The 124,943-nt window shown below is 41.9% G+C and overlaps 2 protein-coding genes, 1 long non-coding RNA gene and 2 pseudogenes across 3 annotated transcripts; 3 read left to right on the top strand and 2 right to left on the bottom strand.

Moving 5' to 3' along the window:
• Positions 1-3,377: 3,377 nt before the first annotated feature.
• LOC136099570 (photoreceptor cilium actin regulator-like) lies at positions 3,378-13,932 on the bottom strand (annotated as a pseudogene).
• Positions 13,933-31,227: 17,295 nt separating this feature from the next.
• Positions 31,228-60,882, top strand: LOC136099571 (TOG array regulator of axonemal microtubules protein 2-like). Its single transcript, XM_071807267.1, has 20 exons — positions 31,228-31,392; positions 33,589-33,688; positions 34,009-34,222; positions 34,691-34,885; positions 36,408-36,568; positions 37,834-37,880; positions 39,726-39,916; positions 40,866-41,004; positions 41,941-42,096; positions 44,197-44,338; positions 45,956-46,061; positions 47,837-48,072; positions 49,246-49,404; positions 50,463-50,580; positions 51,510-51,581; positions 51,624-51,739; positions 53,094-53,403; positions 54,595-54,811; positions 58,298-58,384; positions 60,635-60,882. The coding sequence occupies exons 1-20, from the start codon at positions 31,266-31,268 to the stop codon at positions 60,880-60,882; spliced, it is 3,141 nt and encodes a 1,046-aa protein (XP_071663368.1). The 5' UTR covers positions 31,228-31,265.
• Positions 60,883-70,454: 9,572 nt separating this feature from the next.
• Positions 70,455-81,175, bottom strand: LOC136100675 (photoreceptor cilium actin regulator-like). The gene is made up of 2 exons (XM_065836022.2): positions 77,375-81,175; positions 70,455-73,256 (listed from the first exon to the last, which is right to left on the bottom strand). The coding sequence occupies exons 1-2, from the start codon at positions 80,848-80,850 to the stop codon at positions 73,127-73,129; spliced, it is 3,606 nt and encodes a 1,201-aa protein (XP_065692094.1). The 5' UTR covers positions 80,851-81,175; the 3' UTR covers positions 70,455-73,126.
• Positions 81,176-83,940: 2,765 nt separating this feature from the next.
• On the top strand, positions 83,941-89,309 carry LOC139827519 (uncharacterized). Its single transcript, XR_011738168.1, has 3 exons — positions 83,941-86,105; positions 86,416-86,602; positions 88,521-89,309. It is a non-coding gene; the product is annotated as an uncharacterized lncRNA (long non-coding RNA).
• An 890-nt stretch (positions 89,310-90,199) lies between these two features.
• On the top strand, positions 90,200-122,771 carry LOC136099419 (CAP-Gly domain-containing linker protein 4-like; annotated as a pseudogene).
• The last annotated feature ends 2,172 nt before the right edge of the window (positions 122,772-124,943 follow it).

The raw sequence follows: 124,943 nt of genomic DNA, 5'->3' as shown, positions 1-124,943 counted from the left end.
TGTAACTTGGTTGTAGAGGATGAGCTGTTTATTTAAAGCTGTTTATTTAAAGAAGTGCCTTTCTATTTTTGCTGGTTTGTAAACAGCCTCTGTGGCAGTTACGACAAACTTCACTGTGTGGCTGGAGCAGACAGGCTGCTGAGCCGTTGTGTTGGGAATACACTGGGCATCTAAATGCCTACTGCGCTTGTTGTGTGTTTCCAGCAGCTTTTTTTTCTTTTATTTCCCTGTGGAAAAGCTTTTCCTAGCTCTTTGGCTGTCAAGAGAAATCTGCAGGGCTGGATGGGGAAATTGTTGCCTCGCCTGGGCTGGCAGAGCTCAGAGGTGCAGTACGTGCTTTCTCCCACTCTTGGCTATTGGTAGGATAAGTAGTTCTGAAGTCCTGAGGTTTTCAACATGAAGAATGTAGCATTGTAATTTTATTTCAACTGTCCATGGTGCTTTCTAGATTATTTCTTCATTTTGCACCTTAGAGATATCCTGTTACCAGCTGTTGTTAATGTGATACGTGGATCGACATTATATTTGTCTCAGATTCAGAATTAGGTAACTGCTTACCAGGAGCCCTGTGTCTGTCTGCAGAGCGCTGAGCGCCAGCCGAGCAGCCCTCATGCTCCCCATTGCCTGGTTTATCCACATGAAAAAGCGTGCTATGGAAGCCTACTGGTATGCCATTAACGCATGTACGTATATGCATGTGTTTTCTCTGAAATATGAGGATGAAAGGATCTGCATTGGATATCAGGTTATTGATTAAAAAACATCAGTATTAAAAAACTCCAGAGAGATGCATTACCTTGTGCCCTCAATGTCTATGGTAACTCTATTTACAAGAAAAGACACAACACTTCGAAGTGGAGGAAAACATTAAAAATATTAACAAAAAAAAAAAAAATTGTATTATACCGACAGGTTTAATTTAGAGTTTGAATATAAGACTCTTACACTGATATTGGGTTCAAGAGGCAGGAAGGCTGCAAGGTGCAAATTGCCCCATTAGGCTGACTTCTTAGAGTCACACTCAAAAGCCAAGCAGCCAGTGAATTTGTTGGTTTAGGTTTTACCTGTAGCGCCATGTCAGCCTTGCTATATATCTTTCTGTGTCTACTGGAATGCCTGGAAAGTTTTGTTCCCAGCTTTACAGTCACTGCCCTGGGGAGTCTCTTCAGTTTGGAGAAAAGGAGGCTAAGGGGGGACCTTATTAATGTCTATAAGTATATAAAAGGTGAGTGCCGTGAGGATGGAGCCAGGCTCTTCTCAGTGGCAAACAATGATAGGACAAGGGGTAATGGGATCGAGCTGGAACACAAGAGGTTCCACTTCAATTTGAGGAGAAACTTCTTCTCAGTGAGGGTGCCAGAGCACTGGAACAGGCTGCCCAGGGAGGTTGTGGAGTCTCCTTCTCTGGAGACATTCAAAACCCACCTGGACATGTTCCTGTGTGACCTCATCTGGGTGTTCCTGCTCCGGCAGGGGGATTGGACTGGATGATCTTCTGAGGTCCCTTCCAATCCCAAACATACTGTGATACTGTGAAGGACATTGCTGTGTTGGCAGCCCTAGGCCTCAGCTTTCATTCATTCATATGCTGAAGACCCAGTGGTTTAGTAATAGTAATAATAAATGAAGAGCAGCCTTTAACACTGAAAGCTTTCAGTTTCTTCTTAATTGCTATATAATCAATTCATCTATGCCTCAAGGAAAACTTTATTAAAGCAAGAGGGATTCATACAGAGTAAGACAGGCTTATAACCCCTTTCTCCTTTAAAAGAACCTTGATAAAGGCTGTACTCTATACAGTCTAACTCCAGAAATCCTCACAGGATTACTTAATGCAGTCACAGAGTGGAATATTACTAAAGAAAGGATGAGGACAGGTAAGCGGCCAGATTTTGAAATTCAGTATGTCAGTAAAGTGGAGAGCAATTAGGGATGGTGAAGGCTGCAGATAATTTTGTGCTTGCAGTGGTGGAACAGGGTATATGCAGGGCAGGCAGATGTGAGATGAACCAAAATGAGATCAGAGGGATAACGTGGTCCTGGGTCTTGACCACCTTGTCCAGCTGAGTGCCTACTGTCTGTATCTGCACATCTTTTTTTTGACATTTACATTTTCATTATTCATCCAAAATGGGCAAGAAATGGAAAGTTGGGATCTTTGCTCCAAACTTTCAGTTGATCCAATATACAGTAGTGAGTTTATATTTGTCTGAGGACAACATGGAAATGAGTCCCTAATCAATACTGCAAGCATTATGAAACCTGCAGTATCTTGCCCAGGAAGATCAAAATCTGAGTTTGAAGTTCATAACTGCAACAAGCATCTATACACACTGCAGTCATGATGGCACCGAGTGTATCTGCTGTGGATGGATTAATGATCTGCTAATCTAGAAGGATTTCTCTTCAGGAGATGTTGGCAGCTCCTTACTGATGAGACATGACAGTAAGAACAGGTTACTCTATCTCTGTGCTGAGATTTCTTTCCCTCCTACATAGAGCAAAGGGAACAACTTCTCAGAATATTCCTCTTAATGACGAAACTTCATAAATGATTATGAAATGCTTTGGGTGTTCAGAGGTGTGGCAACGCAAACACTGTGACACGCTGGTTTTATTGATAACCTGCGTAGTGCTGTCAACCAGATTGCTAATATCTGGAGTAGTTCTTGTCAAAGAAGTAACTGGAGTATAAGTAGTGCTTTCATGTTCTTGTGGTCTTCAGATACTGAGGGTATGGAATGACAAGTCCCTGCAAGGTCTGAGATGTGAGCAGCGTCACTGGAAGCAAGGGCACCTGCCAGCTTTTTAAAGGTCTGCAGATAAAGTGCCACACAGAGCTGTTGGCCACTGTTCTTGCAGCAGTGAAGCCCTGGCTGGAAAACTGATACTGCTTCACTCTGTGCTCAGCCCCTCTGCAATGAGACTCCACTGCAGCAGGTGCACTCTGGTTTTAATCCTTAGGGGAAAACCACTACCCTCTGCTCAAACTAGCCGTGGTTGCATGCAGGAACTCTACTAAACAGAGTACAAAATTGCCAGGTAGCTCAAGCTTAAATCAGGGCAGGGGAAGGGTGGAAGCACAGCTGATCTCTGCTCTGCTCTGTCAGTGTACAGGCTTGATCTTGTAGCCTAAAGAAGGCACGTTTGTGTAGTGGAAATGCAACCTTAATTGATGTACAAGTAAAACATAAAACAGGCTTGCACTGTGGTGAGGAGGAAGCAAATAGACTTTTTATAGCACAGGGCACTAATTAGCGCACTAAGGAAGAAATCAGTAGTATAACATTGGGGTAAGATTTAAGCCGTTTGCATACAGAATGTAAGAGAGCTCAATTCATACCTTGCATATAAAAACTCCGATTTATTTACATCAGTAAAAAATAAATCTTAAATTTGAGTATGGTCTTATAAAACAATTGTATTCCAGAAAAATTACATTAATGAAAAATGAAAGTGTTGTCCAAAAAAACTGTATAAACATTTTTTTTTAAAGTGACCACCCAAACTATAATTTCCTCCATACTATAGTTACTCTTAATCTCATGCTTGCGATACAAATTGAAGGTAAACACTTTATTTGCAATAGTCCTGTACATTAACTGTACTGAAGAGAATCTGTTAGCTGTATGTAGTCACAAATTCATATTATAAAGTTGTAGATCGCTCCTGGAGAAGCTCTGTTTCTTGAATATAATTCTCTGTTTTCTGCAGCGTCCTTAGAGCAGCATCCGAACCCTTCAGCAGCTGCAGTGTTCAAGTGGGGTTGTGTTTGCAATGAGCCTCCTGACGACCATGGGCTTAGTCAAAGCTGGGAGAGATGCTGTGGTCGGATGACAGTTTGTGTGCCAGGTTTTCAGGGGAGCCTGGTTTTTGGGGGAAGATGCTTTGGCTGACTCCACGTCTAGCTGGCACATGTGTGAGGAGGTTTCCAGCCTGATTGCTGAATTGAAGTGTTGCTCCATGTGCCGCTGTAGCTCTTGTACCACAGATTTTGGTGCCTGGGGTATATAAATGAATACTTTCTCTCATCACCCATCATGGGTGCCGGGACATTTCAGCATGAAACCATAAAGAGATAAAATGATTGTAGCAGCTGAGCAGAAGTTGTCCTCCCACTCTGTCACATTTTCATCTTCAAAGCCACATTTAGGCATGCAAAGCGCTGACTTTCTGCTGTCATGTTCCTGATTTGGTTCCATTCTGGGTAGTTCCTGCCAGCAGAACAGACAAACTCAAAGTGCACGCGAATGTATTTGTATCTCTGTGTATCTGGGAGGGAGCTACACTTCTGATGAGGGGGAAGGCCAGCCTGCAGTTTGCCCTGCTGTTGATCTTTGCAGTACCCGCAGTGATTTCCCAGTTCAACAGGGGACGGTGCATCTGCCTGTGTGACTGCAAGGTGGATGTGTTGACATCTCCTGGCTGTACACTCTGGGTAAGGCTGCTGTACCACCTCAAGCTCACAAAGCCCTGACGATCCACAGCATCTGCTTACCGGGAGTTGCTTCTTTCTGTTCAATACCTCACCTTAAATATGACAATTAAGGTGTCAGAAGATGGCACTGAAATAATTGAAGAAGGATCATTGTGATTAAGGCACCAGACTAAAACCTCAGGAGTTCAGTATCCAAAGCGGTCCTTTGTACAGCACAACATGAGTCTCAGTTCTCCCACCATGAAGGTGGCAGGAAAGGTTAAAAATCCTGTGTGAAGGCGGAGTGCCCAGATGCCACTATCATGAAAACCATAAGAAAAATTTAAACTATTCCTATCAAAATAGGACCACAAATGGCTTTTTTTTTTTTTTCCTGGATCTCATTCTGTGCTGAAGTTGCATATAAAATCACATCAAATTAAAGTAATTAAAATTACATTAATTCAAATTTGCATCTTAATTGTGATGATAAATGAGGTGAGCAAGATCCAGTAAATTCTGAAACTGTATTCCACTGTAAAAGCCTGGGATTAATCGACTGTAAAGAACTTGTGTTTTTATTAACAAACATCTGTCTAGACTCTTCAGTGAAATGACAATAAATCCCCTCAAACGGCATAAATCAGAAAGAATATAAATCTGTTTCAGGGAGAGCAGGGTTCTCTATGCTAGCATTCTCTTCTCTTTAAAAAAAAGAAAAAAATACATGTCCTTAGGTGCCTCAGGATTCATAATGTTTGATTGGGCTATTACAAAACTACTCTAATCAGGATTAAGCCTTGTACCCTGGAAACTAGAGGTGATGAGATTATATGATGATCAAGGGTGATTTAGAAGATCAAAGCCTTTTTTGAGGGAATAAGGTCCCTAATTTTACTCCTTTAAAAGAGGTTATTTTGTTTTAACTTGTATTGGTCTTATTCTTTTTCTGCATGTTGACAAATACCCAGTGTAAAGATGTGGTTTTGCTGAAGCCATTGATGTTTTTGCAAGAAAAATCAATTGGTTCAGGATTTTACCTCCCCCCTGGAAATGTCACAACAGACACTTTTTACATAACTGAAACTTTGGTGCCTCCTGAATAAATAAATTGTCAAATATTGATAATTTCTGAAAGTTTTTGAACTCCTTTAGCCAAACAGCGAAACAAAGGACTTCTCTCTGGGTCCTGTCTCTATCAAATCAAATTGCCTCAGACTTGACCAACTGCGAAGTATTTCTTTTGCTCAGTGTAAATCTTCGAGTTGCGCCACGAAATGCAATCCAAAGAAGAAGCAGCTGCCTACCCCTCTACTGATATTTCACTAGATTGTTAGGACCAGTCTGGGTTTTTCCATGTGATGCCGTCATATTGTTTCCTAAAAAAAACAATGGAGCCAGGCTTTGGAGGTTTGGTTAAGGCCCCCTGGGGCCTCTGGCTTTGATTCTTTGCAGGTGCTTCTGCTGTCAGTCCCTCTGCAGCCCCTGGCCCACGATGTAGAGCTCGGGGTGGGACGCGGATCTGTTGGACTCTTTGATTTCGGGTACGCAAGGGCTGTTCCAAGAGTCGCCTGCTTTCCTAGGGCTCTCCTCCAAGCTGCAGAAGGAAAGATGCTTAAGTTAAGAGGCTAATGAATTGTGACTTTTTAAAACAGCACTGATTAGACCACATTAACCCTCAAAGCACAGATGCTGCACAATACTATGTAATTCCCTGTCTCCTGTGTATATGCACTGTACTGTTCCCTCCCAAAAGTCTACTGGGAAGCAAACGTTTCATATGTCGAACCGGGGATCAGTATGAATCTGGGTTTACTTGCAGGTGGACACAGACTTGCACAAAAAGTCTTGTTCCGACCCTGCTGGAGGAAAGGTCTTACCTCTGTTACACATCTGTTGAGTGAGGTTACAGTGATTTCTGAGTATGCCAACATGACTGTGGGATGCTGCAGTCAGGAGAACTGAGACACGGAAAGTGTAAATGATGTTCCTGAAGTCACACTGGCAATCTTTAGGGTCACAGGGACTTTATGAATCAAGATCTATTATAGCAGTGGAGCTAGTCATGTATGTCTCACGCCTTGGGCCTTCATGCTGAAATGTGCCCTGTGTTGCTGTAACTAATTAAAGTGGTTTAAGCTCAACATGAGTTATCTGGGAATCATTATTGTGTTTTAAGTATATAAACTGTTAAACTGTATTAGCTTTCAACTACAGACAAGCTGTCGTGTTCCTATTCTGACTGCTAGGAGTTTAATTATTTGAACTGAGGAAGAGATTTCTGATATGTGACCAGTCATGAAAATAATCCAGACCCAAATATCACCCAGTTGCAGAAGGTCTCACTTGGGCTACTTGCTTTCGGTCTGATTCAGTCAACACAATCCATCCTCAAGCCCTCCTCGAACAATATCTTAAAGGCATGTAATCTTTTATCTTTGTTCTACCTCTTGGGAGATTAGGAATCTTAATAAAATATTATTTTGTTTAACTGCACACACAGAAATCCTATTACAGATCAGCAAGATTTCTGTGAGCAGAGCGATTGTACATGTTATGCCTTGATAAGATGCCAATAGCTGCTGATCGCTGTCAAACGACCAAGCTTAGAAACCAGCAAAGTCAGCTCATTCTGTCCATGTACTGGCTGTCCATGTGGGAACCAGTTGTACTGACTTGAGCACTGAAACCTGAAACTCTCATCAAGTACCCTAAGACTGGACACAAAAGCTCTAGCTCCCGCCTTAGGGCTAATGATGTCTTAAGTCCTGATACTCCTTAGAGAACAGGATGGGCAGGAGACAATCTTGGGAAAGAAATGCTTTTTGCCTTCTAGGGGATCAGCGAGTGTACAGGAGACATGCAAGTCTGCGTATAGCACTGACATTTAATGCCTGGCAACACCAGTTAGCAAGTGAGATGGAAGTCACCCCCCTTTTTTGGTGTTTCTTCTAAAATTGAGTGGGTGGGAGAGGATGCTCAGCTGCCTAATGAGAAACATGTTGCTTGTACAAGCTCCTCTCTTAAACAATCTGTTTCTCAGCAAATTGATGTTTTAATTGGGCATGGAAAAATTGGAGGACTCTATCCTTGAGTTTGGGAGCATAGTAGAAACTGGCTAACTCACTGATTTTCAAAATGTTTTACCTGTAAAAGAGTGATGCTATTGCAGGTTTGCCTCTGCCTCTCCTCCCTCCTGTGACTAGTGCTTGGAGCTGCTAATAACACACAAAACCCCCACACAGACAAAAAAATAGGTATTGTTATATTTGTAGAGGAGAGGTAGAGCAAGGGAAGGAATGAAGGAAAGGAGACTGACAGCTGGTTGGGAATAGCTTGTGAACTTGAGACCAGATGCAAACATGGCCAGAACGAGGAGGTTTAGGAGCACAACATCTGGTTTGGGGACACGTTTCGAAATTTCCCTCCGTCAGCTGAATGAATGGCAAGGCAGAGGAAGCCTTGTATGCTTAATGAACTTGAAGGAGAAAGACGGACCAGGGTATGGTGGTTTGTCTCTTATGGCATCTGCTGCAAGAGCAGGGGTCGGCATCTGTGCATGGGGATGTGGCGCTCACAGCTGTGGCAACCGTGCTGGTCCCCAGTGACTGGAGATGAGCAGCAGTGATGGGAGGAGCTCTTGGAGCTTCTGCCTTATGCTGGTTCCTAAAACAGTTCTCTGCCCATCAGTGTATTTGCTGTGATATTCAAATAAGGCCATTTGATGTAAGGTCTGTAAAAGCTTCCTCCAGGCAGCTTATTTTAAATGTAAGAAAACACACGGTAGTGTATTGCATTTTAAATCACTGTATGTGGCAATTAATGGGCCAATTTTCCCTTTTGCTTATATTGATATAAATTTGGACTAACTCAGCAGGACTACTTTTGATGTCCATTTGTATAAATGGTAAGTTGAATTTGGCTCAGGATATATGTCGTTCTTCCAAAATGCTGTATATCATAACACTAGCATATATAACTTTTTTCATGAAAGGGAAGATTTTATTTACAGTGGTTTGTTTTGGTTTTTTTTTATATTACTCTCTATGCTCTGACAGACTACAATAGAAAGATAATACACCCCATTTAAGTATAAATTAGCTAACAATTTATAAAAGACTGTTTTTCACATTGATCCATAAAACTGCCAGGGCTTTTGTCTTGCAAGGTTTGATATAAAGCCTCTTCTGAAAACATTTATATCTGCTAGCAGGCACTGGAGTAGGCAAAGCTGACTTCACATAGTACACAACAACAACAGAAAACACAGCAACAACATATAGGACTTTTAGGAAACTTTCAAATGTCAGAATATATTGCAATATTAGAACTGGGAATGCAAACCGGTCTGCATTTCTCCGTGTTCTTCACATGTTTTGTTCAGCACTTTTCTCTACTGTCCCTGTGGGAAACTTGATCCTTTTTCTGTCTCTAGGGAGGGAATTCCTGGACACCTTACTTCAGTGCCTATGACTGTCCCTTTACTCATTCAGTATCCAGGACTGTCCCAGTATTTACAATGTGCGGAGTGCTTGTGCACTTACAAGTGCAGTTTTGTCTCCTGCTAGTGTTGGTCTTGCAATCTCTGCTCATGGGGATGATTCACATGATTTCAGCTGTTCTCTGGCAAGAGTAACAATATTCCTCACATGAGGAAAGGCTGCCTGAGAAGGGTCTTAATCCTCTTGCGTAGCTTAGAGCTTAATGGACTTAAACATCCTAAGATGCTAAGAAACTAGAATAACAACCCTTTTTACTTCCGGGCTGTTACACTGATCTTTGAGTATTCCCAAATACCATTTCTGTTTCCTAGCTGGTTCTGAGTTGTTGTTTTGTTTTTGTTTTTGTTTTGTTTTGTTTTGTGTGGGTTTTTTTGTTTGTTTGTTTTTGTTTGTGTTTTTTTTTTTTTTTAAGTGGTAGAGAGAATTTAAAGGTAAGCCCAGATTTTTTTAAAAATGGCCACCAATGCTTGCAAACATGGAACTGGTGTGTTGATGCTTCAATTTCTTTAAACTGACTTTTTCAGAGCAATTAATCTTCAGTAGCCATGGGAGGTTTCTCCACTTTGAAAACTGGGCTTGGGCTGTGGACTCATTAGACTTGAAATTGGCACCTAGTTCTGAAAGCCTACATGAGAAGCTCAGAAGCTCACATTATCTGTCATTCTTGCCAGCTGATTTGAAACATTTTAATAGAGATATCAGGTGAACAGTTTACTGGCTTAGAAGCTGAAGTTAGGAATGATACCCTTCCTCTTGGTCCAAGCCTACCTCCTAATGGTTATTTAAAGATGTGTGTAACCTGATGGTTACTTCAGAGCTTTTAAGAATTGAATGTGGCTATCTTTAGCCCCCATGCAAATAAGAGAAGTTCTGTGCCATGAAACCAACACTGAATTTTCCCTGGGGTACCTGTCACAGCAGATATGTAAGTGTAAGGCTTGAGCAACCCATGGAAGCTTAACTCCTCCCTGTATTCATACTGGCAGACTGAAATCTGGGGTGAGAAAATAGAACAGAATATTTCAGTTGGAAGTGATCTACAACAATCACCTAGTGCAACTGCCATGGTATCTTTGCCCAGCTGTCTGTTCTGCACATGAAGAGAGCACTTTTCTGGGAAATCTCTCAACGACATTAAATTCTCATCAGGAGCTCAGAAAGCCAATGCAGTGCTACCCTTCCGCTTCCTTGGCCTAGAGTGGGAAGTTTCTTACCTTGCGTGGTTAAGCGCGGGTTCACTGCCAGATGTCACGGCAGCTGGAAGACGAAACAGGACCCCTGGTCGGCGGTCAGAGAAACTTCTCCTCACAAACGGCTGAGGATTGGCAGCGCTCAGGGATAGCTTTCTGGTCCGGTCTCCAGGCTGCCGGAAAAGCAGGCTGGTCTTTTGGGAAAGTGATGAAGCTTCAGGCTGACTGGTCGCTTCCACAGAGGGTTTGGTGGGTTCCTGTGGAGGTCTGGCTTCAAATAAGGAAGAGGTGGCTGGGCAAAATATCGAATGAACATTGCTGCCTCTCTTGGAGGAGGAGAGCTGGTGCTCATCTCCAGCATCCAGCCCAGGTCTTGGCCCCTTGTAGGAGCGGGATGGGGAGGTTGGTGGGGAAGGAGCGGTGGAGAACGGTGGGGGACTTGCATCTCGGCGGTAGGCTGGGGAGCCCAGCATCCGGTATGGTGTTGGCGAGCTTTGCTTGTGTCCCGTGGGAGGGCTGAGCGGTTTTCGCTGGGGTGGTGGAGAAGGCAGCTTCTTCTGTGAGGGTGGGCTGGGCACCCTGGGACTTGCGGGGGGACTCGGTTTCCTTTGCGTGGTGGGTGAGCTTGGTTGCGGGTTGCTACAAGCCTGCAGAGAGCGTCTGTGGTGTGTTGGGGGGCTAAAAAGCCGTTTCTCCATTGGTGGAGAAGGAGGAGGAGGAGTTCTCGTTGGGGAGACCCTCCTGGCAAATGCTGAGCCTTTTTCATTTCTCCTGAGCAAATCAGGAGAACCTTGCTTCTGGTACTGCACCAAAGTCGCAGGTGAATTGGGCTCTTTGCTCTCTGAGCTGTTGATGTGTGGTTTTGAAACCCCACTGGGATTTTGAAGAGGAATGATTTTATGGGTTTGCTTGTACAAATCTGCAGCCTCTTTCCTCTGGGTTTCCAGTATCTTCTCCTGGCTAGGTATGTGCACACTGGTAGGGTTCAGCTCCAGAAAGTACCTCTGCAGTTTCTCGTCCCCTGCTCCTGTATTCCTTAGACCTTTATTAGTGATCGCACTGGGGCCACTGATGTTTTTACTTGGCAGTAAGTCAATGGACTGGACAGAGGCTTTCATTTTTGGGGAAACTTGTGCTCTCTTAGCAGCATGAAATTCTGTTTTGGCAGGCTTTTTGGCATCTTCTGAAGAGTTTCCTTCTATTTTTGCAGTTTCTTCAGGCTCAGATAAATCGAAACACGTGTCCATTAACATTTCAGGTGGTGGTGGTGGCAGGTTCTCAAGGTCTTCGTCAGCTTCTTCCTTTGTGTCCTTCTTGCTTAATTCTGCAGTTAGTGCAGGAGGAAAGGCATTTGGAAAGCTAGAAGAAACTCCATTGGCGTCTGAAGGGTCCGTGTCTTCTACTGGTGAAATACGATGCTTAGGATTTAAAGGTGCCAGGCCTCTCTGGAAAGGAATGGTGGGTGGAATAACTGGAAGTCCAAATTTTCTGAGGCAGGCCTTCAATTTGCTAGAGGACCTGGCTGTAACTTGTTCATCCTGTAAATAGGGTGCTGCTCTTGATTTCCAAGGCTCTGGGTTGCTATGTGTATCCTTCTTCTCATAAAACATTTCAAGCCTTTTGCTGAGCTCTTTCTGAGTTCTCTGCAGCTCTAGGAGGGTCAGGTCCTCTGCCTGGCTTCTGAGGGACTCCTCTGACCTGGACCGTCGTTGTTTCCTGAAGGTTTTCTGTCTGCCCATTGCTGTACTGGGCCTTGTTGTTAAAACCGCTCTTCCACTCTCATCCTCTGTCCATTCTTTATGTCTGGATTTAGCTGGGACAAACTTGATTTTTTCACTGATGGCATATTTCATCTTCAGAATAATTTCCTCTCTCTCTGCATTCTCTGTCCTCTTGATGGACTGTCTTTGCGTGTTATCAGTGACTGCAGGTGAAGACAGGGGCCTCCTCGGCAGGGCATCCTTCCCCATATCTGATAAACTTGTGTTGTCATCATCCTCGCCCAGGGTGCTTCCCTCATCATCTTCATCATCATCATAAGGAAAATCTGTTGATTCACATATTTTGAAATGTTCATCTTCCTGAATAGAGTCAGACTGGAAGGAGTTATAGGAATGACTTTTTCTCAAGTTTGCATATTGGGGCGTGGTAGAAATGCCTTCTGGTACTCTACCCTGACAAGAAGTTGCTTCTTTACTCCGCACAGATGAGTAAAATATATCTTTAAAATGCCTTTCAAGTGCACAGTCATGGGATGTGGCTGTGCCTGGCGACATTGTCCCATCACGCACTGTTCTGGCATACTTTTGGGATGGATGTCCCTGTGCATAGGAATCACAGCTTGCTTGTCCTCCATGCTGGCTGAGAGCACTGAAGTCTTTGAGGGATTCGTTGTCCACGCAAATGCCACTGTCCTCAGAGCAGAGAGTCCTGTCATCACCCTGGGACTGAGAGGATCTCACTGCTGAGGCTTCAAGCAGCCTCACCATCCTCAGCAGGCGCTCATCAAAGCTTTGCTTTGCTTTCAGTTTTCCTTCCAGGTTGCTTGCAGCAGACTGCAGGTAGCTGCATGTTTCCTGCAGGGCGTCAGACGTGAGAGAGGCCAGTGTCCCACTCACTAACTGCATTTTATTGACTGTGTACTGCAGTAGTTGTTGCAGAAGATCAGGGTGCTCCTTCAAATCACCTTTTTCTGCTGGCCATGCCAGATTCCCACCTATGTCTTTGAGGAGACTTTCACCATCACTGGCAATTTCTTCCAAGAGCTGGTTGATTTCATCAAAACGAAGCACAAGAAAGCTTACCATCTGCTGTAGGAAGAGTTGAGTTTGGGTAGCCTGGTTGGCCATATGAAGTATAGTTTCATATTTCGAGAGGTTGGGATTTAAGTAGGTGTATGCACTCTGATGAGCCTTAACAAGCAGTTCTGGGAAATCTACTTTTTTCTCTGTCTCGCACGGTGACGAAATGGACTTTTCTTTACTTTTGCTAGATCGACCTTGTTTTGCCAGCTTGTGATTTTTTGCTTCTTTCCTTTCTTGGGAATTTGCTTTGCATTGCTTTCATCCTTGTCATCCCAAATGAAAGGTGACGCTTCTGATTCACAGGAGCTTTGCTTTCTGATCTGTATGGCCTCAGTGATACTTTTTTGAGACTCAATCAGTTTGGACATAACAACTTCAGCATCTGTGGCTGTCCTCTCAATTTCCTTGTCTTCCCTGGAAACTTGAGGATCTGAATGGGCCTTGGAAGATAACTGCAAATCATCTTTGTTGTCCTGGTCCGATAATTCATCCTCCTTTTCTCTCAGGTATTCTTTCCCCTGGATCCCATACTGGTGGAATTCATCAATATTGTAGCAAGATGAACCTTTAACAAGCAGTGGGATTCCTTTATCTCCCGGATCAATACGCAAAACACTTTTGGGTTTATTGAAAGCCTTAAGACCACTTCTTGCAATTGTATTCTCAATCTCATTGTGAGAGGGTGTGCAGCCCATCCTTTCTCTGTCTTTGGCTTTATCTTTGATTAAAAATCCAAATGAAATAGGAAAAATACAACAAAAATTCAAACTTACTGTTTCATCCTGAACTGCAGACTGGCATTCTTCTCACAGCTTTTCCATCACAATTCCAGTTTTGTTGTTGGTTTTCATTGCTGTTTGCCTCAAAATCTCACGTGCTCACTGCCCAGGATCTTCTCTTGAGTTGTGCACTGCCTCATTTTATGTTCCCACTCAGGTTTTCTTCTTCAATTCAAAAAAAGAAGTGTGAAAGCTCTGCTGGATTTAGAGCTAATGGATTAAGAGGACTTGTGTGCCTCACTTCTGTCTTGACAGATGTCCACTACAAATAAGAGTTTAAGTTCATTAGGGTAAGCAGGCACCAGCCAGTCAGCACCCGTGTTGTATTTATTAAGGCAGTTTTTTTTCTGCACTATATTGGGAGGCAAAGGGACTTGGTAACTGTCCCTCCTTTATTTCCCTTGTTGCAAAAGCATAACACACGCTGAATGCAGAGATTCAAAGGAAGATACTGTAGTTTAGAGGCCTTTTTGAAGGGAAACTATTTGAACAGGTGCATAAATGATACTCCTGAACTAAGAGAAAGGTGACCTTGACCAAGTATACTTCTATGGGAGAGTACAAGACACGAAATCCAAGGGGTTAGAGACACCTGTTAGACTTCTGCCTTGAGGGGCTTCAATTTTTTCCCCTGCTTGCCAGTGACAAGCTGTTTACTCTTCCTTCTAAGACTTCCAAACAAGATTTTGATTTTTTTTCTTCCCCTCAGTTGATAATTCTTGGAAAGTGGTTTTTTTCCTCTTCTAGATAGTTTCACAACCTGAAAAGGTGAACTGCACGATAACAGTATTTATAGAATAAGTTTTGCATATGTTGTCGAGATGGTATTTGCCTCTAATGGATCTAAACTGTAAAATTTTAGATGAAAGAAAAATTAAATCCAAATTCATATTTTCCTTCCTCTGAGTGTCTTGGGATAAAATCTGAATGTTTTCTTTGCAGTCACAAAAGTGATTTGCTTACTTTTATTTCTTTTCATCACTTAGGGCTTAGTTCTCTGAACTGCAAAACTTTATGGGTTAAAACTATAAGAAAAAAGCTAAAAAATTAAAAACACAGACCCATTTCTGAAAAAAAAACACCAACCAACCAACCAAACCACAAAACTGTTGTTTGGTTCACTTCTGAGATCAGAACAGAATAATCCTTTCTGAAAGAGAAATTTAAGAAGCCAAAGTAGGAATTGAATGAAGCAGAAGATATTTATCTTTTCCAAGTATTGATTTATGAAGGGTGGTATGTGGATGAGGGTGAAAATAGCAATCCCCCCCACGCCAGTTTCCCTTTTCATTACTCAGACTGGCCTAAGTGGATTAGTCTTCTAATTTCCAGATACAGCTTTTCTGCCAAAGGTGGCCATTTCTCAGTGTCACAAGGTCACAGACAGCAGTGGCCAAATCTAATGCTGGGTAGACACCTGCAGCTTCTCTCTAGATTTCTAACTGCATGGTTGAGGGTAACATGTCTGAATCCTAAAAATCTTTGCATGCTACCAAGGCTATAAAACATTCTTAGACTTTAACGAACAGCTTACATGATTCATTCCTTGGTGCTGGACTGCAATAGCTGCATGGAAAGTTGTTATTCTCTGTAGCCTTGTTGTTGAAATCTCTTTTTATGTTCAATGGGGGCAATAAAATTATTGTGTTTGTTGAGGGTTTTGATTGTGGGATGACTATAAAACCGTGGTAGATGTATTGCTAACCCCCTCTCCCTTCCTCTTCCCCCTTTAGCCCCCCCCTCTCCCCCCTTCCCACTAGGGACAGACGATCAGGAGGGAAAGAAGGACAGAGAGAAGAGAGTTGGAAAAGTTAAAAATGTTTTACTAATGCTACTAATAAGAATAGAGAAAATAATACAAAATACACAAAACCAATCTTGAAAGTCCCAGCAACTGCAGAGCCAGCACCCAAAGTCCTGGATTGGACTCTGCAGCCAACCGGAGCTGGATTCAGTCTGTCACTGGGCCTCAGTTTGCAGGGACGGCCCACAAGGTCCTCTCCTAATGTCAGCCATAAGGAAAAAGGGACGAGATCCTCTTGATCTCCCACTTTTATATGAAGTATTCACGTGAATGGGATGTTATACTCAGTTGGTCAGTTTCTTGGTCACCTGTTTCTCGTTGCCCCTCTCACGAGATGTCCATCCATGCTTATCAATAACTTTGCATTCCATTGCTATGTTTACCAAAACATATATCTGGTTCTCCAGGAAAATGCAGCTAATATGAAGGCTTTAGCTGACAGGCAAATTCACTAAAAGAGAAACTTGGTTTTAACAAAACCAGGACAGTGTTTTACCAGGGACAGGGCATGTCAGTGATTCCCAGCAAAATTTTTAAAACGACGTGCTTTCTCTAAAATAATTTTCTGGAACACAGAAATTGTACTTAATATACATGGTGGCATAGTAATTTCCTTCAAAGCTTTTCTGGAAGGTATCAGGTAATTACTTCTTGGCTCTGCTTCTTGCAAGTCATGTAGCTCACTCTCTGGCTGCTTCTGGGTCTCACTGTGATGTGGTTTCTACACAATGGTCCCAGCTCTTTTTCCATTCCCTTTTAAGCACATATCTAGTATGTTCAAAGTGGAGAAATGGAGCAGATTTAGGCAGCTGCTTCATCCTAGTGATCCAAACAGTCAGGATGCTGTAGCCCTCCTTCGTAAGTCAAGGAAAACACAGTAGACCAAGCAGCGAGCCTTAGTGCACCTATTTTGGTTACAGTGGAAGTTAAGAGACATCTTTGGCTATAAAATATCATAAGACATTCCTTTGAAAAGCAGCTCCAAGAGTTCCATTGTTAGCACTGGGAATTTTGACAATTAACTCCATGTGAGTTATTTGTTGTATTTGGGAAGTCATTTTTCTTTACTTTTTTCCTTTGATTATCCCTTCATGTCACTTTTTTTTTTTTTTGTTATTGTCAGGCCATGTGTTAATATCTTCCAGGAAATACATGCATGGTTAAAAAATGCAAAATCCTGGTTTATGCTTATTTATTATATAGTCTTTTATTATTTTAAATATTAATATTAAAACAGTAGTAAGTTTATTATATATTTACTATTAACTAGAGAATCATGGTCATGGAAAACATGTTTTTAATAGGCACCTGTGTTATCCTAACTGTAATTGCAGTTCACATGTATATGCAACATGATTATTTAATGTTCTGTCCAATTTTTTAGCTTATGTGACAGCGCAGGAACTGCTTCCAACCACTTATGAAACTGTATTTCCCCCATCAATACTTCTGTTACTAAGTATTTATATATTGTTTGGAATGTCTGAGGTGCTTTAGAAAAACCAAATCCTCTACTTCGTGGAAAATGCTAAGGAAAATGCTTTGGCTCATGGTCATGCAACAAAAATAAAGACAAAATGGATAAATTAGGTAAAAAACAGTGGTAAAAGCGAATATCAATGAAGTGAACGACAGGGAAATATTTTTGAGTGTAAGGGGATTAGATGAATCTATAATCTGTGATTTAGGATAGCTGTATGTTGATGTCATTCCAAGTGCAGTTACTATAGTAATGTATTTTGGTTTACAATGCTACCACTTGCAGAACACAGGCTGAAAAGGCAACAGCTGGTCATGTTCAAGTGGATGCCCAAGTGGTGTTACCTGTAAACTTGCTAACTAAAGTGATTTTTACAAGTGCACCAGATGAACACAAAACTGTGTTTGAGGAAGGGACCCTATGAAAGCACCAAATATAAGATAATTAAGGATAAAAGGAGGCTTTTCCTTGCATGTGGATTGTGTATAAATTGCCTTTCCTCTTCCTTTCATATACTTTCTTCCTACTGTTAAAATTGGCAGTATTGTCATTTTGATGGGGCTGCCTGGTCATGCACTGCTCCTGAAGGGAAGAACTTAAATATTTAAACCCCATCAGACATAGTTGGTACAATAGATTATAAAAACCAAAGACTAGTCTGAAAGTGGCACTGTAAGTGCCTTAGAAAAGGCAAGAAAAAGGCCTGAATCTAGGCGAAGATGTGTGATACTCAGCCCTCAGAGGTGTTGCCAATGCTGTAACCACGGGATGGATTTTAGAGCCTTATGAAGGAAGAGTCAGTTGACTAAAACTGTATGAAATGACAGTGTAAAACCAGTAACATAAGTTTAAAAAATATGGAAATAAGGTAAATAATAATGAGGGACTGCTTGTGAGAGTGCCCTGGTTTCAGCTGGGATAGAGTTGATTTTCTTCCTAGTAGCTGGTATAGTGCTGTGTTTTGGATTTAGAATGAGAATAATGTTGATAACACACTGATGTTTTAGTTGTCACTCAGTAGTCAAGGACTTTTCAGCTTCTCAGGCAGTGCCAGGTGCACAAGGAGCCGGGAGGGGACACAGCCAGGACAGCTGACCCAGGCTGACCAGAGGGATATTCCATACCATGTGATGTCATGCTCAGTATAGATTCTGGGGGAAGCTGGCCAGGAGACTGGCTGCTCAGTAACTGGCTGAGTATCAGTTGGTGGGTGGTGAGCAATTGCATTGTGAATCACTTGCATCATCATCATCATTATTATTATTATTATCATCATCATCATCATCATTATCATTATTATTATTGTTGTTGTTACTATTATTATTTTCTCTTTCTGTCCTATTAAACTTTGTCTTCACCCACAAGGTATACCTTTTTATTTTTTTTTCCAATTCTCTTCCCCATCTCCTGAGGTCGGGGGTGAGCAAACAGCTGTGTGAGAAGTTTAGCTGCCTGCTGAGCTAAACCACAACAGAGAAGTTGCAAGATTTAAAAGAGAAATGTGCATAAATGCTCATACTGGATCTTAAAAATTTAAGGTTTGTATTTGTGGATGATTTCTGAGGAAAGTGCACTCTGCTCGCTGAGGAATTATGAAGCGCTTGAGTGATAACAGCAACTTTAAAGAGCTATTTTGCTCTGAAAGAAACCTGCTTTTTCTTCTTTTATATCAGCAAATTGAATATAACAAGGGAGCTGTTCATATTGTTGGCCTAGATATCACTAAGTAAATAAGAAATTGCTGCTTTTTATTTCAGCTTCTCCTGCAGAGCTGATGCTGTCCTGGGAGATAGAGTAGATTCTCTCTTTTCTGTAACCACTGACAGAAACACTTACAAAGCTTCATAGTGTTTCCCCTGTGGAAACCTGTTGACAATGGTAAGGAATAGGAGTATCAGGGTTTGAAGGAAATCTGGTTGCAAATAATTAAATGAACCCAGTGAGTCTATACAGAGCCTTTATTAGTGGTGATGGTGCAAGTGAAAGACAAAATTCATATTGACTCTGGGTCAAGGATAAACTTTTCACAACTGGCTGTCTGAGGCTCAACTTATGCCTTCTCTTCTTTTATGTCTAACTTCTAAGCAGGTTGCTTCAGACTGATTGCATGACACAATAAATATGAACTCAATGTTTTCAAAAACCTCTTTTGCAAAAGCAGAACCTTTTTTTTTTTTTTTTTTTTAACAGCAGCAGGACAAGAAGAAACAAGTTGTTGAAAACAGGCAGGGGAAACCGGTTTTGTGCTCCAGCAAAAATACTTTACAAAGGAACTAACAGAAGAAGAAATATATATAAAAAATTAAAGAGTTCTGGGTGTTTGCTTGCTCAGAGCTGTTGATACACCCAAGATGATCCAAAGGAGTAGAGAAAAATTGTGAGTTTAATGCCACCTGAGGTCAGCAATAGTTTTGTGAGATATATTTACATTTGTCTATTATTTTTGGAATATGTATTCTGGTCACTTGGTCATAGTTTCTCTTTGCTAAGAATGCCATGGATATTTAAAAGCTTGCTATCTGTTGTAACTAATACATTCACTGCTGCTTTCAATGGTTAAGACAGCAACTGCCAAAAGGTAAGAGTTAGGAGTAAGAATTGTGTGAAAAAGCATAAAGCTTTAAGTACAGATTTCCAGAGTTATGCAAATCTAGAAAATTGAAAGGGGACAGTCTCATTAGCCCAGGCAGTGGTTGGATCAGTTCCCACAAGTGGAAGCAGGTTTGTGCTTGCAATTTCAAGGAAAGTGAGTTTCTACAAGGTGAGGGACTGGCAACTCAACAGGTAGGCAGTGTCATTTCTAGTGGAAGGTGGTACGTGGACTTGAGATCTAGAAATGAGGTCCAGGTGACTCATATTCCTGAAAAATATCCCAGGATGCTATAGAAAAGGGAACAGATATTTAGCCCTGTGCCTCTTCTAGTTCCCAGTGGATTCCCTCACCTAAATCACTTGGGGTTTCCCTGAGAACAAAGATAATCACAGCATTCCTCCTGGCTCCTCCCGCAGAGCTTTCTCCAACCATGCTGTGCACTGACTGCTGCGTGAAACCACGTCAAACCCACGGGCAGATGCAGCGTGGCAGCTGCGAGTCCTGATGCATGTGTGCAGAGCAGGTGTTTACTCTGGAGAGAGGATGATCTTTCAGTGCTGGGGCACTAATGAGAGAGGAACCGAGTGGCTCTTGCTGTGGATCCAGAAGCAGTTGATGTGATCTGAGAAGCTGGCACACCTGGCAGAAACTGGAAAGGGCAATGTACACAGCAGGGCACTGGCTAAAGCTCAGAGGGAAGAAGGGTGGCATGTTCCTTGGGAAATAATGGGCAGGGCTGGAAAAACTGACAGTAACCAGTGGCCTTTTTTGTAGGAGAGAAATATCCTGATTGTGGGTGGATGCACAGCTTCCTTGTTCCACGTCCAGCTCTGAGGGTAGCTCCTGCAGTATCCATGGTCTTTTGAACATGCTTGCTGTCCCAAAGCCACATTGAAAGTAGTATGTAAGTGTGCTCCCTTTCAGAACCTCTCTGCTGCCCTAATCCTCACTCTGGAGTGGCTCTACTCAAAGCTGCAGTGTCTTCCAAAGCCACTTAAATTATCCCTTTGCCCTTGTCCAGTGTACAAATGAGGTTGCCACGGGCAAAGCCCAGGGGCTTGCAACCCAGCAGAAGTGGCTGTGAACAAAAAAGAAGCTGCCTGTGCATCAAGAAGCTGCCGCAAATGGCTGCGCTGCTCAGCAAGTGTTCTGTGTGAAAGAAAATGTGCTGAGAGGAATTGCTGAACAGGTTTCTGGATACCAGTGTGTAAGGTGCCATGATTTCCATCCCTGCTGCGGATGGGGCAAAAAGTCCTGCTCAGCCCAGTTGTCCTGCCTGCGGTGCCCTGAGGCTTCAAACCAGGGTGTGGAAGTTTAGCTGAATAAGTCCAAGATGTGTTTGTTGGCATAGAGATGCCATGATTTGTGTCTAGAGAGAGAGAGGATCTCAAGGCAATTTGTTTTGTTAACCTGTGAGGGATGATTGGACTGTTCCCTGTCAGGGGCACTGACAAAGGAGTTTTGGGGTGCTATGGATAGATGAGAGTGAGTTTGACCTTGTAGCAAGGTTTATCCCATGGCTGCCTCAAGGAATGTTGTGATAGCTGTCACCAAGTTCATTTCCAGGGCAGGTGTGAGCACATAGACACTGCCCCTTCTCCTATAACATAATGTGTCCTTACAGGGTGTGTAGGTGACATAAGAGCATGGCCATGTGGGTGATGCTGCTGGAGATGAAGTGGGTCTGACGCAAATTAGGCTCAGGAGGGAAGGTATTCTTTTCCCTGGTTATGGCTGCAATTTTTTTCTTCCTTTTAAAAAGCATGAAATAAAACTTTGACTTGCTGTTTTTAAGGCTAAGCACATAGGCTTTTGACTTTCTCTTTGGTTGAATCTGTCTCATCAGCTTCAGTATTACTGAACCAAAAGAAAAAAGAGTGTAGGTGCTCAGAGAGGGAGACTGGACATTAGATGCTCCTGAGTGGTCTTAGTCTGACCAGCTGACCATCTTGGCTCTACTTTTGCCACTTTTGGTGATACAATGAGGATCACACTTCTCAGTGCTGCAAATGCTGTTTTCCTATAGAAGTGGTCATTTTGAGACACCCAGGATCTTAACTTTTTCTCTAGAGCTGAGAAGGTAGCTCATTTCTGGGCCCTTAATTAGAGACAGACCCAACACTGTATTGGGAAAAGTCTTTTGAAGAGCTGCTGCCACCACTATTTTATGGTAACGCCTCTAGCTGACTGCTGCGCCAGCTCTGTTAGATGATGCACACATGTTTAGGAAGAGACAATTCCCTCCCTTAAAGGGTTTATTGCCTTAAAAGAAAACACGGAGAAAGGTGAACAAGCAGCATTTCTGCTATGCTTGCTTTGCAGACAGAGGCTGGAGCAGATTAAGTCTTACCTGAAGCCTGCAACACGGCTGAGGCAGAATTTTTCTTGCGTCTGCTAAGGTCTAAAGCAGTGCAGGAGTCTGAGGGCAGTCCTCTGCCTCTTGTTTGTAGCAAAAGCAAGAAGTCTTTCAGGAGAATTCTCCTGTTTCATGCAGGAGATGGCAGATTTGGAGACCCATTTGCTGCAGTCAGTTCATTTTCTGCCATTCTACAATATATATAGGGTTGTTATTTTCTCATATATGTGATTACTCAGCCTTGGAGAAGCTGAGAGAATGGTGTGGTTTAAGGTGACTCATTGTAAGGCGGAATCCTTTACTCCTACAGTGCTGGTAACAACAGGGTGGCTTGGCAGTGACTAGAAGATAGTTCCCTTTGGCTTTGCTGCTGCTTTTACCAAGTGATGTGACAGTCACCTCCTCAAATCGCAACAGGGTGTGTGTGCTGCCTGTGCTAGTTGGAGAAGGATTGTTAACTCCTGCAGATGGTTTTCTGTGGGTTTTTTTCTCCTGTAGTAGCTGAATTATTGTGCATTTTTACAGCTAATTATCCTTCCCTACTTATCTGTTGGCTTACAGGTTGGGTACACTGGCTTGAGACTCGCTGCTTACTGTCTGAATTCCTTTTCTCATAACACTCATGGGGACACTTTCCATACAAATAATTGTAAAGACAGGTTGAGCTGCTGCTCCTCATGGTTAACAGAGAACCTCAGGTGTGCCCTTGTACTTCTGCACAAAATTTCCTTCTCTTTTTGTATACATGGGGTTTTTAAATACAGCCAGAAGCAACCTTGTTGTGGACGATATCCAAACTCAACATGGACATTATGAAAATATTATAATTTTTACATTTGAAAGTATCTTCTGAGTGAGCATAACTACAGCAAAGCTAAATTTCTGTTCTGCATTGCCTATTGCACAATTATCCACAGCAGAGGGGATAGGCATAAAATATTTGTAATGGGGGTGGTGGAGAATTGCTGTTTGGCAGCTTTTAGTGGAGACTGCAGTGAATGTGGCCATGACACATTGGAGAGGGCCAGGCTGAAGGAATAATTTCTCCGCTTTTCCTAATCTTGCCTGAATACAATGCTTTCTGTAGGGCTGGTATGGACTTAACACGATCTGAGAGGGGCTTCAAACTCACACTGCCCAGCTGAGCCATTTGCCATGCAGAGATGTCATCAAATCCTGCAGCAAGGGGGCTGGAAACATCCCCCTCCCTTTTATCAGTTTCCAGCAGCTGCAGACTTTGCTGTTTGCTCGCACGCTGTGCAAAGCTTTAGGGATGATTCTCACGCAGTGGTTGTAGGTAGGCAGGGAGGGACCAGGAGCACAATGTGGTTCAGAGCGTGTCCCTGCCTGAAGCTCTGGGTGCTGCTGAGGTCCCTTGGGTGCTTTTGGCTGCAGCACTCAGGGACCTGCCTGCCAGCCCTGCAGGCAAAACATATTCCTTGCATCTCACGCTCAAGATTTCTTCAGAGAAGGGGTTGCTATGCAGCCTTGTTTATTCCTGGTATGTGACACTGTTTGCTTGCTGAGCTTGTACACCTGGAAGGGGGAGCCTGCTGTCCTCCTGGAGAAGGGGTCCAGCTTGACAAATGGCCATCCCTGCTTCCAGTTTTGGAAACACAGGGTCTGGAGCAGAAGAAATCCTCGTTCCCTTGTGGGTGGCAATCCGCAGCAGGGCTTTACAGCTCCTGAGGGCATTGCAAGCTTAACAACGTGGAGCAAGATTTCCAAAGTGAAGGACATGTGTGTTTGTGAAGGAGGTTGGTGGACAGCCCTGTCTCCTGTGCTATTGGTTTCTCAGCAAGGTGGTGCTCCAGGGGGGCTGGCAGGAGCCAGGCAGAGGGGTTGCTTTTACTCTGCTCTGGTAGAGGTTGCTTGGTGCAAGCATCTTTCCCAGAAAGCAATAAACTCTGGGAAAAAGAGTTGATGATTTTTTCTTTATTCCTTCTCTTTTCAACAAATTATTTCAAAAATTCTTGAAACTGTTGCTGTGTGACAGAGAGTTTGGGTGTCAGTTAAAAGAGACACAGTCCTGGGAAGTGTGGAAGGAGAGCGATGCTTGGGGTGGCAGATGGAAGGAGGGGAGAGGACAGGTGGGAGCTGCAGTGCAGATGCGGTGGTTTGTTGACAGGGAAGCTCCTCTTCATAAGAAGAGCAACAGCCTGGCCTCTGCCACGCAATGGGGAGCAGAGCAGGAGCTTCCACCTGGGCTCAGGTGCTGCTCCAGGGCTCCCTTTGCTGGTATGTGTGGGCAAATGGGCAGGTCTCCGCTCAGCTCCTGCTCCAACTCCCCTTGCTCTGACTGGGGCCAAAAAGCAAAAACTGCACTGTTTGTCCTTCCTGGCTCATACTTTTATTTTCCAGGTAGAATTGAGGAAAGTTAAAATCAAATCAACTTTCTGACTCAGCCCCTGCTAAAGATTAGGTCACTGTTTATGGCTTCTGGGGTGCTGGTTCATCTGTGCAGGATGGTAATCGAGTCTGCTCTTGCCAATGGTTTAAACTGTTGTGTTTCACGAAGTTTAACCTTGGTGATTTGCTTCAAAGGATGTGGGGGAAAAGTGGAATCTTTTTACTCCAAGCAAAGAGAGAAGTGAACCTTAGTGAGCTTACAGGCTCTCTGATACGTAAATGCCTAGTCCCAAAGCAATATCACTCTGATCAACAAACTTGCCTCCAGGTTAGCTTCTGTTTTCAAAGCTCTTTATTACTTAAAGTATAAATCTCTGAAAATTTGATCTGGGAAAGATGTAGGAGGAGGATGAGGAGGGAAGATCCAGAGTATGACACATCTCAAATTGCTTCTGGGGTGCAGAGATGTCAGCCTGCCACAGCAGCAGAGGGACGACAAACCAAACTCTCTGAAGGATTGAGATATAGGGACCCTGCTCATTATCAAAGTGTTTGCTGGTTACTTTCTCCCTCTGCTTCTCTCTTTCTTTCTCCAGAGACAATGCCTTTGCTTCACTTTTTTTTTTCATTCTATTTCTTCTTGGTAATACACCTAACAATTAGCTAGCTGGGGCTCTGCTGCAGAGACCACTGCTATAATGACAACAGTAACTGCTCATATTAGCGTAATATCCATCATCCCAGGGCCTTTGAGAGCTTTGCAAAGCTTCCAGGCATCATTTGCTATTTTCTGTTGGAGGATATGTAAGAAACTAAAGCTGACATTTTAAAAATCTGTGTCCTGCAGAGGTCACATTTATAAGCTCCTAACAGTTTTCTGGCCCTAAGATTTATGTTTCTGAGCCTTCTTTTTCTCTGCAGGCCAGTGAATGAATCGTCAGCAGAGCAAGCCCTGCCTCTGCATTCTTCCACTTGTCATGCCGTTCCTTGGCTTCGCTCACTTTCGGACATTGGAAGTGATGGCAGTTGGGAAACATGGTGTTTTCTCCCAGGTTAGTAAACCCAACCATTGCAAGTTTCGTCAGCCAACTCTACAGCGTTGCATGTCCAGCTCTGGCAGCTCCTTTTTATCCTCTTCCCTGTAAGTTCTGCGGTTTGTTGCAGAGACAGGCTATTACTCCTTGGCCTCTTAGTGGCCTCGGGCTCATGCAAGGTAGATGCTGCCAGCTGGCAGGTATTGGAAAATAAACATTTGTCCACCTTGACTGAAGGTCCTGCTTTGAGTCCCCTGGTCACCGTGGTGTGGGGCTCTGAGCAGCAGATCAGATGCAAGAAAGCCCCTGTGTTTAGCAGGCATCAACCCGTGGACACTTGGGCACTCCAGGGATTTAAATGCCTGTGGAGTTAGGTGATGCCTTGTAGGTCAGAAGAATGGAGATTTTAACTATTTCAGTGATACCTGAATGGTGGACTTAGGACCTGAACAAGACAGAGGTGCTTGAATACTGTAACAGTGGGAACTGTTGTATTTCAAGGTTCATACGGCACTAAGAACAGTACTGGGATTTCAGTGGAATAGATGTAAAAGCAATAAAACGGACAATTAAGCTGGTCTTGTTACAGGATATGGTCTTGTTTTAGTATGTCAGCCCTGCACCTCATGCTCCCAATGCTTGTTACTCATAATGAAAAATTTCAATACAGACCTCAGATCCCATGCTGCAACTGAACGAAATTGCTTCAGATCATTGAGAATTTCCCTGCCTGATGATTACACAGGAACAGGACAGAGCCCTGTCATGGTTCAACCGTGATAGCCACTCACTCACCCCCTCCCTCTCCCCCCCAACAGAGGAGAGAATCAAAAGGGAAGAGAGAAACTTGGGTTGAGATAAACACAGTTTAATAAAATAACAAAATAGTAACACACTACTAGTAAATGTGTGTATATATATATATATACATATAATAGAAATAAAAGATACTCAAGGCAATTCCTCAGGAAGACACCAAGCAGCCACTCCTAGGAAACAGCACCTGTTCACAGAGAGAGAAGAAAGAGGAACAAAGGCAGAAAAGCTCAGAGGTCTCTGCAAAATGGCAAAAAGCTGAACTAAACATCCTGCACCAAAAACTCCCCCGGCTCCGGAAAAAAAAAAAAAAGAGAGTACGAAAAAACCCAACGTGTGCAAGAGAAAGCACCAGAGAGAAAGAGCAGAAGAGCCCGCAACCCGGAAGATCCTGACTTTTCTTAAATATGTGGCAGGATGCTAGTGCGATGGAATACTCTTATTGATCGGTGTGGATGTCAGTCAAGCTCTGCCTCATCTCTGCCCCCTTCCTCACTGCCTCACACCTGTGGGCAGAGCTCAGAGTGTCCTTGGCTCTCAGCCCAGAGCAATTAAAAACATTAACTCTGTCCTGGGGTGTTATCTCTTGCTCTCAAACTAAGTCCAAATAATGAACATGCTAGTTATAAAAAAAGAACGGTTTCTAAATGCATGAAGAAAATTTACCCATTTTCAGTCAAACCAGCAGGGCCCTTAGAATGCTCACTTGCAGTTATCTTGGATTTATGCAGCTGTTTGTGGAAACCTGCTGTAGTTAGCATGCTTGGCATTGTTCCGTGCTTGTATGAAAGATGTGTGGAACACTATTCAGGGCCCTACCAGGAGAAAACTACTGTCCAGGGAATGTATTTTAGTAGCCCTGAGAGATGGCTTCACACAGGAGTACGAGGCAGGAGATCCCTTTCCCCGAGGCTACTGAGAGGAAGGCACTGATGAAGACGAGCCAAATATTTCTAAGGAAAATGCTTTTAGAAGAAACAGACGTGACCTGAGAAACAGCTGATCTAACATTTCAAGACATGGGCCACTGGTTGGACTTAATATGAGGATGCATCTAGTTCAAGGTGCTGATTGTGACTGCTTCTGTACCCAATCCTTGAGTGTTGGGCATCTAGGGCCTTCATCCACGGCAGAAATCCTATGTGCCATGAAGACCCGCTCTCAGAAGAGACGCAGCAGCTGATTGTTGCATGCTTTTTCTAGCACTAGCCCCTGCAGTGAGGACCTCTCTGCATGAGATGCTCTGCAAAACCCTGCATGGGCTCCGGATCTCACTTTTTGAAGGTTTTCTTCAAAATGTCTAGGTGAGGAGGGGAAATGTTTCGACGCTTTTGGTCGAGGTTGGGTTACACTCAAAGCAAAGGTGTGTCAGTGTACTTGGCTCTTTCTCGTCTCATTGTGTCATGCAGTCACAGGAGCCCACAGAGCAATCGATCACCCACCTTTGGGGAATGACCGCCCTAGGCCACATCTCCAACAGAGACCGTCGCAGTGCTCAGTGGGAGCAAACTTGTGTACAGTACTCAAATAACCGTGGTGTCCAGCACAACAGCTCATTAGAGCTGGCATGAGGGATTGCTCAAGTGCTTTTTGAAGGAGCTAATGAGGTTTGGCATTCAGATCAGCTTATTCCTAACTCTTGATTTGCTGCCCTGGGTAAGCTGCTGCTTGTGGTAACTCTTGTTTCATGGTTGAGCAGGCCCGCTCTGCTGAGAGGCAGCCTTTAAAGGAATTTTCAATAGGGGCATTAAACTTTTAAGATCTTCTGAATGAAAGCTGAGGGCAGAACTTATTAAAAAAGCATCATGTGGGTGATGCTTTTAACATTACATCTTTGGTGTGTGCCAATTGGTTAATATTGCTAACAAATTAAGCAAAATTAGTAACAATTGTTAGTAAATATTTGAGAAAGCAGTTTGCTGGTTCAGAAATTCCTCAAAACAGTAAGTTCAACGGTAAGTGAAAGGAGATTTTGAATGTGTAATCCTACTTGCACCATCATGCAGAGGAAAGATACAGGAGCACTTCCTGAGAGCTGTGCCTCTAACCTAAGCAGCTTTGACACGAAGAACATAGAAAAAGGGTGAGAGATACAATTAGTAGCCCAGGGATCTGACTCGCAATTCTCCCACAGGTCTGGGGAAGCTGCCCAGTGCCACCGGGCGATGGCTGTTTACTCCATGTAAAAACTTCATGTTAAAGATGCATTAGGGCCCTGTAAGCTGAAATCCACTGAAACCCCAAACAACTGTCATCACTCCAAGTTAATTTTATCCTAACAACAACTCTCTGGCTGGTGAGATATTTGATTCAACTGCCACAGTGGCTCCAATCCTGATGGACTCTGCAGGGTTGTTGGTATCAGCATGTCTCACGTAATGCTACTGTATGTTTACTGCTCTAGGAAGCTACCAGAGAAACAGCTTGTTAGGTGGGAAAGAAAGTAATGGTAGCATTAAATAATCTCTGTTTGAATTTACTGGTTACTAATGATCCAAAGAAGCTGAAAATCCCAGAGGATGCATTTCCTTTCGATTAACCCAGCAGAAGGATGACAGGGAGCACATTTACTGTTGACTGTAACATCACAGGGCCTGGAGCTGTTCAAATGCAGTTGTATTCCATTTTTTCCTCTCCAGAAAGCCATTTTCAAACACTTTTTCGCTTTGTAGGGAACCTCTGCCACCGTTCTCCTCTGTACAGAGAATGGCACCAGCTTGTTTTCCGATCTCCTATCAGTAGTGGCAGAAGATGAGTCCTGCACACCCGACACTTCCCCCAGGCTGCAGACAAATTGCTCTGCCTAATGATAATTCCGGTTACAGTGGTTTCAGTGCAAGGGAGAAAGGGGTTGCCCTGCATAGCTGTACATTTTGGGTTTTCCATATCATGTACCTGGTCTGAATTAGGAACTATGCCCTGAATTTAGGCAATTAACCCTGTGGAGGCCACAGAGGTGTTGTAAGTAATGCCTTTCTTAGTTGCACTTACAGTGTGTTAGCATTTAGGTAGGACAGCCTGGCAGAGGAACAGACCTGAGGCATGGAGAGCCTGGCTTTGTGGTGCAGGGTAAATGAGTGGCAGAGGCAGCCTTCTCCCCTAGCTACAGAATACACTCATCCTGGTACTTACAACTTTATCTTGGGCATTTGAAATACCTTCAGAAATGTGGCATCCTCAGCTTCTTTTATGAGGTGATCTTAATCAGCCAAAATTGCCACTGGCATGTTTCTTAGGTATTTATCCTATGCAGTGAGATGAAAGAAAATATACCTTAATCCCTGCTTTATGCCCTAGTCCAACTCACAATTATAACTCCATTGCTTGTTTTAAAGTACGCAGTCCAAATAGACCTACATCTCTATTTTTAAAGGTATTTCATCCCTGCCTTCCATTTAAAATAATGGGAATTAGCCTCTAAAAACCCTCTAAGCACCTTCATTCCTTGACCTTAAGCTGTCTCTGTGAATTTATCAACACTAACAAAATAAGGGTGAAAGCCAGAACTGGCCTGACTGTGTCAGTTGACTCCAGCCTTTCTGAAATCACTTGCTTTATTCCAGATGAACACTTTGACAGCTTTTGAGCAGAGTTAAATCTCTTGAGTAGGAGGTGGAGGAGTACAAGGCCTTGCTGCAATATGAACAATTTCTGTTGAAATTTGCTTGAGGATAGCATTTTATCTGACTATAAGTTTGACTGATAGGAGGGTACCTAAAGTCTCTGTACAGGCATTCTTCGTTATTTGTTTGAAGCTTACAGAATACATTAATAGGAACCTGCCTTTGCTTCTTCCATCTAGTGCAGAGGCATTTTTCCTTCTGTAATAATTTAACTGAACTGTTCTGTGATTGATCCTTCTGGCTGCACTTAGCTAGCATGTGATAGTTGTTCTGTTTGCAGACCTTTAGAGGCACCTATGAGTGGATTTTCAAAAGCAGCTCACATTGGCATCCTTCTATACTCACTGACGTTTGTAGGAATTTTACTGCTGGTTTATCATCCTGACCTCTTATCCTAAGGTACACTCAGCAAAATCCCCTCTTACCTCTCATTTAGGCCATAAGAAACGGGTTAATCCATTTAAGGAAGCAAAAGCCCTGTATGGTGACTGAAGTACCTATCAGAAGGTGAAAAGAAATCTCTAGAGTTTCGAAGTGAAAGCAACCAAACTGTTAAGGAAACGGACTGCAGAGACTGAGGCTGAAAAATGTCACATTTTGCTGTAGCACTAACCTGAAGGGCTAAGCATAAACTTCCTTTACTCTCATATACCCTGTGCACTATAACACTGCCTACAACTCCTCGAGCCCCTTGGGATGTGTGCTTGCTGATGTGAGAATGGCAGGTAGTTTCTGGATAGCTAGCAGCCCTGACTATGGGTTGTGCTGTAGCCTCAGGCTTGCTGAGGTGCTGCAAGCATGATAGATACCTCAGCAACGCTATAAATGTAGGCAATTCAGCTACAACAGCAGTTGTTTCAGCTGCTTTTCTTCTTCCTTTCCCAAGGAGTGGCAGATTTGGAAGTATTTGGCTTGTGGTTTGAGTTGTGGCTCAGAATTACTCATGGATGTGTCAGAAAATCTTACCTACCCCTTTCTGCAGAAAAGGAGTCTTGCAGACTGGTGGAAAGTGCTACAGATATGAGTTACACACCAGTCTCCACTATCATCAGCCTTGTAAACCCCCTAAAATCCAAGTACATTTGTATTAAAAAAGAGCAAACTATTCTATCCCCCATTTTTCCAGTTGTTCTTGGGGTAAGTCCAGCATGACATTACAGCTCTTTGTACCAAATGTGTGAAACGATGCTCCTGCTGCAGTGGCAGCAGCACTGAGGTCAGTGGGAACAACCCTGAGACACTGTGCTGGGCCCAACAGCACTGGGCCTGGTGAGAGACTTGCCTCTGCTGCCGTGCCCATACAGCCATGGGGAGAGCAGCTGCTGGGGTAGAGTTACGTTACAGTAGTCTTTGTCCAGCGTTTGTACTTTATGGCTATGATTTTGACAGAACGTGGAAAATGTAGCTTGAATATATCTTAATGTTGTTTTGTACGCAGGAACCCTGTAGGCAAGGCAATGCCAGGAATCGGTGGCTGTCACTTGCACTAGCAGTGTTATTTTTCCATCCAGGTTCCTGATGCTGCAGGGGAACCCATCAGCAGCTGTATCAGGCCCACCGACCAGCAGCACATCAAGTAGAGTTTCATCTGCAAAGAATCCATTGCTCCCCCCCACCATGGCCACACAAGATGATTTCACAGCAGGTAAAGGGCTGCAGCAGACTGGAGACTCCTTCAGTTGGGCTTGTTGCAATCCTGTTTCTGCAGCTTTTGCCTGGAGGATGTTTGTCTGCAGCGGCAGTGCCAGTGCCCAGGAATGCTGCTCAGCTCAGGGAGGAAGAGCGTGTTACAAAAGCTGCATTCAAAGTGCTGATCATGAGACCCTGGAGATGCTGGCAACTGCAGCAGCTATTCTTCATGCTGTACAAGTGAGAGGCCAGCCTTAGAGGCTGGGGAATGGGGAAGACATTGAACAGGACATGAGGCAGGGAAACATGCTGTGTATAATCTTGAATTTTCAGGAACAGCCAATATCAGAAATTTTGGGGGGCAGGCTATGTTTTTGTTGCTTTTGGGTGTCTCTGCAGTAAAGAAAGCAGGGAGTAAAGCCCTGTAATGGTGAAGCAGAACAAAGGAGAAGATTTGGATGGACAGTTTGTGTCCTGCAGATACAATAATCAAATACGCCAATGGGGACATCTAATGCAGAGTGCAAACCTTCTTTTAGTTATGATACCTAGTGATTAATTGTTTGTGTCCTAGTATTTTCTTTGTTGTGAAGAGAAATCTAAAACTAAACCAAATCAAAACTCAATCCAAAATGGAGTGGGAATTACAGGAACGAAGGACTTTCAAACTATTATAACTTCAGAAAGTATCTACTTATTAGACATTGCCAAACTCTAGAGACCATTGTGGGTTGTCTACACTTTGAAAGGAGAGGAAAGAAATCCTGCAGTCATGGATGGACAACTAGCAAATCATATGCAAATATGTAGAATGTTGAGCTGTCACAATGCTGGAATGCAAGTGCACCAACCAACGGAATCATTTGAGGTTACTGTCGTGGGTGACTGCCACAGTTTGCCACGGTGCAGTGTTTACCTCACTTAGAGTGCAGCTTAAGAGAGCGACAAAAGGTACTCTGCTACCTACTGCGTGAAGGAGATATCAAGGAGAATTGGGTGAGAGTTGTTTAGAGTGATTCATATGGGGGCAGGAAATGTGAAAGGGTAGAGGGAGGCCCTCCCGTTGAGTCATGAGGTTCAGAAAGGATCCCCTTGCTTTCTAAACTCCTTCTTGCAGAGGAGTCTAGGTGTGGCTAGATCCAAACTTAGCCCCAGACTAGGTCAACAGTTTATGTCTAAGAGACACAAAGGGTAAAGGAAAACAGGCCAGGGATTATAGGTGTTTATGGCGAAAGGATTATATGGGCACATGCAATTCTTTATATTGCTTGCCTAGGATTTAAAAGTTTCACCATTCTGCATCTCAACCTGCTTATGTCCCCTCATGCAATTATTCAGTCCAATAGCATTATTTGAATCTGAGGTCTTCTTGCTTCTCATTGGATTCTTTCATCGTCTTCAGACAGGCCTTTGTTTTGTTTAATTGCAGACATGTTTATAGTCCATAGCCACTTTGTGCTGGCCTTGAAGGCATTATTTGGTTGAAATGAATCCTCTTTCGCTCAGCAAAGTACAAAACCGGCCTTGTCTTACGTGTCCATGATTGTCTGTATCTGCTTTTGTTTTCATTAAGTAGATACAAGTTCAGTGAATATGAGCAGAACTTTACAACATACAGTTTAAGATTTCAGCAAATTTAGCTTACTAAGTAAAGTGAGACAGACAGTATCTTAAAAATTACACAACCTTATAATCTAGTGATTAATTCTATTTCAAATGCATTTACTTGAGCTAAATGATTAGTATAAAACTTAAATTTGTGCTTATCCAGTGATCAGTGAATAGTAAAAGATCATTGCCCTACAGCCACGCTTGTCTAGCAGAGACAGCTCACTGTAGGCTCACCCAGGCTGTCATATTTATGGAATAAAGTGGTTGGCTTGAAGTCAAATTGCATACAGTGGGAAAGGTCTGCATGAGACTCCTTGCACCCACAACTTATCATTGTTCACTCTGCCATTCTATTTTCTTGTGGGTTTCCTAAAATAAGTTCTTGGCCTGGCTAAAGCTCAGGCCTTTGTCTCCTTTGGAGCCTGTACCATATTGCTGCTGGTGTGGCTGGGTGTAGGTTGAGAGCACACATCACAGTGACCATTCCAGAGGCCAGGACTAGTGTGTTAATCTTCTGTGAAAAAAAGTGTCTGGTGGTTTTTTTTTGTCTCCATATCAAATGTTGTGAATTTGAGTCTTTTGTACTGTTCTTATTTTAAAGCTAAATACCACACCTCAATTGCTGTCTACTACGGGAGCGTTCCCAAATTCAAACCCAGATACAAGGCTCTGCGAGGCAGAAGCATTGATTCAAACTTGCGGTTTTGTGGCAGCAGTTGGACTACTGAAGAAGGAGCTGAGGATGGAAGGGGGTTGAATGTGCAATGGTCGCCTCAGCCAAATGAAAAAAAATAAAAAATCAGGGAGAAAGGGTCCGTGGAGGTCAGTCCTCATGTGCTGGCTCTGCATCAGAGTAGGTGGCTGACAGAGAGCTGCAGATGATCCTGTCCTCCTTCAGTGGTGCATATGGCATCACATCTCGCTATCATTAGTTCATTACGCTTTCTCCTTCATCAACAGTAGCCAAATCACTACCACTGCCAGCCAGGACAGGGATTGTGGCCCAACTGCCATAAATCAGGCATCCTCTCCCGGATGACTGGGCCAGTGAGGCTGATGTGCATGACTTCAGCATTGGGCAAGGAGGTGACCACCCCCACCTTTCTCACCAAGCCTCGACCCAGGACCCCCAAGAGAGGGAGGCAAGCAGCGCTGACCCGGGTACCATCCAGATCAAAGACAAGCTGAAGATGAGGAGGATGTCTGACGGTCTGTCAGCCTCATACAGTGGTAAGGCGGGAACCTGCCTGCTCTCCTGTGGGAAGAAGGGTCTTTTCCCAGCCTAGAAAGCTAGTGCACATTCCCAGGGAACAGTTGTGCCCCCTGCAATAACCTTCCCTGTTGCTGTAGGGGTGTACAACTGTGAGGCAGGGAGAGGAGCAGGAGAGTGAATGTGCAGGTGAATAATTCTGGATATGCACAGGTCCATGGGCTCTCTGTTATTCGACAGGAGCTCAGAGGACCAGGATGCTCCTCTGGTGGCTCTGTGGGAGTGCCTAAGTGTTGTCCACTGGCCTGCTTCAAGTGGCTGCCAGCATGAGCATGTTTCCCTGTGCAGCTATTTAGAAGTTTCCAATAAATCTGTCCAATGAAATATCTAGCTTCAGGTGCTTTATGTTTGCAGTGCTGCTTCTATTATGCTTTGTGTCTCTGCTTTGCAGGCCTGACTGACTGTGATGACCCTGAGGGGGGTTACCCTGAAGCCAGTAGTTTCCGGATCACCTTCCCCGAAGCTCCTGGAAACCTCCAAGACTATGTCTCCCAACCAGAACAGACCTATTTCCTCAGAGACCTGCATGTTAAGCGATGGAGAGCAGGAGCATGAGGAAAATGACACAGACTATGATGCCAGTGATGAGGATAACACGGAGCTGATGTCAGAGAGTGAAGGATGTAAAGTAAGGAAACCAAGCCAAATCATGTGTAGTGGGTCTTCAGTTTATTTCCAGTAGGCAGAGCTCTGAGATCTTCTTTTTCTGCAGTGTGAGCCCAGGGAAACAGCTGAGCCAAGAAAGTGCTCAGCTGGACATTGTGCTTCAGGCTGTTTCTGCAACATGCATGCTGCAGACTTGATGTCCTCAGTCTGTATCAATAGGAGAATAGTTTCTGTGCTCTCTAGTGGCTCCTGCTGTGTTTTCTGACTGAGAACACACCAGCAATGAATCAGAGCAACTAAATGTGTCTCACGTGGTCAAGCATGTTCTTCTACAGTTAGTAAAATCCACGTTTCTGTATACATGGTATAATAGTTACTGTTGCAGACACACCAGTGTCTTTGTGGCTTTTTATATCAGCTCTGTCTGGTTTAGACAGAAACAGATGTTTGCTGGTTTTTGCTCTAGGTTCTCTCAGTTTTTGAGTTATACAGCCACGTCCTTCTACAGGGTTATCTCTAATAATGTTTTTAGAGTTCAGTGGCTTCCGTGCAGCTTCATTATCTCCCATGGTTCTGCCCAGGGATAGGTGAAGGGAACTGCCAACTCTGGCCATGGGTAATGGAGTCCAGACTCCATCCACTTTTTCAGGATGGATAGAAGCTGCAGTTGTTTTGGGTTTGCTGTGGTGGTAAGGAGAAGGCAGATGAAAAACAATTTTTGTAAACTGGATAACCAATAAAAGGCTAATGTATTTGATTTCAGCCTTGCAGATACAGGGCCGACTGTATCCCTGACATTCGCTCTGTTGGTTTCACTGGAATTTGAACAGGTCTTGATTTGGCTCTTTATCTGTGACAAGAATGATGGGATACTAAGGAAGGGTGCATGTCTGCCTCCACTCCCTCCATCCCCTTCCTAGCCATGGCAGGGAGAGCCTGAAGTAATTTCAGCAGGCAGAGACACAGAGCTGCAGGGTGGGAGCTCTGCTGAACTTCAGAAAATGATGGTGAGCCTGAAATTAACTGTGTGGGAGCTGGAGAGCACCAAGTATCCAGAGAGCACAGTAGAATCTGGGCCAAAGGGCTAGTAGGGGAAAGGCAGAAAGCAGAAAAAAAAAGATGGGCTTGAGGAAAGCAGGTTTTGTCAGCCTGCAGAATGACTACGTGGGGACTTGGCTGGAGTTCAACAATGCCTGGTAGGTGCTTTAGGGACGAGAGGCTAGTGATCTAAGCCCATTCCCTTACCATCAGAAAGGCTTATAGAAGCAATGGCATGCAGAACATCCTTACGTCGAGCAGATGGATACCAGGTGGGAAAGCAGCCACTGCTAGAGAGGTGAGTGAGAGGAGAGAGCTGGCAACAGCATGGGGACATTGTCTCTCCCTCATCACTTCCCTTTACATCGCCCATCCTAGGTCAAGTTGCTCCACCAGTTTGACTTTTTTTTTCCTGGTATGTCCTAGCTAAGAGCATGGCTAAACTACTTCTGGCATCAACGGGGAACGCTGGATGCTCCAGCTGAGCACTGTTCTACTATTTCCAGGCTTCCCTGCTGCATTCGTATTGCAGTGGTGAAAATGGGAACAAGCCACGGGGAATGGCTTTGCTTTCCCCGATCCCCGAGTCAGCAACATCTTCTGATGGGACTCCTGACAGTGCTGCAGGCTCTCAGAATGCGGATTTCGAAGAGGCCCCAGAGATGAGGTAAGCCAAAGTGTGCGCTTCTCCAATATGTTTTTCATCTCACACTTCTCATCTTGTGAGATTGTTTTCCACGGTCAGTTCTTCAATATATTTATGCAAACTTCTGTACTTTCACCACTTTCTGTATCTCTGGTGACCAGCACTGTGTCAAAGCCAACATCTAAGATTGGCTCTAAGCAACTCAACCAACTCTCACCAACTCTAAGATCAACTCAAAGCCACCTCTAAGATCTTGGGTAGTGGGGCACAGGAGGAGGCAGGACTTAAGAGGAACTTAAAAGCAAGTCCTCTGCTGAACTCTGATACTGATTCACTCTGTAATCTTTGTGGCACCCTTTGGGAACTGTATTGCATGGATCTGAATACAGCATCTGGTTTTGTGTGTGATCTTTGCCAATACCTGTACCTGCAAAGTTATGTTAGGGCAAATATTGACTATTGTAGAGCTGTCTGTAAATTCAGATGCTGCTTCTGTAAACATCAATTATAACTTCTCTGTGTCTGGGCCTTCACTGTAAAATGGAAGCCCAGATAAATCTCTGTTTATAGATGTCTAATTCTATAGATGCCTAATATTTGCATATGGTTTTAAGATCAAAGGGTGGAAAGTACTAGAGAACAGTTATGGGGCTGTAACTGATGGAAAGATGTTTGCTTCGATATGCGTGAGGAAATCTAGCTGTCAGCTTTATCCTAGTTATAACAATAAATAAGGAGTCATAGAAATATAGTTCCAATTCAAAAGCTTCAGCATAGCTTTTACAGTGCAATCTGAGTATACTTACCTACCAGCTGAGTTGGAAAAACCCTTCTTCTAAAAAGAACAGGGAGGTGTAAGATTATTCTCAGGAGACAGCAGTGGTATTTCCACGTGTAACAAGATACTGCCATCAGTTTAAGGCATGGCCAAGCAATGTTAGGCTTCTACAGCACTATAAAGGTAGCTGCACTCAATACAGACTTATGGCTGGCTTAACATCTCTTGCTGATTCAGAAAGGATGCATGAACAGTGAGAGCCACTCAACTCCGAAAGCAGAGACAGCAGAATTGGATAGTTAAGGCCCAAATTGAAATCCTGTGTTTCAGCTGGAGCTTGACCAGTTCTGTGTGACTCCAGCAGCTGAAAAATTAGTGACAATTAATCACCTTTGTGTATTGTTGGTTTTATGGGTTGCATTTTCTCCTTCATCAGATGGATCTTGCTAAGGAAGTTTGCCTCTCCTTCTGTATCCTCATATATTATTTTGTCCTCAATTTTCTTAAGGTCAAGATCAGGCAGCAGAAGTGAAGAGAAGACATTTAAATCTCAAGGTGGGTACAGGGCATGGTTGCCCTAAAAAGAACATAGGTGACTCATGGATGGCAATGTGAAAATTCAGCTGAAAACTGTCCTGTAACTTTTTTCATTCTTTGATGCACTCAGATGGCTCCTCAGAGACCAGCCACTGGGAAATGTGCTCTGTTGATCCAGTGAAAATGACTCCAGCATGGAGTTATGAATGGCAGGAGCTAGAAGAGTACCTTGGGGCCCTGCAAATGCACAGGAGGAAAAGAAAATGTTCCCCTAACTCATGCTTATACCTTTTAACCCCCAGCATGCTCTCTAATGTCACAAAGATTAGAGAAAAATGAGGCATTTTGCATGAAATGAGAAATGTGCCCACTCATTCCTCCAACACTTGAAGGAGAAAACCTTATCTTGAGCAGCTTCTGAACTGAACCCTTTCAGATCTGAAGTAGATTAATCAGCAGAGCCTATTTTTGCATTGGAAGAAATAGTGAAACCTTGTATGATAGCAAGTCCTTGTGAATTTTCCTTTTACAAAGAGACTTAAGGATCCAGCCTACGCAGGACCTGAGCTCTCTGTCCTTTTAAGTACAAGCCTAAATTCAATGCTGAGTAATGAGGTTTCCTTGTTGCAACTCATTTACCCCAAGTCACATATCCTGGGTTTACGATTACAAATCTCTTCCCCCACTCTATGTGCATATGTCAGTATTGCACACTGAGGCTGGGTAGGAGATGCTTACTGACTTTCCTCTGCTCCCTGCCTTGCGTTGTCACTAGCAATTAGAGTTCTGCAAGACAAAATCTGGTGTCTGGTGCATCTGTGTCAGCCAGTACTTCTAACCTGAAAACCTCAATGACACCGTTGCTGCCCCTTTGCCGTCTGTGGGTTTGTAGCAATAGGAGAGATGGGAATTTGAGAAACAATTGTGCTGATGCAGAAGAAGCAATAAGATCCACTGGTCCCTCAGCTCAGTATTAGTCCTGACAAATAATGGGCATTCCCAATAGGAATGATTCCTTTATTGCTGATATGCAGCTAGGATGCTGGGTGCAACTAGGGAGAACTATTGCTGAGCAAGTAATGTGACATTTTTGATGGATACATTATAGACTAGAAATGAGATATATCATTAAACCATCTTTCTCTCTCTTTTGTTATTGACCTGACCATTCTGCAGGGAAAAAATTCCTGATTTAAGAAAGTTATTCCTTTTTTACTGCTTGGCTATCACATGATTTTATCATCTGTGAAGCCATGTAAGGAATGATTAGTTCTCCGAGTTTTAATAGCTCTTTTTGGAGAGTATTTCAGAATGAGCTGTACTGTGCTATTCCCATTAAGAAAATCAGCCTTTGGTGAGTCTGCCCAGAAAGTGGGCTGACCTACTGCAATTTAGAATGAAACCCCTTGGGGAAAATGAATTCTGGCTTCAAGAGCACAATTCTGCTTTTGGTAACACTCTAGCAATCCTAAGCTTTTCTTTTAATGCCCTCTAAAATATTCCAGCAAAGAGGAGGAAATGTTAATTCTTACCTCTACAAAGACTATTAAATATAGCTATTAAAACCCAGTAGTTCTTTAGTAACTGGGGAAAAGAGGATGTTTACTAAAATCAAAATGGATAGGAACAGAGACAAACCCTTTTGGCAAGAGCAATCTCCATCTCTCTGTTCTTCTCTATCAAACACAGCTGCTCACCAGAATCCAAGGGCTGAGGCCTTTATCGCACAGTAGGTTTGAGTCTGGTGGCCAACAAAGCAATGTCATTTCTGCTGCCAGTGCAATATGGTAGTACGCCATCTGTTTGGAAAGGTGCTATCTTCCTTACTGTTATCATACACGATCTATATCCTTGTCTTATCAGAGGTCCAGACTTTGGAACCCATTTTGCCTCCTATCAAGCATCGCGTTGCTCGTGATGTGAAGTCTGCCAGACGTTTGCGTGAACCTGTGGTCCCATTGCCAAGCCTTCCACTCAGACAGGCCAAGGAGACAAACCATCGTGAGAGGCCTCGCCTTCTGAGTGTCGATGACTTCAAGATCAGCAATGAAAAGGTAATGGCTAAGGACAGGGGTGAGCAGGCTTCCTTTTCAATGACTGTTCAGTGCTTAGCACAAAATGTCACTGAAAATCATAATCTTCCCCTCTTGCGGAGCAGATTCTATTTGGAATACATTTGACAACTACAGAGCAATTACTTGAGTATTTTCCCTGGTGCAGAAGTCACTGGTTGAGAGGCGGTGCTAAGGTTAGGCAAAAAGCATTCTTTATGTGCGGAGGCCGATTTAGAGCAGATCTGAATGGCAGGGCAAGTTACACATCAGTGAACATGTGCACAGTGCATGCTTGGAAGCACAGAAGCAAAGATTATAATGTTGAATGCAAGGAAGGCTGCAGAATAAAATAGAAGACCTTGCTTTTCCTTAGTTACCTTTCTTGCTGTATCTCACAGCCATCTCATTCACAGTTTTTCTATTCAATAAGACCAATGTTCCTCCAACTTGTTTTCACATGACTCCTTTTTTGGACTCTGGGTTCTCAGAGAGCAGCTGAGTCATTCAGAAGCAAGGAAGTGAGAAGCAACTGCAATTACTGGCCATGACTGTTAAGAAACAGCAAATTACCTCTCATTGCTGGTTATTGCAGATGGGTTTTGTTCCCCTGCCATAGCCTGTAGGAACTGAACCACCTGCTCACAGTAAGGTGAGCTCTTAATCTGTCTTGGAGCGCTGCTATGACTCTCTTGGTTCAAGCAGGTCTTCTTGACATAGATTGAGAAACAGCATCTTGGGCCAGTAGAAGGTTATGGCAATGGAGTGTTACATATCACTAGCTGTAATTGTCTGCCAAGGTGAGGGAAGGAGGAATTCTTCTGAAACTATTGAGATGTATATGGAGCTGCAGTAAAGAAGATGACACGCTACCACTGTGTTCCTGATGAGGTGTTGTGTGTGGTTTGTGCATCTTTTTTCATGTGCTATGATTTATTTCCATTGCAACTAGATCCGCGTTGTCTTGTGCAAGTCAGCTTACAATAAAATGAGAGAGAGGAAGATTGTGCTTAGGGAGAGGGAGGAAGAGACAGAAAAGCCCTTGCAGCTCCCTGCACTGAACACTGACCCCAGGGATGCAGCCAACAAAAGTAAGTGGTTGCAATAGTTGTGAGCCTTTTTGTTTGCTTGCTTGCTACTTACATAGTGTTGCAAATGTCTATGAAATTGGACTGGAAGGCTGTTAAACTTGCATCTGAGTGGAAGCTTACACAGGACTTATTTCCACTTTTCAAAGAAAAATACAGAGCCATGATGTGTCTTGCTCCCGGCCCATACTGAGTCAGTCACAGTAAATCACTTTCCCCACTTCTCCTATGAAGTCTTTCAGACTGGATAATTCTGTCTTGCAAACTACACTGGGGATTCAGACTCTCTAATTGAGAGTAGCCTCCAGGAAAGGTGAATGGGTGAGTCCAAAAGAAGGCTTTTCAACCAAGGTGCCCCTGGAAGAAACAAAATCAAACTGTATCTAATTAAAACACAAAATATCTTGCTCACATGATAGGACAGATTATCCTGCTCACCCCACTCCTTGCTGAGGAGCTCACACTATAGAGCTGTGCTGGAGCCCTTAGCCAGAGCTTGCGTTTCACCCACATGAGCAAGCAGCATTGCTGACTTAATTGCAGCTGACAGACTCTGATTGTACAGCTGCACGCACTACCTTGAGCACAGCAGCAGCAAACTTAAGTGTCAGCACTCAGCCCAAGGGCATCAGACAAGGTTCTCTGCTCTTTTTCTTGCTATTATTTTGTGAAGTACTAGTGAGGAGTGCTGAGGTGGGAACCTCTAGAATGTAACTTCCCTATCCAGCCTCTGAAACAAGAAAGCAAAAGAAAAGCAGCACTGAGTTTTCCTCATTTCTTACGGAAAGCATCACCACATTGTGTGATCATTGTCTGGGATAACAAAGAGATGTTACCCAGCTCCAGCAAGACTTCTAGCCCTTTCCAAGCCCCCTGTTGAGGGATAGTCCACCCTGTTCAGATGTTTCCTCTTAACAAGATCCTTTTTGGTCTCTGCAGGCTTTGGCCCACCACCTGTCAATGGGACAGCTCCCAGCATGCGCAATACAGGCAAAGAGAGCACTGGTACTGCTTTGAGGAAGCGGTTCAACAGGCCCGCACTGCCCAGCATGCCTGTCATCAACAAGAACAGCAGCGTCCCACGCAACTCCTCAGGTGAGCCTGCTCCCCTGCAGCCCCCACACCAGTACGTAGCACAAGGAGCACAAACTGCCTCACTCCTCAACCACAGGTAAGATCTCAGGTCCAAAGCCTGTTCAGAGGACTGAGAGCAAACCTCCTTTGGATCCATTCCAGCTCAGTGATACTGGAGCAGTTGGTGCTTACAGATCCACTGGGAAGTTGAGCTGCATGAAGTAGGGGTAAAGCCTTAAGCTATAGCTTTTGCCAGTACTGATAGTCCAAAACATAACACTGGTGCTGGGAAGCAGCTGTAACTGCAGGACTGAGCTCCAGTACTGTCTGGCAGGGTGTGCTCACCATGCACATATGTGTACCACCATGGTCAGTTAGCCTGTGCTGCTGTCTGGCTCTGCAGCCAGTTTTTCTACTATCGCAGCAAGGGCTGCCTCTTCATGGAAATTAGAGAAGTGATACATTCATTCTATTGCATCTAGAAGTGCTTAACGACTTGTAGCATCTCTCATCCCACTGCCTGCAATGCAAACTGGGAACAAGCAGTGCCTGTATTTCCGACTGTATTTTGGTCAGCCCACCCAAATACAGTGGCTCTCTGTAGCAGAAGACGTACATGAGAGGTTACTGGTGCTCCCAGGCTGCTCACTCCCTGCAGCAAATATGCAGCAGATAGTGAGCATACTGATTCTCAGCTCTCCTTTGTGGGTGGCCTACCTTGTGTTATGATCCTGAGCACCAAGAGTTAGGAAAAAGGGAACTAAGAATGATATTTTGAATGCTCCTTCCTAGTGATGCTACTCCAGTTTTCAAAACTGATCAGAACTAGCCTGACATGGCTCTCCGTTCACCTCGAATATAGTTGTGTATATGCACATACTTGTGCATATGTACATATGTCACTGATGTCAGTGATAGTAGTATTGGTAACATCCAAATTAGTACCCATCTGAATATTTTTGATTTTACAGTTCCTCCATACTTCATAGAACACGTAAGGTAGCATAAAAACACTACAGAGTCCATAGTAGTGCCTAGATTCTATGTAATATTTATACTCAGTACTTTTAGACAGCTCAGATGTTTACGTCTACACTTTAGGAAATGAGCTTTTGCAGGCAATGCATGAAGTTTTTGACCTACAATGCTTTTGATGATAAATAGGTTTCATAACAAATGCATTTGTCATCTGAATGTTCTTATACCTGGTATATTTATCATCAAGAAACTGTATTTGCCAACAATTTGCATCTATATTTACATATTTTTATTCTCAGTTCACATTTGGAAGGCTTTTTTTTTGTCACAACTATCAAGACTAGGAATTGCCTTTTTCCACAAGAGAAAGCTTAGGCATTGCATAGTTTGCAAACAAATACATTTGATGACAAATAAATTTCACCTCAGCATCTTCAAAATACAGCCAATGGGTACCTCTGAAATAGTAAATATTCCTCATGCTCGGAAAATAGTGAAATCCATAAACTACTACTTTCCCAATGGTATGCTAAAATGTATGTGCACTTAGCTGCCTGCTGTCCAGAATAGTTGAGATAAATGGGAACAGAGGTGCTGTCAGGCTCAGCAGGTCAGGTATCACTATTCCCTGGCACTTGCTCCTTGTGGATTTGACCAAGCCCAGCAGGACTTGGTTGTTCAGGCTTGGTGCTCGCTGGGGACAGCTGGAGATGTTTCCTCAGAAAGTTACAGGGTCCCTCTGTCCTCACTGCCTCAGGTCACAGCAGGTGATACAGGGAGGTATGTGCACATCTCAGGAGCTTACTCCTGGGGTAGCAAGTCCTGCTGAGCAGCACTGGCTCCTGGTGAGTGTAAGCCCTGCAGCACTATCAATCTGCAAGCTGGCTGTGGTACCCATCCAGATGTGGGAGCTGGCTCAGTGTGTGCAATTTTCAGGTTCACACAAGGAGCTGATGCCCAACTGGGGATGAATGTGAGATGGTTGGGTGCTGGAAAAATGAACCAGACAGCAGGGAAGCCACTGAATCAATGCCAGTTTGCGCGCATATGTAATCTTGGCTGGGGACTGGGTTGCCATCTGCTCGGTGGCAGGGTGCCTCACCCTGGGGTACGCAATGCTGATGTCTGACACTCTCCTTACAGTGAACTCACTGTCGCCCATTGCTCTGGACTCCTCCAAGGGGAGAGATGAGCCAGAGTGCGGGGACGCCCGGGAAGCCAAACCCTACCCTAATGCACAGCAGGTGCTGCTCAATGCTCTCACATGGCTCAGCAGCGATGACTGGTAAGAAAGCCCCCTGTTCAGTCTTTCTCCCTCTCAGTGTAAAGGTAAGTTAGAACCTTTTTTCTAGTGCCTCTGAGCCCAGACATCCCAGATGTCCCAAGGGAACTACTGAAACCACTCCAAAGTAATCACAATATAAAGATGTGAGAGCAGCCTTTTATTTGCCTTGGTCCATAGCAGTCTTAGAGCCACAGCAGGTCCCTGCTGTTTCCTAGGTTGGTTTTTTGCTCCACGTAGCTGCAAATGAAACCTTCAGGGAAGAGAGAAAGTTGACAACAAGATGATTTGCTGGCTGAAGCCAGAAGCAGGATGGAAGTGGTCTTGAGTTTACAGATTTGGGTGCCTCAGGTCACTGGCCCGGGTGGGACTGAGTAAGGATTTATCTCTGGTCCTCCCGCAGCTAAGTTCCAGAAGCACCTATGGGGAGTTCCTATTTCTGAGAAATGGACTGAGATGTGGTACGGAGTTTCTCAGCCTGTCATTTCCCCTGAAAGCCTTGTGGCAGAAGACAAGTAAAAAGAAAAAAAAAAATCCTTCAGGAATCTTGCACTTTTAGAATGAAACTTTTTCTTCTTCACTGCTTAATATGGGCCAAAGATGTTTTTGTTGATAATCACAGTGTGTCCTGAAATTGAACACAGACAGGAGGAGACTCAGCAAATTTCAGGTGATATTGGTTTTCCCTTTGATTTCTGAGTCAGCATATGTGCACTAAGGCTCCATTCACACTGGGATAACCATGAAAAGTCTTCCATGATGTACCTCCTTGTGCAATATCACTTTGTTTTGCCCCTCTCTCCTTTCTCTTTCCCACTCCTGTTTGATGCCCTGTGAGGTGCAGGGAGCTGCTGCAGGGTCTGGGTTACACTCAGGGACCCCAGTGGGGGTGGATGCCCAGCCCTGCCCTGCCGCCCTGGTGAACCAGTGACTGTAACATGTCTTCATGTAGCTCAGGTCCTTCACTAAGAAAATGCTGAAAGAGGTGGGTTTTTACTACTTTTAAATAACATGTTGCTGTTGTAGGTGTTATTTTAAGTAGGGATTTTCTGGAAAATCCAGCTTTTTGTCTATTCTTGCCCAGGTATGGAGTATTTTATGACATGCTGTCTTTTTTGGGGGAGGGGAGGGCGAGGCTGTGGGGAACAAGACTAAATTGTAGAGTGCAAACTCAAGCTATGGAGTGGCAGTGAAGGCTCTCCCTCCTGCATTGCCCTATGGGGATGGCGAAGAGGGAAAACGCCCCAGTAACAGCCAGACGGGACTGTTTCTCAGACACAGGGTACAGGGAGGATGCAAGAAACAGAAACATGGCACAGTCTTCCAGCTTCTAGGAAGCAGTGACATAGAGACTTTGTGTGCCAGTGATTTCAGGAAGGGTGTCTTGTTTGACAGCTGCAAATTAACCCAGCCATTCTGAAACCATCTATTTGCCTTTTGCATTTATGTGTGCTTTTGAACACGACCGCATCCTGTAGCAACGAGTCCACAATTTAATTAAGTGCTGTATAAGAAGCACCTCCCTGTGCTTGTTTGAGCTGACACCCTGGTAATTTTAGAGGGTGCTGCCAAGTTCTTGGGTGGTGAGAAAAGTCGATCTTTTTGGTAATTGCCTTTCAGGGAGGAGAAAGTGAAGGGACTCACCAGCATCAGACGCCTGGCTGTCTCCCACTCAGAAGTCCTTCTTTCTAAACTTCATGATGTTTCCTTGGTAGTTATCAAAGAGGTAAGAATGTTATGTTCGATTGTGTCCTATGCACCTCGTACATGAGAGCATAGAGTTGATACGTGCTTCTTCATTTACGTGGGTGTCTGCCTTCATCACTATTTTATTCACTGTTTTTCTAAGGGCTATGTCACCTATCTATATGATCTGTCTGCACAATATAGCTGTATTTACAGGCATGCAGGGCTTCTGTGTCTCTTCTCTTTGAGGTAGGTGTCATTCTCATGCAATATACAAATACAGAAACTGCAGGTGATTTGCCACAGCCCAAGTCTCTGCCAAGCTGTAATTAAACACTGCAGCTTTTGCCTCCCAGCTTCCTCCCACTTCTTCCTCCTCCTCAGCAACCTGGGTGAGTGACTGCAGGTATTTATTTTCCTGTGTTTCCTGATGATGTTTTTTCCTCCTTCCTTTCTGCTTGCTTTTTGGCAATTTGCCCTTTCCACTAAACTGCTGACTCTGTGTGCCTGTGGAATTTTGCACAGCAGCAACTGGGTGCTTAGACCAGCCTGGCTGTGGGGTGAGCAAGGCAGTCACACACAGCTTCACTGTCTCATCTCTCAGTGAACACAGAGGTCTCACCCTAAGCTAATTAATAACATCTGTGGCTGTATTTCCAACTTGGCACTTAGCAGCCAGTTCAGGCCACAGACTTGTACTCTTACTGCATGATTGCCAAATATATTAAATTTTCCTTTGCTTGCAGAAGACAGTAGGACAGCTTATTTCCATGAAAGCAACTCCTCCTCTCCAATATTTAATGACATTGGAAGCTTGAATGTTCCTTGTGTTGTTGGACTCTTTAAACCCTTCTGTTTAGATATGCAGGACTCAGATTCTACCCCTGTGAGATCTGGCTTAGGGCAAGAAGCCCTTTCAGCTTAGCTCATCTGATTTTTATATCACTTTTATATTTCTGAGGAAATTTCCTCCTCTCTCTTCTACGATCATGCACAGAGACATCTTTCAGCTTTTGTTTCACTCCAGTCCCAGATTTTGCTTTCACAAGCACTTCTAGCACTTATATGGTTTTCTTTTATTAAGAGGCACAACTAATTCTGGCAGAAAGAAATACTGGTCTGTCCTTCAAAGTATTTTTCAAATGAAGCACGTGACTCTCAGTTATTTCTTCCTTACGCTTATGGGAGAGACTTTTGGAAGCAAGGGTCACCCAAGAACAGCCCTGAATGCTGCAAAACGCCATGGGTTGCAGCTGTAATTATATGTGACCTCCAAAATGCTTGAGTACCTTGAGTTCAACAGCTGGGGTTCTCCTGACCAGGCAGAGCAGTAGATGGACTTCAAGTCCATGCTGCATATTAGCCTGATTGTACACTTGAGCCTGCATTTTCAGTTTCCTCGTTGAGTGCTCAAACTGCCAGTGCTGCGATTTTGGACAGGAAGAAAGTACTACTTTTCCTCTGTCTTGTCTTTATGAATTGTACCTTTATAGTTTAAAAACAGCCATTGCCTTTATTTTTTTTTAAGGTCTAAAATCAAAGCAGTGCACATTATGGGTTGAGTAGCACACTTAGTTCTAGATTAAACAATATTTTTAGGCCTTCAGTCTCATTAAAATTGTATAAGTGGGCCTGAGAGAGAAGAAGTTGGCGTCAGAGTAAGTGTGTTCCTGTACTTGTGGTCCTCTGCTCTTACTGTGCTCTTATATTCCATCTGGACACAGTGAGAAGTCATGTTGTTTCATGGGACTTTCACCTGGAGAATTGATTTTCTCTACAGGGTGGTTCTTACATTTCCCCTCATGACTTCCCCAGGTGAACAATCTCCGCTCAAAGGTGTGTTGCTGTGCAATCAACACTCTTGGAGATCTCTTCAGGACCATGAAGAAGGACATGGACCACAAGGTGGATGAGATTGCTCGGGTCTTGCTGCAGAAGATGGGGGACTCCAACGACTTCATTCAGACAGCAGCCAATGAATCCCTGGGGCTCATGGCGGGGAGTGTGACTCCTGCACGAGCAATGACTGCTCTCATGGCCAGTGGAGTCCAGTACGTCATTCTTTTCTTAGTGCTATCCTTCACCTTGAATTGTGTCGGTAGAGGGAAGGGATGGGAGGCAGAAGGGAATTGATGGGAGGGAAGGGTCCTGTCTCCTGCATCTTCTGTGAACTCGGTGATTAGATTCTCTGATCATAAACCTCTCTCCCTTCCTCTTGCATCTACTTCTGCCCTCCTGCAGCCTATTTGTTCCCACAATATGTCAATGCTGGTGAGATGTGGTGAATGATGGGGAAGCAAAAGTTCCTGCAATGCGTGGTGGTATAGTCTTGTGGCTTTGCAGGAAGAGGGACAATAGCTATTCTAGCAGTGAGTGCCTTTTGATATTTCACAACGCTAACCACAGAGGCACTGAGAAAAGCCATGCATCATCATTATGCCATTAACTTGAGAAATAAGGAGGCTAATTGCTAACACATGGAGCACACTGGGGAGAACGTGCTGGGTGCGGCTCAGCAGGCACAGCTCCTACTAAGTGGGCTCTGTCTGACCGTCATGTCCTTAGATCTCTACTTTCTATTCAAATTGATGTTGCAAGTCAGCCTTGAGATAGTGAGCAGCTTTATAGGTGCCTTCACAGGCTGACTCCCATAGGATAACTGAAGCAAATGCTGCCTTAAATCATAGAATCACAGAGTACCAGATTGGAAGGGACCACCTGGACCATCTGGTCCAACCTTACTTGGCAGAAGTGCAGTCTAGACAATGTGGCTCAGCACCCTGTCCAGCTGAAACTCACTTCCCTGGGGAGATTATTCCAATGACTGATTGTTCTCATTGTGAAAAATTTCCCTCTGCAGATTTGGAGATAAACAGGTGGAATAAGCCCCAGGACTGCTACAGTTCTGTTTGTGTAGTGGAGCCCTCTGATGAGTCAGTAAAAATTGTCTTTCATTTCCCTCTTTCCTAGACTAAATTTCAGGAAAGAAATTAAGTATCAAATAGTCCAGGGAGGTAGAATTCCTTCCTCTTACTTGCAGGTAGCCTCTCTGTACAATGCCAATTTTGTGTTTATCTGAGGACAAATCACCTACAGGTGGCTAAAATGGCAGTGAGAACTTGTGTGTCCTTTCCCTAGCAATGACAGGGACCATGCTGTGACCGAGGCCTGTGCTTCTGGCCCTCTTTTTCCCCCTACCCCAGTCTTTGTTGCCTTGTTTGCAGACACCGCAATGTCCTGGTGCGCAAGACTGCAGCCGAACACCTACTGACTGCGATGGAGCGAACTGGAGCCAATAAACTCCTCTCGGGCATAGTTACCAGTACTGAGGTGCTGGTGCACACGCTGGTGAATCTTGCTCTGGACTGTCATCAGGACACAAGGTGATGATCTTCATTTCACCTCCTAAAATTTGAAAACTGTTTGATGCCTGGCTATAAATTATAAAACCACAAAAGAGTGGAAGGTAAAATTTAAAAAGTTACTTCACAGTGTGGATAACGTCTGGGGAGATGACTGTACTGAGTAAGATGAGGTTGTCCAGCAAGAGAGGCCATTGACAAATTCCTGTGACTTGAATGATTCTTTATTCAGATCAGCTGAGCTCAGATTAGGCAGTCAAATAATTCTGTTTCACCTTACGTGTGCAATGTAAAGCTGAAGCATTGGCCACTGTTCGTCACTGAATGGTCCCAAACATCTATTTCTGGGAAGGTTAAGACTGTCCTAGAAAAAATCCAGCTGTTTTCAAGTGATATATTCAATCATTCTAAATCCCTTCTGCAGATTTAATTGCCTATTGTAGTCACAAATTTTTCTTCCCAATCATTGTATAATGTTGTTGGCTGTGGCTGAATGACGTCCAAATTTCCTCTTCACAGTAGCTGAAGTTTCATAGTAGCAAAACCAAAACAACTAACCAAAAACCAAACCAAACCATTAGTCTGATTATTAATTATATTCCCATTAATAGATGTGAAGAACACATGATCAATTAGCTGCCCATGTGCATACATGTCGTATAGAATAATAAATAGTAAGCATGAGGTCATCTGTCCTAGATTCTCTGTCAGTTAAGGGGAAGTAAATTATTGTGCAATGGCAGCAAGACACTGCAAATAAGCCATGACATCCAAGCAGGAGGTGGTCTTCACTTGTCCCATGGGATCTTCCACTTCCACAGAAGCATACCCTCAGTTTCAGAGTGAAATTGTATTTTCCTGTTACCCTATGTTCTCCTCTTGTGTTCAGCTGGTAGCATTGTGCAGTTGCAGTAAGAGGAGGTAAATCTCTTTGCTGAAGAGGTAATACCTCCTCATGCAGGTATTACACATGATGAGTTTAAAATATCAGTTTATTAACGCTTTTCCTTCGTTTATTCACAAGGCCAGGAAGAAAAGACAGTAGTAGTCTGTATTAATTTCTCTTTTTCCTATGTTAGATATTATGGACGGAAGATGCTGAATTTATTGATGAGTCATCCAAAATTTGATAGTTATTTGAAAAAGTCTGCCCCCTCACGGGACTTGGAAGCTGTTATGGCAATGATTAAGCGGAAGGTAAGTGCTTGGCAGGAGAAATGTCTTCTTTATGCTAGTACTGAGATTGCTAATATGAGATTAAACATATATAATCTTTCTTTACCTCATTCTTCTTCTGCTGAATCATTTTGCTCCTGGGAATGAGCTGTTGATCCTTAGCCTGTTTATCTTCAGACAGTGAATGAACTAGTATAGTTAGAAAGAAAGTGGGTGTATTTTGAATATCAGCCACAAACAGGAAAGGAAAGTAGGAGAAAATGGTTCTACCATCAAGCATTAAAAAAACCCAATGCTACTCCCCACACCCCCCAATAAAGCAAGGAAGGGAGAATAGTGCTTCTGAAGGTAATAGAGTCTTTGCAACAGATGAAGTATTAGTGCCAAAAAAATTTCCAAATATACAAAAGATGCACAAGGCAATCATAATTAGTACGCATATTGTGTGTATTCTGGGAACACTGCCCTGCTGTTATGCTCTCTGAAGCCGGAGGAAGCTTCATGAATTCAGCATCCCATGGAAAATCATCCCTATTTTTTTTCATTCCTTTTCATTTACATTCTAGACAGGCATGTGCCTTTGTCGGGGATAGGGAGAATGAGCGTAAACCAAATTAACTCCCAACACAATGGGCCACCCTCCAGAAAGTCCAAATGTTTCCCACCAGTTTGTTTCCTTAACAGTTTGCATTATTCTTGTGCACAAGACTAATGAATTCTGGATTTTGTATTGCTGCCCATTATGGTAGCACCTATAACCTACCTTATGTTATTGAAAACAAATAGTAGACATCACTGGATCTCTGGCCCATCTCCCTCTCTAAGTTAGGAAATGTTTTCCTAAGCCTTTCTTGGTAGCAGTGATCCTTCCTGGTTATAATTTGTGTTTTAAACAAATAATTTCCTCTTTTATCTTCTATAGATTCATGTTTTTTTATATATTTGTGTAGGGGACAGAAGACCATGAATGTGAACCTCCTTCTGCCAAGGAGTCTGAGGAATCTCCTTCTGACAAGGAGTCTAAGGAACCTCCTTCTGCCAAGGAATCTAAGGAATCTCCTTCTGCCAAGGAGTCTAAGGAACCTCCTTCTGCCAAGGAGTCTAAGAAACCTCCTTCTGCCAAGGAGTCTAAGAAAAATGGCTTGATGATGCCCCAGGACAACTTGCCTTCTAATGAAGGGTACTGAGCACTTCTGTTATATCTGACAAAGCACATGACAAGCTTTGCATGTCTCTTCCTCAAAAAAATCTTTCTGGTGGAGACAAGGGGTACCAGAGATTGTTTCCTTGCCCCACAAATATTTCGTGATCAAAAATGTCTACTTCTACATTAGGCTGAACACAAGTTCTCTGGAGGGTTTTCCACAAAAATTGAGAGAGAGGAAGAGACACCCACCAGTTTTAGTTCAGAAAATCCAGTGCGGTGGCGAGGACAGTGTTGTGGAGGCTGCGAGAGGGCCATTTCTCTGCTGTTTGGTTTGGGACAAGTAATTTCAATCAGGGTATTATTATCTCAGTGGAGTCTTTTTGAGATGGGTGATTTGATGAGAAGTCCCATTCTAGAACCAAGATGCCATTCCCAAAAATAGCACTTCCTATGCATTTTGTTTGGCCTGTCTGAGTCATTGCTTTCTGACTCAAAAACAGTACTGGTAGTTCTGGTCAAGAGACATATCAATGTGGACTCTGTAGCTATTCATGTCATTGAGACCCATTATTGGTTGGTTGATGGACAGCATATTTTTTTCCCTTGTGCCTCAGTCAGCATTCAAGATAGGAGTTTGGTCCTTGCTGTCTCCCCATGCTGGTGAGAGAGCTACCTGTACCTGCCCTTCTCTGATAACAGAGTGGATTTATTTAGCTCTGTTGTGCTCAGCAGTGGCAGGAAGATCACCGCACACCTCAGTAGTGGGGTTAGGAGCTTCTCGTGCTCATGGCAGAGAGAGGCTGATCCAAGAGAATTGTTCCCATTGGGTTTGTCAAGCTGTGGATCCAGCTGCTAAGGAAGCAATAATGTGAGCGCAGTAGCGGGATGGCTGGCTTCAGTTTTTGCCTCTGTTACTGATCCTCTGGATCCCTTCAGTTATGCCCCTTGATCTGTCTGGGTAGGATTCATCTGCTCAGATGCATCTGAGCTATTTATCCAGATTCCCATACCTGTTGTAGAGGCACTTCTCCAGGACAATTAATTTCCTTATAATACAGACACCTGCCATAAGATGAGGCATTTAGACTTTGTAGTGCCTACTTTTCCACACATAGGGAAGCTGGATGAGTACCTGGGAAGACACCTGAAGATAAATGAGATGCATCCCATCCTTGGTGCCTTGGTTTTCCTCAGTAAGCACTAGTGATAATGTTAAGTCCAGATTGTCTCCTGTAATGATTGTCATGAGATCAAAGCTGCTTTTCAGATAAAGATCTAGCTGAAATCACATCATTAGGAAGTCTTCTCAAGTTGCATTCCTCACAATTAACCAAAGGGAGATATTATCACCAAAAGGTCTAACTTTGTTTTTATTTTCCATTTTAAGGTCTGTCTCTTATGTACCCATGCCACCCTCTCAGACAGCCCGTCAGAAGGCCCGTCAGACAGTCCGTCAGACAGCCCGCCAGACAGCCTGCCAGACAGCCTGCCAGACAGTCCGTCAGACAGTCCGTCAGACAGTCCGTCAGACAGCCCGTCAGACAGCCCGTCGCCCATCACAGGAAGAGACTGAACAGCGCCAGGAGCTTTGCAAGCTCCTGACAGCTAAGGACTTTCAGACAAGAATGGAGGGAGTGCTGCTCCTCCTTGACCACTGCAAAAACAACCCCCAGCTCATCTCCACTAACATTTCCCAGGTAGGTAGGGCATCTCCATCGCTCCTTTCCTGTTAGGTCCCTTCCCAAGCCTGTACCAGTAAAGTTAAAACAGTGCGTCTTATGTTACCTACTAGCTGTCTGGGACAGGCTGGTCTCTTCTCACCCCAAATAATTTCATTCAACTCCAGGCATCAGGGCAAGCAATTTCAGTCCAACTGTATTTCTCTGGTAGGTGTCTCTTGGTGCTGTTCATGAGACAGAATTTCCTGTTGCTGTAGCTTTTGCTGTATCTTACTACCAGTTAGGTTAAAACAAAGGAAATACAGCCACTGAAAGGCTGGAAATTATTCCCTAGAAGAGAAATCAGTTGGGGTGGAGGAGAAGTATCAGGATGCATTGATTAAAAAAACCAAAAATTAAAGGATACTCCTGTAAACTTTCTCTTCTATTGCAGACACAACTCTGCCTATTTACTTCTATCCTCATCCCTTTCCTGATTGGGACCATTCTCACCCTTCCTGTGGGCCCTTTTTTCCCTTTGGAAAGAGGAAGACAATGGCTAGAGACAGATCTCTTCCTTTTCCTCCCAGCAGCTGTTTTTTTTCCCCTTTTCCAGCAAATGGTGCCTGATAATGTGGCTGTCTAGGGACTGAACCTGCTCTAATGAGAACTACACAACACATTAAACTTCAGAAGTCTACCTGTTAGCTAGACAAATGGTCTGGGTACTGAAGAGTTCATCAGAGCCCTGCACTCCTCCAGATGCAGGTTCTGAGACAGATAAAAACAAAACTTGGATCACATCCAGCCACAGTTTTGGCAAAATCAATACTGCCCTCAGTACTTGAGGCAACTTTATGGAAAAATGGGTATCATAAATACCTGTTTTCATACCTCTGCACCAAAGATATTGCATTATTAAAATGGGATTAATTTAATGATTTGTAGCGATGATTTATGTAAATAATAATGTAAATAATATAGAGAGAAACACCATATGAACTATCCTGTCTGCACTCAAACCTCTTAATAAAATATGAAGATCTTTCCAACCACCATTAGGTGCAACCACTACAGTGAGTAGCCCATAAGAAAACAGTGAAATTGTGCTAGTAAGTGCTGACCTAACAGAAAACATTATATTTTACATTTCTGGGTGCTTGTTTCTACATCTCTCCTTGAAACAAGAACATTTTAATCCAGATTTCCTGTCCTTTGTTTTCTTAACAGATTTTTGACGCTTTTGTCCTGAGACTTCAGGATTGCAACAAGAAAGTGAACCAGCAGGCGCTGGAGGCACTGGCTTTGATGACACCCATACTTGGAGATGCCTTATACCCAGTCCTGACCTCTCTGATAGCAGCAGTCACTGAGAACCTGAACTCAAAGCACTTGGGGATTTATGCTGCAGCTGTGAAGGTGCTGGAAGCATGCATTGATCACCTAGGTAAGGCTGACCTCTGACACTGACTCTCCCCAGCTGCGGCTCCTCCATCTCAGAGCCAAGTGAGTGCTAAGTCTGTGGATGGCTGTTGTTGTCTGTGGGAACATCCAGCTGCTGCAAGATGTGTATGAAGTCCTGCCTGCATTCTTTTTATTCCAATCGGTTGTATCATGTTGGGATGTGTAGCTGAATGGACACTGCTTATCACCTGGGTCATAGATCTGATTATTACAGAGAGGACATTCTAGGGATTATTTTAAGTTTCCACTATAAGAGCATGAGGGAAGTGACTAGCATCTGTCATGACTGTTTTTCCTGGGAAACTGCATGCATTTTGTTTTTATTGAATTGGATTTCTAATATGTGCACTCTGTTAAGTTTACAACCACTAAAACAAGATGAAAGGAATGTGCTTTTTCCTTGAAACACATAGGGGGAAGTGTGGTGGAGGCTCTTTGCTCTTGCTGGGCTTCTTTCCCACTTCTTTAGAATAAACAAGTATAAATCAAGATAAATCAAGCTGTAAATGATGGCTTATTCCAAACGTTGTTCTGCATGGGGCAAGATTGCTATAGCCAAGGTCTGCTGTAAATTCTCTTGCCACACAGACTTATGTCAGCTGTGAAAATGCAGCACTGGGTGAATATGCCTGAAAAATTCAGTGTTGAAGAGGCAGGTGTTAAAGTGAAATTAACAAGTTCTCCACATCAGCTGCTTTGCAAACTCAGTGAATCTGCTGACCTGCTGCCTTTCTGTATTCCAAGTATTGGGTTGTTCCTAATCATGAAGCAGGAGAGGAGGGTGAGACCTTTACTGCTCTTGGCCCTTACTGATTTTTTTGTGGTGCGTGGGAGAAGGTGTGGGAAAAGTTGCAGAATCCTGCTAAGAGAGGATGTGGCAAATAGATCCCTTCAGGGTTTTGTATGAAGCTTTCCGTCATTCCCCTCTCACCAATTCTAAGAGGTCACTGTAAATTTTCCATGCTGGCAGATGCTAGAACAGGAGCAAGGTGCATCTGTCTCTTATCACAGTGGCTTTACTCAGAGACAGGTTCTCAAGCAAACAAGGTGGGATATATATTTTTTGTTCTGCTCATTTTTGTGGACATTTGTAAAAGTTCAAACAGGTAACTGAATCACAGATATTTCAAAATTCAAGACCCTAGGGCTTTACTGGGGGAAGGAAGGCTCTACTGGAAAAATGCATGAGCAAAACCATACCATATGCTATAAAGTGACAAAACCACCCCAGAACGCTAAAGGATTGTTCAATGCTCCTAGCAAAGAGTAAGAGAGCACAACCTCTTGCCCCATTGCTCCTATGAGTTTAATAGCTAAGAGCCCAGCTATTGCACCGAGGCTCTGTGTTGACATGCCTCATATTCTGAGCTTTAGGTGAGACTTCCTCATCTGCCACCTTTAATGATCCATGCAAAAATGCAAGCTGGTTAGAAAATTGTTTGATCACTTGATGTGAAACAAAAAAACCCCAAATGACATACAAACAAATAAAGAACATAAAACACCCCCCCCCATCTGTTAGACCAAAATTCTACCTAAAACCAAACTAATTTGCTTCCCAATAGTGCCTGAATAGTTTGTTTACCTTAACCCTGGCATTGGTTTGGATGTCCCCAGCTGAAGACCACACACATTCATTAGCTGTGACCTGGGACCATAATCCCACTCAAGGGAGCCACCTTGTAGGTGGAGGTGAATCAGCAAATCAAGCTCAACTGCAATGGGACCAAGACATCTTGCTGTCTCCTCTGACATCTGTCCTGCCCTGTTCTCTGTCATGAAAGAAATGCCCTTCAGATGGCCACTGCCTGACACCAGGGCATGGAGTCAGACCAGCAGCCCCAGATGGTTCCCAGAGGAACCATCACTCTGAGAGAGGGGAGGGGGAATTTCCCTGTAGTTGTCAACATAGCAAAGAGGGGAACGCAGTGAAAATGAGAGTGCGGAGAAGCAGATTCCTCTGCTCAATACAGCAACTGCGGGGCTGCCTGTCCTGTGGCCAGCAGGTTTAGCTGATACGTAGTACAGGGAATTAAAGCTGGGTTAGTAAGAACCAGACTGCCTGTTGCCTTGTTTTCTCTAGTAGCTATTAAAAGCTCCTCTGTCTTTAGGTCTCTCAAGGCAGCAAAAGTAACTGCTGGGTGAATTTGTTATTTACTTGAGCTTTAATGTTTCAAAATGTACCGAGCATTTGAAACTCTCAAAGTGAAAGTTGAATACTGCTAACATACTTATCTTCCTACAAAAACAAGAAAACAAGCAGCTCCCCCTCACCCATCCCAAACCCAAGTGTTCCCCTGAAAATCTATGTAGATACCAATATTAATGACAAATTAACATTTTGTGCTTCCACAAGACCTCCAGATCTTTTTTCAAAGCAGCAGCTGTAAGGTAACTCCCTGGGGAGGAAGAGCAAATGTGAAACAGCATCTGACAATACTGCAAGAGGGTGGGACAAAAAGTGAAGTGTCTGTTTGAAAAGATGAATGAGAAGAGTGTAATTACCAAAGCAGAAGCTTAATTAGCGTAGCAGAACGGATTCATTACTGCACACTCACAAGGAGATTGTTAGGGACTACCTTTTTTATATCTCAGGCAAAACGGAGCACTTAATAGCACAGTACTACTTAAAACCCCTTTGGGATTTGACTCTGTAGTGGTTCACAAAGAAGCAGGTTGCTTACTCTACCTATTGGTGCCACTCCCGGTGACACTGCGAGGTATCGTAGTGCATCCCACAAACATTCTACCTCCAAGAAAAGCTTTGCTTGGCTTATCAAAGCAGTGAGACTGGAGGCTTGCAGACCAATTCAGGCAGCAGTTTATTAATTAAAACAAGACCTCAAATCCAAAACAGGCAGCACAGGAGACGTTAAAATATATATGGCAGTCAAGTATTGGGAAATCAGGTTGTTTTTCAGTCTCTCTACCGAGATCTGATTTCAGAGATAGTATAAGAGCACCTGAGAGTGGATGGTGTTGGCAATGAGCAGCAATTATCTCTTGTAAGAGTAACTTGGAGTGTTGTCCATAGATCCCAACAGGTAGTTTAAAGATTTAACACCAGCTTATCCTTAAAGTGTGAATGGATGCGTGGACTCTTGAGCCTTCTCATCCTTTTCCTTAGACAAGGGAGGAGGTCACTTCTGCAAAGCTCCAGGATGCAAAACATTTTCATTGCTTACAGGTGATTTAAATTTTGAGGGCCCTGATGTGGAAGCTTTAACACAGCTCATTGTACAGCAGTTAACTCTGGATTTACAAATGTGAAATGAGAACTTTTCTTTTTGAATTTAAAATCCTCCCAAGTAAGCTGAAGGAAAGAAGTAAAGGACTCAGAAACTGGCATAAATTTCCTTCATTTTACAAAATGCAGTTACCTCTGCCTTTTCCCCTCCTTCCCTTTTTAACTATTTTTTTTTTCTTATAACCTCGGAAGAGTGAGCAGAAATACATGTTTCTCTTTCAGATAACACATTGCTGCTGCAAATCTTTGCCCACCGAGCGCGTTACCTCAGCGGCAAAGCTCTGCTGGATGTCATTGAACATCTCACAGGTATTGCCTTCTTCAACTAATCTCCACTTCTTGAAGTCTTCAGAGGGAATATTTAGAGGGAATACCTCAGAATAGACAGTGCAGTCGCTTATCAAACACCAGAAGGTCCTGAGCTTGTTCCTCCTGCAAAATACTTGTACTTGGTGTATTTGGCAGGGGTTTGCCTGGCCTCTGCAGAGGCTTGCAGTGTGTGAGAGAAGAACAGCGCTTGGGCTCCAGCGCTGAGCTCTCACTGAGGCATCTCAGGACCCGCCTCCAGGAAAGAGAAGGCCTAAAAATACCCTGGCTGACTTCTCTCTTTGAAGTACAGTACAGTAAAGGTCATGGAGGTCTCTAAGAGGTCCCTGTTCTACAGCGAACCAACATCCTTTAGAAAAAAAATTGTGGCAACTGGTATTTCTGAGGATCGGTTTGTTTTGTCATCATAGGATTCTTGTTGTCCTGTTGGAAACTTTTGAGGCGGAGTCCTGCAGAGCCTGGGGGGTCACAGTGTAGGTGAAAACTCAACACACATATTACAGGCAAGGACTTTGTGCAAGGCAGGATTTAGGGGCAGAAGGAGGCAGTTCAGCCCAACCCACTGAGGCTCCCTGCCTGTATTGCAGATATCATATGGACTCATTTCAGGATGTACAAACAGTCTACTGTATCAGCAGTGTGCAACACACTGGAAGTACAGCTGATAATTGATTTATAATAGTAGCTTGCTCTGTCCAGCAATAGCCAATGAATGGAAAAAATTATAATCTCAATATATACTAGAGAAGAGTATTTATAGCCTTGCTTTAATTAGGACTAAATCCACTTCTAGTTATGCCAGCATCTTTTAATCCAAGGTTTAATACACTTTGCTTCTTCATTATGAATCTCAAAAGGGCATGTTTAGCCATAACAAATATAAAAGGGCCTTTAAAGATAATTTGGATAAAGTAAATCTCTGTAAACATAAAATTTACTTTTACAGTTATTTTAATCTCTTTTTCAAATACAGCATTTGAACATAAATTGGAACTACTTTAGAAAGCGCAGATGTTCTCTCTGGGATTCAGTGGGAACAGACAGCTCTTTTTGTTCTGAAGCTCCATAGTGACCACTGTGTTTAATAGCATTTAAACATAAATTAACTCCTATTTTAAAATAGGTACCCTTTTCCTGCTTACTAGAGTTGGTTTTAGGTACTGTCAGGAGCCGTTTAAATGTTGATGACTGATGCTAGATTAACAGCATAGAGGAAATGAAGGTCCTTCCACTACAAAATAATAAATAGTTACTGCATAACGTTTCTACTGAACAGAAGATAACAAAGCTCTCTTCAGACCATTTCAGATTTTGATCTCTCAGCAAAATCTGCCATGCAAGGAGCTTATTGATAGTAAATTTTTGTTTGTATTTAATAGAGCTCAGTTCAGAAAATGAGCTGAGAACAGACGTCAGAGAGAATGTGCAGAATGCGTTAAATATCAGGCGCCTGTGTAAGATTTTTCTCTGTTCCCCTATTTTAGGGAATGTTGTGAGGGCAATTGCCATTAAACTCGTGAGATGCTCAAATGCCATGGCAATGGGGTTTGGGTAATTATCTAAGACATTCTGAAGTTTGAAACAGCTGTTCATTAGAAGCCACTAAGTATGAGGGGAAAAAACCTCAGTTTGGACCCTTCTGTCACAGACCTCAGTTAGTCACTGATGTTTGTAAGAAAACTGTCAAGCAACACACATCTTTTCTGGGCTGAAGTTTTGAAGTGTGGTGTCATACTGCTGTTTGCTGTGTGCCACTAAGCAAAAGGAACAGCCACACGGGACTTCTGTCATTCTTTGTCAAAGGTCACAAAAAAAGTAATCATCCTTTTGTTAGAAATCTTTCAATTACCTCTCTGAGCTGCATTTCAAAATCTTCAGCAGCTGGTTTAGACAACTTCTTAACGGAAATAAACAGCGATTTGCCATTTTTGGCATTTGTAATGCAGAAGCAGATAGTGAAATTATTTACAAAATGTGTATTATTCACTTTGATAAGTCTATCATGGATACAAAGCCTCTGATTTGGAGAAATTAAGGTCCTCAGAGGTTGGTTATGCTGTTCAGTGGATGATCAGCCACTGTTGCCTGTTTCTGGACCATTGGGCCCTTTGTGCTTGTTGATATTAGCCAGAAAAGCCTTCCAAGAACCAAAACTTGTAGGTACTTGTAGGTACAAGGAACATACTTGTTTACATTACGGCTGTTAATCTGTTTGTCTCTCTCACCTGGCAGTGCTTGTGGCCACTGTTTATCCCCGGAAACCTCAATTCGTCCACCGCTATGTCCTGCCTGCGCTCTGGTTCCTTTTGGGAAACAAGGCCCTGCCTGTCCGAAGCGGCAGTGTCAGGGCTGTGCTCACCAAGCTTGCAAAGAGCCTTGACGAAGTGATGGGCCCCAGCCTGAAGAAGTATGCCACCAACCAGCCTCAGTATGTGACAAGAAACCTCTGGGATCTTTTGAACCTGAATGTGAAGGCTTGATGTGCTCCAGGAAACAGAAGGAGGGGTGTGGAGTGGGACAGCTGGAGGCAAAGGTGGATGTGGTGGTGGCATTCGTTTTATTCCGTGTGTTTGAAGAAGAGGATTTATCTGATAGAGTTTGTAGTTACACATTTACTTAATATATTTTGATGTTGGTTTAAAAAAAAAAAAAAAAAAAAAAAAAAACACCTTAAAAAAACTTTAAAAAAAACTTAAAAATCTTAAAAAACTTAATAAAAAAAATTTAAGAATTCTTTAAAAATAAAAAATATTTTAAAAAAGAATTTTTCTAAAGTTTTATGTCTTGACCTCATGTTCCCTAAGAAGTTTGCACAGATACCAAAAAAATAAAACCTGTGTGTAAATGCAATTTGTAACTGTAAAAAGGAAAATACTATATTTATATACATAGAAATTAAGAGATGTGCACATACATATATTTTTACTTACAAAGTAAGAGATGGGCTTTGGAAGCATTAGAACTGTAGGAAGAGATGGTTTGATTTCAGAAGCATAGAATGAGAAGCCAGGACCTGCTTGCCCAGAAGGTACGCAGTGGGGTTATGGGAGGATGTGCAGCTCACTGTATATGCCAGTGTATGCAGCGGATGCCGAACTGCCGGGCAGCCCCTTTACAAGTCTCTGGTAGCTGCTGGTGCAATGGCCTGAGATGTCTAGGTCAGGCTCACAGCCCCAGTCCAATGACAGCAGAAACCTCACCAGATGCACTGAAATTTTCTTCCCGTTTCAGGGGATGCGTCCTGTCTGTGGTCCCCTGTGCACCACATGCAATGGACTGATGTGGTGAGGTGACGGGTGCCATCTGACTGCCACCCAGCACCCTGAGGTACCCCTGGGGAGGGGCAGGAGAGCGGTTTGTGGCAGGGGGCTGTGACACCTTGCACATGGGGTGCTGGCTGGGCAGTGAGTGGGCTGAGGGTGTCCTGGGCAAAGGTAAGCTGTGTGCAGGCATTGTGGGACAAGGTATATTTTTTTAAAACTATATAGATTTTCTAAATGTCTTTCCGTCTTTTGAGATGTGAAGAATTTGCCTTCTATGCAGACCAGTAAAGCACTTCTGAACCTGAGATTCAGGAAACAGTGAGGAGGAGATGTGCCAGTCCTTCACCATACACAGATTTGGAAGCACAAGAGGGAGGAGTGATGAGAGAAGAGTGGAAAGGCTGAAAGCAGCAGATGTTGGTGCATCTGTGTAGTCAGATATGAAAACAAAGCAGCCTTATCTGTGTTCACATAATCTTCCATATACTGGCAGGGTTTTGAAAGAAAGAAGAATAGAAGTTTTGGGGAGAAGAAAAAACAGGAAAATAACAGCATGAGACACACTGGGCCCATGGAAGTTTAAAAGCGCCTTGACAGGTTCTTGACAGATACAAGGACCTTGTAGGAAGCTGGGAGGTCAAAGAATAATCCAGGGAGATCTGACCATTCCAGGAATTTTATGGTCTTATGTTTATGTGCTGCATTGTTCAGTATGTCTGAAGCTATGCAGGACTCTAACTTGCCAGATAAAATGGTTGCACTGTGGCACCTCTTAAGGAATCTCTTTTTAGTACAGTATTAAAGTGGCAAAATTATTTAGTAGACTCTTCTAAAATGTTTTGTGCTGCTGTTTGTTTGTTTTTTTTTTTTTGAACTCCCAACTTTTGGTAGCAGGGAGTACTCAGGAACTCATCTCTATGAAGTCTTGGTATGCGATCTAAGCCAGGGACCTGGCTCTGAAACACCAGTGTTTCTGGAGATCCTGCAGCGGAAGCCACAGTCCTTGCAGATCTCATATATAAGTGGAACCTCTTGTGTTCTAGTTGGTACCCATTGCCCCTTGTTTAAATTGCAGATCTGGAACTATGTCACTTCCTTAAGCACCTGCAGTTTGCTACTGCCTGAGATCTATTTCAACAGGTTGCTTTTCTGCCTTTTTTGTTTTGTTTTGTTTTAATTAAGCAACTGGCATCTCTCAAGGGCCTCCTGGTTTTGCTTCCTCTACCTCAAAAGTTATTCTTGCTGTTTTCCTCCTCTGCAGGTCTCTCCCTCCGGAGCCCCGTAAGTGCTCCCTGCACAGGCTGCTTTTGCTGGGCTGAATAACAGTCCTTTAGTTTTACTTTCTCTTTGGCTATGCTTGGGCCTTTGGGAATGTGGGGGGAACCTTCTGCACTTGGGGGGGAAAAAAGCTTTTGTGCACATGATATGAGGTCTCTAGAGCGTGTTTTCATGCATTTAGCTGTAGCACTTGCAAAGTTGGTTTGAAATGTAACCCCTGTAACTGGTTTCTTAACTCTCTGTTGGCCTTGAGTGGTGCTTTCACGCATACTGCTCCCCACAGCTGGTGAGAATAAAGCATTGCCTGCCAGTACCTATTCTGTCCAGGTGTTTTATTTTTTTAACTCTCCAGCTGAGGCAGTTTCCCTGTAAGAGGGGCAGTCCTACAACAGTGAGATCAAATCTAGCTGACAATGTCTCTGGTGACAAGCAGAGGGTTTAATGGGTGAAGGTTAATTCAGCTCAGACGAGCTCTCCTGCCACAGGTTTGCACAGGGGCACATCTCAGAAGCCATTAAGAAGCTACTAAGGTTTTTGGATGGCACAAACAAAAGGCAAATCAGTGTTGAACCTTCTTCCAGCACTGATAAGAATTTAAATATTTAACTTCTCAAACTTATTTTTATTATAATTTTATTACAGAAGTCTCACCAGAGAGGAAACTGCAAGCTGCACTTGCAGGCCCAGTTTAATTCATTTAATGTGCAGTGCAGTTGCTAAACCACAGAAGTTAGGATAGGAAAATAAATGAATGGCAACTTTGTACATTGGCTTACTCTTACCCTACATCCTTCCAGAGGCCCAGGACAGACCCTGGCTGTCACAGAAGGTTCTTCCTGCTTGATGAAGGTAGAGTTGTCATAAGGGAAGGCAGGGGAGAAAAGGTAAATATGGTGTCTACCATAAAGGAGTGAAGAAAGTTTACATTCCCCTGCAGAGTAGGGAGTGGTCTTTTGCCATCTCCCTGTGCAAGGGGGCATTAGAACTCTGAAGCTGCATGAGCAGAGAGACTGGTGCTACATACACTGAATCCAGTCTGCAAAATTCATCTTTTCCTCAAATGGGCACTTTCTTCTCACCGAGAGTCAAAGCACACACCTGATGGCATGACTTACCCGCTCTTCGGAGTGCATGTGCCATGCAAATGGGTTAGCTGGACCCTGAATCTGCCTGTGGAAGTGCAACCACAAACCCCTGCAGCAGAATGTACGTGCATGAACTTGGCAGTGCCAAGAAGACTTTGGGAAGGATATGGAAAAATGAATGGCAAACTGGGAGGACAAGGAAGGAAGGCTGGACCCAAAGCATGGTGCAGAGGCTGAAGGCTCCTGTTGTAAAGAATGTTGATTCTGCTTCATGGTGCTGCTGTGAGAGGTGGAGCAAAGAATTAAAGAATGCACCTGAAGGGAGCTGCTTTTGCTGAGGTGCAGCTGGGGCATGGATCATAATAAGGTGATTCTGGTAGAGTTTGCTCTTGCCAAGGTTAAAGGTGAGCTTGGGAACCAGGTGCTGCAATCCCTCTCTCAAGCAGAGGGAGGGGATTTGCACTGAGGTGGCTATTTTAGTCCTTGGTAAATAGTGACGATGGGAATAAAAGTGGTTGCATTGCTACCAAATCTCTGACAGCTGACACTGAATCCTGATACTGTGATACTGCCTTTGATACAGACAGAGGTGAGAAAACCACTCTAGTTAAAATTAGAGTTGACCCGAACCATTAAGCCTCCACTCTGCCTTGATATCTTTAGCTGAAAAAAACAGTAACTCTGGCCAACAAACTGCCCCTGTGTTTCCTTAAAAGCCCCCCAACAGCTTTGAATGCAGTTGGCAGTGGTAAAGGAGCTGTAAAAGCCATGCTCTGTGCTAATAGCTGTGCCCTGGATAAATAAAGGCTGTGCTATTTTCATGGTGGTTTAACAGGTTTCACCTCTGCTGCATTTGAGAGCAGCACGTACAACCTCGGCCCCCTTTGGAGACTGGGGTGAAGGCTGCAGGATGTGCAGGTCTGTCACTCCCTGCTGCTGGCTCCTGGAAGGGACGTCGTCGGTGCCCTGCGGCCAGCACTGCAGCTGTGCCCCGGCTCTCGGGCACGGCCTCAAATGTCACATTCCCTCTGATTCAACTGCTGCTGCTGGGGCTTCCTCTGCAGATGCACACACATCTGTACGCACACATCTATACGTAGAGACACTTCCTTTTCACAATAGTCCTCGTCTGTGCATGCTGTCAGCGTATATAATAGATCAGACTATAAAACTGCTCAGTGTTGACACATTTCTGTCAGTGCAAACATACAAGTAGTAGTACGTGTTATTTCAAGAAGGGAAGTTGGCTATTCTAATAAGATGACTTTCACATGTGCATAATTGTGCCAGTACCAGGATCTCTATTGCTTTGATTACTGTATTATTCTGGCAGTTTTTTATTTTCAGTATCACTCAGTGAAAACAAAACATGCTCCTGTTTCCTCAGGGAACGGCCACCCACCAGCTAACTCAGCCCAGTGGTGCTGGTGGGTGGCCCTGCAGGCTGGACCTCCCTGTGATCCTGCCATTAATGCTCCATTTGACGGTAATGGTAACAGCGTGCCCCTCTTTTGGTCCTGCCCAGGGGTGACAGTAGTTCATGTTTCATGCCTGTAGGAAGCTATAGTTTTTGTTTGTTTGTTTGTTTGTTTTCAAAATTACAGATTGCACTTGTCCCAGTAAAAGCTGGCCTAAGATCTTCCTTAGTGCATTTCCAACAATGCATAAATCTGTCCCACTGTATCCTTTCCTTAGTGACCCTCTCCTCCTCTTTGTCTTTTGCCATGGCTTCTTTGTGTCATCCGCTGCTACTTTTCATTATTTGGCATTGCAATGGCATCATTTATTTACACGTTTGGGAGACAATGTACCCAAAAGGTCCTATATAGAATAAAGTTTTCTAACTAGATATATCCTTTGCTCACAACAGACCTGAAGAATACTTGGCCCAAATCCCAAAGCTTTGCACATTTGCAATCCGAGTAATTTCTGGCTTATAGCTGCCTTCAATCACAATTTTATATGTAAGAAGAGGAAACGTATTTCATGGGGAAAACATGCCCTGCTTTTCAGACGGCAGATATATGTGCATTTATCCAGAACAGCAGTAAAGTAGTGTTGTTTGTAACTTGTTTGTAGAGGATGAGCTGACCATAAGGCCAACAACAGGTGAGAAGGGTTTCACAAATCTATTTATACTCCAGCCTGGGTGCCGTTCAGCCCAGAGCTATGTGACAACTCATTGCCATGGGCCAGTGCTTCCCAGCGTAATGAATTCCTGTGTAGCTGGAACAAGCGCTTCTAGGTTTGGCTCTGACTCCTGATGAACTGCGTGATCATTGACATTGCTGCCTCTTAAGAAATTGTTTAACAGTTTTGTTTCATAATCATTTGAATCTGCTAAACTTACATTTTAACGTGTAGCTGCCATTATTCCTGTGCCTTAGGAAAAAACACTTCACAGCCCAGTGCAAACCATAACATTCTGTCAGCATATTCTGCATGGTTGCCAGTTTCTGATGTTACAAAAGAAAATGCATGTGTGAGGTATGAATTAGGATTTTTGGAGGAAAAAAATCTATTTTATGTGGCTGTGTGTGTTTGCTTAGCTATCATCTAATCCTGGCCTAGTAAAGCCCAGGCAGGGTAGCATGATGGAGGGAAGAACAGTCCGTGAGCTTACAGGGTTGCCATTACCAGCAAAGCGAATATGTCTTTTTTGTTTTCCTTGGAGACAAAATCATGGAAACAGACTGCCTGTTTACCCCCCTCTCTGCTCTAATATTTTCTCAGATCTTTTTAAAACACCGTAGTAAAGACAGTGAAACTTGCTGTTGGAAGGGTAGTATTTTTCCCTCTCCTTGAAGTCACTGCTCTTTCACATCAGAAACATTTCTTAGTCTTCAAACATGGTAATAAACAAACGTGGATGATGCATGGTCCTCCTGATGGTGCTTCAGAGTACTGCTAAGTGCTTGGCTTACAAAATTAAATTTAGATATAGCTCAGGTCTTGGCTCAGTATTATGCAAATTTAGGAGGAAAAAACAATTGAGATAGAAACCTCAAGATAACTGGATCCATTGGGCCCTGTGCTAGCTTTCTGCTTACCTCTTTGCTGGGCTGGCCTGCCATCCCAAAATGGGTGGTGGGAGATGCTCAGCCCCAGAGCTGTTGCCTTGAACTTCTGGAGCATGTCAGTCTCCTGGGAAGCATCATCTGAAGAACAGAGACGCTCGCACAAGTTCTAGTCTCCTTTTCACTGCAAGGAGTCTAAATCAAACCCATCGAAGGACTCCTAAAGTTACTAGTACACTGTTTATTTAAAGAAGTGCCTTTCTATTTTTGCTGGTTTGTAAACAGCCTCTGTGGCAGTTACGACAAACTTCACTGTGTGGCTGGAGCAGACAGGCTGCTGAGCCGTTGTGTTGGGAATACACTGGGCATCTAAATGCCTACTGCGCTTGTTGTGTGTTTCCAGCAGCTTTTTTTTCTTTTATTTCCCTGTGGAAAAGCTTTTCCTAGCTCTTTGGCTGTCAAGAGAAATCTGCAGGGCTGGATGGGGAAATTGTTGCCTCGCCTGGGCTGGCAGAGCTCAGAGGTGCAGTACGTGCTTTCTCCCACTCTTGGCTATTGGTAGGATAAGTAGTTCTGAAGTCCTGAGGTTTTCAACATGAAGAATGTAGCATTGTAATTTTATTTCAACTGTCCATGGTGCTTTCTAGATTATTTCTTCATTTTGCACCTTAGAGATATCCTGTTACCAGCTGTTGTTAATGTGATACATGGATCGACATTATATTTGTCTCAGATTCAGAATTAGGTAACTGCTTACCAGGAGCCCTGTGTCTGTCTGCAGAGTGCTGAGCGCCAGCCGGGCAGCCCTCATGCTCCCCATTGCCTGGTTTATCCACATGAAAAAGCGTGCTATGGAAGCCTACTGGTATGCCATTAACGCATGTACGTATATGCATGTGTTTTCTCCGAAATATGAGGATGAAAGGATCTGCATTGGATATCAGGTTATTGATTAAAAAACATCAGTATTAAAAAACTCCAGAGAGATGCATTACCTTGTGCCCTCAATGTCTATGGTAACTCTATTTACAAGAAAAGACACAACACTTCGAAGTGGAGGAAAACATTAAAAATATTAAAAAAAAAAAAAAATTGTATTATACCGACAGGTTTAATTTAGAGTTTGAATATAAGACTCTTACACTGATATTGGGTTCAAGAGGCAGGAAGGCTGCAAGGTGCAAATTGCCCCATTAGGTTGACTTCTTAGAGTCACACTCAAAAGCCAAGCAGCCAGTGAATTTGTTGGTTTAGGTTTTACCTGTAGCGCCATGTCAGCCTTGCTATATATCTTTCTGTGTCTACTGGAATGCCTGGAAAGTTTTGTTCCCAGCTTTACAGTCACTGCCCTGGGGAGTCTCTTTAGTTTGGAGAAAAGGAGGCTAGGGGGGGACCTTATTAATGTCTATAAGTATATAAAAGGTGAGTGCCGTGAGGATGGAGCCAGGCTCTTCTCAGTGGCAAACAATGATAGGACAAGGGGTAATGGGATCGAGCTGGAACACAAGAGGTTCCACTTCAATTTGAGGAGAAACTTCTTCTCAGTGAGGGTAACAGAGCACTGGAACAGGCTGCCCAGGGAGGTTGTGGAGTCTCCTTCTCTGGAGACATTCAAAACCCACCTGGACATGTTCCTGTGTGACCTCATCTGGGTGTTCCTGCTCCGGCAGGGGGATTGAACTGGATGATCTTTTGAGGTCCCTTCCAATCCCAAACATACTGTGATACTGTGAAGGACATTGCTGTGTTGGCAGCCCTAGGCCTCAGCTTTCATTCATTCATATGCTGAAGACCCAGTGGTTTAGTAATAGTAATAATAAATGAAGAGCAGCCTTTAACACTGAAAGCTTTCAGTTTCTTCTTAATTGCTATATAATCAATTCATCTATGCCTCAAGGAAAACTTTATTAAAGCAAGAGGGATTCATACAGAGTAAGACAGGCTTATAACCCCTTTCTCCTTTAAAAGAACCTTGATAAAGGGTGTACTCTATACAGTCTAACTCCAGAAATCCTCACAGGATTACTTAATGCAGTCACAGAGTGGAATATTACTAAAGAAAGGATGAGGACAGGTAAGCGGCCAGATTTTGAAATTCAGTATGTCAGTAAAGTGGAGAGCAATTAGGGATGGTGAAGGCTGCAGATAATTTTGTGCTTGCAGTGGTGGAACAGGGTATATGCAGGGCAGGCAGATGTGAGATGAACCAAAATGAGATCAGAGGGATAACGTGGTCCTGGGTCTTGACCACCTTGTCCAGCTGAGTGCCTACTGTCTGTATCTGCACATCTTTTTTTTGACATTTACATTTTCATTATTCATCCAAAATGGCCAAGAAATGGAAAGTTGGGATCTTTGCTCCAAACTTTCAGTTGATCCAATATACAGTAGTGAGTTTATATTTGTCTGAGGACAACATGGAAATGAGTCCCTAATCAATACTGCAAGCATTATGAAACCTGCAGTATCTTGCCCGGGAAGATCAAAGTCTGAGTTTGAAGTTCATAACTGCAACAAGCATCTATACACACTGCAGTCATGATGGCACCGAGTGTATCTGCTGTGGATGGATTAATGATCTGCTAATCTAGAAGGATTTCTCTTCAGGAGATGTTGGCAGCTCCTTACTGATGAGACATGACAGTAAGAACAGGTTACTCTATCTCTGTGCTGAGATTTCTTTCCCTCCTACATAGAGCAAAGGGAACAACTTCTCAGAATATTCCTCTTAATGACGAAACTTCATAAATGATTATGAAATGCTTTGGGTGTTCAGAGGTGTGGCAGCGCAAACACTGTGACACGCTGGTTTTATTGATAACCTGCGTAGTGCTGTCATCCAGATTGCTAATATCTGGAGTAGTTCTTGTCAAAGAAGTAACTGGAGTATAAGTAGTGCTTTCATGTTCTTGTGGTCTTCAGATACTGAGGGTATGGAATGACAAGTCCCTGCAAGGTCTGAGATGTGAGCAGCGTCACTGGAAGCAAGGGCACCTGCCAGCTTTTTAAAGGTCTGCAGATAAAGTGCCACACAGAGCTGTTGGCCACTGTTCTTGCAGCAGTGAAGCCCTGGCTGGAAAACTGATACTGCTTCACTCTGTGCTCAGCCCCTCTGCAATGAGACTCCACTGCAGCAGGTGCACTCTGGTTTTAATCCTTAGGGGAAAACCACTACCTGCTGCTCAAACTAGCCGTGGTTGCATGCAGGAACTCTACTAAACAGAGTACAAAATTGCCAGGTAGCTCAAGCTTAAATCAGGGCAGGGGAAGGGTGGAAGCACAGCTGATCTCTGCTCTGCTCTGTCAGTGTACAGGCTTGATCTTGTAGCCTAAAGAAGGCACGTTTGTGTAGTGGAAATGCAACCTTAATTGATGTACAAGTAAAACATAAAACAGGCTTGCACTGTGGTGAGGAGGAAGCAAATAGACTTTTTATAGCACAGGGCACTAATTAGCGCACTAAGGAAGAAATCAGTAGTATAACATTGGGGTAAGATTTAAGCCGTTTGCATACAGAATGTAAGAGAGCTCAATTCATACCTTGCATATAAAAACTCTGATTTATTTACATCAGTAAAAAATAAATCTTAAATTTGAGTATGGTCTTATAAAACAATTGTATTCCAGAAAAATTACATTAATGAAAAATGAAAGTGTTGTCCAAAAAAACTGTATAAACATTTTTTTTTAAAGTGACCACCCAAACTATAATTTCCTCCATACTATAGTTACTCTTAATCTCATGCTTGCGATACAAATTGAAGGTAAACACTTTATTTGCAATAGTCCTGTACATTAACTGTACTGAAGAGAATCTGTTAGCTGTATGTAGTCACAAATTCATATTATAAAGTTGTAGATCGCTCCTGGAGAAGCTCTGTTTCTTGAATATAATTCTCTGTTTTCTGCAGCGTCCTTAGAGCAGCATCCGAACCCTTCAGCAGCTGCAGTGTTCAAGTGGGGTTGTGTTTGCAATGAGCCTCCTGACGACCATGGGCTTAGTCAAAGCTGGGAGAGATGCTGTGGTAGGATGACAGTTTGTGTGCCAGGTTTTCAGGGGAGCCTGGTTTTTGGGGGAAGATGCTTTGGCTGACTCCACGTCTAGCTGGCACATGTGTGAGGAGGTTTCCAGCCTGATTGCTGAATTGAAGTGTTGCTCCATGTGCCGCTGTAGCTCTTGTACCACAGATTTTGGTGCCTGGGGTATATAAATGAATACTTTCTCTCATCACCCATCATGGGTGCCGGGACATTTCAGCATGAAACCATAAAGAGATAAAATGATTGTAGCAGCTGAGCAGAAGTTGTCCTCCCACTCTGTCACATTTTCATCTTCAAAGCCACATTTAGGCATGCAAAGCGCTGACTTTCTGCTGTCATGTTCCTGATTTGGTTCCATTCTGGGTAGTTCCTGCCAGCAGAACAGACAAACTCAAAGTGCACGCGAATGTATTTGTATCTCTGTGTATCTGGGAGGGAGCTACACTTCTGATGAGGGGGAAGGCCAGCCTGCAGTTTGCCCTGCTGTTGATCTTTGCAGTACCCGCAGTGATTTCCCAGTTCAACAGGGGACGGTGCATCTGCCTGTGTGACTGCAAGGTGGATGTGTTGACATCTCCTGGCTGTACACTCTGGGTAAGGCTGCTGTACCACCTCAAGCTCACAAAGCCCTGACGATCCACAGCATCTGCTTACCGGGAGTTGCTTCTTTCTGTTCAATACCTCACCTTAAATATGACAATTAAGGTGTCAGAAGATGGCACTGAAATAATTGAAGAAGGATCATTGTGATTAAGGCACCAGACTAAAACCTCAGGAGTTCAGTATCCAAAGCGGTCCTTTGTACAGCACAACACGAGTCTCAGTTCTCCCACCATGAAGGTGGCAGGAAAGGTTAAAAATCCTGTGTGAAGGCGGAGTGCCCAGATGCCACTATCATGAAAACCATAAGAAAAATTTAAACTATTCCTATCAAAATAGGACCACAAATGGCTTTTTTTTTTTTTTCCTGGATCTCATTCTGTGCTGAAGTTGCATATAAAATCACATCAAATTAAAGTAATTAAAATTACATTAATTCAAATTTGCATCTTAATTGTGATGATAAATGAGGTGAGCAAGATCCAGTAAATTCTGAAACTGTATTCCACTGTAAAAGCCTGGGATTAATCGACTGTAAAGAACTTGTGTTTTTATTAACAAACATCTGTCTAGACTCTTCAGTGAAATGACAATAAATCCCCTCAAACGGCATAAATCAGAAAGAATATAAATCTGTTTCAGGGAGAGCAGGGTTCTCTATGCTAGCATTCTCTTCTCTTTAAAAAAAAGAAAAAAATACATGTCCTTAGGTGCCTCAGGATTCATAATGTTTGATTGGGCTATTACAAAACTACTCTAATCAGGATTAAGCCTTGTACCCTGGAAACTAGAGGTGATGAGATTATATGATGATCAAGGGTGATTTAGAAGATCAAAGCCTTTTTTGAGGGAATAAGGTCCCTAATTTTACTCCTTTAAAAGAGGTTATTTTGTTTTAACTTGTATTGGTCTTATTCTTTTTCTGCATGTTGACAAATACCCAGTGTAAAGATGTGGTTTTGCTGAAGCCATTGATGTTTTTGCAAGAAAAATCAATTGGTTCAGGATTTTACCTCCCCCCTGGAAATGTCACAACAGACACTTTTTACATAACTGAAACTTTGGTGCCTCCTGAATAAATAAATTGTCAAATATTGATAATTTCTGAAAGTTTTTGAACTCCTTTAGCCAAACAGCGAAACAAAGGACTTCTCTCTGGGTCCTGTCTTTATCAAATCAAATTGCCTCAGACTTGACCAACTGCGAAGTATTTCTTTTGCTCAGTGTAAATCTTCGAGTTGCGCCACGAAATGCAATCCAAAGAAGAAGCAGCTGCCTACCCCTCTACTGATATTTCACTAGATTGTTAGGACCAGTCTGGGTTTTTCCATGTGATGCCGTCATATTGTTTCCTAAAAAAAACAATGGAGCCAGGCTTTGGAGGTTTGGTTAAGGCCCCCTGGGGCCTCTGGCTTTGATTCTTTGCAGGTGCTTCTGCTGTCAGTCCCTCTGCAGCCCCTGGCCCACGATGTAGAGCTCGGGGTGGGACGCGGATCTGTTGGACTCTTTGATTTCGGGTACGCAAGGGCTGTTCCAAGAGTCGCCTGCTTTCCTAGGGCTCTCCTCCAAGCTGCAGAAGGAAAGATGCTTAAGTTAAGAGGCTAATGAATTGTGACTTTTTAAAACAGCACTGATTAGACCACATTAACCCTCAAAGCACAGATGCTGCACAATACTATGTAATTCCCTGTCTCCTGTGTATATGCACTGTACTGTTCACTCCCAAAAGTCTACTGGGAAGCAAACGTTTCATATGTCGAACCGGGGATCAGTATGAATCTGGGTTTACTTGCAGGTGGACACAGACTTGCACAAAAAGTCTTGTTCCGACCCTGCTGGAGGAAAGGTCTTACCTCTGTTACACATCTGTTGAGTGAGGTTACAGTGATTTCTGAGTATGCCAACATGACTGTGGGATGCTGCAGTCAGGAGAACTGAGACACGGAAAGTGTAAATGATGTTCCTGAAGTCACACTGGCAATCTTTAGGGTCACAGGGACTTTATGAATCAAGATCTATTATAGCAGTGGAGCTAGTCATGTATGTCTCACGCCTTGGGCCTTCATGCTGAAATGTGCCCTGTGTTGCTGTAACTAATTAAAGTGGTTTAAGCTCAACATGAGTTATCTGGGAATCATTATTGTGTTTTAAGTATATAAACTGTTAAACTGTATTAGCTTTCAACTACAGACAAGCTGTCGTGTTCCTATTCTGACTGCTAGGAGTTTAATTATTTGAACTGAGGAAGAGATTTCTGATATGTGACCAGTCATGAAAATAATCCAGACCCAAATATCACCCAGTTGCAGAAGGTCTCACTTGGGCTACTTGCTTTCGGTCTGATTCAGTCAACACAATCCATCCTCAAGCCCTCCTCGAACAATATCTTAAAGGCATGTAATCTTTTATCTTTGTTCTACCTCTTGGGAGATTAGGAATCTTAATAAAATATTATTTTGTTTAACTGCACACACAGAAATCCTATTACAGATCAGCAAGATTTCTGTGAGCAGAGCGATTGTACATGTTATGCCTTGATAAGATGCCAATAGCTGCTGATCGCTGTCAAACGACCAAGCTTAGAAACCAGCAAAGTCAGCTCATTCTGTCCATGTACTGGCTGTCCATGTGGGAACCAGTTGTACTGACTTGAGCACTGAAACCTGAAACTCTCATCAAGTACCCTAAGACTGGACACAAAAGCTCTAGCTCCCGCCTTAGGGCTAATGATGTCTTAAGTCCTGATACTCCTTAGAGAACAGGATGGGCAGGAGACAATCTTGGGAAAGAAATGCTTTTTGCCTTCTAGGGGATCAGCGAGTGTACAGGAGACATGCAAGTCTGCGTATAGCACTGACATTTAATGCCTGGCAACACCAGTTAGCAAGTGAGATGGAAGTCACCCCCCTTTTTTGGTGTTTCTTCTAAAATTGAGTGGGTGGGAGAGGATGCTCAGCTGCCTAATGAGAAACATGTTGCTTGTACAAGCTCCTCTCTTAAACAATCTGTTTCTCAGCAAATTGATGTTTTAATTGGGCATGGAAAAATTGGAGGACTCTATCCTTGAGTTTGGGAGCATAGTAGAAACTGGCTAACTCACTGATTTTCAAAATGTTTTACCTGTAAAAGAGTGATGCTATTGCAGGTTTGCCTCTGCCTCTCCTCCCTCCTGTGACTAGTGCTTGGAGCTGCTAATAACACACAAAACCCCCACACAGACAAAAAAATAGGCATTGTTATATTTGTAGAGGAGAGGTAGAGCAAGGGAAGGAATGAAGGAAAGGAGACTGACAGCTGGTTGGGAATAGCTTGTGAACTTGAGACCAGATGCAAACATGGCCAGAACGAGGAGGTTTAGGAGCACAACATCTGGTTTGGGGACACGTTTCGAAATTTCCCTCCGTCAGCTGAATGAATGGCAAGGCAGAGGAAGCCTTGTATGCTTAATGAACTTGAAGGAGAAAGACGGACCAGGGTATGGTGGTTTGTCTCTTATGGCATCTGCTGCAAGAGCAGGGGTCGGCATCTGTGCATGGGGATGTGGCGCTCACAGCTGTGGCAACCGTGCTGGTCCCCAGTGACTGGAGATGAGCAGCAGTGATGGGAGGAGCTCTTGGAGCTTCTGCCTTATGCTGGTTCCTAAAACAGTTCTCTGCCCATCAGTGTATTTGCTGTGATATTCAAATAAGGCCATTTGATGTAAGGTCTGTAAAAGCTTCCTCCAGGCAGCTTATTTTAAATGTAAGAAAACACACGGTAGTGTATTGCATTTTAAATCACTGTATGTGGCAATTAATGGGCCAATTTTCCCTTTTGCTTATATTGATATAAATTTGGACTAACTCAGCAGGACTACTTTTGATGTCCATTTGTATAAATGGTAAGTTGAATTTGGCTCAGGATATATGTCGTTCTTCCAAAATGCTGTATATCATAACACTAGCATATATAATTTTTTTCATGAAAGGGAAGATTTTATTTACAGTGGTTTGTTTTGGTTTTTTTTTATATTACTCTCTATGCTCTGACAGACTACAATAGAAAGATAATACACCCCATTTAAGTATAAATTAGCTAACAATTTATAAAAGACTGTTTTTCACATTGATCCATAAAACTGCCAGGGCTTTTGTCTTGCAAGGTTTGATATAAAGCCTCTTCTGAAAACATTTATATCTGCTAGCAGGCACTGGAGTAGGCAAAGCTGACTTCACATAGTACACAACAACAACAGAAAACACAGCAACAACATATAGGACTTTTAGGAAACTTTCAAATGTCAGAATATATTGCAATATTAGAACTGGGAATGCAAACCGGTCTGCATTTCTCCGTGTTCTTCACATGTTTTGTTCAGCACTTTTCTCTACTGTCCCTGTGGGAAACTTGATCCTTTTTCTGTCTCTAGGGAGGGAATTCCTGGACACCTTACTTCAGTGCCTATGACTGTCCCTTTACTCATTCAGTATCCAGGACTGTCCCAGTATTTACAATGTGCGGAGTGCTTGTGCACTTACAAGTGCAGTTTTGTCTCCTGCTAGTGTTGGTCTTGCAATCTCTGCTCATGGGGATGATTCACATGATTTCAGCTGTTCTCTGGCAAGAGTAACAATATTCCTCACATGAGGAAAGGCTGCCTGAGAAGGGTCTTAATCCTCTTGCGTAGCTTAGAGCTTAATGGACTTAAACATCCTAAGATGCTAAGAAACTAGAATAACAACCCTTTTTACTTCCGGGCTGTTACACTGATCTTTGAGTATTCCCAAATACCATTTCTGTTTCCTAGCTGGTTCTGAGTTGTTGTTTTGTTTTTGTTTTTGTTTTGTTTTGTTTTGTGTGGGTTTTTTTGTTTGTTTGTTTTTGTTTGTGTTTTTTTTTTTTTTAAGTGGTAGAGAGAATTTAAAGGTAAGCCCAGATTTTTTTAAAAATGGCCACCAATGCTTGCAAACATGGAACTGGTGTGTTGATGCTTCAATTTCTTTAAACTGACTTTTTCAGAGCAATTAATCTTCAGTAGCCATGGGAGGTTTCTCCACTTTGAAAACTGGGCTTGGGCTGTGGACTCATTAGACTTGAAATTGGCACCTAGTTCTGAAAGCCTACATGAGAAGCTCAGAAGCTCACATTATCTGTCATTCTTGCCAGCTGATTTGAAACATTTTAATAGAGATATCAGGTGAACAGTTTACTGGCTTAGAAGCTGAAGTTAGGAATGATACCCTTCCTCTTGGTCCAAGCCTACCTCCTAATGGTTATTTAAAGATGTGTGTAACCTGATGGTTACTTCAGAGCTTTTAAGAATTGAATGTGGCTATCTTTAGCCCCCATGCAAATAAGAGAAGTTCTGTGCCATGAAACCAACACTGAATTTTCCCTGGGGTACCTGTCACAGCAGATATGTAAGTGTAAGGCTTGAGCAACCCATGGAAGCTTAACTCCTCCCTGTATTCATACTGGCAGACTGAAATCTGGGGTGAGAAAATAGAACAGAATATTTCAGTTGGAAGTGATCTACAACAATCACCTAGTGCAACTGCCATGGTATCTTTGCCCAGCTGTCTGTTCTGCACATGAAGAGAGCACTTTTCTGGGAAATCTCTCAACGACATTAAATTCTCATCAGGAGCTCAGAAAGCCAATGCAGTGCTACCCTTCCGCTTCCTTGGCCTAGAGTGGGAAGTTTCTTACCTTGCGTGGTTAAGCGCGGGTTCACTGCCAGATGTCACGGCAGCTGGAAGACGAAACAGGACCCCTGGTCGGCGGTCAGAGAAACTTCTCCTCACAAACGGCTGAGGATTGGCAGCGCTCAGGGATAGCTTTCTGGTCCGGTCTCCAGGCTGCCGGAAAAGCAGGCTGGTCTTTTGGGAAAGTGATGAAGCTTCAGGCTGACTGGTCGCTTCCACAGAGGGTTTGGTGGGTTCCTGTGGAGGTCTGGCTTCAAATAAGGAAGAGGTGGCTGGGCAAAATATCGAATGAACATTGCTGCCTCTCTTGGAGGAGGAGAGCTGGTGCTCATCTCCAGCATCCAGCCCAGGTCTTGGCCCCTTGTAGGAGCGGGATGGGGAGGTTGGTGGGGAAGGAGCGGTGGAGAACGGTGGGGGACTTGCATCTCGGCGGTAGGCTGGGGAGCCCAGCATCCGGTATGGTGTTGGCGAGCTTTGCTTGTGTCCCGTGGGAGGGCTGAGCGGTTTTCGCTGGGGTGGTGGAGAAGGCAGCTTCTTCTGTGAGGGTGGGCTGGGCACCCTGGGACTTGCGGGGGGACTCGGTTTCCTTTGCGTGGTGGGTGAGCTTGGTTGCGGGTTGCTACAAGCCTGCAGAGAGCGTCTGTGGTGTGTTGGGGGGCTAAAAAGCCGTTTCTCCATTGGTGGAGAAGGAGGAGGAGGAGTTCTCGTTGGGGAGACCCTCCTGGCAAATGCTGAGCCTTTTTCATTTCTCCTGAGCAAATCAGGAGAACCTTGCTTCTGGTACTGCACCAAAGTCGCAGGTGAATTGGGCTCTTTGCTCTCTGAGCTGTTGATGTGTGGTTTTGAAACCCCACTGGGATTTTGAAGAGGAATGATTTTATGGGTTTGCTTGTACAAATCTGCAGCCTCTTTCCTCTGGGTTTCCAGTATCTCCTCCTGGCTAGGTATGTGCACACTGGTAGGGTTCAGCTCCAGAGAGTACCTCTGCAGTTTCTCGTCCCCTGCTCCTGTATTCCTTAGACCTTTATTAGTGATCGCACTGGGGCCACTGATGTTTTTACTTGGCAGTAAGTCAATGGACTGGACAGAGGCTTTCATTTTTGGGGAAACTTGTGCTCTCTTAGCAGCATGAAATTCTGTTTTGGCAGGCTTTTTGGCATCTTCTGAAGAGTTTCCTTCTATTTTTGCAGTTTCTTCAGGCTCAGATAAATCGAAACACGTGTCCATTAACATTTCAGGTGGTGGTGGTGGCAGGTTCTCAAGGTCTTCTTCAGCTTCTTCCTTTGTGTCCTTCTTGCTTAATTCTGCAGTTAGTGCAGGAGGAAAGGCATTTGGAAAGCTAGAAGAAACTCCATTGGCATCTGAAGGGTCCGTGTCTTCTACTGGTGAAATACGATGCTTAGGATTTAAAGGTGCCAGGCCTCTCTGGAAAGGAATGGTGGGTGGAATAACTGGAAGTCCAAATTTTCTGAGGCAGGCCTTCAATTTGCTAGAGGACCTGGCTGTAACTTGTTCATCCTGTAAATAGGGTGCTGCTCTTGATTTCCAAGGCTCTGGGTTGCTATGTGTATCCTTCTTCTCATAAAACATTTCAAGCCTTTTGCTGATCTCTTTCTGAGTTCTCTGCAGCTCTAGGAGGGTCAGGTCCTCTGCCTGGCTTCTGAGGGACTCCTCTGACCTGGACCGTCGTTGTTTCCTGAAGGTTTTCTGTCTGCCCATTGCTGTACTGGGCCTTGTTGTTAAAACCGCTCTTCCACTCTCATCCTCTGTCCATTCTTTATGTCTGGATTTAGCTGGGACAAACTTGATTTTTTCACTGATGGCATATTTCATCTTCAGAATAATTTCCTCTCTCTCTGCATTCTCTGTCCTCTTGATGGACTGTCTTTGCGTGTTATCAGTGACTGCAGGTGAAGACAGGGGCCTCCTCGGCAGGGCATCCTTCCCCATATCTGATAAACTTGTGTTGTCATCATCCTCGCCCAGGGTGCTTCCCTCATCATCTTCATCATCATCATAAGGAAAATCTGTTGATTCACATATTTTGAAATGTTCATCTTCCTGAATAGAGTCAGACTGGAAGGAGTTATAGGAATGACTTTTTCTCAAGTTTGCATATTGGGGCGTGGTAGAAATGCCTTCTGGTACTCTACCCTGACAAGAAGTTGCTTCTTTACTCCGCACAGATGAGTAAAATATATCTTTAAAATGCCTTTCAAGTGCACAGTCATGGGATGTGGCTGTGCCTGGCGACATTGTCCCATCACGCACTGTTCTGGCATACTTTTGGGATGGATGTCCCTGTGCATAGGAATCACAGCTTGCTTGTCCTCCATGCTGGCTGAGAGCACTGAAGTCTTTGAGGGATTCGTTGTCCACGCAAATGCCACTGTCCTCAGAGCAGAGAGTCCTGTCATCACCCTGGGACTGAGAGGATCTCACTGCTGAGGCTTCAAGCAGCCTCACCATCCTCAGCAGGCGCTCATCAAAGCTTTGCTTTGCTTTCAGTTTTCCTTCCAGGTTGCTTGCAGCAGACTGCAGGTAGCTGCATGTTTCCTGCAGGGCGTCAGACGTGAGAGAGGCCAGTGTCCCACTCACTAACTGCATTTTATTGACTGTGTACTGCAGTAGTTGTTGCAGAAGATCAGGGTGCTCCTTCAAATCACCTTTTTCTGCTGGCCATGCCAGATTCCCACCTATGTCTTTGAGGAGACTTTCACCATCACTGGCAATTTCTTCCAAGAGCTGGTTGATTTCATCAAAACGAAGCACAAGAAAGCTTACCATCTGCTGTAGGAAGAGTTGAGTTTGGGTAGCCTGGTTGGCCATATGAAGTATAGTTTCATATTTCGAGAGGTTGGGATTTAAGTAGGCGTATGCACTCTGATGAGCCTTAACAAGCAGTTCTGGGAAATCTACTTTTTTCTCTGTCTCGCACGGCGACGAAATGGACTTTTCTTTACTTTTGCTAGATCGACCTTGTTTTGCCAGCTTGTGATTTTTTTGCTTCTTTCCTTTCTTGGGAATTTGCTTTGCATTGCTTTCATCCTTGTCATCCCAAATGAAAGGTGACGCTTCTGATTCACAGGAGCTTTGCTTTCTGATCTGTATGGCCTCAGTGATACTTTTTTGAGACTCAATCAGTTTGGACATAACAACTTCAGCATCTGTGGCTGTCCTCTCAATTTCCTTGTCTTCCCTGGAAACTTGAGGATCTGAATGGGCCTTGGAAGATAACTGCAAATCATCTTTGTTGTCCTGGTCCGATAATTCATCCTCCTTTTCTCTCAGGTATTCTTTCCCCTGGATCCCATACTGGTGGAATTCATCAATATTGTAGCAAGATGAACCTTTAACAAGCAGTGGGATTCCTTTATCTCCCGGATCAATACGCAAAACACTTTTGGGTTTATTGAAAGCCTTAAGACCACTTCTTGCAATTGTATTTGCAATCTCATTGTGAAAGGGTGTGCAGCCCATCCTTTCTCTGTCTTTGGCTTTATCTTTGATTAAAAATCCAAATGAAATAGGAAAAATACAACAAAAATTCAAACTTACTGTTTCATCCTGAACTGCAGACTGGCATTCTTCTCACAGCTTTTCCATCACAATTCCAGTTTTGTTGTTGGTTTTCATTGCTGTTTGCCTCAAAATCTCACGTGCTCACTGCCCAGGATCTTCTCTTGAGTTGTGCACTGCCTCATTTTATGTTCCCACTCAGGTTTTCTTCTTCAATTCAAAAAAAGAAGTGTGAAAGCTCTGCTGGATTTAGAGCTAATGGATTAAGAGGACTTGTGTGCCTCACTTCTGTCTTGACAGATGTCCACTACAAATAAGAGTTTAAGCTCATTAGGGTAAGCAGGCACCAGCCAGTCAGCACCCGTGTTGTATTTATTAAGGCAGTTTTTTTTCTGCACTATATTGGGAGGCAAAGGGACTTGGTAACTGTCCCTCCTTTATTTCCCTTGTTGCAAAAGCATAACACACGCTGAATGCAGAGATTCAAAGGAAGATACTGTAGTTTAGAGGCCTTTTTGAAGGGAAACTATTTGAACAGGTGCATAAATGATACTCCTGAACTAAGAGAAAGGTGACCTTGACCAAGTATACTTCTATGGGAGAGTACAAGACACGAAATCCAAGGGGTTAGAGACACCTGTTAGACTTCTGCCTTGAGGGGCTTCAATTTTTTCCCCTGCTTGCCAGTGACAAGCTGTTTACTCTTCCTTCTAAGACTTCCAAACAAGATTTTGATTTTTTTTCTTCCCCTCAGTTGATAATTCTTGGAAAGTGGTTTTTTTCCTCTTCTAGATAGTTTCACAACCTGAAAAGGTGAACTGCACGATAACAGTATTTATAGAATAAGTTTTGCATATGTTGTCGAGATGGTATTTGCCTCTAATGGATCTAAACTGTAAAATTTTAGATGAAAGAAAAATTAAATGCAAATTCATATTTTCCTTCCTCTGAGTGTCTTGGGATAAAATCTGAATGTTTTCTTTGCAGTCACAAAAGTGATTTGCTTACTTTTATTTCTTTTCATCACTTAGGGCTTAGTTCTCTGAACTGCAAAACTTTATGGGTTAAAACTATAAGAAAAAAGCTAAAAAATTAAAAACACAGACCCATTTCTGAAAAAAAAACACCAACCAACCAACCAAACCACAAAACTGTTGTTTGGTTCACTTCTGAGATCAGAACAGAATAATCCTTTCTGAAAGAGAAATTTAAGAAGCCAAAGTAGGAATTGAATGAAGCAGAAGATATTTATCTTTTCCAAGTATTGATTTATGAAGGGTGGTATGTGGATGAGGGTGAAAATAGCAATCCCCCCCACGCCAGTTTCCCTTTTCATTACTCAGACTGGCCTAAGTGGATTAGTCTTCTAATTTCCAGATACAGCTTTTCTACCAAAGGTGGCCATTTCTCAGTGTCACAAGGTCACAGACAACAGTGGCCAAATCTAATGCTGGGTAGACACCTGCAGCTTCTCTCTAGATTTCTAACTGCATGGTTGAGGGTAACATGTCTGAATCCTAAAAATCTTTGCATGCTACCAAGGCTATAAAACATTCTTAGACTTTAACGAACAGCTTACATGATTCATTCCTTGGTGCTGGACTGCAATAGCTGCATATCTGCATGGAAAGTTGTTATTCTCTGTAGCCTTGTTGTTGATATCTCTTTTTATGTTCAATGGGGGCAATAAAATTATTGTGTTTGCTGAGGGTTTTGATTGTGGGGTGACTATAAAACCGTGGTAGATGTATTGCTAACCCCCTCTCCCTTCCTCTTCCCCCTTTAGCCCCCCCTCTCCCCCCTTCCCACTAGGGACAGACAATCAGGAGGGAAAGAAGGACAGAGAGAAGAGAGTTGGAAAAATTAAAAATGTTTTACTAATGCTACTAATAAGAATAGAGAAAATAATACAAAATACACAAAACCAATCTTGAAAGTCCCAGCAACTGCAGAGCCAGCACCCAAAGTCCTGGATTGGACTCTGCAGCCAACCGGAGCTGGATTCAGTCTGTCACTGGGCCTCAGTTCGCAGGGACGGCCCACAAGGTCCTCTCCTAATGTCAGCCATAAGGAAAAAGGGACGAGATCCTCTTGATCTCCCACTTTTATATGAAGTATTCACGTGAATGGGATGTTATACTCAGTTGGTCAGTTTCTTGGTCACCTGTTTCTCGTTGCCCCTCTCACGAGATGTCCATCCATGCTTATCAATAACTTTGCATTCTATTGCTATGTTTACCAAAACATATATCTGGTTCTCCAGGAAAATGCAGCTAATATGAAGGCTTTAGCTGACAGGCAAATTCACTAAAAGAGAAACTTGGTTTTAACAAAACCAGGACAGTGTTTTACTAGGGACAGGGCATGTCAGTGATTCCCAGCAAAATTTTTAAAACGACGTGCTTTCTCTAAAATAATTTTCTGGAACACAGAAATTGTACTTAATATACATGATGGCATAGTAATTTCCTTCAAAGCTTTTCTGGAAGGTATCAGGTAATTACTTCTTGGCTCTGCTTCTTGCAAGTCATGTAGCTCACTCTCTGGCTGCTTCTGGGTCTCACTGTGATGTGGTTTCTACACAATGGTCCCAGCTCTTTTTCCATTCCCTTTTAAGCACATATCTAGTATGTTCAAAGTGGAGAAATGGAGCAGATTTAGGCAGCTGCTTCATCCTAGTGATCCAAACAGTCAGGATGCTGTAGCCCTCCTTCGTAAGTCAAGGAAAACACAGTAGACCAAGCAGCGAGCCTTAGTGCACCTATTTTGGTTACAGTGGAAGTTAAGAGACATCTTTGGCTATAAAATATCATAAGACATTCCTTTGAAAAGCAGCTCCAAGAGTTCCATTGTTAGCACTGGGAATTTTGACAATTAAATCCATGTGAGTTATTTGTTGTATTTGGGAAGTCATTTTTCTTTACTTTTTTCCTTTGATTATCCATTCATGTCACTTTTTTTTTTTTTTTTGTTATTGTCAGGCCATGTGTTAATATCTTCCAGGAAATACATGCATGGTTAAAAAATGCAAAATCCTGGTTTATGCTTATTTATTATATAGTCTTTTATTATTTTAAATATTAATATTAAAACAGTAGTAAGTTTATTATATATTTACTATTAACTAGAGAATCATGGTCATGGAAAACATGTTTTTAATAGGCACCTGTTTTATCCTAACTGTAATTGCAGTTCACATGTATATGCAACATGATTATTTAATGTTGCGTCAAATTTTTTAGCTTATGTGACAGCGCAGGAACTGCTTCCAACCACTTATGAAGCTGCATTTCCCCCATCAATACTTCTGTTACTAAGTATTTATATATTGCTTTGAATGTCTGAGGCGCTTTAGAAAAACCAAATCCTCTACTTCGTGGAAAATGCTAAGGAAAATGCTTTGGCTCATGGTCATGCAACAAAAATAAAGACAAAATGGATAAATTAGGTAAAAAACAGTGGTAAAAGAGCATATCAATGAAGTGAACGACAGGGAAATATTTTTGAGTGTAAGGGGATTAGATGAATCTATAATCTGTGATTTAGGATAGCTGTATGTTGATGTCATTCCAAGTGCAGTTACTATAGTAATGTATTTTGGTTTACAATGCTATCACTTGCAGAACACAGGCTGAAAAGGCAACAGCTGGTCATGTTCAAGTGGATGCCCAAGTGGTGTTACCTGTAAACTTGCTAACTCAAGTGATTTTTACAAGTGCACCAGATGAACACAAAACTGTGTTTGAGGAACGGACCCTATGAAAGCACCAAAAATAAGATAATTAAGGATAAAAGGAGGCTTTTCATTGCATGTGGATTGTGTATAAATTGCCTTTCCTCTTCCTTTCATATACTTTCTTCCTACCGTTAAAATTGGTAGTATTGTCATTTTGATGGGGCTGCCTGGTCATGCACTGCTCCTGAAGGGAAGAACTTAAATATTTAAACCCCATCAGACATAGTTGGTACAATAGATTATAAAAACCAAAGACTAGTCTGAAAGTGGCACTGTAAGTGCCTTAGAAAAGGCAAGAAAAAGGCCTGAATCTAGGCGAAGATGTGTGATACTCAGCCCTCAGAGGTGTTGCCAATGCTGTAACCACGGGATGGATTTTAGAGCCTTATGAAGGAAGAGTCAGTTGACTAAAACTGTATGAAATGACAGTGTAAAACCAGTAACATAAGTTTAAAAAATATGGAAATAAGGTAAATAATAATGAGGGACTGCTTGTGAGAGTGCCCTGGTTTCAGCTGGGATAGAGTTGATTTTCTTCCTAGTAGCTGGTATAGTGCTGTGTTTTGGATTTAGAATGAGAATAATGTTGATAACACACTGATGTTTTAGTTGTCACTCAGTAGTCAAGGACTTTTCAGCTTCTCAGGCAGTGCCAGGTGCACAAGGAGCCGGGAGGGGACACAGCCAGGACAGCTGACCCAGGCTGACCAGAGGGATATTCCATACCATGTGATGTCATGCTCAGTATAGATTCTGGGGGAAGCTGGCCAGGAGACTGGCTGCTCAGTAACTGGCTGAGTATCAGTTGGTGGGTGGTGAGCAATTGCATTGTGAATCACTTGCATCATCATCATCATTATTATTATTATTATCATCATCATCATCATCATTATCATTATTATTATTGTTGTTGTTACTATTATTATTTTCTCTTTCTGTCCTATTAAACTTTGTCTTCACCCACAAGGTATACCTTTTTATTTTTTTTTCCAATTCTCTTCCCCATCTCCTGAGGTCGGGGGTGAGCAAACAGCTGTGTGAGAAGTTTAGCTGCCTGCTGAGCTAAACCACAACAGAGAAGTTGCAAGATTTAAAAGAGAAATGTGCATGAATGCTCATACTGGATCTTAAAAATTTAAGGTTTGTATTTGTGGATGATTTCTGAGGAAAGTGCACTCTGCTCGCTGAGGAATTATGAAGCGCTTGAGTGATAACAGCAACTTTAAAGAGCTATTTTGCTCTGAAAGAAACCTGCTTTTTCTTCTTTTATATCAGCAAATTGAATATAACAAGGGAGCTGTTCATATTGTTGGCCTAGATATCACTAAGTAAATAAGAAATTGCTGCTTTTTATTTCAGCTTCTCCTGCAGAGCTGATGCTGTCCTGGGAGATGGAGTAGATTCTCTCTTTTCTGTAACCACTGACAGAAACACTTACAAAGCTTCATAGTGTTTCCCCTGTGGAAACCTGTTGACAATGGTAAGGAATAGGAGTATCAGGGTTTGAAGGAAATCTGGTTGCAAATAATTAAATGAACCCAGTGAGTCTATACAGAGCCTTTATTAGTGGTGATGGTGCAAGTGAAAGACAAAATTCATATTGACTCTGGGTCAAGGATAAACTTTTCACAACTGGCTGTCTGAGGCTCAACTTATGCCTTCTCTTCTTTTATGTCTAACTTCTAAGCAGGTTGCTTCAGACTGATTGCATGACACAATAAATATGAACTCAATGTTTTCAAAAACCTCTTTTGCAAAAGCAGAACCTTTTTTTTTTTTTTTTTTAACAGCAGCAGGACAAGAAGAAACAAGTTGTTGAAAACAGGCAGGGGAAACCGGTTTTGTGCTCCAGCAAAAATACTTTACAAAGGAACTAACAGAAGAAGAAATATATATAAAAAATTAAAGAGTTCTGGGTGTTTGCTTGCTCAGAGCTGTTGATACACCCAAGATGATCCAAAGGAGTAGAGAAAAATTGTGAGTTTAATGCCACCTGAGGTCAGCAATAGTTTTGTGAGATATATTTACATTTGTCTATTATTTTTGGAATATGTATTCTGGTCACTTGGTCATAGTTTCTCTTTGCTAAGAATGCCATGGATATTTAAAAGCTTGCTATCTGTTGTAACTAATACATTCACTGCTGCTTTCAATGGTTAAGACAGCAACTGCCAAAAGGTAAGAGTTAGGAGTAAGAATTGTGCAAAAAAGCATAAAGCTTTAAGTACAGATTTCCAGAGTTATGCAAATCTAGAAAATTGAAAGGGGACAGTCTCATTAGCCCAGGCAGTGGTTGGATCAGTTCCCACAAGTGGAAGCAGGTTTGTGCTTGCAATTTCAAGGAAAGTAGGTTTCTACAAGGTGAGGGACTGGCAACTCAACAGGTAGGCAGTGTCATTTCTAGTGGAAGGTGGTACGTGGACTTGAGATCTAGAAATGAGGTCCAGGTGACTCATATTCCTGAAAAATATCCCAGGATGCTATAGAAAAGGGAACAGATATTTAGCCCTGTGCCTCTTCTAGTTCCCAGTGGATTCCCTCACCTAAATCACTTGGGGTTTCCCTGAGAACAAAGATAATCACAGCATTCCTCCTGGCTCCTCCCGCAGAGCTTTCTCCAACCATGCTGTGCACTGACTGCTGCGTGAAACCACATCAAACCCACAGGCAGATGCAGCGTGGCAGCTGCGAGTCCTGATGCATGTGTGCAGAGCAGGTGTTTACTCTTTCAGTGCTGGGGCACTAATGAGAGAGGAACCGAGTGGCTCTTGCTGTGGATCCAGAAGCAGTTGATGTGATCTGAGAAGCTGGCACACCTGGCAGAAACTGGAAAGGGCAATGTACACAGCAGGGCACTGGCTAAAGCTCAGAGGGAAGAAGGGTGGCATGTTCCTTGGGAAATAATGGGCAGGGCTGGAAAAACTGACAGTAACCAGTGGCCTTTTTTGTAGGAGAGAAATATCCTGATTGTGGGTGGATGCACAGCTTCCTTGTTCCACGTCCAGCTCTGAGGGTAGCTCCTGCAGTATCCATGGTCTTTTGAACATGCTTGCTGTCCCAAAGCCACATTGAAAGTAGTATATAAGTGTGCTCCCTTTCAGAACCTCTCTGCTGCCCTAATCCTCACTCTGGAGTGGCTCTACTCAAAGCTGCAGTGTCTTCCAAAGCCACTTAAATTATCCCTTTGCTCTGACACATACATTTGTGAAGATGAAGGAACTGGTTAGTAATGTCCAAGAAGTGAAATAATATTTTAGTTAAAATAAGCTTATTGTTCACAAGCATTGTTTCCACGTCTTCCCTCTGAAGTTGCCAGAGCTGCTGCAGTCCATTGTTCTGAGCTCTCCAGGTGCTCAGCAACTCTGCTGCCCATGGCAGCACTGAATGAGTCAGACAGGATAGGCTGAACAGGCTTGTATTTAGACTCATATCCTGGCATGTAGGAGGTGCTGAAAAAGATATTGTGAAAGGTACAGAATGAGGTTTAAACATATTTTTTAAAAATTTCCATTGCAGGGCCCAGGGGTGGAAGTCAGGACAGGCAGGAATTTTCTGAGGCAATGGTGTCCAGTACCCTTTGCGGTTGCAGAACTAAGTCACAAGATTCACTCTATAAGCTAAAATGTTTGGGTTTTTTGCCTTTAATTCTCCAAACAGAAGGATGTTCTAGAACCCAAGATGCTTTGTTAGGTGCTTGTTTTCATTTTCTAGCATGAAAGTATTCACACACTGTTTTATCCTCACATTCAAGATTACCTTTGAATTCACAGAGCATTTTCCATAGTTTATGGCAAATAGCAACCCTACCCTGCCTCAGCTTTCATTCTGCTGCATTAAACAAGCCATGTTCTGGTAACCTCCTAAACCAGATTTTTCTTTTCCTTGACTGTGCTAGCAAATAATCTCTGGACGTGCTAGATTAGCTGCCTCCTGCTGAAAAAGGGTGGTCAGAACTGCATGCAGGTTCCCAAGGGTATGGCAGAACCTGCTGGCATGAATACTTCCCTGCCATGAGCCTCCAGCTATGCATCCTAAGATAAGTGTTTGCTTTTTATGCCATTGCATCGTATTGGTAATGATTTGCATTGTATAACTGTTGACTACAATTGCATCTTCCTCTTCTCCCGTCACTTCCATAAGAAGATCCCATACATCAAACTTCTTAGTTCATTGCTTTTAATAGCAATTTTTTTTTGTCTCATCTGTTTGCTGTTTCTTCTGTCAAAATCTCTAAAGGAAAATATGAAAAAGGTAAGTTCCAAGAATAATATCCCAGGATGTCATTGGTAAACTTCCCCAGTCCAGTACTTTCCATTTAACTTACTCAACACTGTTTCCCTCTGCACTTGCAATTCAATTGAAATTCTCCAGAATTGCTAATAATTTCCATTTCAGGCACTTCACTACAGTCCATTATTCAGTATCAGCCATAAACTATTTCCCTTTCCCAGAACATCAAGAATCCTGAAAAAAGCAGATATCAACTGCCAATAGTAAGCTCACATTTGATCTCACTGACATCCATGTCTTTGTGCTTCAAACTCTTTCTAAAGTACCCTTGAGGTGAAAATTGCAGGCCTGGATTTTCCTGGATTACAATTTTTCTTTGCCTTTTCTAAGTATGAAACATTTCTAAGAAATGGAAGAATTCTCTCAGCTTTTCTCTAGCCATCTGGTCTCATGCTTACCATCGCAGCTCCATGTTCCACTGCCTTCAGTTTTCAAGTCTCTGTGATCTGAGAGCACTTACAGCTCTTGACTTTTCCAGTACTTCACTTGAGGTAATTGCCACTTGTCCTTCCCATTATTTGCCTTGCCTACCTTCCACAATTAATATTATCACTGGAAAAAAACAGCAACAAAAAACTGGTTCTAAAAATTAGTTGTATTTACTCATTATGACCCACATTGAGCATAAAAACATAGCAAAACTTGTCTGAGTTTTTATCCAGGTCAAATTCCCCTCAAGTAGCCTGGGCTCAAGCCATAAGAAAATGGGTTTACCACCGCACGGGTTTCTTAGAGATTACCGATCTTTGGATTTAGATCCTTATTAGGTTTAGCGGAACGGATAAGCACCCCCTGAAATGCCTTCTTGGAAGCTGCTACTTTCGTTCCTCCAGCTGGTTAGTGAAATGCACTGGGAAATGCAGAATTCTGAGTTCGGTGCTTAAATCTAGCAGCGATTACGTGTGACCTTCGGCCAGTCCCTTTCACGCAGCTGTGCGGGCAGGAACACGTTACGGTGTTAAGCACCCACGAATACCGGGCACCCGAAACCATCAGTTAAGAAGCCGCCGTCTCCCTTTGCTCTCCCTCTTCTCCCAGCCACCACTCCTATCCTAGCTTTTCCAGTTTTCCCTCCCGCTGTTCTGTCGCCGCTCCGGAATTACCCGAACACCCACGATTCGGGCCGAGCATCCGCCGGACCCGGCCCGCGCTGCCCGCCGGCACCACGGGGACAGTCCCCGCGGCGGGGCGGGGCGGGGCGAGGCGGGCGGTCCTGGCAACCGATAGGCAGGTGGGCGGGGAGGGGCGGGGCGAGGAGGGCGGTGCTGGCAGCCGATAGGCGAATGGGCGGAGAGGGGCGGGACGGAGGCCGCGCAGGGGCGGGCGCGAGGATGGGCCCTCGCTCGGTTCCCTCAGCTCCGGGCGGGCGCGGGAGGTTCTGGCCGCGCCCCTCCCCGCCAGGAGCAGGTAGGGCTTGGGGGGGCGACCGCGGCCCCGCACCTTCTGCGGGGGAGCGGGACGGGAGCCGGCGGCCTCCCGGTGCTCTCCCGGCCTGCTTCCGTGCGGAGTGGGGGCAGGGTGGTGGTGCGGGGGCCGCCGCAGCGGGCGGGCCGAGCCCGGCCCTGGCCCCCGCCGCTGCGGGCACACGCGCGGCTCCCGGGGCCGCCCGGTGGGCCGGGTTGCATGGGGCAGGGCGGGAGCGGGGTTTGGCGGTGCGGTGGCCTGGTGGCTCGGTGAGGTTATCACCGGGTGTTCCGGCCCGCGAGTCGGCGGCCGCGGCCGGAACCTCCGCTCCCAGGGTTCGCTCTGATAACCAGCCCGTGGCCGGGCCGGACCGGCGTTTGCTGCGGGAGCTACCGAGGGAAGCTCGGAGAGGCAGAAACAGCGCGGCCCGCTCTGAAGCTCTGTGAAGCTGGCAGCTTCTCCAGACCAAGCGCCGTGTTGCAAGAGGCCCCGCACGCCAGCTGAAAAGCCAGTCTGGGGTGTACATACGTAATGTGTCTGCTGTTCTGCTGTAAATTTTATAGAGCCAGCAGATAGTGTATGTGCAGGAGTCTTGCTTTCTGAACTTAGCTTTAGTTCTTGAACGCATATAAGTACACAATAAGTAGTCCATTATATGTGCTTATTGTCAAAAATAACATCACGTTCATGACAACTTCTGCTGTCAGAGCCCCAGTGCAATTTTATTGAATACCTTGAAGTGCTTTAGCATTTTATAGCACTTGCAGGAAAACTTTGTGCTGTAACACGTATTGCAGAATCTGGAGCACAGGAAAAAGTTGGATCCTGTATTATACAACTATTTTTTTTTTTTAAATATATATGTGCAGTGGTAGCTCTCTGTAATGTGTGGATATCAGGAATCCTGTAGTTACTCTTCAGTCTTGCCAGCACAAGTGCATGCATATTTGATGACTCCTTTAAGTTTTGTTTTATTTTTTCCAATAATTTTTATATTTTTCATTTTCAGATTGAGTTCAGTTAGAAGAACGTATGGCTGTCAAACGGTAAGCATGGTACCCTGTGCTGTGCTAAACTGCTTTCAGTGGTAGTTTGGCAGTACTGCAAACAGGAGATTTCTGTCCTTTCATTTAGTATCTCTAACCATTTCATGCTGTTTGTCTAAACTTCTCCTACTAATGCAGGGAAATCACTGCTCTTCTGGAAGACCTTCCATTCTGTTTCACCAGGACATCCCACCTGAGTCCACATACCTTGGATATTATTAGTACCTCAGGCAGTTTTTTTTATGCTCAGAACAGACATTACTTCGAGGATGATGTTTTTTTTCCCTTCCTTTGGAATAGTTTTCAACCTTTTACTTTCCTTTTGCCTTTCTAGGTATGCGTGTGTGACATTAACTGGTTGTGATGTTCTTGTGCCTGAGCTAGCAGGCTCTGGAGGTTGTCATGGGTGCACAGCATGTTGCCTTGACATTTCACGGTTCAGTACTGTGTCATGACATGGTAATATTATTTCTGGATCCAAATTAAAATCCTTTGGTGGAGGGATGTGCATGCTTGGGCCAGGAGGTGTTGCCACTGGTGTGAACCTGGGAAGTCACTCTTTACAGTGTTGGGTGGGCACATGCATTGTAGCATTTGGGTCTTCATGTCACCAGCCCAATGACAGGGCTTGTTTCCCTGCCTGCTTTGCTTTGGTAGCTTGCGTGCTGAATTCTTTTCACTCGTATGACAGGTTGTATTCTCCCCTCTGGCCCCTTAGAGTAAGAGGTGCCCTGGATACTTGCAAATGCACGTATTCTCTTCTGTTCAATCTGCTTTTCTGTGTGCAATAAACAAAGCTTTTTGTATTAATTTTCACATGTCTGTGTTGATTTCTAGTTGTTGCAGCTTTTGTTATTGTACTTTACAAATCTCACCTCTTCCTGTTACCATTGACTTAATCAGATCTGGCTACTTTTCATGGTGTTTCTTTTGTTTCCTCACTGTTGCACTGGCAGCACTGTTTAAAAAGCTTACAATTGCTTTCCTGTCTTTTTCTGACTTAACAGGTTCAGCTGTCATCTCTTCTACATTCATGCACATTACTTGTTCCTTCGTGCATTTCGTGAGAGTGTCTGATGTGCTACCTGTGCAAAACTGTTGTGGATTCATGCATTTTACAAAGCTTTGCTCTGTTTTGTTTTGCCATAGCCTCTGAACAAATACCAGAAGGCAGCAAATGTATTTCTCTTGCCCTGCCAAAGAGATTTAGTGACTTGGAGCTTAAGGGACTTTCTAGTCCCTCATATGAGAAAGTTGTTGCTGTCGTATTTATGATGACTATAAAGCCATTCAAAATGTAAACTCTAATTTCTCCTTACTGGATGAAAATAATAATTGAAATAATTAGTAATATTTTTGGCCTTGTTGAATCTAAAAATGCTTAAGCTGAAGCAATTTGATAATGCTGTGGGAAGAAATAGTCCTGCCCTTCCCAATGGCCTCTTTCTTGATCTTAGTGGTGTGCCAGCACATGCATTTATACAGTTGCATAAGACTGAAGAAATAAACTAGTTGGAGAAAAATGAGCAGTTTTCATCTGGATCTCTTTTCCAAGTTGAGGATAGGGTGAACTGTTCATGGTGTCCAAGAAGAGAAGGCTTTCATTTATTTACTTCAAGTTTAGCATCTGTAATCCACTGTTAAAATGATTTTTGTATTAGAATGTAGATTATGAGAGGTTCCCAAATAGTGTGATAAGCTTATTTGGGGAAATGTTAGAGTAAATCTATTCGCTTAGCTGCTTGTGTGTAGGATATAACCCCCAAAATGAGTCTGCTTATAAGTCTACTACAGACTACTTTTTCTTTTGCCTGTTTACTCATGTGTATAGGTTAAAGATAATAAAACCAAATATACCTTAAAGCTCCATGAATTATTTCTGTCACGCGAACTGGCTAAACAAATTCCTGAGTAGAGAGTGCTATATAGCAATCTCCAGAATAAAAATGTAGGTTGTCTAGTAGAAGCATTGCTTTTACCCTGAGTATTTAACCATGAAAATTCAAGATGCAGAATTCCAGTTTTTCAATTGTAAGCTATAGTCTCTGATAGGACAATAACGCCTGTTTCTATTAAGAATAATGTTTTTATTATTTGTTACTGAATTTGCCTGACTAGATGTCTTGCAAGTGGTAACCAGCTCTAATCTGGTCTTAGTAAGTGAACCATAACTAGAATGTCACTTGACCTGGTTGTTAGGAAAATGTCAGTATGACTTTGTACAGCCATTTAATCTTTCTTCTGTCTCCTAGATTGCGCTAAGGCAGGAAAAGTTGTCTAGAAACAACATCAGGGTGGAGGTTACAACACTGTGGTAAGTGTGCTATTTTAAAACATAGAAGGGAGAAGCTGGGAAAGGAGCTGATATGGAATTGAGAGTCCAGGAGTGAATCACTCGGTGATGAATTGTCTGCAGCTTTGTGTGGGAAGATTAAAGTGGTGAGAACTTTAAAAGAGTAGAAGGCGGTAGCTGGTAGCTTGTGCTTCCTCACGGTGAAGGAAAGGAATATACATGCAGAGTATGAGGAAGGGTACTTGAGCTTCACATTTTCATAAAGCTATAAAATGTAACAATCTATTTATCATCACTGTGTCCTTGCTAATTATAGCATTACTATTTTCATGACTGCTCAAGTGGTAAACTGGGGAGAAATATAATGTTTTCCATTAATAACATGCAAGTTTAGTGACCAAGTCAAAACTAGAAGCTGGCTATCCTTAACACCATACTCTGCTAAATTTACTAATTAACTTCCTTTGTTTGTAAGAATACAATAGTATTATTTTATGTTTGCAAAAAGAAAATATTTTAGTCTCATTGCACATTGTATCTTACTCCAATAGGACTGTTCCAAAGTATTTCTAATGAGGTTATTTATTTTTTTTCCTCCTAAAGTGGCTTTCTAGAAGATGACCATAGAGGATCTCCCAGAACCCTCCTTGGAAGGAGATTCCCTCTTTGAAAGAGAACGGTTCTTATTCCCAAATTCTGAAACTTCTGTTACTTTTTCTGTTGCTGCTGCACCAATGCCTTCAGACTGTGGTATGTGCTTTTAAGAGAAAATGAATGTGATCATCAGACAATATATTTGAATAATGAATTGTAAGAAAAACTCTCAACTCTTAATTTATTCCTTATTTTCAGAAAAAGTTTACTGCTTGTTAAATGAATTCTCTATTCTTTTTTAAAGGAAATTAAATATGAAGACCTGTGCTTTTTCTGTTGTTTTGATTGCATACATTTAAAATATACTATCTTTTCCTTCATACTGTTTCTTCTCTGTGTGTGGTCAGATGTTCGTAGGTTTTTTACATTTTGATGTGGAGCTGGATATTGTGTTAAATGTTAAATTGCAGTATTTAAATGTAGTTAAGCGTCTACATCACATTTAAAATCTCTAGAGTTAGACTTTCGTAGTTTCAGTGTGCAAGCAATACACTATAGGGGAATATTTCTCTTGGAAGTGTAGGTGTTTGTGGTGGTAAGGACTGTGAAATGAGTGTTTACAGATAACGATAGCAAGTATCAGTGATCAGCTTTTGAAATAATGTTGAATTGTCTTCACATGTATAAATTATTATAAAATTTAAAACATGTATAAATTATTATAAAATTTAATTAAAAATTAAAACATTAAATATCACTGTAAGGATCTTCATAGATAGCTACAATTTTAATGTCTTTGAATGTTGCAGAAGATGTTAATAGCATCTATATAGCTTCAAAATTAGTCTCCACCTCTGTTTTTCCCATGCATTGATTACAACAATCAACTGTATTCAGGAAAAATAAATACACATAATGTAATGTTCTGTCTTTGACAGACTCAGTGTTCTTGAGACCCATTTGATGAGTTAGCACAGGTTGGAAATTTAACAGTTCCGTAGGATATATTTTAGTACATGAACACGTGTTTTTACATGGTTCAGCCGTGTTCTCATAACTTGTCTTTCCTATTCTACTGTAACTACTGCTGTGATTTATTCCATTCTGTTTTCTTATCCCTTAGAAAAATTCTCCATTCATCCTTCTTTAGCCATTATGTGTTGTGATGTCTCCTAATACCACCGCAATATCACTTGCTATCAGACCTGCTCAGTCTATGCCTACTTACTGAATAAAAAAAATTTCGTTTTATAGGAGGTTACTGTAACCTGTGTAACAGTAATATTATGGAATCGGGGTAAAGAAGGTTAAACCACAACAGACAAAGATTCTTGGTCGTTACATTAAGTGCATTTATTTTTCCTTAATACAGTTGAGCACTGTAATCAATGCATGGGAAAGATACAGGTCAAGAAGGCAGTGTTTTAAAGTATTCTAGATGCCACTGTCCTTTTGTGGAACTTATTGTTTTAACAGATTTTCTGTAGCATTTCTTGGTTTGCAAACACTACAGCTGATCACCTGTTAAGCACTTAGGATGATCGTTATTAATACTTAATATATTCTCAGGTTTTTACTCTAGCATGCTGGTTGTAACAGTCTATTAAGAGTTGCTTTCTGATATATAATTTGCTTCAGGTTCATAGCTAGAAAGCTTCCTGGTAGACTAAAAAATCACGCATGTTGGGGAAGATCATTGATTTTGTTGGCTAGTTGTCTGTTTACTTCATAGCTGTCAGAATGAGATCAACTGTGGTTTATGCAGAAGTTACATATCAGTAAATACATCAGTAGATCTGTGTCAATGCATGGGATGTAGGTAAGAAACATGTTTTGTGTAGTGCTGGGAGATAAGGGGTTTGCTTTTTTTTATTTTGGTGTGCTAGGTACAGGTAAAAATTCATGCTAAATATCAGTGAAGTTGTCCTTTTTCATCCTCGTTGGATCAAGGCAATGCAAACTCAAGACAGCCAGGAAGTGAGCACCATATGTGCTTTTATCTGTTAATCCAAGCTAGAAGTATGATATGCTCTTTTTGAGGGAAGGTAATGATGACTCATCTAGAGGTAGTTTATATCATGTCATACACCCAGATGGTTGATGCTCTGTTTTACTTAACCTGTATGTCTGTTCTGAGAGCCTTTTATCTGCGATTGATGCAAGCTGACATTGTACATTTATTTGAAACCTTTTTAAAAGGCAACTCCCTGATAGCTGCAGTGGAGCCAGAAGTTCATTGTTTTCCATGATTCAGTAATTTGCTGATGACAGTAGGTTCTGCTTCCATTCCCTCTCCTAATAGCCATTGCTATCCAGATTCTTTCATACAATTTTCCAGAGTTTGAAGAAATTCCACAAATTTAAAATACAGTATGTGTATATACATGCACACACATACACCTGTAAGTAACATGAAATACTATACTTTAATAATAAGGTGTTTTTTACACCTATACTTTGGGTTGCCTTCAGCAACGTGAGGCTTAAAATCTTAAAAATACATCTTTTTTCCATTCTTGGTTTGGCTTCATTTTTGAAGGTGTTTGTTACCTGCAGCTGCCACCAACTGGGATTGATAGATTCATGAAATACCTGAAAATACTGGAAGCCATGGAATGCTTTCCTGATTTGTGCACATGTTTATATTTTGGTATGCTTTATGTAAATTGTGATGGAAGAAGGGGGAAAATACATGTTTTGCAGCATATGGAGAAATCATGTACACATAATCACTGAGAGATCAAGAGGCTTGTCTGTGCTAGGCAACAGATTAGAACCAGCAGTCCTTTGCTAGCTTGAAGGAAGAATATTAGCATAATCATTGTACATCTCTCTTGGTCCTTGCCTAAACTTAAAATCAGTCTTGCAGTACCATTGTATTGGTGGCTAATTCACAGCTTTTTCAGAAGTACAAGATAAATGTTAGTATTAAAGAAAAAAATAGACCAGATGCTAAACACAGTTTTCTAAATTAATTCAATATTCTGATTTTTCCACTGTGACTTGTAGTAAAGTGACTCTCTCTGCTCTTCTTTGCCCCTGGGTTTGAAACGTTAGAAGCATGTTAAAACTTATGATTGTACATAATGATTCCTTTTTTTTTTTTTTTTTTTTAACAGAGTTTTCCTTCTTTGATCCCAATGATGCAGCATGCCAAGAAATACTTTTCAACCCCAAAACATCAGTTTCTGAATTGTTTGCTATCTTAAGGCAATGGGTTCCACAGGTCCAGCAGAACATTGATATTATTGGGAATGAGGTGAGGTATAAATGGAGATCCTTGAATGCTTTCAGTGTTAAAGTATTATGGTGACAACAAATACAAACAGTTCAGGGAGAAGCAGAACTAATCATAAATGCAGATACAATTTCTGCCATGTAACAAGTACTTAGTGATCAGTGCCTTGTATTGCACATGTTGTCAGCGTTCGTTTGGAAAAGGGAAAGATGCTGGGTGAAAAATCAGTGCATATGGATTGGTGGTAGAATCACAGAATCACGGAATATAGAAACAATGTTTCTTCTCAAAGCAGTTATTTAGACACCCTTCACCTTGGTGTTTCAGTTTCATACTTAGCAGCAATCATAAACTCCAATGTCTGACCTTACAGTGAGGTCTGACCTTAAAGGCAATGTTTCCAAGGCACAAAATGAGGTAGGATCTGAAATCTTTTTGCAACCTGCAGTAGGCTGCTTTGAGAAGGCGTCTTGTTTCTAGTAATTCCATCCTACTTTCCTATTTTTCTTCTGGATTGCAGGCTTTTCTAGCCAGGTGGGAAGTATGGCAAAGATTCTTCCTGCCATAGTATAACTGGGGGCTTTTTGGGGGGGGGGGGTAGGGGGGAGGAGCGGAGGGAGGCAGGAATTTTTGAGAGACCAAAGAGCAAGCAGAAAGACTTGATAAATGATGTTGTTTTCCTGTTGTTCAGTTAAGCAGTTAACTTTTCAGCATGTGAAATGTATGTTAGAAGTAATAATATAAAGAAACTTTAAATTCTGTAAACAATGAAGGTTAATGATATCCACATAATACTATTTATTACATTTGTGCATGTTGCTCAGTTCTGCAGTTAGACTCTATTCTGACAGGCTTCTTTTTTATTAGCTGTTGAAATGAATCCAGGAGTCCATATATGTGAAATAACTTACTAAATAATACTGATGTCAGTGATATGCTGGAGCTAAAATGTGTTTGTTTTCCACTTGTTTCTCAGATCATTAAAAGGGGTTGCAATGTGAATGACAGAGATGGACTGACCGACATGACTCTTTTGCATTACACTTGCAAATCAGGGGCTCATGGTATTGGTGAGTAAAGAAACATCATTATATATGTAAAAACCCTGACAAAGGCTAATCCCATCAACTATTACTGAATTTTTCCTTGCAGTAGATTTTTTTTTAGTGATTGGTTTTATCCCTTCTAGTGGCCATCAGAAAGGAAGATACAGAACTGTGGTGTGGTTATGGCTGTGGCAGTTGGGAGTAAGTTGAGTTAGTGGTATAGGTATTGCAAACAATGTTATCAACAGAAACATATATTTAATGCAGCAAAGGCTGCTTCAGACTGAGGTGCAAACTGTGAACTAAGCTATCGACAGTTTTCTTACGTCAGTGAAACCAGAACATTTAGGTGACTGGCTTTCCTTTTTTTTTTTTTGTTTCACCCTGATCATGTCAGAAGAAAACAATAAACTTCATTTGCATTATTATGATCGTAAGTACTGGAATAAGAGTGTATTTAATTCTGTTTGAACACATCGATTAGCTTTTCTATGTTGTGCTACTCTTTTGTTGACCGAAACCCAGTTCTCTGAATTTGAACTAAGTTTCTGAGTGAGGTCTGACAGAGGTTTGCTTTTCTGGGGGCAGCAGGTCTGTTAACATAAACTTCAGTATTGTGAAGTGTAATTTTTTTTTCTTCTATCAGATACTAAAATCCCTGTTTTTGATGGGTGACATGTTATTTACGTTAGAGATAAACAGGTAGTGTTGCTATATACTATAGTAGACATTTCAGCCCTTCATGATAAAAGGCAAAGCTTTCCTATGTCCTAATCTTAAGAAGAAAGACATCTACTAGTAAGTGTTCTGCTATGAGCCTTAGGGGTTTAATGTACATTATGGTTACACGTAAGCATGTGCATATTTTTGATGCCATTTAAATAAATCCCTGATGCACATTTTATGAAATTTGCTTTGTAGGTGATGTTGAAACCGCTGTAAAATTTGCGACGCAGCTTATTGATTTGGGTGCTGATAGCAGTTTACGCAGCCGCTGGACAAATATGAATGCCTTGCATTATGCTGCCTACTTTGATGTTCCAGAACTTATTAGAGTTATTTTGAAAAATGCAAAGCCAAAAGGTAGGCATTGTTCCTTTTTCTTTCAGGTAGTTGTCTGTATTTTGTTACTGTGTTGAGCCTAAGCTGGTGGATAGTGGTCTTTAAGAGTGGGGTTTGTTTACCCATTATATTATATAAATATTTCTTGTTCTTTTAGTCAGCTTCATTGGTTCATTTTCTCCTACCATTATTTTTTGTTGTGGTTTAATGCACTGATTCCATTGCTGTTTTTTGAAGTTGATAAACTTGAGCTTTGTAAAAGATGATAGAGAAATATCTAATAGAATGGAAAGCAAACAGGTTAATTCTAAGCTGTTGAGGACTACAAGAATGTATGCAGAAAAACGATGATGTAAGTATTCTGGTGAATTCTTAGGGTTTTTAAGATGCCTTAAACATTGAGGAGTATGTTTGAAATGCTGGGAGAAGGGTAAAGGAGAAGTGGGAATTTGGCAATGATACGTGGCAAACTAGTGACCGAAGCAACTTTGACATGCTCATTTTTCCCACATCTTGGCTATCTAGAAGGTCATGTGTAAGAAACAGTTTGACTTTAGTGTTTGGCATAAATAAATGGTAACTTTTAGGATGATAATATAAAGGATTGGTAATTGGAGTCCTATTTACACTAATGCAAATGGAAATACAGAAATGGTTCTGAACCAGAACCATTAGTTCCTACTTTTGTCAAATATCAAAACCAGTAAGCAATTTTAATACTAAAATTGTACAAATGTTTCTTTGTTCCAATGAATATCCTTCTGATTGTGCTATTTTGCAAAATGATTAATTCCCTTTTTTACTAGTTGAAGCTAAAGACTGTCTCAAAATTCTGAAAAGGTGGTAGGTTTTTGGAGTACACAAGGGTTGCTTACCGTGTTGCGAGTCATCATGGAAATAATTGTTAAACAGAGCTGTTATTGGTGTGATGTGCTTAGGAGGTAATGTGCAGGTTGGTAACAAAAGACGAAGCAACATCACATTTCAATAGTCTGGTCTCCATAATTTGCATCAGCAGATTAATTCTTCTTTCAGTCCTCACTTGCGTTTGGTGTTCTCGTCTCCTGTGCAGTGCCTACAGAAGGGATGAGGATTTGCTCAGATTTCCAAGGAAACTACTCTGGTTAAATGCTTTGCTTGTTGGTAACTCTTGGATCAGCAGATGATTTTTTTTTTTTTTTTTATTTTAAGTCTCAGAAAATGCATCAAATGATTTGCCCTAGCTGTGACATGGAAACAATGGATGGTCTGAATTAACAGAAAGAATAATCTTAGCTCCATGCTACATCAGGCAGTTTTCAGAGAAGGGAGCATGTACAGAGAAGGCAAAAGTGCCTTGGGTGGATTCATGCTGAACTGGAGAAAAAATGGTTGATGTATAAATAGCTCCTCAAGACAGTGCTGTACTGACTCTGAGGCACCCATTGTGAAACAGCTGGTACCACAGATGTTTCCTTTTCATTTACCGCTAAACTATGTCCTTTATGACATTCTGCAGTTAAATTCTTTATACAGATTTACTCCTCGATGGTTAGAATAGAGAGCTAATTTGATCTTAGATTTTTAAAGGTTTTAAATAGAAAAATTGTTAAAAGCTTAAGAATTAGAAATGTTGTGTGGTACCATTATGGAGTGACTGTAACCTGCATGGGTTGCTAATGACAGACTATTGCTGCATATTAATATTCCATAGATAGTTTGGGCATAGTTACTGGATAACATTTGATATATATGTGTTTCTTTTTGTCACATGGACTATGCCAACTTAGACATAGAACAAAGGTGTAAGAAAACAGGGTTTACAAACTCCAAGTGTGAAGCTTGCAAGTCTGAGGAAGTCATAGTAGTCTAATTTGAAAAAAACAAACCCATAAACCTATATATCAGTTACTTTTAAAAATAGGAGTATGTACAGCTGTTGCTGACTCAGCTGATGTTACTGATCAGCATCTCTGCAAACTGGTTCCTCCTATGTGTGCAGAAAATGCTTTGATAGCCTTATCAAACATGGAAGTTTCCAGTGGTTGTTTACAACTGCACAGCTTCTACTGAGTTTTAAACTGGCAATAGTTATTTGACATTTGATCTGTAAAAGGTACATTTGCATACGTAGCTGTGATGTCAATGCAGTCTTTTTTGTGCATGTGCCAATTAAATTTAAAATAGCTAAGTTTGTGTTCATACTGGTGCAACTGTAAAACTGTTAAAAATTTACCTTTGATCGTTATAAAATTCAGAATCAATCTTTTCTAGTATATAAGGTTGACATATATATACACAGATGTAATTATCTGTCTTCTATATATGTTGATGCTTTATTTGCCCTCAAAATATTAATTTAGTATAGCTATATAAGGATGTTGATACAGTTGGGATATACTTTGTCACACTGTGAGAAAGGCTAGTGCTATTTGTGATGGAGACTGTAACTGGAAAATACCAGGAGACTGTACAACCCTGAGGTAGAAAGTTTTATGTTCCTCACCAGTATTTCAAATTGGAACATTATGTCTAATACTTGTTGGCTTTTGGGTTGTGTATTAAATCAGTTGGCATTTTTAATAAATGGTCATATACATAATTGACTCAAATTGGCATCTCTTGCATAGTTTAGGAGAGGAGCCAAAGACTAAATAGGCATTAAAACTTCAATCTTATAGAACAGTAATAACTTCATAGCAGATTGAAAGATACATTGGAAACAATTGATGGAAATAAGTAGTATGCTAAATATCTTCTAGACAAATACAGTGCTCTATTTTCCAAACTATCAGTGCAAGACCTTTCAGAATGCAATTCTTTGAAAACGAATTATAAAAATTGCTAGCTCTTACTTTGTTCTTGGCCATTAGTAACTAAATCAATGTAAAGCAGAGGTGTAGTAAGCTTTTGCTTGCCCCACTACCTGCTCACAAAGGAAAACAACTGGTTGAAGATGCCTCTCATTTTAAAATTTGATACCTAGAAACAATAAAATAGAAATATTTTCTGAAACACTAATTTACATGCAAACCTAAATTTACTAACTTGTTAATGTTGGCACAGTAGATTGGGTATCTTGATAGCAACATTTTTGCAGTTAAGTCATCAGTATTATAAAATGAATGAAAGGAAATGCTCATCTTCCAGATTGATTCATGGTGTGAATAAACAGATGCAGTTAAAGTTGATATTCTATGTAGAATCACTTCCTATATGCATTTGGTACATAACTAATGGTATCTGTATACATGTTAGCATAAACTGTAATAAATTAATGTCCTCTCAAACAATCTGTAGAGTGAAATGTTCACATAACACTTACATACCTCACATGTGATGTTTAATTGCAGATGTGGATGCCACCTGTAGTGATTTTGATTTTGGAACAGCTTTGCATATTGCTGCATTTAACCTGTGTACAGGAGCTGTCAAGTGCTTGCTGGAACATGGAGCAAATCCTGCCTTTAGGGTAAGGAGTTAGGCTGTAGATTCACCAAAAAGTGAATAAGTGGATAGACTGAACAGTCCGTGTGGGGTTTTGGTTAGCTGAAAGTATGTTACATGGAGTGATAGTGCCTCAGAAAAATTATTTGTAACTCATAGTGGAGGATTTCGTATGCTTTCTCATACTCTTGTGTTGAAGTTTGGCTTTGTGTCATGGTCTAGTTCAGTAGTTCAAATAGCTGTCAAGGTGTTCTTCTGTTTGTTGCTTGGACTTTCATTTGTTAATACTCCTTTGTGTCTTGCAACGGTTGTCACAGCAGTGGTGGATCTTTCAGAAATACAGCAGTGCACTCTGTGACTTCCAGAAACGCAGTGTATCGCTTAGCAGTGGACTTAGTCTTAGCATAAGTAACTGGTAATGAAGAAACATTAACTGCTTCACTTACTAACCAAATAATTGGCGTGAGTCATAGTATAAAATGCTGCTGTGTGTGTAGCCACAAATCTTGGCTTTTAGTGTTGTGGGTTTTTGTTGTTGTTGTTTTTTGGTGTTTTGTTTTTTTTTAGCATAGGCATTATTTCAGTTCTCCGTTTTCTTCTTTTTTTTTTTTTAAATGAGAAATCATGGTTGTTTTAAAGCTACTCAAAAGCCATTATTTTATGTATCACTGATGGTATGAAATCTTCTGGAACATCATTGTTCATACAGTAGTTCTTCATGATAATTCAATCTAGATAATTTAAAAATGCTGTTTTTCTCCTTTGTTTCGTTACTATTGAGTGCATGTACATGTTTCAAATTCCATGGCAGCTGTATGTTTGAAAGGCTGTTGTCCCAGGGAGTGCTGGTTTGTAGTTGCACAAGCCTGAGCTGGTGAAGCTGCCCTTGAGAAAACCAGTCTGGTGCCATGGTGCCCACTTTTGCTGCCTTGCCTGTGCTCGGTCCCGTGCCCTGTGGTAACACAAAGATTTGTAGGACTGGTGTGACTGAAACAATCGCTCATGTGATGACTAAAAACTCAAAACAAGCTGCCAGCTCAACCTTAACCTGGCTATATCGTGGTTTTAAGGTACTGTGACTTGAATGGGGCTGAACTTTTACTTATGGAATGACTGTAGATTTTTAGAAAATGATAGGTATTTGATTCTTCAATCCCATGATAAAGCTCTGACCAGAGACAGTGTGTAGAGCTTGCTCATATGAGGACAGCAGTGTAAATGCTGAGTAAGGATGATAGTTTTCTAAGGATGAGACAGGGAGATTTATAGGGGCTCAGGGAAGGTTGAGCTTTCAGTCTGTTTTTTAAGGGAGCAAAGCAAACAGAGTCTTACTCTATGTCATTCCCTCATTGGGTTTCTGGTAATTTCTGAATCCAGGGGCTCAGCTGAGACAAATTTGGAAGACCAAGATAATTATGTTTCCACAGACTGTGAAAATTGGCAGATAGGTGAAGATCTGTTACTAATGCCTTCGCTGAAGAGATTGCGGGCAGAACTTGCCATCATAGCAGCCTGGCAGCCCAACACTGCACTTGCAGTCTGGCTGTGGCCTGGAGTTCGAGTTGTCTCCAGGTGAGCTGGTACTCCAGCAGCTCTGGCCAAGGGCCAGTCTCACCTGGGACACAGGGGAGTCACAGTCACTGCCTGCTGGGAATGGGAAGTGTTTGCAAAGGACTCTCTCCTTCATTCATCTCTGACACAATAGTCTATGTCTAAATCTGAACAGCTTTATTCAAGTATTTATATGAGATATCAACTTTGTATAGTCTGTGCATGCAATATGTATTAATTAAATTCTTACACTTGGAATAAGCCTCATCAAGGAATAAGCTATACACTGAGTAAAACTAAATTCTTTGGGAAGTATTGGCATTACAGTATTGGTATTACAGACTAGAATTCTTGTTTACTTTTCTAAATCTATGTTAAGTTACATGTATACATACAGGTGTGCTTTTCATGTGTTCTGAGTAGCAATAATGTTCTTTAAAGTAAAATTTCGGTAACTTAGCACTTTTGAAAATAAGTCACTGTAAATGCTAGTTTGTATATCTAAGGCTGTTTTGGTATCCTTCTGTGAAAATGTGGATGCTTTTATAACTGTTTATATTATCAAATATCTAATGAACTTCATAAGCTACTATAGTTTTGCTAACCAGGTCTATCTTGTCACAAAACAAAGTCCTATGCTATGTTATGTTTCTACAGAATGACAAAGGGCAGATTCCAGCGGATGTGGTGCCTGATCCAGTGGATATGCCCCTGGAAATGGCAGATGCAGCAGCCAGCGCAAAAGAAATCAAGCAGATATTGCTGGATGCAGTGCCTCTCTCGTGACATTTCAAAAGCCATGATTCCAAACTACGATCACGTCACTGGCAAGGCCATGCTTTTATCACTTGGCCTGAAACTGGGAGATCGTGTTGTTATTGCAGGACAGAAGGTATGATAACCAGCCTGATACTACCTTCACGATTTCTAGACAGTCAATTTATTTACCCCTTTGGAGACATACCTCAAATTTGAGGGTGTAAAATACTTTATGGAAGGTATGAACTCTGTATGGCAGTAAGGATCTAGTTACAGATAGTAATAAGCTGAACAGTTATTTGTTACAGTCACTACTATGAAAAGCCGTTTTGAAGGGCACAGACTGCATTTTGTATCTGTAAACATTTTTTTAACAGTCTTCTGTAGTACATCAATGTGGCTCAGATTTTATTAACATTTTTGGTGTCACATCAAAATGATGGTAAAATTTACAGATGACTTTGTGAGTTACCCAGCTTTCAGTCCTGAGTATGCATTTGTGAATTACCCCTGATAGTTTCCAGAAGGCAGTAAAAGAAAACTTTGATTCTGCTTCTGCTGTAGTAACCCAATTTCACTGGTGCAATGCAGCTAAAATCTTTGAAGCAATGCTGTGCCAACAGCGTTGTTATAATACGTGATTCTGTGCGAGTGTAAGAATGTAGCTAATTCTGGTACAGCTCCAATGTGAATAGCTTTTAAGAAGCTACTTTGCTAGACACATTTTAAAAAATGTATTTGCAAAATGTAACATTGATATTGCAGTTAGTAGTCACACCTTTTATTTGTTCTGATGGCAAGGGCTCTGAAATGAATTAGGAATGCCAGAACTCTTTTGAAGATTTCAAATATTTTTCTGGTAAATACAGAAGGCATTTGTGAGCAAAATTTGTTTGAGTAGCTTTAATAAGTTTTCTAGTCTAACTTCAGATTTGTAATTGTCACAACTGAAGTGTTCTACAGTGAACCACACCGAGAGCACGAAGCAGCTTCCGTTCTGTATTGTCATTTGGTGTGTTCTTGAAACTGGGTAAGGAAAAGTAAAGGAATCAGTAACTATGCAGAATGCATTCTAACTGAAGTACATACAGGAAGGCGCTTATTCTTTAAAGGCAGTAGAAGTTCATGGAAGTTTCTTTTACAGAAAGTCATTGCACACTGAAAGCAAGAGGAGATAATGTAATTGCGAGTTAATGGAGGCTTTATAGCACAAAAGGGAAGAAATTAGTCCTCTTCTGTATTTTTTTTCTCCAAGTAAAGCCCATGGTACTGTTTGTACTGTAATGTGCTTACTGTGTATAGATAAAGCTTCCTGGGTTTGGTTGGTTGTTACTTTTTTTTTTTTTTTTTAATTGAATATACTATTACAGTGGTTTTAAGAAGTTGTTGGAGGCTGTTTTTCTGTTGGCAAAGGCCAGCAGGGCTTTCCAGTTTTTTTAAGGGAACCAAAACTATGATTGTGCTTTTTGGTCTTCCTTTTCCACCTCTGCTTTCCTCTCTTCCTGTCTTTGTATGTGAGGAGTGGTTCTGCATTACTCCCACATTGTTTCCCACTCCCTTTCTCCATTTGTCCAAATGAATATGTGGATCTCAGCCCTGTCTTCCCCTCCCCTTTTATACTCACAAATGCAGGGTAGAGCAAAAGTGTGAACAGGATGATGAAAATGGTGCCCGATTCTTGATGTCCTCTTGGATCAGTTCTCATTTCCGGAATACAGGAGCGGGGATGAGGGCGCTGGGATGGCAGTATTTTTACGAGCAATATTTACGGATTCCTGTGCTCATTCCTGCTTCTGCAGTCTCCTAACGTATCAGCTGTAATGAAGCTTGAAAGCCATGCACAGCAGATGCCAGAGGGAAAATGGATTCCTCTCTCGATTCCTACTGTGCCTGTCATTCTAGTTGTCTTACAGGGTAGGAAGCTGTGTAAGCACGTGTTTGTGTATGTGATTTGAGGTCCCTTCAGCTTCACAGGCTCCTGCTGTTGCTAGATTATATCTTATCAAACCGACATTCAATGAAAATGCAAGTGCAGGGAAACTAACAGCTGGGAGAAAACTTCCTCCTGTTCCTGGCCCGTTTCTCCTGTGCGAGATATCCTTTGCTCCTTGCTTGCACAAGTCCTAGGGCTTGTGCAAAATTGGAGCGTCAGCTTTGCCAACTCCATCTCCTGTTTCAGATGCCTGCTGCTCTTGTTCCTCTGCCCAGTACGTGCCCTTTGGCTGGTGCCTGGAGAGTAGAGGAATCTGTTGGGCCGCTTGGCCAGGCTTCCTCTGGCTGAATTTGATCTGTGCTTGTACTTGGGCCTGAAAACATCTAGGTCTAGATTAGTGTGATGTACTTGCCTATAACAATCAAGTTTAAAAGAGACCTTCAGAGTAAAAGAAGAATAGGGTCCGGATCACGTTTTTATTTCTTTACAGAACATTAAGAAAGAGTAACTGGAAGTTTTTGTAGTAAAGAAAATAAAGGGTTTCTGTCTTTGTAATATCTGAGGGTGGATTGGACAGTGCAGTCATGGTAAAAGTGAACTAATAGTATTAAGGTCACATGAGGTAAATGAAAACTGAGCAACTGAAAGATCAAAGGTTTTTATTACTAAAACTAATTTAAAAATCAAATATAAAAATGAATTTAAATCTGTGCTAAATGCACCTCTGTTAGTTATTCCTCCTCCGTTTGGATGAAGTGTGTGAGCTTATAATGCATATTTGTGGAGACTGAGGCCCACTGGCAGGACTGGTCTGTCTTGATATTCTTGATATACTTATCTGTTCAGAGTCTATATAGTATATATTGCAACAGCAAAAAATGTTAGAACATTTCCTGCCTTTTTAAATTTTTTTCCATCATACAGATGGAATAAAAGATTTTTGAATGTTTTCCAAAGAAAAAAATTAAGTATGCTCTGAAGTTTACCCTTTAACCTTTGCAATATATATAAGAATACATATGTGTTTATATTTATACACACAAATATATATTTATGGAGTTTTTAATCTAGTATTTCCATGGAATGTCCAGTTCAGCAAGACACCCAGTTGTGATTCTGGAACTATTGTCGTGGAAGGCACTGGAAGTAAAACTTCTAGTTAGACATATACTGCTGTATCTTACTGACTTGGAGCTGTATTGTACAGTAGTGGTGTCTCATTGTTGCCTGTTATGAGATCTGTCAATAACCTCTGCATTTGTTTGATACAAAAATATATGCAGAAAAACTAATGCGTTTTGGAACATGCAGTGGCTGGCATCCAAAGATAGGAATGTCAATAATCAAGGGAGATTGTTATGTTTGCGTTTCTCTGTTCTGGTTGAAAGCTTGGTGGTGACTTGCTTTCTTCTTTGTAGTCTAGACTATGTCCTCGTGGACAATAAGTTTTTAGCAAAGTCATTCTATGTTGATGCTTTTGCTTTAGGTTGGTACATTAAGATTTTGTGGCACAACAGAATTTGCCAGTGGCCAGTGGGCTGGCGTGGAGCTGGATGAACCAGAAGGAAAGAACAATGGAAGCGTTGGAAAAGTCCAATACTTCAAGTGTGCACCGAAATGCGGTATGACCTTCAATATTTTTCTTTAAATTATTTTGAAACCTGAATTTAAAAAAAGTATTGGAAGATATGAGAGAATAAATACAGATAATGGATTGTGTTTCTTTTCTTCTTTGTAGTGCTTGCTTTGTTTGTTTTATTGATTCTTTTAGCTGCGTGTAGTTTTTTAGCTGCAACTATTTGCAAAACGACTCAAACAACCAACTAGTCAAAATTTCCTGTTACTTCTTTGAAAGTGTAAGGTAATAGTCTTTCTTGTTTTCCCATCTGTATTGTTGACGCTATTTGTTTGTGTTGTAACAGTAATGGCCCATGTTTCTTTACCTGTTTTGTCTTCCTTTTAATTTAAGAGGCTCACACTTGTAGCTGTTTTCTAACTTCCAGTTTGAGGTATTTCAATTGGTATTTCACAGATATACAAAGTCTTGCATTTTGTAACAGTGGAGACTGAATGTTACTATTAGGACAAAAAGGAGATTCTAATCGATAGTTTTACTGCCTTCCTGAATTACTCTGTTCAAGTTTCTTGATAAGTCTCTTGGTTTCACTGTTCCTTTGAGGTAGTTCTTCCTACCCTGCAAGTGCTTCAGCAGCATAACAAGCTGAACAAAACCCAAACTTAATGGTGTAAGAGATAGTAGCTGGAAAGTTTTGTTACATTATTTTTACTCCTGATTTTTTTTTTGGCACATCCGATTTTCTCTCCAGGTATCTTTGCACCTCTTTCTAAAATAAGCAAAGCTTCCGATCGCAAAAAAAGCTCTTTACGAAGTTCTTCCACGCGGTCTTCACCTTTGGTCAAATCCAAGAAAATAGACGTGACGCACATAACTTCCAAAGTGAACTCTGGTGGGTATTTACTTGTGTGTTGAGACAGGATAGAAGGATACTAATGTTCAAGAATTACCACCAATCTTATAAATTTTGATATTAAAATACTTGTTTGTTTTTAGTTCATCACTTGGGATGAGAAGTTGATATTCATTAGCTATGTGTTCTCATTCACTAGCCTTTAAACCGGCACTGGAAGGAGATGGTGTGTAGTCGCTTAGTGATTATAGTGGTCTGATGTACTATAAGAAGTTCTAGTCTTTATAGACTAGACTTTATAGTCTGTTAAAAAAAAGTTCAACGTTTATTCTCAAGCCTTTAAAGTTAATTTTTGATTGACTGTGATATTAGTTAAATGTCTAAACTTAATGTGATTTCATTTATTAAGATCATCCTGGGTCATTTGAAACTTCTCACTGAAATCAGTGAAAATCTAGAAACTAATCTATGACAATTTTATGTATAGAAATTGAAGAAATGTAGTTTATTTTCTGGCAAAATGGTCAGGGAACTATTTAACGGATTGCATTTTATCTGCTAATTAATTTATCTGAGTAAGACCAGAGGGGAATTAGAAGAGAAAGATGTCCTTGTAATAAGGCTTTGGTCTACTCATTGGAGTTCTAGGCTCAGTCTCTGGTTTAGTCTTTTAGTAGTTAATTCAAATTATTCAATCCTTCTGAATTCTCTTCTTGTGAAGGAAGAATGCTGCATCTTTTCTCACCTGTTTAGGTTCCCAGGTGTTTGGAGTTCAGGCTCTTTCCTGCTCTGTACAGTGCCCACCATGCATAGCCTGGCCCCATGTCTGGCTGGTTACATGATGATGCCATTAAGCATATTACATTAGCATTTCTTTTCCCTTCCAAACCCTGTTTAGGTGACATGCTAAGGGATGGAAGATATGCACACATTCTCATGGAATTTACTCAAGCACCCTAAAACACTCTGCTCTTTACCAGTGATATGCAGGGCACAGAGAGAATGTGCCAGGCTGGTAGAAAAGACGGGTTTTGGCAGCATTTTGGATGACTTGTGTAACTCTTCCCTACATAGATTGAGGGGGAAGCAAGCCCTAATTATGTGTATTTACATTTAGCACAAGATTTAAGCTATTTATAAATGGATATCCTGCATAAAAAGCTTCTCAGAAAAATGAGGAGCGGATCTGAGCTGACTTTTCTATTTAGTATTTTTCAATGGTTGATTCAGTTTATTGTGAACTGATTGTAACTCACTAATCTAAAATGGAAAGCAGCACTGTTTCCTTTGTCACAGACAGCGTGTTCCGGGCAGTTTCTGTCACAAAGGTGCGTTTGTGTCTTTGTAAATTTTAAACATTTGATGCTTGCTTTAGGTAAAAAATCAGTGAGTTATGCATCATCTGCCCAGCAGAGTTACACCCACTAACAGTCATCTGGAAGCTGCCGTTTATAAGATGTTCTTGTGTTGAAATTTCCATTAGCATTTAATGTGCCTGGCTGATCCACAGGCTGGAGTGGGAGGATAAGGCTGCAGAGGCAGAACTTTGTTTTGCAGCGTTTACATCCATCTCCATATTACATTTATTTCTCTTAAACTTCATCCCTGCGATACACTGGTTTGCAATGATCCAAGAAAAAATAATATGCTTTTTTCAGCTTATAATCATATCTACAAAGTAAAATATAATACTGTATATGATTTTCAAATTCGATTTGTTTCTACTGGATTTGAACAATCCATCAAATTGATGATAATAGGTCTTTTTCATGTTTTTAGAAAAAGGATTATTGTGATCAAATTGAGAAATATGTTATCTGTCACAAACACTAGTTTTTAGCTCTGATGCCTTAATGGCTAAACTATACAATTTTTGAAAATATAATAGATTTGTGAACTACTTCACTCCCTGTAGCTGAATTAAGCTGAGAGAAATAGTTACATAAAAAAGATACGATTTTTCTTTCATGATGGGAGAGGATTCATCATAGATAAGCTTGTTCTTCATTGAGTTAGGGTAGGAAACTGTCAGAAATGCAAAATGACTGTTCACAAATTATAACTTTGTGGCAATACTAGTTCACATGCATATCACAACATTTCTGCTCTAAGAGATGCTATTGCCATACTTCAGTATTTGTAGACAGCCTGAAGATTTGATCTCTAAACTTTTATGCATAATCTTTATTGCAGAAATTGCGAAATTAATCCTAGTGAATAGTATACCTTAAGTACTATGAAAGTGTATGTTGCATATATAATAAATATAAATGTTTCAAAAATTTAAGTAAAGCTCCTTCAATATAAACATTAATAATTTTCAGATAATTTGTTTATTGTTGGTCAAGATAGTTTGCACTGGTTTAATGTGTTAAGGGGTTTAAACATTTGTGCTTATCCATCAGAACAATTTTGCAGTCTTGTCTTACCCATTTATCAAGAGTCTAAGAAATTGTACGGTTCTGTCTGTTTTATCCATGCATCCGCTCATCTGCAGATCTGTCAAATGTTTGTTGTGTATGACTTACCTGTAAAATTATTTTTCATTGTTAGGATGTATATATTTAATTGTATATATTATTTTTTATAGGATTAAATATGCCAAAAAAAGACAGTGCTTCTGAAACCAACTTTATGACTCCTAAAAGGGGCAAAGCTGTACCTGCAAAAGACGGTAATGAAATTTTTAAAACTTTTTTAACATCTTGAGAAAAATTTTGAGTAGACCAGAGGAAGTATTATTACTGCCATACCTCTGAAAAAGTCCTTTATCTATAGGAAAGAGTTTCCCTGCCTGTCTGTATTCAAGTCCCAAGCACGCTGTACACATTTATTTTCCCAGGAGCAAGAGTAATTTGTGTGGGTGTTTGGCTGGCGTTCTGTGTTGGTTTGATAACAGCTTTGATCCATATGTGTGGCCAAGAATGTTGACAAGCCCTTAGAGCTGAAAGGTGTCTCGTAGTGAATGATTTTCCAGAGGATCTGCAGAGTTACCTTCTAGGGTTTCTGAGGGGAGGAGACCTTTTGCCCTGTGTCGTTACTGCCTAGATTTTAATGAAGAGTCGTGCACATCTTCTGTTGGAATTTTTTTTCTCTCCTGTATCTGTATGTTCACACTTGTATTATAAAGTGTTGTCATCTAACAGTACTTAACAGTCTTGGCATTGTATCATGGAAGCCTCATAATAACGAACTTCAAATATGAAAAATGAAACTCTAGCATTTTCAAAAGTTCCTTTTACATACAAATCATCCTCTGCAATTATCTAGTTTCAGAATGGGATAGTGACTTCTATTGCATCAGTATGTTGTTTGCCAAATGAAAACATAAAGGGACGTCGCTTTCAGGGCTGTCTTTAACGAATTGTAACAATCCGGTTTCCTTTGAGGTTTTCTCTTTAGAATCATACTATGAATGTTGGTAAAAGCAATATTTCTTTGAATAACTTGAAGTGTGAATTTCAGTATACCTTCTTTGAAGAAAAGCATCTTTTTATATCCTCTCTCAGTGAGCAGTTGTAAGGAAGAGACTTGGGCAAGAGGCCAGTGTAAGGTATTTAAGTACTGTCCAATCAGGTACTTTTTCAGAGGTGAGCTAGAAAACTTGTGTAGACAGAGGTTTCCAACATTTTGTTCATGGAGGGCACTTAATGGCTTGGTCTTCAGGTTCTGGTCATGCGATGAAAATAATTGGCAGGATAGTGTCTGTGTTTGATGGATATGTGATATCTGCAATTAATAGGACTCCAAAGGCTTCACAGGCTGTAAGTGATGTGAAGCCTCATTTTGTGATTTAGTGGTTTAGCTGATACTGCTATAAAGCAGGTGCAGAACCTTTAGAAAAATCCAACTTAGAAAGTAGTTCAGCTTGGGGTTTTCCTGGAGTTTGTGCTGACTCTGTTGTGTGGTGTTTGTTTGTTTGTTTTTAAACAAACTCCCCAGAAACCCTTGACAAATTGGAAAAACTCTTGGGGGGATGGTGGGGAGGGAAAAAGATGGAGAGGAGTAAGGCCAACTACAAAGTTCTGGAGCAAGGCTGAAACAGTCAACTCTATAAATACACCCTGGAAATGATATGCCCAGTAATAATTCTGCATAAAAGGACCTGGAGATACTGAGGATTACAGGGTAAACGAGAGTCATCTATGCTGTCCCGTTGCAAAAGGGGAAGCACACTGCGATGGGCTGTCAGCCATGAGGTAATGCAAAGTGACCTGGATGCTTCACTTGGCACAGGTAAGGCCTCAGCTAGGACACAGATCTAGCTTTAAATACCACATTTCAAAAAGATGTGAGTCATCTGGAGAGAATTCAGAGAAGCCACCACAGTAACTGGAGATATAAAACATGACTTAGGAGTAGAGACTGTTGGAATTGTGATTGTGTGATTAACAACATGTGTAACAAGAGTAAGAAATCTTGAGCTAAAACTGTGGTAATTTAGGCCTTTATATTAGGGGGGAAAAAAATCCCTTGAACAGTGTAGATAATGATGTGGTGAAATATATTGCTGACAGGTCCTGAGATCGCCCTGATGGGAGATTTTTAAGAACAGGTCAAACACTCGCTTCTCAGGAGTGAGCTAACAAACAGGTGTTTTGCCTGATGAAGAGAAGTAGATTGTAAGACCTGCTGAAGTCCCTTTTGTTCTTCCTTCTCCTGCCCCATGATTTCCTACAAAATGAAGCATCTCAATGGCTGGTTTAGTTTCAGCAGCTTTTGTTACACTCATGTAAAAGTGCTTGGTGATGGTCTGACCTCCAGTGAATCCATTACTGGACTGACTTTTAAATATGGACTTGCAGTATGTGTTCACAAACGCAGGTGTATATTTATATAATACCTTTGACTTGAAGGTTGCCTGTTTAGTCACCAATCATTTAGTAATTTGCATTTTCTTCATTGTAGGACAGCTGCAGCCAATATCTCAGTCTTTAGATTGATATCTCCAAGTACCTAAGCTTTTGCTTTGACCCACTGAATTTACTGTTCTGCAGTTCTTTACTGTTTTGCCAAACTGAAGGATTAAAAAATTGAACATGTTAACTCTTTTGCTTTGTGAAACCTAAAGTATTAAGCCTCTCAGAATGCTGGAAACCTCTATAAGCCATAGAATCATAGACTACCAGGTTGGAAGGGACCACAAGGGTCATCTGGTCCCAGCTTTCTTGGCAAAAATACTGTCTAGAAAAGATGGCTCAGCACCCTGTCCAGCGGCAACTTAGAAGTGTCTGGTGTTGGGGAATCCACTGCTTGCCTGGGGAAATTATTGCAAAGGCTGATTGTTCTCATAGTGAAAAATTTCCCTCTCGTGTCCCATCAAGATCTCCCCAGGAGTAACTTTTATCCAATACTATCTTAATTTTTCACATTGAGAAACTGAGGGCTAGGCATGCCTTCCTGAGGGTAGGAAAGGGAGGAACTGGGGAGAGCCTTGAAAAGGAAGGAGGAAAGCTGAACATAAATCTTATCAGACAGTTTAGACATCAGGGTTTGCAAATGCAGATAAAAGTGATTTATTTCCCATTCTTACTTTAGAGTACAGTTTTTAATATTAATACAGTATGTAATGGAATATAGTAGGCTTTAATCCAGACAATAATTCACTCACATAATATCACCTTCCTTCTACTTCTCATCAAATCTTTAATAGGCTGGATGCTGAAAGTGTGGTGGTGTGATCTCTTATTAGTAAGGCTCCCATATTTTAATAAATTTGCTTGGGACTATTTAGAACTTTTGCAGAGTGAAAAAGAATGGGCTTTTGGAGACCTCTTCCAGCACTCAGCTATCACCGTATTCCTGAGGCTGGGTCAGGTGCACCTGTCTCATTCCTGACAGGTGTTTGTGTAAGTGCTGCTTAACAACTTCTAGTTTTGGCTCTTTAGTCTGTATTCTGCCCACCACAGAGAACAGATAACCTCCTTCATACAGAAGCTTTCCCTTCTGCTTCATCTGTCCTTTTCCAAAAATGATCTCTGAAGGACTATTTCCGCTTCTGTCTTTTAGGTTTTCCTGGGTACAGCAGCTCTTCCTCTTCTACTACCTCCTTGGAAGGCAAACAGAATTACTCCAAGAAGCGAAATGCAACTAGCAGCAATAAAAAAGCAGTGACTAGAGTCTCTTCTGCCTCATCTAAAATTAGTGCTGGTATGGTCTGTTTTACTGAGGTGTATTTTGACAGGTGGGAGTTTACTGCTGTAGTGAATACTTATGTAGAACTACTTCTGCTGTTTCAGAATCTGAGATAGTTCAGGAAAGACACCTGGGAGGTAGTTTAACCATAAACTTGAGTTGAGCAACTCAAAAAAAGGTTTTAGCACACATTCAAGAGGAAAAAATGTTTTTATAGCTGGTCACTGTGCCTTTCAACTGCAGAGAAAAGGCTGTAGTCCACAGTTCATGAGGAAGCAAAGCAATTCCTTGTCTAAGCAAAATTTGCAGTATGTTGCCATGGGTTAAAGGTACACTACATTAAAGATAGATACTGTTTACTAATCCTTTGGCTCACTATTTAAGTATTTTTAGAATTTTAAAGATATAATGTCACTAATCGCAGATCTTGTTCTTCTGTTGAACAGGGTTGTATAGTTCTCTTGCTACAAGAAAAAATCGTTTTGATGAAGGAGAAATTCAGGTTGGAGACAGAGTGCTGGTGGTTGGACAGAGAACAGGCACTGTTAGATTTTGTGGGATGACAAAATTTGCACCAGGTATTTGCAATAGTCTTCGCGTATGTTGTAGAATCAATATGGAATAACCGATATGTGAGCACATGAACATTAAGAGAACTCCATCTTTTTCCTCACTCCCTCCAAAACAAATATCTAAATTTACTGGTTTGTTTCAAAGTTCTTCCTTCCTCTTTCCTAAATTTAATTGATTTTTTTTTTTTTTTAAACTTAATGTAACTGCCAGGAAAAATAATGGTTTTAAATATGACTTTTTACTTGTCCACTAACTCAGCTTAATCAGGAGAAATATTTTGATGTTGAAATTGTAGGTATTGTTACAAAGCTTTCTGAAAATCCTCAGTTTAGTCTCCGAAGTGGTATATAGTTTATTGAAAACACATGCCTTTACTCCGTACTTATTGTAGTAAGTCTTTTTGAGACAGCTTCTCTCTTGCAATACTGGTGCTCTTACCATGTCTTATACATGTCTCATCCTTATCATTTTAGCATCTTTAAGAGGGTAATTGTGAACGTTTAAATCTTAACTAAGAAGTGTTTAGGTCAGACAGATGAGCAGTTACGAGCATCTCAAAAAGCCCCAAAATGCCATTCTCTCATCCTTCTCCCTTTCAGCTCCTCCCTCCCTTACCCTTGCTAAAAACCACATTGCAGTGAAAGCAGGTGTTTTCAAATGGAATTGCGTTGTTCTGAATTATGGAAACTGATTTATGAATACTAATTTTTGCAACTGAAGTCCATGTTCTTTAAGTCCTTATCTAAAATCTTGCAAGAGTAATGCAAAACCAGTTGGTATTGGTGTAAGTGCCTAGTTTAAATGAGGGTCATTTGATTGATACGTGAGCGGCAATACTCTGTCTTGACACTTTGTGGCATCAATATTTAAAACAAAAGAAGAAAAAGTTAGAATGACAGAATGTGAGATTGTGGTACAAACTACATACTTTTTTCATTCTTGCCCCTTTCCCCAATTTCATTGTAGGCAAGTCTTTGCTTAAGATATTGCAGTTAACTGATTCTACACTTCCATGTGATCATTCTTACCTTCGTGTTGTTACTTAAAAAGTAAACAATGAGAAAAGGATTGCTTTTCCAAATTTACTGTAATAAGCGTAAAATCAGAAAGCTGTTGGACAATGTGAGTCTCCTCCCTCTCCCTCCAAGTTAAGAAATTATTTTTTTTTTTTTTCCTAGAAAAACATGGTATTGTAAGAAGTGAGGATGGAAAGATCACAAGTCTTCACCATTTGCAAAACCAGAAATTTATAGCAAATGTAACAGATGCATTTTTAAGTATTTCAATTTTAATGTGGATCAAAGCTCTGGAAGTTACCTAAATTTAATTTCTTTTTACTGCAATGCAGGTCTTTATTTCATTTGGGAAACAGGAAGGGAACAACACCTGACATTCTGAGCCCTTCTAATTGATAAGCTGTCAGCCCTGAGTTTCTTGGGCTGCTAATTACAATTACCATTTTATCCAGTGCCTTAGTACCAAGTGACTTGAATTAAATTTTGAGTCTTTTGGGGATGGATAGCATAAGGACTGCTAATGGAGTATGAAATTTAGCACCTTTACATAATTAGCTCACATTTATCACAGGTTATGAATGATCAAGCTTATTACCATCTTGATGCCTGCTCAGTGTTCTGTACGAGATGAATTGCTGGCCAGGTCTGGTTCTTACACCCTTCTCCCAAAATCATACAACCAGCCTTGCAATTTGTGTTAATTAAAACTTGCTAGATGGAGAGAAGGAACGAATTAATATCAAAACTTTAATTTTACTGTTGATGATCTCAGATGAGGCATAAACGGTGTGGTCAGAGGATTGGAGAGGAAAACCTGAACCACTGCTGCTCTTTGTTCTCGTCTCCTTTTTTGTCAAATGGCCACTGTTACATTCAGCAACATTCTGTTTGCCTTTAGTACGTATATCAAGGGGTTTACCTTTTCTGCATTAAATCAAATGTCGATAATTTTCTTGAAAGCAAACAAAAACGCGGAGATAATTCTCTTTAGGTTATGATATGCGTTTTTGCATAGTTACATGGATGATAATAATAAAAAATATATATATTACAACTCTTAATTTCTAACTAGAAACCATTTTCCTTGATGTGGATAAATGCCAACAGCACGAACTATCTAGATGAAGAAAAGCCCGTGGTGTTTTGTTCAAAATACTGTGGTTTTACTGTTTTGAAATGTAGGATTCTGGTGCGGAATTGAGTTGGACAAGCCTCACGGGAAGAACGATGGTTCTGTTGGAGGCGTTCAGTACTTCAGTTGTCTTCCCAGATATGGTATATTTGCACCACCATCTCGTGTGCAGAGGTAAGCACTGACGCTGTTGTAATGTTTGTGTCGCCAAACGCTTTCTTAATACGTTTCCAGTGAGAAACATTTTGTAGCAGAAATGGAAGAAACAAATGTTTTCTTCTGTTGATGAAAGTTTATAGCATCCATTAAAAAACTAGTAGGTTTTAGATCAGCTTTTTTAAAGCAGATTAGAAATGCAGCTCCCTATTTCTCTTGCAACCTGTTCAGGTATTTTCAATCCAGGGCCTCCATTTCTGATACATTCTGTGTTCATTAAATCTTAGTTCCATAACCCAATCCTGATGCATTAAGCTGAATTTGGTTATAAAAGGAGGTTGCCTTGGACATGAATGGAAATGCTGTTCTCATTCCAGATAACTGCACTGAGCATCCACCACTTCATAGTCTCTTTGTGAGGTTTCAGGAAGAACATTTGAGGAATACCATGCTTTTTCCTCCTGCATTTGTATCTCATCATTCTGCCAGACATGTTCTTGCTTTTCTATCCCTGAATATCCTCCACCAAACTTAAAGACCTTACCTCAAAATTATACATGCTTTCTTGCTGAATAAAAGGCAAGTAACTCGAATAAATGAGTTTGCTTCAGGCACCTCTTACATAGCAGCCTGATTACAGCTGAAAGTTTAGTGTCTCCTGGAGTTGGATGGAGAAGAGAAGGAATGAGAACTTTGACAAAAAGGACTCCAGCAGTTCAGAGTTGAGTTGCAATGAATTCTTCATTATGTTCTTGCTTTTCAGACTAACAGGTTCTTTGGATTCACTCACAGAGACCTCATCGAGTAAACTAAATCACACTTTTCCAGGTAGGAGCGTAAGATGCAGTGACTTGGGTTGGGCAGGTGACCGTCCTACAACCAGAACCCACAGCACAAAGCCCCCTTCTCCAAAAGCACAACGGGTTTTCAAGGAACTCAAATGCCAGCCAATAGTCTGGCTGCTCCCTTCCTAAGAATGTAGCCAGTGAAAGGAACTGTGGAGTACTGCCCTTGTTATTAACCCTGAACTGGCAGAAATAATTGTCAGAGTTAAGACTGTTGCCACTCTTCCCTTATCACCATATTGCATTCTAATCAGAGTTAACCATAAATTGAAGCTCTCCTTAATCTAAACTGAGATTGATGAAGTGTGGGGAGGGATCTATATGCAGTTACTGAAACTCCTGTGAGAAACTTGAAGTATTTTTATTTTTCCTTACCTCAGCTTTTTGTGAAAAGACTGCTGCAAATTACCCTTGTCCCATTTGTTTAATTTCATTTCTGTGCTCTCTGAACATTTGAAAATGTAACGGGCACTTAATTTCATGAGAAGTTTCATCACTTAAGTTCCAAATTGGAGGAGAGAATGTGTATCAAATGTAGAAGAAGGAATATAAAAAAACCCACAAAGAATATGAGTTCATAAAGATATTATAAAAATGTACTACACTGCTTTTTAACCTTTCCACTTAGGTTTTAGACGCAGTCTAAGCACCACTTCTGCGTCTTCACAAAAGGAGATAAACAGAAGAAACTCCTTTGTTAGGTGAGTGTTTTGAATTAAAAATGTTTGGGTGAGCTGGCTGTTAGCTTTACCGTGTCTTCTTCAAAATAAAACCTTTGTGTATAATATTTAGATCTTTACATGTTCCTTTTTTTTTTTCTTCCAAAATGGACCAGTAGTAGACTCTGTTTCTGTGGGTGTCCAGGAGTACAGTCCTTGGATTCAGGTTGGCATTGAAACTGTTTTCCAGTTCACTGCATATGCTCCAAATTCTTGTGTTCTCACACAGCTGGGTGAAGTTCAGGAGCTCTTTGTAAAGGCCTCCACTTTGTCCTGGTGATTGTGACTGATCCTTGCACACTAAAAGTAGTTTTGGCTAAACTCTTTGAAGCCCCAAATACAATGTTTTGTACTGCTGAATTTACCAATACTATCACCTGCAGTAAATACTGTACAGCCTGGCAGCAGGTGAGAGGACATTGATTTTCCAAGCATTTCAGACTGCTGTGTGCTCTAGCCTGGCGATGTTATTACATGTTTTGCTAGTAACATGAGATCAAACCAATTATTTTAGAATGGAATTTGAGTTTTTTTGCCCTTGCACTTCACAAAATTATAGATTTGCCTGGATACTTTATAGAAAGAAATATCTTTTTTGTTTTTTTTTCTTCTCCTCCTTTTTTTTCCTAACTAGATCTAAGAGCTCCGTGTTGCGGCGCAGCTGGAGTAACACCACTACAGCTACCATGGAGGGACCGGTGAAGCTGCACGAAGGCTCTCAGGTTCTTCTGACCAGCTCCAACGAAATGGGGACAATCAGGTACATTGGTCCTACAGACTTTGCACCAGGGATATGGCTGGGGCTCGAACTCAGAAGTGCCAAGGGAAAGAATGACGGTTCTGTGGGGGACAAGCGCTATTTCACCTGTAAGCTGAACCATGGGGTCTTGGTTCGACCCAGCCGAGTAACGTATCGTGGGATTAATGGGGCAAAACTTGTAGATGATATTTGCTGAGCCAAAATGTCCTCATACAATAGGAAATAAGTATTTAAAGCACAGAAGACCCCATCTAGAATGCAAACTTATTTTTAAATTATTAATTCTATATAAGTATATCTAAGATAAATTTTAACATAAATAAAAATATATATATAGAGACAAAGTTCAGTCGCATTAAGAAGTAAAACCACTCTTCAGCTTCTGACTGGGAAGATTATTGCAAAAGCATCTTGGGATTGAGATGCTGAATTATTCGAATAATGTTCCAGTTAGAGAATGTGAGTATCACCAACATTCTCTGAAGCTGCTTTGTGATTCATGTGGTATTTTTCTCCGTGTAGTAACGAACTGATACTGCTTTGCACATTGCCCGCTTTTGACAGAGGAGGCGGTTAATGAGTGACATTAGTGTGGTCACCAGGCACTTTGTCAGTTCCAATGTCAGCTGCTAGCAATAAGAAAGCAAAAAAGAAAAGATCAATTTTTTCAAGCAGTTGTGAAGTATTTTTACATGTTATCATTCAGATCCCTCCTCTTCTCGCCCCTCCTGTTCTCCTCTCCGGAACACAAAAGGGCTGATAAATAGAAGTATTTGTGGCTATCCTAGTGTACAGCAGCAATTAAATACAAAGCCCTTAAAAAAGCACAAATAATGCTGCATGTCAGTCTTTATAGTAAAAAGCACTTTTTGCTGGATGCATTTGTAGAAAGAGCTACATATAAGAAGCACTCTTTAAAATAATGCACTTTGTGCTCTCCTGGAGAGCTTTCCCTCATTTTTAAAGACTTTTTGTTTGGTGTGCTGCAGGCTATGAGTATCACAGTTTTTAAATGCAAATAAACCCAGAGTGGAACTATACATAATAGCCTCATCATTAATATTAAGACTGTATAAATACAGCATGGTAATTCCTGCCAGTGGTATGGATTATATGCAGGGTTTTCAAGTAAGCTATTACCATGATTTGATTTGTTTGCAATACATTTCTTTTTTGTTTCCTTTGGAACAGTTTGCAGTCTAAATTTATTTTAAGAGTCTTATGAGAAATTAAAGATGGTTTTAGGTACAGCATTGTTAACGCACCTTGATGTGACATTATTTGCATATCAGCTTTTTAAAACTGCTAACATTTTGTCCAGGTTTTAAACATATATTGTATTTTAATTGCTCAGCATATGTAAACATTATCAGGATGGTTTAGTGTTCCAGAACAGTAATTTTATTCTTAAATGATCTGCTCACTCTTACCTACTTGAAGAAGTGACACTTTAAATTACATCATAATAACCTATTTTTAGACAATATTCTGCTGCTGTTACCTTCTTTTAAATAGTGCTGTAGCTATTTTTCCTGAGCTGTATTTAAAATAATGCGTATTGTATTCTAACTTATGTGAATTTTTAACTGAATAAAAAAAGCTGTAAATTTTGAATGTAAAAAAAAAAATCAGTGCTTTGTATTTGAAGCTGTAGATGTTCAGTCATCTACTGAACTTTGTCCAATATCTGTTTCTTGCTGGTGTTAGTAAAATAAAACCCTGGTGAATAGTTTGGCAAAAATAATTTCCATTAGGTTGTTACAGGATGTACATCCTCTCACTTCTGTTCTTAGGTACAAATTAGGCAAATGAGATAAAGGGTGGAACAACAACTGTGGTATATAAACCAGTAGTTTTTATATCTTCTTGCTGTTTGGTACCAAACCGCCAGCTGTCAAACAAAGCATTTGTGCATGTTTTGCTGGTTTGTCCCGGCACCATGCTCCCGGGTGGGCAGTTCAGTTTCTGTGATGAAACACCTGTTATCAGAGCTGCTGTTTTTCCTGCCTGACACGATGGAATGGCTGTACCTGCTTTTCCTGACGGGCGGTGGGAGTTCCACAGAAGGCACGTGAGGGTTAGGCAGCAAGCTCAGGCAGTTGGTTGTAGTCACACCATTTCTATGTTGTGTATCTTGCACAGAGGAAGAACCACATGGAAATAAGTTATATCCAAGAGCGCTCTGATTCACTGGTAACTCTTTTTTCCTCCAAGGGTGTCAGGCTGCACCTTCTGCAGGTCTGTAGCTGTACCCAGGTCAGCTGGAAGTGGGAGTCTCTGGGGCCCGGGTAGCAAAGCCTGCAGGACTTCATTCAGTCCTGTCTGAGGGGCAGCCAAGAGGGCACAGGTGCCACCTGAGTTCTGGGGCAGCGTGCTCTCCCTTCAGCTTCAGCTTGCTGCACCCTTCTCCTGAAAGCTCTGCCTGTAGGTTAGCACTGTAGGTTACAGGAGCAAGTCAGGACTGTTATCAGTACAGAGCTGAGAATCTTCTGTACCAAAGCAAGAAGCTCTGTAAATTTATGTGGCCTGAAACAGAAATAAATCATGCCCTCCGTTCCAGAAGGGATTACTGATGGCTGTCTTCAAGTTGGTGATGTGAAGGGATTTGTGCTTCCTTAAATCCAAGGTAAGTTGCCATAATCCTTTTCTCCAGTTCTTGCAGAAGGACACTTTGTGTCATAAAACAAGATTCTGAAAATAACTGGCAGTGAAGTTTGAAATTAGGTGCTGTCCTGAGGTCTGTGCAATCACAGCCCAGGACTGGTTAGAAAAGAAGACAAATGATCCTCAAAGTCGCCTTAAGCCATATAAATAGATATTATCTGTTTTATAAATAAATAAAGAGATGGTCTCCAGCAATTCTGTGCTGCCTGTGCAGACTTCGAGGCTTGTCCTTGTGCCACAGCACATTTCTGGGGTCCAGTTTCAGAAAAGGTACTTCCTCAGTGCTCTCAGCAATGACATCTTTCAAAATTTGTTGGACACTGGCTGGAAAGGTCACAGGTGTGACAATAGGACAATCACTTTCTTGAAGTGTCCTGGGATGGAGAACTCATTTCTAGAGTTCAATCCTGTTGGATTCAGGGATAGTTTTCCAGATGTTGACAGTAATGGTTTTCTGGGCAGGAAGCCTGTGTTTTGAAGTGCTGCTATCTAGGAAGATCTGAGGCACAAGGATCCAAAATTGGCTCTGCAGATTTTCAAAACATTACCTAATTTCTCTGAGAAGTTAGCTTTGTTACCTGTGAGTGTTGCAGAGGAGGCAAGTCCAGTATTTAAGTCACAGCTTTTAGAGTTCTAGTTTTGCAGAAGCCTTGTCCAACACCAGGTGGAAACTGAAACCATGTCCATGAAAGCCACCCAGCAGAGCACCCACCTGCATCCTTTCTCCTGCCTTGCTGCAGACAGAAAACTCTGGAAAAAAAAGGTACATCAGAGCACAGGTTTCCAGCCAGTGCCAGATCTGAACCAGGATGTGGTGGGGGCCCAGGGACTGGAGGTGCTCCTGGGAGGGCAAAGGAGAGCTCCCTTCTCAGGGAAGGGGGGAAACGGAGGAAGAGGAGGAGTGCCTGCCAGATACTTGCTCAGGAAAGAGTCTTGTTAACTAAACCACAGATCAGTCTTGCAGGAGAATGAGCATATGGCCAAGCCAGTGCAAGAGAATACGGTTTATAGGTAAGTCAGTCCTCATTTTAAGGAGCATTTCTTGAGAAAGCAGCTACCTGCAGCACGGGAGTGGTACAGAGAGGGGAAAAGAACATTTCAGGGCAGGAGCAACCTCTTCCCATGTTTGTCACAGGACTGTAGGACACTCCACTGTATTAAAATGCAGCTTGTAATTAGACCTACTCAAAGTCCACATACAGACTCAAAGAAAAATGCTGTCTTGGGATATAAGTGTTAAAGAATGC

The sequence above is a fragment of the Patagioenas fasciata genome, chromosome 3, assembly GCF_037038585.1.
Source record: "Patagioenas fasciata isolate bPatFas1 chromosome 3, bPatFas1.hap1, whole genome shotgun sequence".
NCBI classification, from domain to species: Eukaryota; Metazoa; Chordata; class Aves; order Columbiformes; family Columbidae; genus Patagioenas; species Patagioenas fasciata.
This window is presented reverse-complemented; position numbering and strand designations above follow the sequence as displayed.

Bases quoted from the DNA above. Each gene is read 5' to 3' on its own strand.
- LOC136099571 (XM_071807267.1), top strand. From the start codon at position 31,266: ATGCTGCAGGGGAACCCATCAGCAGCTGTATCAGGCCCACCGACCAGC. The intron at 34,886-36,407 runs GTAAGGAAACCA...TACTATTTCCAG, and splicing joins CAGAGAGTGAAGGATGTAAA to GCTTCCCTGCTGCATTCGTA. The intron at 58,385-60,634 runs GTATTGCCTTCT...CTCACCTGGCAG, and splicing joins TGTCATTGAACATCTCACAG to TGCTTGTGGCCACTGTTTAT.
- LOC136100675 (XM_065836022.2), bottom strand. From the start codon at position 80,850: ATGGGCTGCACACCCTTTCACAATGAGATTGCAAATACAATTGCAAGA. The intron at 73,257-77,374 runs GTAAGAAACTTC...TTCCTTCTGCAG, and splicing joins CCCGCGCTTAACCACGCAAG to CTTGGAGGAGAGCCCTAGGA.